The 130,751-nt window shown below is 45.0% G+C and overlaps 4 protein-coding genes and 1 long non-coding RNA gene across 10 annotated transcripts in view; 3 read left to right on the top strand and 2 right to left on the bottom strand.

Moving 5' to 3' along the window:
• The window catches only part of Brd9 (bromodomain containing 9), a 25,393-nt gene extending 1,903 nt beyond the window's left edge, over positions 1-23,490 (top strand). Inside the window, exons 4-16 of one of the 4 annotated variants that reach the window (XM_021208293.1) lie at positions 986-1,046; positions 1,393-1,537; positions 2,704-2,814; positions 3,447-3,562; positions 5,539-5,671; positions 8,697-8,772; positions 10,333-10,428; positions 12,925-13,057; positions 14,384-14,495; positions 16,953-16,991; positions 17,808-17,910; positions 20,328-20,495; positions 22,830-23,490. In XM_021208293.1, coding sequence (XP_021063952.1) covers positions 986-1,046; positions 1,393-1,537; positions 2,704-2,814; positions 3,447-3,562; positions 5,539-5,671; positions 8,697-8,772; positions 10,333-10,428; positions 12,925-13,057; positions 14,384-14,495; positions 16,953-16,991; positions 17,808-17,910; positions 20,328-20,495; positions 22,830-22,930 — 1,394 coding nt within the window. In that variant the 3' untranslated portion in view covers positions 22,931-23,490. Of the gene's footprint in view, positions 1-182; positions 1,047-1,392; positions 1,538-2,703; positions 2,815-3,386; positions 3,563-5,538; positions 5,672-8,696; positions 8,773-10,332; positions 10,429-12,924; positions 13,058-14,383; positions 14,496-16,952; positions 16,992-17,807; positions 17,911-20,327; positions 20,496-22,829 lie in introns of those variants that run through there. The other 3 variants (XM_021208294.1, XM_029544085.1, XM_029544087.1) reach the window with 3 other exon arrangements.
• Positions 23,491-26,376: 2,886 nt separating this feature from the next.
• On the top strand, positions 26,377-54,597 carry LOC110329128 (probable palmitoyltransferase ZDHHC11). 2 transcript variants are annotated; one of them, XR_002380907.2, is made up of 10 exons: positions 26,377-26,467; positions 27,866-28,087; positions 36,067-36,245; positions 36,984-37,085; positions 39,536-39,660; positions 41,867-42,022; positions 45,419-45,586; positions 47,471-47,511; positions 53,633-53,725; positions 54,245-54,597. XR_002380907.2 is itself a non-coding variant. In XM_021208698.2 (10 exons), exons 2-9 carry the CDS (start codon positions 27,866-27,868, stop codon positions 53,721-53,723), a joined length of 1,029 nt encoding a protein of 342 aa, XP_021064357.1. In that variant the 5' UTR covers positions 26,378-26,467; the 3' UTR covers positions 53,724-53,725; positions 54,245-54,597. The 2 variants fall into 2 exon arrangements, 1 of the variants encoding a protein (XP_021064357.1); XM_021208698.2 differs by having other exon boundaries at positions 26,378-26,467; positions 45,419-45,531.
• A 14,603-nt stretch (positions 54,598-69,200) lies between these two features.
• LOC110328751 lies at positions 69,201-70,427 on the bottom strand. Its single transcript, XR_002380879.2, has 3 exons — positions 70,331-70,427; positions 69,884-70,058; positions 69,201-69,513 (listed from the first exon to the last, which is right to left on the bottom strand). It is a non-coding gene; the product is annotated as an uncharacterized LOC110328751 (long non-coding RNA).
• Positions 70,428-70,490: 63 nt separating this feature from the next.
• Positions 70,491-95,909, top strand: Tppp (tubulin polymerization promoting protein). 2 transcript variants are annotated; one of them, XM_021208774.2, is made up of 4 exons: positions 70,491-70,574; positions 80,287-80,598; positions 90,081-90,234; positions 90,534-95,909. In XM_021208774.2, exons 2-4 carry the CDS (start codon positions 80,291-80,293, stop codon positions 90,726-90,728), a joined length of 657 nt encoding a protein of 218 aa, XP_021064433.1. In that variant the 5' UTR covers positions 70,491-70,574; positions 80,287-80,290; the 3' UTR covers positions 90,729-95,909. The 2 variants fall into 2 exon arrangements, with proteins under 2 accessions (XP_021064433.1, XP_029399900.1); XM_029544040.1 differs by lacking the exon at positions 70,491-70,574 and adding an exon at positions 70,590-71,158.
• A 1,820-nt stretch (positions 95,910-97,729) lies between these two features.
• On the bottom strand, positions 97,730-121,097 carry Cep72 (centrosomal protein 72). Its single transcript, XM_021208620.2, has 12 exons — positions 121,019-121,097; positions 118,260-118,387; positions 117,142-117,334; positions 113,689-113,797; positions 111,693-111,871; positions 110,023-110,229; positions 108,673-108,977; positions 107,515-107,653; positions 105,955-106,151; positions 103,464-103,590; positions 99,990-100,101; positions 97,730-97,895 (listed from the first exon to the last, which is right to left on the bottom strand). Exons 1-12 carry the CDS (start codon positions 121,095-121,097, stop codon positions 97,730-97,732), a joined length of 1,941 nt encoding a protein of 646 aa, XP_021064279.1.
• Between the last annotated feature and the right edge of the window lie 9,654 nt (positions 121,098-130,751).

Consider the following 130,751-nt stretch of genomic DNA (forward strand, 5'->3'; position numbering starts at 1 on the left):
TCTGGATAGTCCATCCTTTCATCTTAGCTCTAAATTTTGTCTCTGTACTTATATCCTTTCATGGGTATTTTGTTCCTTATTCTAAGGAGGATTTTTTTGTTTGTTTGTTTTAGTTTTTTTGAGACAGGGTTTCTCTGTGTAGCCCTGCTGTCCTGGAACTTACTCTGTAGACCAGGCTGGCCTTGAACTCAGAAATCTGCTTGCTCTGCCTCCCAAGTGCTGGGATTAAAGGTGTGCACCACCACTGCCTAGTTTATCTAAAGTATTTTAATCTGGTTAAAGTTTATCGTTTGTTAGTGTAGAAGTTTAGCATTATCTGCTTTACTATTGCAAACAGCTCCATCAGGTTAATGCCACTGTATCACTCATATAAGAAACATATATATCATGGAAATATGGGTAATATCCCGTGGGAAGAAGAGACTCCAATACAGGCTCTCATGGTAGGTCCGAGTTTCTTAAAGTGACTTCAAGATTGCTTGTTGGAAGCTTGAGGTCTTATCAGTTTCTGACCTGGGCAGCCCCTGTCAGGGATGACATTTCACCTGGAATCTCAGTCTTGGCTCTTGAATTCCCTGGCTCCCAGCCTTCCTGTATAGGAAGAATGTTTAGGCAAGAGGGTCTCTTCCCTCATGGAGAGAAACTGAGGAGGCTGAGTGTTGGAACATAGATTGTCAGGAAAGCGAATACTAGAATCAGTTACCATGTGATTGTCTGGGTAGTGATTTTTCTCCTTTGAATGTCATCCTTTGTCTGTGGATTCGGCCACCCCTGAACTGGAAAAGCCTGATAGGTTTTGAGATATGCTGTGTGTCCCTTTGCCAACCTACCTGTGTTGGGAGATGTGCCCAAGTTCTCAATTCTTGTTTGGGCTTCAACTGCTGTGAAGTTCCATACACACACTGATGAATATGGAGCTTTCTGATGCGGGAAATGAAGTCTTGCTGTTTGATTTTATTCCCTTGCTTTCTCTTTATAAACTCAGCTGAGAATGAGAGCACACCTATCCAGAGACTTCTGGAACACTTCCTCCGGCAGCTACAGAGGTAACCCCGTGTCCCGCCTGTCACCTAGCAGGGTGTGGGCAGCCTGGGTGCAGGTCACAACTTTAGGGCCAGGGAGCTCATGTGCTGCTTTCCTCCTCCTCCTTTAGTGTTATGCTGCCTCCAGAGCATTGCCTGCTGTGGCTAGAGCTGGGATAGTGTCATTTTTATTGTATCTAAAGTATGTGTTAAAACCTTAAAAAGGCATACATGTTAATCCACTGAACTTTCAAGAAGCAAGTTTAAATTTTAGCCAGTTATATAAATCTTTAGATTGTAAAAATTTTTATGTCACTTAGAAATTTAGACTTTAGAATTTTTTTCACTTCAAAGCTATTTTTGCTTTCAGAAAAGATCCTCATGGATTTTTTGCTTTTCCTGTTACGGATGCAATTGCTCCTGGGTATTCAATGATAATAAAACATCCTATGGACTTTGGCACAATGAAAGACAAGATTGTAGCTAATGAATATAAATCAGTCACAGAATTTAAGGTAAATAAGTTTTACTTTCTGAAACAATGTTTGTAAAACTGTGTGTGCATGCATGGTTGTGCCTGTGGGCGTGCACGTGCCCTCTCACATAGCGAACACTGTGTACCTCAAGTCATCTTTGTTTGATTTTTATAATTCTTTAAGATGTACTTATTTTGTTTTGCCTGCATGTGTGTATGCATACCACATGTAGGCTTGGTGCCTTTGGAGGTCAGAAGAAGACACTGAATCTCCTGGAACTGTAGTTACATATAACTGTGAGCCACTATGTCAGTGCTGTGGAACCTGACCTGAGTCCTCTGCAAGAGCAACAAGAGTCTTAACTGCTGAGCCATGTCCCTGCCTCCCTCAGGTAGTTCTTAGTTGCAGGTGTTTGCAGAGGATGTGGCTGTTTGCTAGTGCTGAGGGAAACAGGTGCTTGTCAGCAGAGAACTGGAAGCTGAATTGGATGCTGTGGGCTGCTATGAATGTGTTCCCTTCTTCTGTTGAAGTTTCTGTCCTGGCATAGACAGGACATTTCTGTGGGCAACAGTGTGTCCAATTTGACTTAGTTTGAAAGTGGCTGTTTTTAGAAGCATGGTTTTTTTTTTTTTTTCCTAATTCTTAGTTTTTCCTGTACTAATTGTGTGCTTTCACTTCTTGTTACTTTTAGAATTTCTGCATCTCTTGGGTGCTTTGCTTTTAGTCCTTTGCTTCTTGATTTTGGCTCTGTGAGTTACAAATTACTTAGTAGCTTGGCAGGCAGGAACAATGAGTGCATGATGATAGGATAGTGTTTTGGAAGGAACATCATATTTTTTCCCTTAGTGTTGGAAAAGTTTAATTTTCTGTTTTTCATCCAAGATGGTTATGACTATGTTCCTACAAAATAGGAAGGAAGGCTGAAGAAAAGAAGGGATCTTAAAATATTTGTACAATCTCTCTTGTAAAATCTACATATTAATATACAAAAGGGAACTGGGGACTTTGACCAGTTTTTCACTGGGAAATTCCTCATGCACATAAAAACTCATGGAGCATTATGAAAATCTTTCTTGAGTTATTAAAAATCAGTTTTTCCAAGTATGTTTTTTGCTGAATTTAATTCCTTTTCTTTGGCATCATTTGACAAGAATGGAGAACTTTGCTATTAATTATGTGGCAAATTCCTTGTTTCTTTTTCTTAGGCAGATTTCAAATTAATGTGTGATAATGCGATGACGTACAATAGACCAGACACCGTGTACTACAAATTAGCCAAGAAGATCCTGCACGCGGGCTTTAAGATGATGAGCAAAGTAAGAAACCCACTAGAGCAATGGCACTGAGCTGAAGTCTTCTAACTCTCTGTGCCTAACAGGCTCACAATGAATGACACGCTTCATCCATCCGCCACACCCAGGTGCCGACCCCTGCTCTAGACTGCCCTGTCCTCCAGACACTGCCTCTGTCTGCACCTTCACGCAGCTTAGAGGTGCCGTTATATGGGGCTGATGAAAAGTTCTGGATCTAGGGTCGGTCTTGCTGGATCCCAGCCAGCCTTGTGGTTTTTGCTTTGTGGGGCACTGACCCTCGGCACTACAAGCTATCCTTTGGCCATCCCAAGTGGCTTCTTAGATCTGTACTGTAAGCCAGGCTGTATGAGCCACATATTAGCAAGGGATACTTGCTGGGCTCCACCATATTTCCCTCACCACCATCTCTGGGCCATACCTTGAATGCTGAGCCCTCGCAACCATTCCCACTTCAGTGTCTGGGAAGGTGGCGATTAGGCCAGGTGAGGCCGTGGCCATCCCATGCCATCCCATCGTCACGGCTCCGTGGCTGAGGGAGAGGTAAAGTCCTGCTGCTCTGTCCTTTCTGATTCTAGGAGCGGCTGTTAGCTTTGAAGCGCAGCATGTCGTTTATGCAGGACATGGATTTCTCTCAGCAGGCAGCTCTCTTGGGCAGTGAAGACCCAGCAGTTGAGGAACCTGTTCCTGAGGTTGTCCCAGTGCAAGTAGAAACTACCAAGAAATCCAAAAAGCCGAGTAGAGAAGTTATCAGGTAAGGCTCTGTAGTAGGTGTTTGCTTGTGGAGCTGCTGGCTACAAGCAGGACTGCAATGCTTTGCCCAAGCAAAGGCAAAGGGAACCTGTGGAGCATCTCAGCCTGGATGGAGGAGCATGATCTCTAAGGATTCTTAGGTTCCAGCAGCCCCTTGGTGTAGCCCAGGGGCCTTGAACTGGATGCCGTCCTGGCACTGGAACTCAAGAGGGAAGTGGCCACCCTGTTCTGCTTGCCCTAAGAATGAAGTGATTGTATCACATAGGTGATATAGCCTATCACCTGTGTATGTTTGCAGACTCTGGATCCTGCAGGGCAGTTCTGTGTGGTAAGATAGCCACCTATCACATGCTCTCATGCTACTATCACAACAACTCATGCTGTTGATAAATGTGAGACTGAGACCACCTTCCTGTGTGCCAGCCACACGCCCTGGGATCCACAGGCCCATGAAGTTATCCCTGTAGTGCATTTTGCTAGCTTGTTATTACTGAATGAAATACATGCTACTTGCTAAAGGGATGTAGTTATCCCTTTAGTATATGCCCTCTATGCATACCACCTGGTAATGGCCTATGTTCTTACCTGTGCAGAGCACAGTTGCAGTAAGTCCACTCTAGTTACCAGCACTCATCGTGAGATGCTGTCTATAAGCTGACTTCTGTAGTGCTATAGGGAGACAAGTAGCCTGGTGTTTTTCATCAGGAAGGTTAGGGTGCTTCAGACATAGCTCCCTGAAGCTTTGTTCCTGTCCATCAGGCCACAGCTAATTAAGGCACCTTCAGAGACCATATCTATATTCTACACCAGAGGGGTTAATTACAGAGTGCCCCTTTGTCTCATGGATGCTGAGCACTGAGACAGAATTGATGTTACCCCTTCAGTAGCAGACCCCAAGGAGCATTTAAGCAATCATAGGAAGTTGGAGCCCTGTGTGGTTTCTTTCCTGTCACTATCCAGCATGTGGATGCCCTGACTGTGGTTTGAACACTTGTCCGGTGACTCACCTGAGTAGCTCAGAATGAAATGATTAGTACCATACAAGTGATGGTTGGGAGGTCTCAGCTGTATTTGTGCCATATGCCTCTCTGGGTCTGTAACTAACCTGTGGCCTGGCATCCTATGAGACTGAGAGAAAGCCACATTTTCCCAAGACAGGCTCCCTCTCAGACAGCTTTCTGATGCACTGCACATTGTCCTCTCTAGGGACACCTGCTGCTTGATGTCTGTTCCCTTAGTTTCTCTCAGGCCCTACAAGTTGTCTTGGATTTCCCGAGTTTCTAGCTAGTGGCCTTGCCACTAAAATTCTGCCCCCATCTGTGGGTTTCGTGGCTTTTAGATAGAGTGAATAGTTGTGCAGTTTTTTTCTGAATTCCCAGACTTCGAAGTTCATCAAATGCTACAGATCATGTGCATCTGTCAGTGCTGTTGCTGTGGAACTCTGGTGAGGGACCCCTTTATCCTGTGCTGGACTTTCAGGGAACAGCTGTGGCTGTTATAGGGCCATCCTCTTGTTGCAACATCTCTTATACCAGGGCAGAAAGGAGCATGTGTGCCTGTTTCTACTGTCTGCAGGGAAAAGGCTACCCCCACAGTGCCTGCACTTCTCACTTTGAGTCAGAACTATTCCTCCCTGAGGAGTCCAGGGCTTCCTGCAGCTCACCCTTACTGCAAATGTGACACTCTGCACAGAGGGGACTGTGTCACGTTTCCTTTCATACCCATGCAATTTCTGTCACTTTTTATTTTTCTGTTTGTAAGAAGACTTAAGTGTTTCTCTGAGAAGGGGTTCTATTTGGCTTGTACTTTTTTACTTCAGGTAGAGATCATGATTAGAGCATGTAGGAATGCTATGGAAAGTGGAAGGATTAAACATCACCCAGTGCTGCCTCTGCAAGGGAACTGTTGATAAAAGCTACTACTGTTGGGAATCAATGGGCTGGGCCTGGGGTGACACTTGTTTCTCATGCCTTACAGCTGCATGTTTGAGCCTGAAGGGAATGCCTGCAGCCTGACAGACAGCACAGCAGAGGAGCATGTGCTAGCCCTGGTAGAGCACGCAGCCGATGAGGCTCGAGACAGGATTAACCGGTTTCTCCCGGGTGGCAAGGTAGTATTTGTGGCCCTCCCCTGAAGGCCATGCCACTTGGCCTCAGACACTGAAGTCTTTGCAACCAGGTACCTCCATCAAAATTGGGAGTATTAGGTTCTGGCCAGAGAACCTCCTGGGCCCCAGGGGTTTAGGCCAGTCAGATCAGCTCTTTGGTTGTGTTGGTCTTCTTTCCTCAGAAGGGTCTGAGATCACTATCCTGGCAGGACCACCATGAACTTGGAGTATGGCATGTCCCCACTATATCCAGCTTGGGTTGGGGCCACTTCTGACTGACCCTATTGCTTTAGAAGGCCCTGATAGCCAGGATTCCCTAAAAGCAAAGCCTACTTCATAGTAAGTATTCACAGGGGTGATGCTAGCATTCCACCTCTTTGTTCACCCGTGGCTCTCTCCTTTTTGTGAGCTATTCATGGATTATCGCTGCATGTCTTAATGCAGCTGTCTACAGTCTCAGCTCTGGCAGAGGGATCCACCCTCTATAGCCTGCTTCTCTGCAGAGCAAAGCGCTACCACTCTCAGGGCACCTTTTCTAGTACAAGTTGATTTGGTTAAAATGAGCCTCCACTGGACTTGACTATCTCAATGTAAGGCCCATCTTAACAGTAATTAAGACTTTACCTTTCTTCTCATACCAAGTCTTCAAAATGTGCATTACGTTTTATTTTTTTATTTTTATTTTTTAATTAATTAATTTATTTATTATATGTAAGTACACTGTAGCTGTCCTCAGACACTCCAGAAGAGGGCATCAGATCTTGTTACGGATGGTTGTGAGCCACCATGTGGTTGCTGGGATTTGAACTCCAGGCCTTCGGAAGAGCAGTCGGGTGCTCTTACCCACTGAGCCATCTCACCAGCCCGTGCATTACGTTTTAAATACTGAATATTGAAATGGCAGCATTTTGGACTCTTCAGTTACAGGAAATGCTTTAAGGTAGTTAGTTAAAGGTATGACTCAGTGGTAGAGCTCTTGCCTAGCCCAAGTAAAGCTATATGTTCCCTCTGTAGCATTGCAAAAAGACCAGAATTAAACAGAAACCCATAAACACCTTAAAGTTAGTTTTACTGTTTGTTTGCTTTTGTAAATATGCCTATTAGAAAGCTCAGCATCAACTGTATGGTTTTCAGGCAGTTCTGTGGGCAGCATTGTCCTATGCTCCTGCTGTGTTCCACCTCTGGAATCAACTATTTCTCTGGAGAGCCTGGTTTCTTCAGTGGTAAACCTTATTTAAAAATGGATATGTCTTAAAGTTTCTGTTTCTCTGATGAAATACCATGACCATAAAGCAAGTTGGGGAGGAAAGGGTTTATTTGGCTTGTACTTCCATATCACTGTTCATCATCAATGGAAGTCAGGACAGGAACCTGATGCAGAGGCGATGGAGGGGTGCTACTTACTGGCTTGCTTCCCGTCTCAGGGTTTTACTGCTATGAACAGATACCATGACCAAGGCAACTCTTATAAGGACAACATTAATTGGGGCTGGCTTACAGGTTCAGAGGTTCAGTCCATTATCATCAAGGCAGGAACATGGCAGTATTCAGTCAGGCATGGTGCAGGAGGAGCTGAAAGTTCTACATCTTCATCTGAATTCTGCTAGGAGAAGACTAGGTTCCAGACAGCTAGAATAAGGGTCTTAAAGCCCATGCCCTCAGCGACACACCTACTCCAACAAGGCCATATCTACTCCAACAAGGCCACACCTCCTAATAGTGCTACTCCCTAGTTCAAGCATATACAAACCATCATACTCCCTAGATCACCAGCCCAGGGCTGACCCTATCCACCATGGGCTGAGCCCTCCCATATTGACACTGAGAAAATGCCTTATAGCTGGATCTCTTTGGTATGGTTTGGTTCGGTTCGGTTTGGTTCAGTTTGGTTTGGTTTTTCAGAGGCAGGATTTCTGTGTGTAGCCTTGGCTGTCCTGCAACTTTGTATGTAGACCAGACTAGCCTTGAACTCACAGAGATCAACCTGCCTCTGTCTCTGCCTCCCGAATGTTGGGACTAAAGCATTATCCTACCTATTACAATGCCTGTGCCACCACCTCATGGCTACAGCTGGATCTTATGGAGGTGTTTTCTCAATTGAGGTTCCCTCCTTTCAGTTAACAGTACCTTGTGTCAAATTGACACAAAACTAACCATGGCAGATATGCATCTGGTGGGTAAAACACTGTCAGGTAGAGGCAGGAAATGTGTGTGTGTATATATATATATACACACACACACACACATACACAGTGTAATTATATTGATAACTGTTTGTGTATATACTGAAATCTTTGCTGTCTGGTGAAACTTCCTGTTTCCTCCAATATCTCATGCCACTTCAGACCTCTTTTAGTGTATAGCACTGCATTGAGAAGCCTGGTCCTAGTCCCCTAGATATATTATTGCTGCCCTCTCTACAGGATCTGCCACCCTTCTGACCTCTACCCTATTTACGTTGCTCTCTGACATCCTCCCAAGGGCCTCCACAATCACAAGACCTCACTCTTCCTGCATATGGCCAGTTTTCTGAACACTTCATCTGCACATATACACCTTCCACATCCTGACATACTGTCCTTGCATAAGACTACAAATAGGCCTTTTGTGGTAGGTTTTTAGTGGAGTCATGTTTCTGTTTGCCTTAGAGATGGAGGCATAGACTACTGTAGAGTAGTATGATGCTTTTACCCAGCTGGCATTCTTCATCTCATTTTGTCCTGGCATATGAATGGTTTTAAATATTTGCTTCTGGGTCAAAGCTTTTATTTCAGAAACTCTTTGGTCATGTGCCACAGCAGTGCTTTAACCATATATGTGTGTGTGTGTCCTTGGTCATAATCAGATATGTTTAATCATGAACAATTGGCCTCAGTCACAAGCAGGGCAACCTTTAATCCTTGGGCATGTGAGAGGGCGTCTCTGGTACTTTCTCATGGAGAAACTGGTGGAGATGTGACTATTATGTCACGTGTCTCTAGTAGATGCTACTACTGGGGGATGACACTTGGGTGCTACTTCCTTGCAGATGGGGTACCTGAAGAAGCTTGGAGATGGAAGTCTGCTCTACAGTGTGGTGAACGCAACTGAGCCTGATGCTGATGGTGGGTGCTCCGTGCAGGGCTTCAATGCTTGCACGTTGTCCTCTGTACTCTGTACATGCTCTGAGATGCAGAGTATGTATTACACATTCACGTCACCATTACTGGTAATGAGACTGCAGAACAGTTGCCTGGCTTCCATGTACACAGTGGAGCCTGTGTTATGCAGGGAGCTAGGATGCCATCAGGCCTTTATTGGGTTTCTCAGCATGGTGATACATTCTTAAGAGCTGGATGTCACTGATGATGTAGGAAGGTTTCCTGTCTTGAGTTCTTCCAGCACTCCTTCCTCACGGGCCATATGTTGACCTGTATGCTTGTAAAGTTCAGAAATATTCTGAAAGGAAGGTTGGATGATGATGTCAGAGCATGTCTTAGTTGGAAACATGAATGCCATCAGTGCACCAGCCTGGAAAGGTATTTCATGCATTGAAACATCTTGAGAAGGTAGCAGTCGTGCCTGTGAATGACTCTGTGGGATTGCAGCATGCCTACAGACACACTTGGAAAGGGTGGGACATAGTGGATGCCTCTTTTCCTGCTTTGCCTGAGTCTCTCTTGCACAGGCAGGCATCTCCCTCAGCTTTTCAGCTTCTAAATATACTTGTACAGAGCCCTATGTCATCAGGGTTGTTTCATCTTTTCTCGTGTGTACAGGGTAGACACTCGTATTTTAACTGTTAATGGAAACAAATTTCTGTGGTCTTTAGGAGGAACTACATGGATTTGCCCATAGACTAGAAATTCAGTGTGGAAAGTGAGGTTCCTGTCAGGGATGGGGAAATGATGTGCATGTGAAAACCAGTCAGCAGTTGTGTAGCCAGATGAGCATGTGGAAGATGAGGATGGCCAGCAAGTGTGAACCTTAGCATGCAGTGCTGAGTGAGCACTTTGCAAAGGTGAAGGCAAGATATCTTGCTGGCAAGATAGCCCCAGACATGATATTGTGTGTATGTGTGTGTGTGTGTGTGTGTGTGTGTGTGTGTGTGTACGTGTGTGTACGTGTGCGTGTGCATGTACATGTACCCACACACACCCATTTAGAGCTAGAGGGACAACATTTGTTAAGCATCATCTCCTTGTTATTTTTTGAGAAAAGGTCTCTCATGGTCTGGAACTCACTTGCCTGTAGGGTAGGCAGGCAGATGGTCAGGCTCAGCATTCTTCTTATTTCTGTTTCCCCAACACTGGGATTAGAAGCATGCGCCATTGTATCTGATTGCTATTTATTTATTTTTAAATAGGAATTTGGGGGATTGACCTCAGCAGCTCATGCTTACAAGGCAAACACTTTGCCAATTGAATCATCTGTCTGTCTAGCTCCAGACATGACTTTTTTTTTTCATGGTGTTGATGTCAAGGCAATTACTGAATCAAATTAAAATGGTGTTAGTTTTAAGAATTATACCTTGCTTTTGCAAAATCAGTTTTAAATGAATATTATAGCATACCCATGCTCCACCCCGCCATGTCTAAGGAACTATAGAGAAGTTGCTTATCACTGAGCAACTGAGCTGTGGACAAGCCCTCCTAATGGATCCCTCTCTCCTGTGTGTTCTGCAGAGGAGGAGACACACCCTGTGGACCTGAGTTCACTGTCTAGCAAGTTGCTCCCAGGTTTTACAACATTGGGTTTCAAAGATGAAAGAAGAAATAAAGGTAAGAACAGTGACTGGTGGGAGCTCTCCAGCTGAGGGTGGCTGGACTGACAGTGGGGATGTGACATTGTTCTCTTCCATATTTTCTTCATGGTTTTGTTACTGGGTCTAGAATCAGTTTAGTTAATCAATTAATTAACATTCCAAATGCTACCCCTGACTGCTTCTCCGACAGAGTTCCTCCCCCCCCCTTCCCTCCCCTTTGCCTCTGAGAGGTTGTCCCCCCCATCCATGTGCATCAAGTCTGTAGGATTCAGATTTTTAAGACAAATGAAGTTTAGATCCATTAAAGTAGGTGGATTAAAGTCATACTTGGTGGAGAGTTCCTGCTTTGCATTCTTCTCCCCACTGAAGGTGAGTTCAGACTGCACTCACAAGCTTCCTCTCATAGGATAGGCTTCCGTTCCCTCCCTCCACAAGAGTCTTAGTTCAGAATCCTGCTGGTTCTTACAGAGGGCTTCATTTCTTATGCCAGACTTAATCTTAACCATTTGCAGGGTGATGATGCTGCCTAGAGAGACTAGACAGGGTGGTTGTGGGTGGCAGCATGGCCTGAGAGAGGCAGGTACATTTGTATTTGTGGGGGTCTACATTTATAATGAGTCTTGTAGTGTGTTTGGAATGTGTGGTTGTACATATGTGGTAATATGTGTGCTTATAGGGCTTGCTTTGACTTGTTCATGTGTTTCAGTACATATGTGTGTCTGAAGGCTTGCTTTGGTGTGTGCATGTTTATATGTGCACAGGTATCCACTTTAAGATTGGAGAACAGCTGAAAGAAATAACACTTCCACCGGGTGGTGATGGTGCACGCCTTTAATCCCCAGCACTTGGGAGGCAGAGGCAGGCCTGGTCTACAAAGTGAGTTGCAGGACAGCCAGGGCTATACAGAGAAACCCTGTCTCGAAAAAGAGAGAGAGAGAGAGAGAGAGAGAGAGAACAGAACAGAACAGAACAGAACAGAACAGAACAGAACAGAACAGAAAAGAAAAGAAAAGAAAAGAAAAGAAAAGAAAGAAGAAAACACTTCCTTCCTCTTGAAGACACAGTAGCCATCCTGGTCTGAACCTAGATGTGCTTTGATGACATTTCTTCTGCCTTTAATCAGCTATAGGCAATAAAATGAAATGCCCATTCCAAGAGTAACATACTTAGAATTGGTGTCTCACTGCCTGTCTGTAGCTATTCTGTCTTGAGTGATGGGAAGGGGCAGGGTGGACCTGGGCTTGTCCTTTTCTGTGTCATAGCTTCTTTTCTTCTTTGTCGCATCCTGTGTCCCTCACCTTTATTGTGGCTCTGGAGAACCAGCTCAAGGTCACCTCTGCACCATAAGCTTTGACCATGCTTCCTTACCCCTTCAGTCATGTACAACATCTGCTTTTTTGATATTTCCTCTTGTTAGAGGGAGGCTTGGTACAGCCTCACTAGAGGGCATTTTCTTTCTGGAATGATACTTTCTATATCCCTGAGTACTAGAGACTGTCCTGGTTGATTTTGTGTGTCAACTTGACACAAGTTAGAGTCATCAGAAAGGAAGGAGCCTCAACTGAAGAAATGCCTCCATGAGATCCAGCTGTAAGGCATTTTCTCAGTTAGTGATCTTTGGGTAGAGACCAGCCCATTTTGGGTGGTGCCATCCCTGAACTGGTGTTTCTGGGTTTTGTAAAAAGCAAGCTGAGCAAGCCCTGTGAAGCACACCAATAAGTAGCACTCTTCCATGGTCTCTGCATCAGTTCCTGCCTCCAGGTTCCTGCCCTGCTTGAGTTCTTGTTCTGACTTCCCCCATAATGGCCTATGATCCAATAAGCTAAAAACAAACAAACAAACAACCTCTTTTCTCTCCAACTTGCTTTTTGGTCATGGTGTTTCATCACAGCATTAGAAACCCAAACTAAGAGACCAGCCTGCATTCAGACCTTCTGTGATGTGAGATCTACCCACACCTTCCCTCACCTCAGCCCCTCCCTTGGTAGTGTTCACACTTTGTTTTTGAGATGTTGCTTGTGTTTGGGTCTCAGCTCAGCAGTTTTGTCGCCAAGAAGCATTGATTACAGGGAAGAGGAGTGATTGCAGCATAAGACATGGCTTGCCTGCCACCATAGTGGATGTCAGAAGAGGTTGGGAAACATTGAGCCATGTAGACATAACCCTGGGCAAGAGTGTATCCAGTGTGGGCCCAGTTCCTGGTTCTACCAGAGGGAGTTCATGAATTGGCTGGTCCCAAGAACCACTTCTGCTTGTCCAAGTTCATCTCTACTCAAGGGTCAGTCTTTGCTTTGTAGCCCTTGGCCCACACGTGTGAAATGGAGTGAGTGCTGAGTAGGTACTGCAATTACCCATGGACAGTCGCTGCTGCTGTGTTTGTGCTCAAACAGAAAGGAATAAGGAAGAGCGAGGCATGGACTCAGGTTGTGGTCACCTAGAGGGAAAAATGGCTGTGGCCATGCTGTGTGCACTGAGCATGACCCTGACCCGGCCTGTGCTTCTCTCTCTTTAGTCACATTCCTCTCCAGTGCCAGCACTGCACTTTCAATGCAGAACAACTCCGTGTTTGGGGACTTGAAGTCAGATGAGATGGAGCTTCTGTATTCCGCCTATGGAGATGAGACTGGTGTGCAGTGTGCACTGAGGTAAGCCGAGTCACACACATATGTGAGAGCTGTTCACTGGTGAGCAGCTTGGCCCTGCTGAGAGCTCTGGAAAGTACAGCACTGGCAGTGAGGTGGTGTCAGCATAAGCTCCAGTACTATTTGCCATTGTCCACACCTCTGCCATAGACCCGCCTTGCAGTTCAGCACAATTTGAAGAAGGCAGTGATCCTGACTGTAGCATAAATATATGTGTGTTTAGCAAATGGTGTATACTTACAAGGAGTTCTTTTTCACGATTGTTTTGAGATACATTTCCTAGTGACTGTTACTCAGCTGGAGCCACAGTAATCAGTTTCCAACACCAAGGCCTCACTGTGCTGAAAGCTGGCAGTCTGGGGCCCGGGTTTTGGCAATCTCAGTTTAAGGCAGACTCTATCTTCTCTCCTGTCTTTGCACAGCCTTTCCTCTATCCTGATCTTCTCCTCTTATAACACTAGTCAAATTGGATCAGCAATTATCCTACTGACCTCTTTCACCTTAATCACTTCTCAAAAGTCTCCAAATACAGTCACATTCTCAGGTGCTGAGGTGAGGACTGAAACTGATGAACTTGGGTGGAGTAAGATAGGATGGTGGAGGCAAAATTCATGACAGCTGGGAATGCAGCATTACAACTACAACTGTGAAGCTAAAGAGGTGGCCACCAAGATCTGCTGTCTGTACACATGGTCAGGTATCCCAGATGATGGCCTGTATATTGTCAGCGACTCGGTTTATCTAGGATTAGCTCTGGGCCGGCAGACTTGCTTGTCTCTCTGAAGGATCTTCAGGGTCTAGGAGCCTTAGGCTATCCTTGATGGTTTATTCTATGAGGTTTTTGTTCTTGACTACATTTTAAATTTTATTTATTTTTAACCTAATATATTCATATGGTTCAGAAATCAAAGTATACCAAAAGGTGTGCCTTGAGTCTTATCTTACCACTCCATATGTGCCCACTTACCACATCTACATTTCCTGCTGCTATACTTCTAAATGTCAGACTGGCAGGTGTAGACAGCCTTCCTTAGAGATTAACAAGTGTGTCTTAAGACTTTATATGGATTTGTGTACCTGTCTTTTGTTTTTTCTTAATTTTCCTGGAGATTTAATTATTTTTATTATTTATTATAATTATAATTAAATTATTTTTATGCCATGAACTACTTTAAAAATTGTTAGAGAGCCATTAGTCTAGTGCCCCATACATATACGGGAAGCTCCCAGAGAATGTCTGGAGTCAGAGTCATCGTCACTGTTGGAGTGAGTCTTGGAATTGGCACGTGATGCTTTTTCAGCACCTTCCATCACACAGTTCCCTTCTAGCCTGCAGGAATTCGTGAAGGATGCTGGAAGCTACAGCAAGAAGATGGTAGATGACCTCCTGGACCAAATCACAGGTGGTGATCACTCAAGGATGATCTTCCAGCTGAAGCAGGTGGGATTTGCAGTTGATGAGCCCTTTTAGGAACAAGCTCTGGTTCCATGCTTGGGGCTGCTCCTGTGCAGAGAGTCCATTCAGCCCACTAGAGTCCAAGGAGACAGGCTCTTGAGGTCATTGCTGGCTGTTCTTGGCTCATTGAGCTTTAAAAGTTCTGTTTTCAAGAGCTGTCTTTAAAAAACATTTGGCAGTTGCTTGTCATGTCTTCCATAACCAATGCCCATGTCCCTTTCACTGACATCATCATTCCTCCTGGAGAATGTGCTGAAGGCCGAGCTCTTCTCAGCTCTTGTATGTCTTGCCTTTACCTTTGACACAGTCTAGATGGACTTTCCTACTCTAATAAAGACTAGCATTAGGTTTTTTGTTTTTTTTTTTTCTTTAAAGATTTGTTTATGTACGAGTACACTGTAGCTGTCTTCAGACACACCAGAAGAGGGCATCAGATCCCGTTACAGAATCCCATGGTTGTGAGCCACCATGTGGTTGCTGGGAATTGAACTCAGGACCTCTGGAAGAGCAGTCAGTGCAGAGCCATCTCTCCAGCCCACATTAGTGTTTCTAAAGAAACATCTGTGGCCCTTTGTGTCTTTACTTTCTGTTTGTGATGTCTGTCAGAGTTGACACTAGACTTGATGACACACTGTAGCCTGGGGCCAGTTCAGACCTACAGTATGTATATTCACAAGCCAGAGATGTGTTTTATGTTCAAATTAGACAGGCGTGTACAATGCATTCCTGCTGGACAATGCTGGTAGGATTATTTTTCCAGTACTAGGGATCAAATACAGGACTTTTTACATTCTAGATCAGTGCTCTACCATGGAGGCACACCCCAGTCCAAGGATGAGTAGATTTTATTTGTGTGTGTGTGTGTATGTGTAGTGCATATGGACACCAGAGGTCAATTGCAAATACTGTCCCTCAGATAAGGGTCTCACTGATCTGGAGGTAGCTGGGTGGGCTAGGCTGGCTGACTCCTCTTCCCAGGGCTGAAACTACAATTGTACACCAAATCCAGCATTTATGTAGGTGTTCTAGCTCAGGTCCTCATACTTGTGAGGCAAGTACTTTACCAAATGAGCTATTTCTCAAGTTCTAGATTTTATTTTCTTTATTTGAAGATCAAGTCTTCATTTTGGCATGAAGTTGTTACTTGTGATCTTTGTTCTCGTACGGCCATCATTCCAAGGCTGTGTGACTATAATGCAAAAGAATAGTATTGCTGGGTCTCTTCTCATGGCCAAAGTTTTCTAGATGGTCTCTGTTCTGGCTAGGTAGAGTTCAAAAAAGTATCTGTCCACACTAGCTCTGAGACTATTTTGGCCCATGGCTTCCATGTCTCTTGGTCTGGCCTGGTAGCCTCCTCTTTGTCTGAAGAGGTAGACATAGAAATCTTATGCCTCATGGAGAATTCTGCCCTACCAGCCATGTGCTTGTCTCCTGTTCTGGTTGTCATCTTTTAGTTGTGTTTCTTTTCAGGCCGTTTATTTAAAGCCTTTTCCTTACTACTTTGTAGATGTGCAATGCCTGGTGTACATAAAAAGAAAAGAGGAAAAATTTTGAGAATCAGTTCTCCCACTGTGGGTTCCAGGGCTGAGCTCAAGTTGTTAGGCTTGAGCAGCGAGTGCTTTTACCTGATGATGTATCTTGCTGGCCTAGAATATGCCAATTTTACTCATACTTTGTCTGGTATGGGCAAGACATTATTCCCTGTGGCCCTGAAATGAGGTTGTGCTGTTGGTGAATTCTGAATTCATTGTCTAGGAGTGAATTCTGTCATTAGGGTTGAATAATTTTATGTACTCAGCAGCAGTTAAAAATGGCACTGAGTACTCAAGATATAATGCTAGAGGAACCATCTGCAGGGAACAGATGGTAAAATAAAGGCCATGTTTCTAATTAAAAGTTGGTGAAAATAATTGCATAACTGAATCTCAGAAACACTGGGACCAAATTCATGGGTGTAGAAGTAGCACACTGAATGACCCTTTGTGAGGAATTTGCAAAAAAGGAGGCTTTTTTAAAGGTCACGCTCTTACCAGTGCACAGGATGAAGGTACATGTAGTTGATCCTACTTCACTACTGCCTCTGTCATACCACATCCTGTCTCAGGTACTTGGTCATGCTCCAGGCTAAACAACCAGACCTGTTTTTCTTAGGCTACCCATTTTGGTTTGTTTTAAACATTCACTCTGATGTGAACATGGGGATCTCCTTCACCAACCCCAGCATGATATCTGAGCACTTGGCTGATATGGAATAAGTTGACCAGTCATGGTCTATCTTGACTGCTACCTGCAAAGAATCTTGTAAAAACCTATGCTTCAGCCATGGATTTAGTGAGGCTTTAATGAGCAGAATCTAGGCAGTGAAAAAGCCACTATTAGTGTAATGTGGATGAATATAAAATTACATTGGAAAAACTTGTTTCCTGTCTTGTTACTTTTCAGAGGAGGAGCATCCCCATGAGACCTGCAGATGAGATGAAGGTGGGTTTCCCAAGCATGTGAATAGAAGCTTAGCTTTGGGGTTTGTGTGGTGGTGGCCACTAGCCATTGCAGTGAGTGGCTGGAGAGCCTCCTGTGTCTGTTCTGGCTGCTTATTTCTATTGAGGGACTTCAGTGGCACTGCTCTTCCCTCGTTTACGTTTATGTTGGTGACCTGAACACAGGGCTGGAATCTTCAAAGCTGTCCTCTAGGATGATTAGGGACCCCTTACCCTGTGTGACTTGACATGGTTGGTGGCACTATGGGCTTGTGCTGTAATGTTTTCCCACTGGACATCAGTGACCTGTATACCTGAGGTGACCAATCATGCTGTTGAGTCTCATATTACAGGGAATATTGTAAGGCCTCAGTATGGGGACCTGAGCAGAACTCCAGAGGCCTGGGGAACGGTAGTATCACATTTTCTGAGAGAGAAAGCTTTGGTTTTGGAATCTGCTGTGTTGTCCCTACAAATGTGGTGGTGGGCCCTTGAGTTCAGTGTGTCTTGGCCTCCTTGTGGTGTACCTCCCATATTCTTATAATGCTACTGATTTCCTTAAGAAGTTAGCAAAAATTGTTTGTTCCTAGTTGAGAAGAAAGCTCAGAGGTATGTTTATCTGAGTAGGTCTCTGGACATGGATTTATACTTCCATTAATAAGCTTAGATCCCATGTTCCTTGGGGTGCAGCCACTAGAATAGTGTTCATTCATATCACTTACTGAGAGATGGCCTCAACTTTAGCACATCCTGTTGACTTACATAGCTGGCATTAGCTGACATTTGTGCTGTTAGTTGATGTTTTTCTCATCTTCTGCAGATTGGGGATCCACTGGGAGATAGTGGTGGCCCTGTTCTGGACTTCATGTCAATGAAACAGTATCCTGATGTCTCCCTGGATGTGTCCATGCTCAGCTCTCTCGGTGAGGCATCCAGGGCACAGTTGTATGTGGCTTCTCACATGGACTCCATCCCTCCCTGAGATGTGTAATGTCGTAAGAAAGCATCATTTGGTTTCTCTGTGTTTCATGGGCTGCCCTGGCAAACAACACAATGAAGGAGAACCTGTGGGGACTCAAAACTTACCACTAGTCAGAACAGGAAACACCTTGGGGCTGTGGGCTGTGGTTGGGGCCAAACTGTACTGTCAGCATATGGGATCAGATGCTGTCTCCAGGGGACAATGTCAGAACTATCAACTCCCAGTTGATATCTGCTGGTTGCCCTCTGAGTTAAAATCCCAATTGAACCTCTCAGAAGTGTTATGCAACTTAGTGGTGAAGGGCTTGCTTAGTATGAACAGTTCCCTAGGTTCCATCCCTTTTACCAAAAATTCCAAAACCAATTAAAACCCCAAACTAAACAAAGCACTAACAAAAGCACTGGTTTGTAAGAGACCAGGAAATAAAAATGTATGTGTGTTTTCTTCAAAGATTCCCTTGGTCAGACTATCACACTTGGATGAAGTGACTTCTGTCACTGATCTCAGACAGGTCTTATTGCATGCCACTCTGAACAGTAGCTCCAAATAGCCCTGACTGTGTGCTCCTGTGCCTTTCTGACTTGAAGCTGTTCCTGTTTGGTAGCTGAGATGCTTGGGTGCTGATCTTGTACTGGTGTGTCAGCCATGTATCAGCATACTCGTGTGCTGAAGATGAACTCTGTCTCTACTGGTAGGAAATGCTGTCTTCCATGAGGTGTATAGTGTCTTCTGTCACATAAAATTGATGACAGCTAGGAGCCTTGACAATGTCTTGTGTTGTATCCCTTCCTTTCTTCTTTTGTATATACCTTATTTGCCTTACGGTTCTCCCCTGGAGCAGTGCCTGTGGACATTTGAAGTTATTGCATGGAGAGGAGGCACATCTTATAGTGAAGATGGTCCCAGAGTCAGCAGTGTCAGGCTGAGAAAGTAGACTTTTTTTTTTTTTTTTTTTTTTTTTTTTTTTTTATTGTGAACATTATAAAGCTAACAGCAAAGTCTGTCTGGCTTCACACTGCCTTTGGTTGAAGTTTTTTTTTTTNTTTTTTTTTTTTTTTGTTTTTTTTTGTTTTGTTTTTTGTTTTTTTTTTTAAGGTTAATTTGTGTTTAATACAATTAAAGGGATTGTGTTCAGATCTGTCATCTTTTTTTTTTTTTTTTTGGTTTTTCGAGACAGGGTTTCTCTGTATAGCCCTGGCTGTCCTGGAACTCACTTTGTAGACCAGGCTGGCCTCGAACTCAGAAATCTGCCTGCCTCTGCCTCCTGAGTGCTGGGATTCAAGGCGTGTGCCACCATGCCGGGCTCCAGATCTGTCATCTTCTTATTCATTGTCTTTCATTAGCTCTGTTTTAGTCCTCAAGACACCCCAGATGCCATGACCTGCTGAGTCTCAGGGATAGGGTCTTTTATGACAAAAACCAGAACAGTTGCTGGAGAGAGACAGCACAATGGGAAAGTCCAGAGGGAACCAGATACAAGCCCCATGAGTTACAAGGAACATGCTTCAGTCTTTTAATGAGTTGTGACAACATACTTGATAGGTCCTTAGCACCTGGGGTTTGATTGGGTGGGGCTGTTTAGGGGCCACTATGTGTACCCTTCCAGGTTTGGCCTATGTTGGTTCCAGGCCCCATGGGGTAGATACAGATCATACTCTGAATATACACAGTATTAGTTAGTGCTGGGGTTCCCTGCCTTCCTGAAGTGCAAACCTGAATACTAGCCTTCCTAGGAACAGTGGCCCAGACTGCTTAGTGCATTTTCCTGCAGACAGACTACCTTTATCTTTGCACTTGTAAAATTTTTCTTTACAACTTTTTAGAAGTTTCTGATATTATAAGGAGACACAATCTCCCAGCAAACTCTATGATCCTCTGGCTCTTACACTCTTTCCTCCTCCTCTTCCCTAATGTTCCTGAGGCCACTCTTAATACAGGGCAGAGGTGAGCTCTTGGCTCCTCTGGCTAAGCTGTGTCCTTTTCATAGTTCAGGGTAGTGCTTTGCTGAGACAAGTCAACACTAGGGCCTAGTTCCTAGGTTGGGAGCTGCATGGAGGCCCAGCTCAGTGAACTTATTTGCACATTCTGTCCGTGTTCTCTGCAGTAGGCCAGCATCAGACACACTTTCTGTTGACAGAGTTGTCCATAGTGTTGGTGCATTGGGTGATGAGACTCAGTGTAGCGTTCTGCTTGACTGAAAGATACTGGGTCTGATTCCTTCCCTACTATCAGCCCTGACCTGTCATTAAATTATGTTCCCTTTGCTGTGAACTCCACCAGCAGTGACCTTTCAGCTGTGCTATGTGTCTAGTCAGTGCTGACTATGTTTACCCGCATTACATCATTTTTGTCACATAGGGAAAGTGAAGAAGGAGCTAGAACATGAAGATAGCCACTTGAACTTGGATGAGACAGCCCGGCTCCTACAGGACTTGCACGAAGCACAAGCAGAGCGAGGAGGCTCTCGGCCATCTTCCAACCTTAGCTCTCTGTCTACTGCCTCTGAGAGGGAGCAGCATCCTCCAGGTAAGGGCCTCATACAGGTTAGTAGTGGGGGCCTGCACTGGGTGGGGGATCAGGCCCACAGGGCTAAGGTGGTGGCCTTGGCAGAGAGGTTTATTCTGGGAGGTTTCTATACCCTTGTGCATCCCTGGGGGCCAGAACATTTGTTTGGGTTATCGATTTGTTGACACGTGCTTTTTGCTATTCCTTATTTTATTACTTGGCTATATCAACCAATGATGTGTTCATTATCTATCATGAGAACATTAACCATCCCTGGCAAGGGGTTTCCATGTTTAAGGAAAGATGAGCCACACCACTGACACTCTGACTGAGATCCCAGCCACGTGTAGGGTCTCAGATGCTGGCTCTGTAGCTCCTTAAAAAACACTTGAGTTTGCTGAATGAATCAGTGCCATTTCCCCAGACACAGCACTGACAACAGTTCTACCCAAGTATAGCTTAGTGACCCAGTGAGTTTATGGAAGTCATTTATAGGAGTATAGTTAAGTCGTTCCTCTGTCTCTTTCCATGATGTTCCTTAAACCTTGGAGTTAGTGATATGACTTTTTTCCTCTATCTGTGACTGAGCATGGAACTACCATGACACGTCAACAGTCCTTTATTCTTAAGAACTGAGGCTGGCAGTGGTGCTCTGTGGGCATAAACACAAAGATCTCAAAGGCAGATTGATAGGCATCTCATACGCATGTAACAAAACAGTAGTAGTTACTTCCCTACTGAGGCCTGTGGCCTCCCTAGCCCCTGCTTTTGCCTTGGATTGCAGTACTGTATGTAAATTTCTTCCTGTGTTAATTCAATCAGAAAGTGGATTGTTGGACAAAAAAGCCCACTATTTAATCACTGCATATCACATAGGGCCTTAGTTATTGATGTATTGATGTGAGGAGACACCATGACCAAGGCAACTTACAAAATGAAACATTTAAAGTACCAGGCATGGTAGCATACCCTTTTAATTTCAGCACTCAGGAGGCAGAGGCAAGTGGATCTCTGTGTGTTCAAGGCTAGCATGGTCTACATAGTGAGTTCCAGGATAGCCAGAACTATATCAGAGACCCTGTCACAAAAAAGCATTAAATTGGGGTCTTGCAGTTTCAGAGGGTTAGTTTACACTCATTATTGTGGGGAGTCTGGTTTTGGTAGACAGTCATGACACTGGGTCAGTAGCTAAGAACTTCACCCACAGGCAGCAGGCTGGAAGACAGAAACACTGGGCCTGGCATGGGCTTTTAAACCTCAACCCCTAGTGACACACCTCCTCCAACAGGGCCACACTTCCTAATCCTTTGCAAACACTTCCACTGACTGAGGAGCAAATATCCAATATATGAGCCTATAGGTACCATTCTCATTTACACAACATACTCTCTTAGCGTGTATGGTACTGACAGGGTCCATAACCAAGCAGCCAAGCAGAACTGTGGATGGCAAAATGTATTTAGCAAACTGTGTGGTTGTTGGTGGTGGTGGAAAGATATCTGTAGATAATTACCCATCTCTACAACAAGCTTAATTTTTTTCCTTTGAAGTTGTATCACTTACACCTTCTGTAAACTGTTGCTGAGCTTTAAAGCTTTCCTGCAGCTCACTAACATAGCATTTGACTTTCTGTTAGTTTTTTTTCCTTGTGAACTCTGGCTTGACACAAATCACAAATCTTACCCTATTTGTCTTTGAGTGACCTGGACAGATTCTTTTGTTTGCCTTTCCTTTTTCTATCACCTCTTGATTGCTTTTGCACTTTAAAATTTGCATGCTGACATAAGTCACTTACATCTAGCAGAGCTTCCTCTTCCCATATGGGTCATGTCTCATCATGGGACTCAGCAAATCCATTACAGCCCCTCATCAATCCTAAGATCTCTGCTCAACCAACCTCTTGACATTCCTGTGATGACATTCCTGTGAACACCCGACCGTTCACTTAGTCAAACACTGCCTCTTTCATCCTAGTTTCTTCAGTAATGTCTGTCTTTTCTCTGTGGCCTTCCAGCCCCTGATATTTGAGGGAAGGAACCTCAGCTCAAGATAACCAAGTCTGCCTACTACCTGGAACGAGCCAGGCCTTTAGGAGCTGCTTGCCCTTGCCTCCACTGCCTTCGGGAACTACTTCCCCTAGCTTTCCCCGAGCCTGGTTGGATCACCTTGGGTGTCAAGCAAAGTAGAGCCCAAGGAGATTGTAGACATCCCTGATTCAGACTGGGGTGTGAATGCATCTCTGTCTGGTGCCGGGAAGGACATTGGTCTTATTAGATAGCAGTCACAGATGTTGGTTTCATGAGCTTTGCAGTTATGTTTGGTGTGCTTAAATGCCATCTTCTTTCAAACTTACAGGAAGTCCTTCTCGCCTTAGTGTTGGGGAGCAGCCGGATGTCACTCACGACCCTTATGAATTCCTTCAGTCTCCAGAACCTGCAGCTCCTGCCAAGAACTAATTTGTGGGGTTTCCAGATGTTTTATTTTATTTTTCTACATTTTATTTGATACAGTTTTTGTCACAAGACAGAAACTTTTGTCTCATCCTCTCTGGCAAGTAGCAGCCCGAGGAAGATGCTGGCTTGTCTGTACGGTCATGTCTGCAGCAGAGGCCCAACAGCACCGAATGGTGTCTAATAAGTTCTGAGTAGTGGTAATAGAAGGTAAACGGGTTGCAGTCAGATGGTTCAACTGTGTGTCCTGAGCACCAGAAGCCAAGCCTTTTTATGATAATGTGCACATAGTCATTCTACATGAGTTTTGCACAGCCTTCCTGCAGTTCTCAAAGGGGAGCCTGCAGAATAGGCCTTCAGAGGGTATCTTCTGTTTTCTATTTGGTCACTGAGCCAGAGGATGGAATTGTCTCCCTGACAAATAATGAACCACCCCACCTTTTAGAATGAAGTATTCAGAGTCATAAAATGTTTCAAAACTGGATGTATTTGCTGAGTACCTGTTTGTATTTGCAAAATACATGAACGCAGGTCTTAATAAAGAGATGCCTAAGGTGGTAACTCTGTGTGATCATCCTGTCTGCTTTGATGGTGGGGACACCTGTTGTATTCTGTTGGGCATCTTGCTCCTTATTGGGAATAAAAAAGCAAAGAGGACCCCACCGTCACAGGTCAGCTGCAGGTGGAAGCTCAGTTTTGAGGGGAGAAGGGCTGTGGCTAGAGGAGTATATAGGAGATGGCATGCTTAGCACAGGCAAGCAGGGTAGGAAGCAACAGTGGTCTGTAGGCAAAGGGTAGAACATCTCACAACTGGATAAAGCATTAGTAAGTGATTGCAGCTAAGTCTGGTCTGAGCCAGGAGTAGCACTCAGGAAAGACTCCCTGTTTTTTGGGACTACTGTGTCTTGATCTTGAAACCACCACCTCCCATCTCAGGCTAATTTAGCTCTGGGCCAATGCCCCAACTGGAAGGGAGACTGGAAAGGCTGATTCTGGGTCTGCAGCATCATGGAGATGCACTGTGCTGCACCAGCCTCCAGGAGACTCGAGCCTAGGCAAATTATGCGGCATACCTGAGTGGCAATCTCCTAGGAACAGCTTTTCTTCAGGGCCTAACCCTGTTTCTCGTTGGTACACTGCCCTAGGTCTTCTACACATAGCCAAGGTGACCTTGGTGTGATGAGCAAGAATAGGAGCCTGGGCCAGCACAGGGCATTTGGGCCGTGCTCTGGGGGTCCATGTTTTGTGATCCCCACAGTAGGAGAGCTATGCATGAGCCTTGGGAGATGCTGTTGCTTCTTGGCCCTCAGCCTGAGGCACACAGGCTGGTTTTGACAGTTGGTCATCCAGCTACCATTTCAGAGAAAAGGAAGAAAAGCTTTATCCAGTGCCTTCACTGTTGAAAAACCTTGTATCTTTAATTTGGTGAAATTAGCTGCATAAACCTAAACCATTCGGCATTTAAATTATATAATTCATTTGATAACATTTCTATTATTATGCAACCATGACACCCATTACATTTCAGAACACCACCCTGTAAAGAAACTCTATGCTCACATAGGTCACCAGTTAATCCTCTGGATTTGTCAATTCTGGGTACTCACCTTAGTAGGATTTCATATTTGCCTTTCACTGTTATATCTTGGAGGCCAGCCTCACTTAGGTGACTTCCCCTCACCACACACTGTAGCCTTAGCCACTGTTCAATCCAGGGTACTGGGATGGCCCTGGAGGCCAAACATTTCCTGGCCAAACCAGAAACACAACAGCTGATTAGGTGAGGTACAGTCTTGAACCTTCAACCTCACTGTCTGGATGTCACCCATGGGCTTGTCCAGTACCCACTTCTCACTCCAGGGAAACTACCAACATCTCAGGAAAGGAAGAGGTGAGGTCAAGATGTAAGGTAGTTGAAACCCACTTTGCATCTCTTTCAGACTGGAATGTATATATATATATCACAGGTCAAACGAGAGGCGTGTGTACAGGTGAAGGTTTGTATAAGCATGTGTGTGTGCGCGCAGGTGAGGGTCACACGGGTGAAGGCATGTACCATTGTGCATGTGCAGAAGAGGGTGTGTGAATGGGAAGTATATGCAGGTGAGAGGTGTGCAGATGAAGTGTGCACATGGGCTATTTAGAGATGGGATGTACGGGTGAAGATGTGCAGTCAGGCAGGGTGACTGTTTCCAGATCATCAGAAGGAAAGAAGAGTCAAGCAACACTGTCACTGCCTTTTGATCTAACATGATCCATCTACTGCAGACCTTAGTGAATACTGACAAGACTAAGGGGTTCAGCAGGAGCCAGCAGTTTTCATTAAGAATGAGGAAGTTTTTCCAAGACTATTTATGTCCAGCCCTACAGAGATGTCATGAATACCTGGAGGGATACTGAGAATTATACAGTAATGATGCAAGGGGAGATGCATTCTTGGAGGCTTGCTGTCACCCATCCAGAGTCCGCCAACCCTTCCCATCCACACCCCTCGTCCGAGACTGTCCAGAGCAGAGATTCTGACTCCCAAGATTCAGGCTGCCCTTCCCTCCAGTCATACTCTACCATGCTCTTACCCCTCTACCCAGTGACTTCAGTATGCTCACTCTCTTAATCACATGCTCCCTGTACACTTTGGACAGCAGATTCAAACTGTAGATCCTGGACTTTGTGGGCTCCTGGCAACAGAGCAGCTATCACAACATCCTGCCTGCAGGTGACTTTCTAGTGGTGATGCATGCTACCATAGGGACTGTGAATGGAAAGAGATGTATTCTGTCTGTCCTACCTCAGTCCCAGGGGTGCATCAGCAGCTAGCCCACTCTGGGAGCATTCACATCATCTTGGAAGCCCACAAATAGGAACTAAACTTAAGCCAAAATTTGAGACATTGAGGAAAAAACCTTCAGTAGTATTGTATTTGGAAATTCTCAGGGGAGAACGAGGCTTCATCAGCTTACCACTCAGCATCTATAGTCCAGATAGTCCAGGAAGTGTTACTGGGCCATCCAGACTGTGGCAACCAGAGAGGAGCAGTCTTCAGGGTAGTTTGTCAGGCTTAGAGTTTGATGTTTCTCTATGAAGCATGTGCATCTCAGCTTCTACAGAAAAAAAAAAATCTTGGAGATCAAGTATAAAGAAGTTGAAGTTGGCAGTGCATACCAGAGAGGCCCACACACAAGCCTATGCCCTTCATTTAATAGATTGCAATAGTTTTCTAGTTAAAACTCATGTAAAACCAATTCAGTCTCTTCAGTGGGTAGTGAAACTGGGCTCTGCCTTTCAGAGTCCCCACCTGTGGGAACCAGCTAGCTCCATTTCCATCCAATCTATGCTAGCCACTAGTCATACACCTCTATTATGTCCCACAGCCTGCAGTAGGTAGTCTCCTTGGTTGCAGGGGCTGTGGCTTTATGAGCTGTGGAACTTTCCTTCTCGAGATGTTCCGTATCGGCTTTGTTCATGGGAACGCCCTACTACTGTTTAACATGTCAGCACTGAGCAAGAAGTGTCTGACCTGTGTTGTTCAACCTGGTGAAAGAGGTAAGAATGCAGAGCAGACATTAGCCAAACGCAATGATGTTTCAACTCATAACTCCCTGAATGAGAGCCTCACAGGTGAGAACTCAAACCATTGGAGACCCCAGCTACCATGTAACCTGTCTGGTTTCTTAGAGCTGGCAAGATTTCTGTCTGATGAATCTCTCCATGGAGACATACAATGAGAGATTCAAGACTGGGAAGGCTCCTCCTGAGAAATAAGGGCACTGATGGGAAATCATGAACATGATGAATAGATAACAGCTGCATTGGACAGTTCAAAGAGAATTATGGGAGTTACCTAAGGCCACATATAAAGACAGAATCCGTGACTGCGGGTAACATGTAAGAAGCTCTGGAGTGTTAGCTATAGCTGTGTTTGTAGACATGGCAGGGTCCCCCACTGAACCTGCAGTGAGGAGTGTAGAAGCAAGAGACCTGAGACAAATAGTCACAGATGCTAGAAGCTCCCAGCACCACTGACTCTTGAATCTAAGATCACAGCTCATAGCTTACCAGAGTCATACACATCCTTAGTCCTCAAGTTTTGAGAGGATCAATTATCCTATTACGAGATGAATGAATGAAGAAACTCCAGTTCAGACAGTGGGGGTGTAACTTCGAGGGAGGCAAGCCAGGGGGTGTTGACAGGTATCACAGGCAGAATATGGACAGAGCCAGGAAGAGGGGATAGTTTGAGCATGCCAGCTAGCAAAAAGGAGGATTGCAGGGGACCTAAGCATTGTGTGGTGCACATGTATGATGCAGGGAGTGATGTTCTCTGTGTGTTGTGGAGCTGTATGTTCTATGTGTGGTGTGTAGCTTTGTGTGATATGTATATTCCCACACAGCAACTATTAAAGCTAAACTTTGGGACTGGAGGAAGAAGAGGGCTCATCTTGTTGGCTCACTGCAAGGTCCCTTTCCCTGTGAAACCAGTGTACCATGCTCTCCTTGTCCTGAGCCCCCTCTCTAGTGCTCTCCCTCTACAGCAGCACCTTTCTAGAAGGAAGTGTACTGGGAAGTAGGGTTCTATGAAAATGGATGCATTTGGGTTCTTATATAAGAAAACCTCAGTGTAGTTCTCTTTATGTCTTTTCTAATATTTGTCACTTGAACATTTGGGACAGAATTGGGTCAAGGAGAGAAGTGGTACTCTAACATATCTGACCTAACCAAGGGATCTATTATGAAAATATGGGCTCACAGAGGTGTGGGTTAGACATACTCAGGGGAGCTGCAAACCTACCTGTTATGATAGGGATCTCCAACAAACCCTAGTCATATAGATATCAGCTTCTGGCCCAGGTTCTGATAACCCCTTGACAATGACACGTGGTATTGCAAGACACTCTTTCTATGCTCAGGAATAGACAGCTTTGTGCCCTTTATGTCTCTCAGATGAACATCTGTGGCATCAACCAGAACCGGGTCCTCCCAGAAGCCCAGGAAAACAATGTGAAGAAGTTCCTACCACGCCCTCTGCCTAGGGTGAATGGCTGGTCACCACCCCTTCACTCCTTTCAGGCAATATCCTGGACTACCTACCTGGCCATGTCCATTGTCACCTTTGGGATCTTCATCCCCTTTCTGCCATCTAGCTGGAGATTTGCTGCCAATATTGTATCCTTTGTACTAGAAGGGTGGGCCCCTGGGCTACGTGTCTTTTGGAAGGGGGGGTGGTTTCTGAAACTCTTCAAGAGAATTGGCCCTGAGTCTTATCATGCCTATGCAGTGGGCTCTGTCTCTGCCTAGACTACTAGTTCCTGTGGCCCTGAAGTCAGCCCTATGACCCCATATTTCCTGATAGAAGGTGCTCCTGCTATTGTGAATGTTAGAGTCTGCTAGATATAAAGTGACAAGTAGGGACCCTGGAAGTGATGACCCAAGGAAAGGGAAGCAGGTATAGACTACAGTCACATCTTTCTTACAGTGTACAGAAAGGCTCTTCTCTGTTGACTCACAGAGTAGCCAAATCAATAAGAAAGGACTTCAGAAGCATATAGTTGGCTGTCACTGACCCACAGCCTGCCAGTGTGCTTGGTTAGCCCTATAGAGCCCATTCCTAAAGCATGGAAAGTATACAGGAGCCCTGCTCCTGGACAGGCCTTTAGAGATGGTTCCCCAGGGCAGTGGGAAGATCTATATCCATACCTACTTCTTTATGGCATAGTGTATATCAGGGTGGGCATCTGATCAGGGAAACCAGGCCCTTAGGGATGAATCCACTTAGAACCAGTGCCACACTGGCACAAAGTGGACCTATGCTCAGGAAATTGCATCCAAAAGCCATAGACGAGGCCTGGGTGGCATTACATACTCTGGGTGTAGGCTCTCTATAGAGGATTTTACTTTAGATGGCATTCTGCAGGTCCTAGGAGTTAGGAGAACTAGGCATATGTGAGTAGAGGAAGGAGACCTTTCAGGACACAGGACCGAGTGACTGTTAAAAGAGCCAGGGCAGATACTGTCACATCTTGGGGGTCAGCTTTGCTGAGACTGGATGCAGTAGTATCTCACAGTCACCCATGACAGCAGTTAGAACTGGCAAGTCTTTCATTTATTACATGCATGTTCAGGGGAGCATCTTTATAAAACAAAACAAAACAAAACATCAGATGTCAGAAACTATCACACATAAGTGCTGTGGTTTATACTGGGGCCTGGCTCGTACACTTATAACAGCTATACTATTATCTTCCTGGAAATGCACACAGCAAACTCCATCACTCATTTCCTAATATCCCTATTACCAGTACCACAGTTCTCTTTATTATTTTACAGAGAGTACTGGGGATTGAACCCAGAGCACTTATTGTACCATAACTTGTAGTTGGTACCTGAAGCTTCCCACAATGTGGCACCTCTAGGTCTTTGAAGAAACTGGAGCAGAATATCTCCCAGTTCAGCTGTGTCTGGTTCTTTTCTACATAGTGCTAGAGACTTCTTTGTGGGAAGACTTTTGAGAATGAATTCAATGTAACAGGCAAAAAGTTATTCAGGTTTTCTGCTTCATCTTATGTTCATTTTAGTAAGGTATGTTTCTCATGAAATTCCTTAGAATGTCTAAGAAAATGTAAAATTTCTTAGAATAAAATTATTCACAATATTTCACATGCTTTTCATTTTATCTCTGAAGGATACAATTTTTTTGGACAGGATTTTCTGTATAGCCCAATATGGCTATGAACTAGTGGTCCTCCAGGCTCAGCCTCTCAAGTGTTAGAATTAGGTGTGTATTACACTCAGGACATATAGTAACATATCTTCATTGGCTGCCTTCCTTCCTTCCTTCCTTCCTCACCCACTCTCTTTCTTTTTACCTGAAATTGGATCTTTCTATGTGACCCAGGCTTACTGTGAACACCCAGTCCTCCTGCCTCAATCCTGGAATTGCATGTGTGCACCACCCCCCTGGCTTATAAAGAATCACCATTACAGTTTACTACTTTTCTCAACTGTTGGCCTCATTCTATCTTTAATTTTCCAGCTTTTATTTTTATTATTCCTTCTTTCAACTAACATCAGGATTCTCACCTTTAAGTGGAAATGCAGGTCATTGGCTTCCTCAACATATACTTAGGGTTATGCTACTATATTTTCCCTGAAAGTCTGGGGCCTGTGCTGGGTAGTTTTGTAAATTTGACATAAGCTAGAGTCATTTTGGAAGAGGGAAGATTCCCAGCTCACTGTGGACCATGCCTTCCATGGACCAGGTTGTCCTGGATGGCATAAGATAGCAAACTGAACAAGTCATAGTAAGCAAGACAGTAAGCCGTGTTCTTCCATGGCTTCTGCTTCAGTTCCTGCCTCTAGGTTCCTGTCCTGCTGGAGTTCCTGCCCTGACTTCCCTCAGTGATGGACTATTACCTGGAAATGTACAATGAAATAAACCCTTTCTTCCCCAAGTGGCTTTGGTCATGATATTTTTATTACAGCAATAGAAATCATAACTAAGAAGGCCCCTCATTGCCTGTATTCCCAGAGCAGGTCAACACCAGTTGCTCATGTAGTCTTGCTAGTGATAGGAGACTTATTTTTAGAGATAAACCAAAGATGCCTCTGGAAGTTACACTGTGAGCCCACAGACATCCTGGCAATGTGCAACCCTGGAAATACATATCCTGGGACACACATTGTGGACATGCATGTATCCATGATACTTACATTCCAGGTACATTCACCCTGAGCACATATACATCTCAGTGTGCACATCACAGGCACACACACACATCCTGGGAAGACTTCCTACACCCTGTGCATACAACCTGGGTACATACACATTCTAAGCATATATACACATATCCCAGATACACATGCTCTGGGCATATGTACATTTCAAGCACACTTGTGACCAAGAACCCCCTGCCCTCACAACCCTGGTACATGCACTCTGAATATGCACACATCCCAGGCACATATATCCCAGACATGTGAACCCTGGACACACTTTTACTCAATTGATCTTGCAATATCAGGTCTTGTCTGGGAGAGGCAGGCTGAGGATGGCCTGCAGGTATCAACTACAGGTTCAGTGAATAGCTTCAGATCCCTGGCAACCCCATGTCAGGATCCAAATAGCCAGCAGCATCCTCTTCCAAGAGGAGTCTTTGCTAAAGCTCAGGTTCTATACAGTCACGAAAATAGAGTGGGCATTCAAACCATGAGAGACTAAACCATATGGAAGTTCAAATGTCCACAATGGAGGGAGACAGAAAGGTGTAGCTACCTGAGTCATGCTATTGAAATGCACAGCACTCCACCAACCTTCTTCTCTTCTCATCAAGGTGACAAGTTCCAACTCTGAGTGGTGGCTCATCTCACTATACCCAGTATGGAGCCCACAAACTGCTGTACCAACCTTTGTTCTCCAGAATTTCCAGGCCTTGTTGTTGGCCTACTGAGCCTCCATTGTGTCCTGACACCCAGGCCCTCTGTCCTCCAGTAGCATCTGTCTGGGGTAGTCTCCTCTAACCAAGAGCCCTCAAGCCCTCATTGCAGAGTTGAAAAGCAATGCCATCAGTTCCTGTGTGCTCTTTAATGTGTGCTATTGGCCTCCTGGGGCTACAACCACGATGAGGGATAAGAGATGATACTGAAGCCATCAGCCCATAGCTCAACACCCTGTTTCTTTCTATGCAACACCAGGCATGGCACCCTCACTAAATGCCTTAACATAGGTTAAAAAAAACAGGCAATAGTTTAGCAATTTCTAATGTCTCCCAAACACCCCTTATACAAGTTTTAAAAATCCAGAATCTAGTGAGCTCTGAGTCTTGAATGTAGGGATAGAACCTCTCTGTCTCCTCACTGGAGCATGGCAATTGCCAGTCTGAGCTTGGCTGTAGCATTTCTGGGATGTTAGATAGCCTGTGGCCTGTCAGGTTGACCAGGAAGTTTCAGCAAGAGTATGATACAGGTGTTAACACAGCCCACTGCTATTAGGGTGTAGAACCTTGTGGGAGCCTAGCTACAGTCAGTGCTAAATCTCTAGATCTGCCATTCTTCCAAATTTGTCCATCTATGCCTATAAAGGAGGGCTTTCCTCCCTGCTCCTTCCATCTCGCTTCCTTCCTTTCATATCTTTTCATCAGTACTGTGGAATAATGTCTGCGAGACACATGGCTGTCCTAACAGAGCTATCCAAGGTGTCTTGGGCGAGAGATGATGTATTTCTCTTAATTCTGGGGTAGCAATCTAAAATGAAACTGACCCAGGGCCATATTCTCTTGAAAGACACTGGGTAGTCCTATGTCACCCGGTACTACCATGGCCTGGGAATGCAGTCTTCTTCCGGTGTTGGCCCATCTTCTGCCATGGGAATTTAGTCTACTGTGTTTCCCATAAAAATTGTGTGTGTGTGTGTGTGTGTGTGTGTGTGTGTGTGTGTGTGTTCCATTCACCATAGCATGTATGTGGAGTTCAGAGGACAACTTTCTTTTCTTTTTCCCATTAATTTATTATTTATTTATTCACTTTACATCCCTATTGCAGCTGCCCCTCTCCTCCCAGCCCCCCTCACACAGCCTCTCCCCATAACCCTCCCTTTCTCCAAGAAGGAGAAACCCCCACCCCAGGTACCAACCCATCCTGGCACATCAAGTCACTGTAGGACCCAGCACATCCTATCCCTCTGAAGCCAGACAAGGCAGCCCAGAGCAGGATCCACGGGCAGGCAACACAATCCGGGACAGCCCTCTACCCCATCCCTGTAGAGGACAACTTTCAGGAGTCAGTTCTCTTTCTCTTCCACAGGATCCAGGCTGTCAGACTTCCACAGAAATCTCTCTGAGCTGCTGAATCACCTTGTTGGTCTACAGTGGCCATTTTTTAAAGGTCTGGATGAGATTGTTCCCAGTGGCCTCATTTACCTGGTTTGTGATGACTCTGTTGCAAATGAAGTCTGCCAACAATGGTGTCAGGAGGTGGATATGTTAAGGAGACACATACTGCCTGATAATCACTGCTTTCTTCTTTTTATTCCTAACTTGGCCCTGTTTAGCCCTGGATCTTTTCAGGTGGTTTTTGTGTTTGCTGCAGTGGGCCATTCCTGCCATACACCTAAATACCTCAGCTCCCTTTCTTCCCAGAGCCCTGCTATACCAACTTGGTAACTCAGTCTCAGCTGTTGTCCAGAGACACTGGAGCCCCTACAGCTTTCTTGGCTTTTCGGGTCAGGTTATTACCTCTGAAACTGACGAGCCTGGTTGCATTGGCATTATGCTCAAACTAGTACTAGTTTGTAGCCACTAGAGGGCACCAGCATCATTTGGCACCTGCTAGGCACCATGAGGGGCTGCGAAGTGAGGGGCTAGGTTAGAAGAGCTAGGACTTTCTGTGGAGAGGATCCAAGGTAACAGTGAGGCCAGAGAAAAGCCTGAAGATCCTTCTTGTGGTTCAGATAAGAAAGGGCCCACCAGGCTGGTGGCTTGTGAGGGTCCTGTCGCCAGTGGGACTCCTTCCCTGCTGACAAAGGGCTAGATAACAGACACAGTTTAGTCAACAGGACCCACGGTGCAATATGAAACCTTTAGCCTAGAAATCTTTTTTGGAGTCCTGGGTTGTGCCAAGGCAGTGTGAACTAAGTGGGAGGGGGACATCAAACAGCATGTCTTAGGCTGCAGTTGTAGCTCAGCCACAGAATTTGCCCTGGAGGAATCATGAATCCAGACAGTACCAGAATGTTGACTCCTCCCGGGCCTCCCCTCTTCCTGCGGAAACAGGACAAGGGAGAGGTCACCAGTTCGAGGAGGCTGAGGAGGGTGGTGTCCTGAGCTGGCGCCCTTCCTTTGTTTGTTTACTAAACACAGATTGTTGCTAGGGAATGTTCCAGCCAGCTGTGGTTCTCATAGGCTCCCACATGGAAACTTCCAGAGGGAGTTGGAGGGAGGCCTCTATGGAGGACGCCTCACCCTGCTCCTTTCACATTTAGCTATTCACTGAGACAAGGCTCTAGAGAAGACAGGGGCAGATCCTGAAGAAGTTTCTCTTCTGGGTTCCTCCTTGGGAATGTCACCTTGGTGGGTAGTAGGGAGTGGCCAGCCAGGTCTTCTGAGACAAAATATAGTTTAGTCAGGTCACCAGCATGACTCCCATGGGTGACAGGGATATCACTGAGTGGTAAAACGTTTGCTGGCAAAGTGTTCCTGGACAAGCTTTGCACAGGAAAATGTGATAAAAGATGTGCTGTAACTTTGTCTTTTGTAGGAGAGCTCCATGAGGGACAGATTGAAGGTTGTGTCTGAGATCTGAGTCCCCTTTGTTACCAGAGGTTTTTTTGGTGACAGATAAATGCTTTTAGGGTGGCCTCCTGGTACTCCACGTGACAGCTGGGGACTGGCTGTCCTTTAGGGTCTGTTTGGCAGGTTCAGGTAGAAGGGAACCTGGCTTAGTTGTACCCTGAGAACTTCTTTGCAGCCATAACCTCCCTATAATTGGCCTGTGTTCCAGGAGTCCCCAACAATGTGAGTATAAATGCTGGTGGTTTGGAGAAGATATGAGGGTATCATGAGATGTAGTCAGTCACAGAGGGCCTGTGCAGTTGGCATCAGCCTTACCTCACTTGCTCCTTAGGCTTTCTGTCTGCCTACTGGTTTCTATTAGAACTGGTCTGTTCTAGTGTTACAGGGAAAGAGACAGAACCAAGGCAGCATAAGACTTCCTATGTCCTTGACCCTCACCCACCAATGTCCCAGGTTCTGAACATGCTCCTTACTAAACCATCACTATGAAGGAAGTGTATTAGTCCTCAAATTAGATTCCAGGAGTGGGAACAGATGCTGGACCATGCTCTTGTCATGATAGTATTAACAGCTGTGAGTGACCCTGTGCCCAGCCCCACTGACCTATACCATAGCTGCCATCTGGTCTGCAATAGGTCAGGTAGTAAAAGCCACACACACATCCAACCCTGCACCAGCTCCTACTCTGGTCCTCCTGGAATACACTTTCTGTTTTCCTCATAGTCATTTCTCTGTGCTCTGAACCTGCTTCTCAGTCTTGTGTCCATGTCCAGAATCCTGCATACTGCCCAATTCATGCTGGAAGATGAAGAGAGCAAGACAGGGCCTGCACCAGGGTTTGGGTCAGCATACAGGCCTCTGGCAGGCTTATCCTACATCACTGATTCTTTTGGGACCTTCATTAGGGTTCCCCCCAACACATGTCATCCACAAAATCCAACCCTAGCGTGCAGGATGGCTTTGGAAATCAGCACTGTAAGCCAGGCCAGCAACCTTGAGCTCTTAGAAGGGCTGGGAAAAGGGGCTTCTTGTTGAGTTAACTATCCGTGTCCTGTTAAAATCCCTGCAGAGGCTCTTGTATATGCCTATGGCCTTTCTCTTGCCTGGACACAAAGTAGCCTGCCTGCTGACACAAGCTTAGGCTGTTGGGCATGGGACTTTGTTGGCTTCCTTTAGAGATGTCGTAAATGCCGGTCCACCTGGTTCAGAAATCAGGGAAAGAGAGGGGGAGCCTCTGTACTCAGTACCTCCTTTTGTATATTATCCCAGGGACAGGAGGAGGAATGGAGGGACAAAGACCTTCTTCTTGTGGTCATGTAGACTTAGATGGGCCAAACCCAAAGGTTCCTGAGAATTTCATGGTCCCTGAAGCTCTAACTCAAGCTGAGGTTGGAGAGTACCCTCCAACTGCTGCCTAACCATGTTTCTGGTGAACATAAATTTGTTGTGGCCAACAGTAACTCTACTGCCAATGGAACCCACATATATTGCATGTCTGGCCTGGTATAGTCCTACTTATATCCTAGACCTTTCCCATATGGGAAGCACTCCCCACCGGGTGAACCACTTTGGGCCTCTGAAGCTATCATTCCAAGGTATTAGCTACTCTTTTTGAAGGCTTTTCTTTGTCACTGGCCACATAAGACATTTCAGGGCTTATGCACACTGTGGCCAGTAGTTAGCTGGCTTGTCTGGTTCTCCAAAGTAAGTGTCTCTATGGGATATGCTCTTGGATGCTGCAGACATCAATGACTAGGAGTTCCAGGGTCTTTCCTTAGTCTCTGACACTGTCTGTTCTACTGAGAGACACTTTTCATCATGTCAGCCAGGTTCAGGGCTATGTGTTCCTTGACAGCCCAGGTGATGGGTGGGGTGTTCATGTTCCACCTCATCGTGCACTTGATCGCAGTTACCATCGATCCAGCTGACACCAATGTCCGACTCAAAAAGGACTACATGGAGCCTGTGCCGACCTTCGACAGGTCCAAACACGCACATGTGATTCAGAACCAGTATTGCCACCTGTGTGAGGTTACCGTGTGAGTGGAGTAGGAATTTGGGTATAGAGTCCTGCTGACCCATGGCCCCACAGTTGCCCAGATGAGCCTGGTGTTGCTGGGTACTAGCTTTGTGTGGCATTCCATGGAGGGCTCAGTCATGTGCTCATAGCCTCCTAGCAGGCCTCACTCTACTGCCCTACCCTATAGGCTGACAGTCCTGCCTCCCAGTTCCCAATACCTCTCTCCCTTGGTGTGAAGAGCTGCAGTCTGAGGCCCAGTGTTGTCTTTCTCAGGTCATATTTTACACACAGGCCCTTCTTGGTGGTGGTGGTGGTGGTAGTGGTGGTGGGCAAGCATGCTACTTGTGGTTTTTCTGATAAACCTCACATTTCCAGTTGGGGAGGACAGAAGGCAATTTCAACTGATGCCTGATGAGGTCCAAAGTCCCCAGAACCTGAGCAGGATAGCACACTGACTTGTCTACAGGGAGGCACTGTAGACACTGGGTGAACTACCAGCCTTCAATTCCTAGATAGAACTTCCAGGCTCCCATCTAGCAAACAAGCCTACTTACAGGGAAGTCCTGGGTTCACCTTCCAGGAGTAATGCCCATGGGCACAGGCTCATCTCTCTGCCCAAGATGGCCTTGTCTTTTCTACAGAATTCCAGTTCCCCACTGTCTTCAGATGGAGGCCATTCCCACCATTTCATGGTAGACACATAGTTCCCATGGTGCATTTGGGGCTAACGAGCTGTTTCTCCCAATTTCTCTTCCAGGAGCAAAAAAGCCAAACATTGCAGCGCCTGCAACAAATGTATCTCTGGCTTTGACCACCACTGCAAATGGCTGAACAACTGCGTGGGCAGGAAAAACTACTGGTGAGGCACTCTCAGGGTCAAGGCTGTGACCTAGGGGAGGGATCTGTGGCCTGGGATTCCTAGGAATAGGTGACACGTGATGGAGTGGAGGGAGCCATAGACTCTGGGGAACAGCACAGGGAAAGGATGACCTTTGGGCCGTATCTCTGTTTCCAGCGATGGCAGAGCTTAGTGCTTGTGCTGCTGGGTTTGATGTGTGTTTGTATGGGTTTGGGGCTGTTCCTAAACATGTGGGTCAAGTTCACACTCACAAAGTCCATAAATAGAGTGCTCATCATGAACAGTAGGTCAAAGCCTGGCCTAGCCTCCTAAACTTACTTCAAGACTATCTACCTTCTCAATGTCATGGCCATCAATTGAAGAACAGTGGCTAGACCCATGAGCACAGCACTAAGCATCTAGCCCATCTTAAGGCATCACCCTGCCCATGAATGCAGAATCCAGAGAGCTACTGGGCATCAGGTCAGGGCACAGATCAGTGGTTCTCAACCTTCCTAATGCTATGACCCTTTAATACAGTTCTTCATGCTGTGGTGACCCCCAACCATAAAATTATTTTAGTTGTTACTTCATAACTGTAATTTTGCTACTGTTATGAATAGTAATGTAAATATTTTTGGAGATAGAGGTTTGCCAAAGGAGTTTTGACTCACACTTGAGAACCACTGGCCTAGGCTGTCCATCAGCCCTGTGAGTCCTGAAGATGAACAGGCTATTGTAGCCCCTTACACCAAGCCATTCTTTCCCCTACCCTGACAGCACACTGGACTATGATGTTCATCCAGGGAACTACTGTTACTAAGCATCTCAGTGTGGCCTTCAAATGATCTCCATGGTTCTGACAGTGACCGGATTAGCCAGGAGAATCTTTCCCACTGTCCCTTTGAGAGCTTCATACTGCCTGGTCACAGAGAATCATGAGTTTTTTGGTTTTTTTTTTTTTTTTGGCTAACCAAGCAGTTTCTGGGAAGGCAAATTGGATTAGATGAGGTGTGGTCTGCCTATGAGTAGGGAGAAGGCAGAAGAAAGCACACTTGCTGTGGCATTGAGACATGGCCTTTGTGTGCCAAAATTGGGGTCAAGGGAAGAGCAGAGGGTGATATAGGTACCACCCTTTCTCACTAGTTAGCACTGGTTCTTGCCATCTTCACTTTCTGTCCCCTCATTCTCCAAAGCCCAAGAAAGCACGAGTGGAGTCAATGGCATTTAAAAACATCTATTTATTTATTTATTTATTTGTCCGTTTTTTTTTGTTGTTGTTGTTGTTGTTGTTGTTTTTTTTTTTTGAGACAGGGTTTCTCTGTGTAGCCCTGGCTGTCCTGGAACTCACTCTGTAGACCAGGCTGGCCTTGAACTCAGAAATCCGCCTGCCTCTGCCTCCCTATTGCTGGGTTTAAAGGCATGCACCACCACTGCCCAGTTTTAAACATTTTTATTCCCAGTCCCTATATGAGGATGTTTTGTCTGCATGTATGTCTGGGCACCTCTTACTCTCAGAGGTTAGAAGAAGGCATCGTATCCTCCTGGAACTGGAGTTACAGACAGTTGTGAACCACTATGTACATACTGGGAATTGAACCCTGGTCCTCTGGAAGAGCAGTCAGTGTTCTTAACCACTGGGCCATCTCTCTTGCCCTTCAATGGCATTTTGATATAATTTGGTCCCAGAATTGAATAGGAGTCCATCTCACAGTCCTAATAAACAGGAAGCCATATGGATATTGCAGAATGGGTACAACAAAGTCTGGAGAAGCTCAACACAGTGCATGGGAAGGCAGTGAAGGAAGTAGGTAGAGGAGGATGAGGGAAGAGGAGGAAAGAAAAGGAGGAAGAAGAACAAGAAAAAAGGGAGAACAAGAAGAGGGAGAACAAGAAGAGGGAGAAGAGGAAGAATAGCAATGAGGAGGTGGAGAAAGAGAATAAGAGGAGGAGGAACAAGGAGAATAAGAAGGATAACAAGAAGAAAGAGAATAAAAAGATGAAGAAAAAAGTAGAAGAAGAGGAGGAGGAGGAACAGAATCAACAAGAACAAGAACAAAACCAAAGACAACAAGAAAACAAGAAAGGCTGTGATTTCTGAGTATCCATGATTAGAGCATGCTTGCTGGAAGATGTTCTGTTTACCTAGGTGTTAGTCTGCCATCTTGGGGATTAACTTTTCCTATTGGATGGAAATGGCATTCTTGGCTGGAAGGACATGAGGGGTCAGGTATAAGGCTATGGGAAACATGGAGCAATACAACCACGAGCCAGAATCTACCTAGAGTATGTGAAAGACATGGTAGAAAGAACACAAGGAGTGAGGGTGGAGAAGACACCAATAGACTTTGGGTTCTGTGCTTCCATATTACCACACCAGGCCTGTGTATTGATCTTATGTACTCAGCCGGGGGTGTTAGTCTGTCCTAACCTCCCACTTGCTCATCTCTGAGCAGTATTCTCTCATGCAGGTTCTTCTTCTGCTCTGTGGCCTCAGCTGCAGTTGGGATTCTTGGTGTGATGATTATCTTGTGTTATATCTGCATCCAGTACTTTGTGAACCCTGATGAGCTTCGCACGGATCCTCTATATAAAGGTACCCTTCTGATGCTCAGGGACTGCTACTGCCTGGTTCCCATGTGCTGAGCATGTAGGCTTCCAGGCCTCACCTCAACCCATCTGTATTCCCTCACTCTCCAGTTGACCTGAGAGCAAGGATTAGAGCAAGGTATATCTTGACCCTTCAGTCAGTCTTGAACACCTAGACAGTGAACTATTTAGCAGTGCTGTGTGGAGAAGGCACGTGCCTATCTTGTAGGAGACAACTACTTGTAGACAGGAACAGTTGAGAGTGGGGTTATTTATATGTCTAGCCATACATTCTGAGGGGAAGCTCAGTGATTCTATGAGTACATAGGTCCAGAAGTCCAAGCCCATGACATAAATTTCTGAAACAAGCAAGAAAGAAAGGGATTGGGTTGAACATGGCCTCCAAAATGTGCCCAAGTCCTGATCTAGACATGAGATGGCACATTATTTGAAAAACGTGTCTCTGTGGATATGTCTAGGGATTTTGAGCTAAGAAGTTCATCCTAGGCTCCTCATGTTCCCAAATCCAATGTCAATGTCTTCAGGAGAAACAAGAGAAAATACAGACTTGCAAAGGACCTATGGAGGTAGGACTCATAGGTTGGGCAATATGACCACAAGCCCAGGAGCACTCAGAGCAGGAAGAGGATAGAAGGGCCATCCTCTGATTTCAGGCTTGTAGCTTACAGAAATGAGAGGGTTACTGTATAGCCTAAGTGCCACCAGCTTACGATCACTTGTTACAACAGCCCCAAGATACTGACACAGGTGACACAAGTGGGATGTTGTTGGCAACCCTCCTGCCAGCAGGAATGATGCCGCACAACAGGATTCTTCTGCACACATTTATTGGGAGAGCTTGATTGCTGAGGCGAAAGACCCTGAGCCCAAAAACTGGTGCTGCTTATATATGCTTAGGATAGGCGTGGAGCCTCCTGATTGGATATGCCATCAGAACCTCATTAACATGCTCCGGGGCGAGCAGTGACTCAGTGGATACCCGAATGCACATGCGCACATTGCTTGTTTATCAAGTAAGCATGCAGGAAGTCGGCGCCATCTTGTAATGGCGAATTACCTGGCTTCCCGCAGGATGTTCCTTTGTTGGTTATCCTATGGGACAGAAGGGTGCCACCCCACCTCTGCTCCAAGTACCATTGGCATCTACCCAAGTCCTGCTACAGGAGAGGTTAGGACCTGTGTGCCACTTGTTTTGGGGCATCTCTGGAGCCACCATGACAGAATGTTCTTTTAAGAAAGAGCTTTGTGAGATCTATATGGAAGGACCTCAGCTTCGGTATTCCCTGTAACCACTTAGGATTTCTTGGTACTCCTTAGCATGCTCTGGAAACCACAAAAACGGCCCCTTCGTTAATAATGTCATTACATTTCCCTAAACAATTGCCATGCTGAGCAAGTAGAGAAAGGGAAAGGAAAGAAAAAGGAAGGGAATAGAAAAAATCAGAGTATGGTGACCCAGATGGACCACTGACCATGATATCAGATGTAGTGCAGAGAAGTAGAGCACATCTCTCCTAGGAATAGACTTGTGATTCTTTGAGTATGAGTGGAGAACACTTCCTGACTTGCCATTCCACGACCCTACAGAGTCCGTGGCCTGAGCTCAGCATCTTGTGGGCTTGAGTTCGCCGTGCCATCACTGAGTAAGGGACACCTGTGAGTTGGTATCTGGTGGCCCAGACCACAAGGCAGCATAGAGTATTCTGTTTTCAGATTGCACACATAAGAGTTCATTCTAGAAAGAGCTTAGCATCATTCTAGAATGTGATATGGGTCAACATGCTTGGGCTTGGGTCTGGTCCTCCACAGTTCTGCCACACAGCCTTGGAAATCCCATATCCATAGTCTTAATCTTGAGGTCCATGGTGAATAGTGTTCAAGAAATGCACCGAGAGGGCTCGGTCTTCACTGATGTCTGTAAAGTGATTGATCTGAAATAAATGTCAAGGCTTTGGGGAGGGTGAGGAGAGGGGCTGGCTCTGCATTCCAGTATTCAGGAACGTCTCGTCTTGAATTCATAAAGTGGGAACCATAGTGCTAGCCACAGCCAGTGGGCCCATAGAACAGGGCAAAACCCATCCCTTGGTTGGCTGTCCTCACTCACCCTAGCAAGTGCTACCCCTCTGCTTACCTGACCACAGGTGCTGCAGTTTGGATAGATGCTGGATGGACATGTCTCTCTGTCTTCATAGAGATCATCTCTGAGAACACATGGCTGCTGTTCCTCTCACTATGGCCTGTGCCTGTGAAGACCCCCGTGGTCCTTTCCATCGCGTTGATGGTACTGCTGCTAGCTATTGCCAGCTTTGTGCTGCTTGGGCACCTGTTCATCTTCCACTTATACCTGAGTATGTACCACTCTAGTCTTGCCAGTTTAGTTCATCTGTCTTGAGAGAGACAGTGCCTTGGGAAGCCTTGCCAGAAGTGAGTTCATAGAAAAAAAGGACAGACTACAGGAAAGAGATACCAAAAGAAGTCCAGCAAGTCCAGCAAGGAACTGAACTCATGTTCAGAAGCCCACAGAAAGCACAGGAGACACTAAAATACACAGAGATAAGGAAATAGGACTGTTATGCAAGAATAGGACACCAGGAGCTGGAGGATTTAGGAAAGCAACAAGCAGAAATTACAACACTGAAACTTAAGCTCAAAGGACTGGTTTCCCTCATCCAAATAGAGCCAAAGAGGAGACTCTATATCCACAAATATGTGTCAGACAACTTTTATGCTATTATGACCATCTCCCTAGGAAAGTGTTGAGTTAGAGCCACCTCTTCTGTACATATGGTTTTTGCTGTAGGGAAACTTCTTTGGTCTCTTGCAATGGTAGGCCTGTCTACTCCTGCAGTTCAGGTTTCCTCCAGCTTCACTTATCCAAACCTTAATGGTGGTACAGACCCTGCCCAGGGTATAATAACACTCTGCCTAGCAGAGTGTTACCCTTCTCCCAAGGAAAGATCCAATTTATGACCAATGGTCCTTACCAGCAGCATGACGATAAACCTAGAGTATGCTTCTTACCTACAAGTATGCTTAACACACACTCATGACTTCAGCATTGTTGATGACTTGAGACTTATATTCCTCATCTTCCTCCTCCTCCCCCTCCTCCTTTCTTCTTCTCTCTCCTTCTTCTCTCTCTTCCTCCTTTTCCAAGTATAGTGAAGACCCGAGGATTGTTGCTTTAATTTGAAGTTATATTTTTAGGTTGTATATAGGAATGTGTTTGTATATATGTGTTTGGATGTATTTGTAGAGTGGGAGAGAACCAAGCATTAAACTTACTTTAGCTGAACCTATATGTTTCAACGGAACACCGTATGCTATTTTTTAAAATAACAAGGCTAGGAGAATATCTCATATTCCCTGTGACTTAAACACTCAGAATGATGTATTTTGGGGTTACTTTCAAAGCTCTCCACTACTTTTATAAAAAGGAATTTAAAAAACACATTATTTCTAAATGCACCTGGAAAAATTTCTCATGTCTAAATGCTTTCAGATTTATCAGAAATGCCATCTTTCCTAGCACCTGACCTTATGTAGAACACATTTCCTTTATCTAGATGTCCCTCCCTCTCTTTCAGAGTTAGGTTCAGTAGCTGGTGTCATGTCAGGTCTCCCTACAGAACCTACATCCCATAGGTCTTGAAGATTATGGGTCCACACTGACCAGGAACACAAATTTGGTGTTAGCCACTTTCCCTTTCCACTTCATAGCAAGGACTTTGTGCCTACCATGGATCAGCCCAAAGTAAGAGAGGGACAGTTTTGTGTCTGTGGATGAAGTTTGGAGTCATCAACTACCAGAATGGTAGAGAGTGGTCAATGGCATTGAGGCACATTGTGTGGACAGCACTTTACTGAGACATGCCCAAGTGTACTGTGGGTGATACCACATCTGCTGTAACATACCCTGGAGACCAAGTCAGCTGCTGCCACCACTGTTCCTAATGACACTCGAGATAGGTTCATAGGGACAAGTGAGAACAGGACAAATTATAACCAGTGGCAACTGGTACTGGTGTGAGACTAAGGATAGGGTTGTTCAGTATGAGGAGACTAGAAAGTGTTCCTCTGAGAGGGAAGAACTGGAGTCAGGCTGAACATGTTGAGTTTAGACACTAAGTATTTCCGGGACATGCTGGTTATTGTTATATTAGTAAGCCTGCCCCAAACTATAGCTCTCACTCATCACTGTAGGGCCAAGGTAAACACAGCTCAGCCCAGTCCTCTTCATGGCACTCACACTGGGATTCAGTGACCACACTACCACCATAAGATTCTTCTTCTAAATTCTCTGAAAGATGACTGGCAGATGTAGCTTCTCTGAGCCACTGATCTACCACTCTGATCCATCCTGATGAACTGCAAAGTGTCTCACAACAGTGACTGACTTCATGGAAGGAGCAGGACAGCAGAATACCCTGGCCATGGATAAGGCTCACTGAAAGCTTTAGTCTGTAGATCTAGCCTACACTAAGGACTGATCTCAAGCTACAAGCACCCACGTGGATGGCCCTCTATCAGGCACCACTTTGAAGATGAACTGGAGATTTGAGGGCCCAATGCCCTGTAAGTGTGGGAAGCTGAAGCTCCTTCAATGGAGGGATGAGAGAGAGTGTGGTTATGCTGGGTGAGGAATAATGTGTTGAATTCAGTGGAGAAAAGGCATAATTTATACATTGCCAGAGCTAGCTGTTGGTACCTAAAGGACATATAGGGATGCTACTCATCCTTGGACATGCTCATCAGCTGGCTTCCTTCCCTGGGAAGTAGTAATGTTTTAGTAAAAATGTAAGGAAGTGGAGGCCCACAGGCTTACTCTGACTTAGGTGCTGGGAGCTAAGACTGGATCACAGCTGGGTGGGCCTAGGGAGATTCATCACTCTTAATAGCCTAAAGCCAAAATCTGTAGAATCTTTGGGGGATGAGGTGGCTCACTCCATCTGCCACTTGAGTTACAGATTGGGCGATTGGGTGACCCTGTAGTGCCTCAGAATACTTGCAAACCACCTGCCTCCGTGTAAGTTGGTTTTGAAAAGTCAGACCCCCCTCCCTGGATATGTGGAGCTGAGATAGGCACTTACAACTCTTTTCTTAAAAAAAAAAAATCCGATCTTCTTGAAGTAACCCACATTGCTTCTTCTGGGTGTGGTTGCCAAAGTCCCAGCCTGTGCCGAGGTTGCTTGCCATGCTTCATATTTGTTGGTAGCCCCGAGTTCTCTGAGTAAGAATGCCTAGGGTGAAGTGACTGCCCAGGTCAGGGGAAGCAGGTATAGGGTAAATAGACTTCAGGGTCAGCTCAGAGGTCCATTATTTCTACCAGCAGGACTTCTGTTGCCCCTAAGTAGATGATAGGCTTCCATAATCCTTGGACAAAGTAATCTTTCCTGAGCCTGCCCCCTTAGAGCCATCCCAGGAGGTTCTGGAGTAGTCATGATGCAGAAAACAGGGGACTTATGAGAGGTCCCATAGTCCAACTCCTCTGGGACACCACATCTCTATGCTAAATTCGATGCTTTGTCTTGGGCAATAGGGAACAGTTAGGTTCTGTCTCACATAAAATTTGCAGAACATTGCTGGTCTGGCCTGACATACCTGGTCTTCCTCCTGTTCTTGGGACATGCAAAGCAGGACAGTCATTCCCTGGCAAGGTGGACTGCATATTGCACATGAGATTCTGTGTGATATTTTGCGTGGCTGCTGAGTGACCTTGTCCTTTCCTGCCCTCTCCTTTGTAGTTACTAAGAATATGAGCACATTTGACTATATGTTGAAGACCCGATTCCAGAAGAGTTCACGTGCAGCAGAGAAAAAAGAGCTACCTCTACAGAAGAAGGGGAACCTTCCCCAGGTGTGCCTGTCCCTCCGTGCCATGGTCATGGAAGGGCTGAGGCCAATGTGTGGAGGTACCCTAGACCTTCCAGATTTGCACTGATATCACTGTTGATTCTGTCTTGAGACTCATTGGGAGTGTGTGGTGTAGTGTGGTCTGTATACATGTAGTACTTAGTGTGTCTGTTGCATAGTGTATAATGTGTACATGTATATGTACAGTGTTTTCATGTATGGTGTTTCTGTGGTATGTAATGAAGATGATGCATGATGTAAGTGTAGTAGAGCTGTGTCAATGTATAATATGTGTATCTATATATGGCAATAATATATATATGTTATGTGTATAATATGTGATATACTATATGGTATGTTATATATCTTTGTGGTGTGTGATGTTTCTGTGTAATGTGTAGTGTTTAGGTGGCATATGGTGCATTATGTGGTATGTGTTTTGTCTATAGGTTGTATGTGGTATGTGATGCATCTGTGTGGTATGTATCTATGAGTGGTGTTTGTGTGGTGTGTGATGTATATGGTATGGGGTATGCCTGTGTAGGAAGTGTGTGTATGGTGAGTTTGTGTGCTAGGTCTGTGCGTGTGTGATGTGTCTATGTGGTCTGTGATGTATGTATGCGTGTGTATGTGCATGTGTATGGCATATGAGGTACTGGTGTGTTTGTGTGATGTTTCTATGTGGTGTGTAGTGTTTGGTGTATAGTATATGATGTGTGTGGTGTGACTAGTGTATGAAGTATATTATGTACTTCTGATTAAAAAGAAAATACCCACAACCCAAGAATAAGATGAAACCGTGAAGATCTCTTTGTTCTGACACTTTCATGATGAAAGAGTGACCTTCCACCTTGAGCTGGGAACAGATGAGGACACCCACTCTCACCACCTTTGACTTCATACTAAAGCCAGTGCAATGATAGCTTAAGGTATACTGTGAACAACAGGAAACTGTTTGTTTATAGGCAACATAATTCTTAAAAATTGTGTAAACTAGTAGCTTAGCATCTTTACAAAAGCCTTGTACCAGATAAATGGAATAAAGGCCCAGAATTACACCTTTCATTTCTGTTCAGCTTGTGTTAAACAAAGATGTCAATGTAAACTGGAAAGATGGCTTCCCTGGCTGGCCCTGAGCTGAATATAGCCAAGGCTGAAAACCATTTTGAGTTCTTCACGCTGGCAAAACACCCAAAGTCAACCACAGGTCTAAGTTTGAGAGCTAAATTATAACATTTTTAGAGAGAAAAAAATCTTGTGACTGAAAAATCAGTAATTTCCACCAATATAACAGTGAGATAAATGTCTACATGAGACAATGTAATTTATGAAACATAAAGTTTTATTTCCAAAAACTGTCATTAAGGAAATGAAATACAAGCCATTGTCAAGGTGTTTCTAAGCCACACACTTGTACCAAAAATACTAACGACTTTCTAACGAAGTGGACCTGAATCTGATCAGATCCTTCACTAAGGAGAATGTGAATGTCAAGGAAGCCTGTGGAGGATGGTCGACATTTGATAAGACCATGATAAGATACACACACTCACCAGCTAACCTCCATCAAAATGTCTGACAGAACCATGTCAGTGACAAAGCAGAGGGGCCAGAAGGCTCCCCCCAAGGAGCAGAAGGTGAAATGGAAATATAAATTCACCAGTGTGAGAGCAGTCCTTAGAAAGCTGCATAAAAAGTACTGCCCAGCCAGCTGTCAGGCCCTCTCCCACCCAGCCATGGAGAAAGGAAAACACATGTGTATACAAAGATGTTTGTGAGGAAGTGTGCTCTCTGAGGAAGGACACTGTGCCCCAAATGATGTCCTTCCCAGGAGCTGTCTCTCAAAACTGAAAGTGGGCTCTCATCGTGAAGGGCAGGCAGGAAGTCCTCCATAGCCATACGTAGCTTCTTCTCTCAGCTGTGCACTTTCCTTTGCTCCACAGGAAAGGAGTAACAACTCGACCTGGCCTGAGTCCCCACCCAGGTGAGTGGCGGCCTCCTGGTAGTATTTTATCTGAACAACGGTTATAGGCTCTTCTTAGCCCAAACGGCTTCAGAAAATAGTTAATCTGTGGTGTGATGTTTCAAATGACAGAATGGCATAGTATAAAACACAGCTGTTTCCCTCAGCTTACTGACATTCATAGCAGGTTATGTGGCTGTACAAACTGAAAAGTTTCCTTCACAGCTGTACTATCATTGGCAAGCATAAAATAAGACTGCTGTGTGTGTGTGTGTGTGTGTGTGTGTGTGTTCATGTGTATTTGTATGCACATGTGTATGGAGGCCAGAGATTGATTGATATCTTCCTTGATTGCTTTCCATTTGATTTTCTGAGATCCATTATCTCTATTTCTATCTCTGTCTGTCTCTCTCTTTCTTCCCCACCCACAGCCCACCAGGTGCTTGCTGACCTGGCTAGATTTGCAGGCCCGGGAACTCCAGGGATCCTTCTGTCTCTACTTTCCCAGTCCTGGGATTACAAGCACGTGTTACCACATCTGGCTTTTTACTTGTGTGCTAGGGATGACATTCATACTCTCACGTTTGCAGGGCAAGCGCTTTACCCTCTAAGCTGCATCCATGTATAGCCACGTGGGAAGCTGTGTACCTATCACCCTCTAGCAGTGCCTGGCTTAGATTATAAAATCCTAAGAGCCAGATTTTGTCACCGAATTCATTCTCGAGACAAGGAGGTATTGAGTAAGAATGCTCACAAGAGACATCTCTGCCTAAGAGCAAGGTACATGCCACCAGAACTGTAAGACAGAAGTCGGCCTCAACACAGAGGGGAGACTCCTGTTTTATAGTGTACTCTGTTCTCATGTTTTTATATAGCCAAGAAAATTCGTAGCAGAGACATGGTTACACAGAGTAACAGAACATCCCACCTTGGCTTTCTGCTGCTTTCTCCCTGCATCACATGCGGAGATGTGTATTTTAAGCAGTTAACACACAAAGTCTTTCGGGTTTGTGGGTGTTACAGTTGACCCTCTCAGTTCTGTCACCTCTAGGGCCAGTTAATACAAATTAAAGAAAAAAATTAGACATTCACTCGAGCCTCCTTAGACAGACACACATATGCATACCCCATATCCAGCCCTCAGTCGTCGTCCCACAGCCAAGACATAGCAGGTGATACAGGGGTCTGCTGAGAAGGCTAGAAATCGTTACTCTGTTCTAGGTCAGCGAGGTCTGTTCTCAAGTCAGTGCCCTGGACAGGGCTGTGCTAGATCAGCATTGAGACTTCTCTAGTTGCTTCTCTGATGGCCAAGCCTTGGGATGAGGGTGGAGCTCTGTCATAAGCCCAGGAGGCTATTCTTCTGAGGGGAAAGTTATGGCCTCTCCATGAGGTGATAGCCCAGAGTTAAGGACAAAACAGGAAATAGAGGAGAAGACTCTTCACTTCTGTCTGGTAGAGGAGAGAATCAGGTCTCTCGGGAGGCCCAGAAGGCACACACAGACTGGTGATGGACTTTGTCAATGTCCCTGTCTCCACGTCATGAGTCAGAGAGCATTACTAGGCTCCCTCTTGCCAATCTAATTGTCATGGATTATCAGACAACACTAACATATGGTGGATAGGAAGATTGAATGCTTACTTGATTAAACATTAAAACTGTGATATCTCCTCGTTGCTTCAACTTTTCACAAGCGTGCCCCATTAAATAAAAATATTCATGCCCCCTCTTAATAACATGCCAAGGTAACATCTGAACACAGCATGTAGCCCTGGCTGGCTTTAAAGCCACTATGTATCAGAGGTCATCCTTAGCTACATGGTGAGTTCAAGACTTGCCTGGATTACATACAGAATGAGGCCCTGTCTCAAAATACAAAACAACAACATAAATCCATCCCATAATATACAGGGCTGGAGAGATGACCCAATGCTTGAAGAGGACCTGGGCTCTCAACATCTACCTGGTAGTTCACGGCCATCTGTAACTCTAGTTCCAGGAGATCTGATACTGCCTTCTGACCTCCATAGGCATCAGACACAGATATGGTACACATACATTCATGTAAGTAGAACATTCATACACTTAAAATAAATCTTTAAAAAAAATCATATAAAAAGTTCACTCCCCCACAAGTCTGAAGCATTTTCCTTACTGTTTTCAGAGCATACCACAGATGCCCCCTCAGTATACTATATAAAGATACAGTCCCTTCGGGCAAAGCTCCATACCCTCCAACTGGGACCATGGCATGGTGTTGTGTGAGACATTGCTCCCAGTGTGTGTTCGGGCTGTGTCTGGGATCAACTTTGCTAACACTTTCATGAAGCACTGCCTGTTAGGCAGAGGTAATGGTAGCTTGGAAGATGTCCATTCTGCATCTCTCCATGTTTCTTCTCAATCTTCCTACAAAACCTGAACAATCCACACTATTTTCAACTCCACTCTTTTCAGTTGTCCAAAGACGAAGAGCCAGTCCATAGTTTCAGGTCTTTATCAGCCTTGATAGTACTTCCAGAATCAGGCCATAGCCGGGACTAACTAAATTGCCCAGAATGCCCCTACCTAGACAGGACATTAACTCAGAAAGGCTTCATGGCTGCCATCTAGTCATGTGGGTACCTGAATGGCTGTCAGTTGACTGCGCTCTTTGGTTACACTTGTTTCCACACTAGAAATGGTTTAGGGCCAAACATTATTATTTTCGTATACAAATTTATGTTAAACTTAATAAACACTAAGTATTACTTTTAGTTTTACTCAGATGAAATGTATAGTATTTTGGCACATTTCACTTTAGTAGCAATGAGAACAGTGAGAAACTTTCATGTGTGAGAGCCAGTCTTTCACCATATCTCTCAGGTAGGCCTCAAGCTTCTATAAATTCAAGGGATTCCTGCTTTTGTCACCTAAAAGTGGGGGTACAAACCCGTGTCACGGAGCCTGACTCAAGAACAAACATTTTCTCAAGAACAAACATTTTTAAAAATGTTTTGGTCAGTTGGATGTTTTGTTGTTGTTGTTGTTAAAAGTAGCTTTCCAATATGAATGGTTCTTTTCCTGCAAAGGAAGCAGTAGATCATTTTCAAAATGTGTTTATGGTGTCTTCTTGTACTGTAGAGGCCATAACGTTTGGAAGCTACAAAATTCTTTCTATTTTGCTCTAAAAATAAAAGTTATCCTCACCTAAGGTTATATAAGTACTTTCAGGACACTTTGCTAATTTTTTTTTTTTTTTTGCTAATATCCTGAAACACTTTGCTAGTTTTATTTATTGTTTTACATTATTGTTTTTAAGTTATTTTAGTTTTTTAATTTGATGATATATACAAGATAAGACTATCTTCTCCCAACAATGTAACTATTAGTTGCCACCTCATTACAAATACACATTTTCCAGTACTCTAGTTCCCTCACACACTGGCCGGCATCTCAGCTTATGTGCTTCTGCTGTTCACTGGTTCTTCAGCACCTGTGTGCCTGTGTATTCTAAGATATTATCTCCCTGTTTTAATCTCCAGCAGTATACTTCCCTCCTAAGACTTCACTGTACTTTTGGCAACTCTTTCACCTTTTATTTCTCTCATATAAGCTTGAAAATCACTTTGCTTTGCTGAAAACCACAAATTTTGGGCTGGAGTTGTATTAAATACACTCTTCTTGAGTAGAAGCTAGTGTTTGGAACAGTGAAGACCCTGGTAGCCTGTCTCTACAAGTGAAGAAAAGGCTGGCCCTGTGGCCTCTTCCCATCCTTTGTGCCCAGGAAGTTTATAGCTTGCAGAAAATTTCTCCCATCAGCCCATTTCTGCAGTGAAGGGTCAGTGGTACTCCTGGGACTAAAATCAAAGCTGAAGGTTCACACTTCATTCATACAAATACTGACAGTTGCTTTAGGTTTTTCTATTCATTAGTCAGCCAGGATAGATTATTGTAGGAAAGAATCATTTTCTTTTAAGTAACTTTTTTTTTGTCTAAATTGGTTTCTTAGAAACTTGATTGGCACTACTATTGTGCAACCAAATCATTGTGAATGTCGGTTTGAAATATTACCTAATCCTTTAAGCAAACTTTCGGAGTGTTTCTTTTTGTTTCTGACTACCAAGTGGATGCACATTATAGAAAATTTTTAGATTGCAAATTTTCTAAGTAAATCTAAAATTCCCCTTACCCAAGTCTCCTGCCCACCAGGAGCCCAGCTGGCATTTTCACAGTCTTTCTTTTCAGTTCTCTCTCATCAGATATTTAATCCTCCGTCTAGCCAAACTGTAATTGTACCTGTCACTCTTGGGACAAACTTCTTAAATGCCACATTTTTGTCAACATAGTTAAAAGAAAAAGAACCATGTTCTGTTGGTATAAATGACTTCATCTTTGGAGCATACACATGCCTCATTTCTGAAATATTATTTTTACTTTATAGTATCTATTCTTTTCCAGTATGATGATGAGTTAGTCTTGTATTGGAAAGTTCAGTGTGTGTGCGTATGACAGTCTGCAGGGCATAGTCACAACTCTCAAAATGCAATGCTCAATATAATACTACCTGCTTTTTCGTACCACACCCAGCAGGGCTCCAGGGACTTGGATCTGGTGGGAGTGATGAAGTCACGAATGAAAGACAATCAGGCAGGTACACAGAGAGCTGGCATCAGGTGGTCTGGGCTCTCTTCTGGAGAAACTGCACCCTAGAAGCTCAGCATGTTTATTACATAGAGTTATTGCATACAGCTAGTTAAGGAGACAGGGTTACTGCTTGCAGATAGTAAAGAAGCAGAGTTTATGATATACATCTGGATCAAGGGTACAGATTTAGTTAATATCACTGAGAGAAGCTTCCATGAGGTATGGGGGTGACATTCTACATGCTATAATCATCCAGGAGGGAGAACGCTGTAGTGGACATATTCTGCATACACTGTCAGCATTTGTACTAGGTCCCTTGAGGAATACTTTGACATCCCTCTGAACCTCATCCTAGTGAGAAGGCTTTGCTAGGTCTGAGGCTCTGGGGTCCTTATCATGACTGACTCGTGTTAACACATACCCAGAACTTGACACACTCTGGGGTTCTTTGAGGATCTGTACCTTCAGATACAGAAACTGTTTCTATGACAACCTAACAGTGTGGATGAAATAATAAACAGACACTGGTCTGTTTTGGCACATCACAGCCCAAATTTCAGAGAACATGGTTATTGTCTTAGTCCTATGTGATACGGGACCAGTCACAAGTATAAGCAAATGCTCATGGTCTATAGTGTCAATCACAGGTATTGCTTAGTAGAGAATTCTAGGCCCCAACCTCACAGAGCTCTTTTTCTAGTGGTTGTTAGACTACGTAGTGGGACTATTTCTTGTGATATCTGTATCTGTTTTAAAATATTCCATGAAATAGACGGATAGAAATAGGATGCAAACAGGAACAAAGACTGGGATTTCACATAGGAAGAATGTTCTTGTCTGATTTGAGGGAGTTCCGGTCAGCTGTGCCTGCCATGTAGCCTGAATTGGTTTTCTGGTGCTGCAGAAGACATTAGCACAAACTCATTGTCTCCACATACAGCTGGGCTCTCCAGTGTCCCACAGGCTGAATTGCCTCTTATTGGTCAATGTTACCAGGGGGGTTGAGGAAGAATCTGGCTAAGTGATTTCAGGAAGCTTCTGGAATTCACTTCTCCCGAGATTCCTGATTTCACCCTCCACGCTGTAGGTAGCATAACCAGCATTGTCGTTCTCATGTGCTGAGTCTCTGAGTTCTTCTGTCTTCTTCTAGTTTAATGTGATTAACATTAGCACTCTGTGCATATCCCAGGCCAGCCTCCCATATTAGCCTCCTGGATCTGCCACAGGAAACTCCCATAAGTCAGAGATGCTGGGTGTATGTGGTGTGGCCTTTTATCCATTTGCAAACACAGGGGATTAGACTTGGCAAAATAGGGTCTGACACAGGGCCCAACCAGTGTGAGGATACAACTTTCTGTGTATACCAGTGGCTAGAAGTCAAGGTCCATCACACTAGAATCCAATCATGGCTCCCCGTTGTGCAGTACACATGGCCATTGCTCCAAGATGCTGGAAACTGAGATTCTTTGGATTCAATGATGGGGTCTTCCTTAAGCTAACATGTCTGTCTTTCCTCTTTAGAGTGGGGTCCCAGAGGTTCCTGCGGTCTGCTCTTTCACCGAAGTCAAGTGTGTGTTTCATGGTTTCACCTCCAAAGACTCTGCCACAGTGAAGGTGAATAGAGAGTACTGACTGGGCCTCTAGGACATAGGCCTTAAGTCACCTGTAGATCCATAGTTCCCCCAACCTGAAGAGAGAGCAATGCTTTGAACTTCTGCCTGCCTGATACTGTTTTACAGTTATGGAATGGTGCTCAGATAAAAATTTCAATTTTAAAAATTTAAACTTTTGTTCCTACAAAAGTGAGAAATAGAAGGAAAACAGAGGGACAGAAATTCTTAACTATGAGATGCCTGGGGGACAAGAAGAAAAGTGGGGGTGGAAAACGAAGTACAGAAATGAAACTACTAAAATGGAAGCAGCATTTAGACACGTTAGTGGAGCACACTGAGGGTTATGATTGTAACATATACCCAGAACTAAGATTTACAGTTACGTGTTGAAAACAGATGCTTGAGTGGCCAGTAATGTTCCCTGACATAATGGCACAACTTAGAAGACATTGGTTTTGCTATGGTACAAAATTAACACTAGAAACTGTACTTCTAATTTGGAATCTTGATCTCTTCCTAGGCTAGTGGCAAGGATGAGCCCTTCTTTCACGATGGAAGCACCAATGTATCAGCCCAAGATCATGAGGAGTCCCTTCTACTCTGTGGTGCATGATGCTGCTGAGCCATAATCTTCAGTAGAATATGTGTATTATGTGTATTTTGGACTTAAGATATTTTCAATTTATGATGAGTTCCTCAGAATGCAAAGCCGTTGTCATTCAAGAATCATCTATATAGAAGAATGTTAGCAGTGATAGAGTCTAGGTGTTAAGTACATATGCATTTTCACTTTCAACTTTTCTAGATGTTTGAAAATTTTCATAATAAAATGTTGATGTATGACTTGGTAAAAATAAACATGGCAAAAGTTCATGTATTATGTTGTGTGTAATGTGGTATATAGTGTGTAATGTATGCATGATAATTTTGTGTGATATGTTGTCTGTGGTACCTATAGTATCTGCCATATCTGTGTAGGATGTGGAATGTTGTGTGTCTGTATGGTATGTGAGATGTCTGTGACATATCTGTGTGGTGTGCCTGGAGTGTGCTAAGTGATATCTGCTGTGTGATGTTTATGCTGTGTATGTCTGTATGGTATGTGGGGCATCTTGGTTGTATGTGATATGTCTGTGATGTATCTGTGTAGATTGTTATAAGTGATGTGTGCTATGTGCTGTGTGTCTATGTGTAGTATGATGCATCTGTGTGGCGTGTGATATACATGGTAAATGTATCTGTGTGTTGCTTGATGTGTCTTTGTGGTGTGTGATGTATGTGGTATTTGATGTACATGGCTATGTAGTAGTGGTGGTGATGGCGTGTGTGTGTGTGTGTGTGTGTGTGTGTGTGTGTGTATTGCAGAATCTCAGTTCATTCCTGTGAAACAGGGCAAGAGAGTTGACTGGGTCAGATCCTTTTTTGCTTGTGTTCCACCTCTGGGGGCAGCTGCTAATGGGTTCCTAGTGGTGGTGGCTGAAGAGGTATGAACTTTGAAAGTTTTGAAGGTTACTGGGGCTTCATTTTGTGGGAAAGAATTAGTCTGTAATGGCTTCAGAGAGAACGCCTCTTAATTTTCAGAGGGCTCCACAGCTGCCTGGAGTGATTCTGAGGCTGGAGCAAAGTCTTGTGACTCTTTTCTGGATTTTTGTTGACATATGTTGTGGCCTGGCTGACTTGCCCCAGATCAGCCATTAAAAGCATCTGACTTACAGTTCAGAGGTTTAGTCAATTATCATCACGGTGGGGAATGTGGCAGCATGATGGCAGACATGGTGCTGGAGAAAGAGCTGAGAATTCTACATCTTGATCTACAGACAGTAGAAGGAGACTGTGAGCCAAGCTGGGTATAGCTTAAGAATATATGTGACCTCAAAACCTACCCCCACAGTGGCGTACTTCCTTCAATAAGGCCATACTTATTCCAGCAAGTCTACACCTTCTAATAGTGCCACTCCCTATGGGCCAAGCATTCAAACACATGAGTTTATGGGGGCCAGTCCTATTCAAACTAACCACACCTATACACTAGGGAAAAGGTCCAAGAGCTCACACCTTTCATTTCACCTGCTGTGGGAAAAATTTTCATCTGCATTTAAAAACACGAGTGCAATATAGACAGCAATATGCTAAAGTAGGCACAGTGATATTAATGGATCCAGTCTCATAAATCTCTATCTAGTTCTGAATCTTTCAAGATAACCATATCTTTGTAACAAAAGGGGCTTTACAAGGCAATGAACACAAATTATCATTGCAGGTTCAATAAAACATAGACAATCTTGTCTATTATAGGAAACCAAGCTGCTGATTTGAATTTTTCACCCAGTGAAAATTCTGGCTTAATGATTTGACTCGTGAGTCAAAAACAAAAATTTAAGTAATAATATTTTATACAACCTTTTCAGGAAGTGGAAAAGAAATGAAAATACTCCAGCTCATTCTATTTTCATCTGACACGAAGACTCTGTAATGTCATAAAAAAAACAAGCAAACAAAACCCTAGGTCATTAGTTTTCATGAAAATACCAATGGAAAGCTGGGTTTGGTGAATGCCATGAAGACAAACCACTGAGAATATGGTGAATGAGGAAAACCCACCGCAGCAGATTTCACTGGACCCACCCAGGAAGAACCTGTGTGTGTGGTGAGCTTGGAGACCCTCCCCTGAGTGAACAGGAGTGCCAAGAATGGAGAGGGTCATGTACTTCTTACTATACCCCTTTCTCTGCATTCCACATCCTCCCTGTGTTGTGGTCAGTATCACATGCCTGAGCTTTGTCAGGGTGTTGTAGACACAGTGACCCCATCACTTCCAGGTCACCCTCCACAAACATTTCTTACTTCATTCCACCCCAGTTTTTCATATTCAGTGGTACTGAAGTGCCGGTGTCTCAGGATGGCCCTAGTAGAGGAAGGTCACTATGACTTAAGACAGAAGGAGCTTAACTTTTTATCCCACTTGTGTTTTACATAAGTGGAAACATTGATGCTATTTCCACCCCTAACCTGCTTGTGCTTTACATGAACAGAAACATCAATGCTGTTGAAAAAATGAATAAATTAGTACTATCATGAGCCTGGTACCATAAATACAGCATTACATGCCACGATAGATTAAAATTTATTGCAGAAATATAGAATTGTCTTAAGATTCTAAAAAACAGTAATGAGGCCTGGGGATCCTTGATTCTAGAGAGAAGGGAGATTAGATCAGCAGGAGTGACAACCATCAGAGTGTACGTGTATGACATTGCAAAAGAACAAAATAACAGTTATTTTAAAACTATAATGAGATACCCTATCACACCCATTAGGATGATTACATATTTAAAAAAATAATAAAGCCCTGAAAAAGTCAAATATTGGTAGCAATTGAGAAACTGGAATTCTTGTGCCCTTAACTTGCACTCAGAATCATTTTGGCTACTATAAATTCCCATAATGCACTTTAGGGTCAATGTCTCAGTTTTACCTTTAAAAAGCCTAAACGACATTCAATAGGGATTGTGGGAGGTCTACAATTTTAGCAGTATTTTGTGTATACTAATCCATGAACTATAGATTGATGTGTCATTTTTCTAAACAATGGTTTTTAGATTTGGTGTAAACTTTGTGCCAGTTTTGTTATATTCATTGGTTTAAATGGTATTATGAGTTGAATAATTTTAGTTTTGTGCCATGGATTGTATCCACCCTCATCTGTTAAGTTGGTTCCACAGTGATATCCGGGAAGGTAGATGGAGGGAGGGTATTCGCAGCTTACTGCTACTACTGTGTTGTAATTCATCCATGAGCAGGTATTAGAGACACAATTCTTTATGAGCCCGTGGATGTCATGTAAGATGCTGTCGAGACAGCACGTGAGGCATCATCCAGGGACAGGTATGGTGGGTAGGACCATACTGTGGAGAAAGAACAGGAATTATGATAGCATGATGATCACAGTCAGGTAGCCAAAACTTGTCCTCTGGGGAAACTACAGGACAGATTTACAAAAACACCTACCTAGAAACACCCGTTGTGGTACCAGCAAGTCCAGCTGTGACCCCAAACCTGGAGGCCATCATCACTGAGTGAAAGAAGTTGGTCAGGGCCCAAGGCTTGGTTTCTATCTAGTCCTGTTGCTTAAGGTCCCCAGCTACCTCTGTTTACCTCTTCAGATGGCCCAGTTCTGGAGCTCTTGTGCTGGAGAGCACAGGACCTGGGATACTTGGGTATCCCTCACCCCAGGGATGACTGGGGAAGTTATTGTCTACAACCTCAAGTTTCTGAAACTTCTCTGGGCTCCATTTCTTTACCAGGAAATAAGGGGAAGTAACAGTCAATTTGAGAAATGGGTTGTGTGAGAGAACAAAAGGGATTGCGAATGCAGCTGCAGCTCCTCTCTTGTTTAGATTTTGGGCCACAGAATGGGAATTGCAGTTCTTGGTTAGAAACTGACTCTGTGAACAACTTGCTTTTAAGTAGCCTACATTTTAAAAATAGATCTATTTATTTTATGTATATGAGTGCTTGATCTGCGTGTACACCTCCATGCCAGAAGAGAGCATCAGATACCAATCATAGATGGTTGCGAGCCACCATGTGGTTGCTGGGAATTGAACCCAGTACCTTTGGAAGAGCGAGGGGTGCTCTTAACCACTGAGCCATCTCTCCAGCCTTTATCCTTCATGTTTTAGCCACTTGTGATGGCTACTCTAAGTGGTCAACTTGACTACATCTGAAATGAACTAAAACCCAAGTGGCTGGATACACTTGTGAAGGATTGTTTTCTTAAGTAAATCATTTGAAGTGGGAAGACCCACTTTTAGTCCAGATCTATTGAGGTGGAAGAGACCCCTTTAATCTGCCTATATAACAACATGGAAGAAGAAAGCTTATCCTGTTTGCCTACTTGCTCTTACTCTCACTGGCAAATTGTATATATACATATACTCTAATAAATGCCACGTATACACTCCATTCTTCTAGAGAACCTTGACTAACACATTGCTTATCTTTGAGAGTGGAAAGTGTACTGCCTGCTGCCTGGAGTTAGAGCAGGGTCCAACATGGCCTCAACTTCTGTGGCTTTGCCTTCTGAAACTTGTCCACTCTTTTCTCTTGTGCTCCCTTTTCTCTTCTTCTTATACCTTAACATATACTATCCCGAAAGAGACATTAATGTACTTCATTGTTACCTAATGCTATGAATCTTTTGAAAATTGTTCTTTCTACTTAATACTAAATTGCCAGATCTTCCTGTACTTGATGTCCTGTGGTCCTTTTCTCTTGATGAGCACTGATATAGCTTCTGTATTACTGATATCAGAATATACTGCCATGCCAGATGTATGGAGATTTCTCCTGGGTCCATCCTTGGCAGTCACTGCTGGGCTTCTGAATGTTCAGCTCTGCAAATGAGGCTGTTTTGTAAAGTTGCCCTACAGGCCACACTCTGATGATAACGTGAAGGATGCTCTGATGATTTAGAACATTCCAGTCCTGCCAGTGTTGTGGATGGTAACTCTAGCATTTCCTTCATCACTGAAGCTGAGCACATTTGTTTGTTTGAGACAGTTTCTTTTATTTTTATTTAGTGTTATTATTATTATTATTATTATTATTATTATTATTATTATTATTATATTATTATTACTATTATTTTACTTATTCACTTTGTAACCTCCTCATTGCTCCCTCCTGGTCACCCTCTTCTAAAATCCTTCCCGCTCCCCGTCTCTTCTGAGCCAGTGGGTGTCCCCTTGAGTATCTCCCCACCCTGGCACATCAAGTCTCTGCGAGACTAGATGCATCCTCTCCCACTGAGGCCAGACAAGGCAGACCAGCTAGAAGAACATAACCTATGTACAGGCAACAGCTTTTGAGCTAGTCCCCTCTCCAAGACAGTTTCTTATGCTGCCCGGATGTCCTCACACTCAAACCCAAATGCTGAGGCTATAGGAGTGCACCACCACACCTGGCTTTCTTTAATGATTCTGGATTACCTGATTACACCCTTTGTCAGTTGGATAAACTACAGGTGGAGTTTTTATGTATGGAACTTGACTGCTCTTCATTTAACATCATCTAATGAGCCAGAGTAACAAGTGCCAATACTTAAAAACTTACAGATAACAAATTTTTGGTCTAATTAATATGTCTTTCTACTCTAATACCTGAAAGAATAACAGTGATTATCTTTTAGACAAATACTTAACAATATTTGTATTGTTGTATAAGTCCTTTCCCTATGGTCCATTTGAGTATAGGCTGTGAAGTAGGGATCTGACTCCCTCTGTACCCATTTCCATCTTGTACTGTTCCATTCAGTGGTTAGTCTTCCCCACTTCTGTTCCATCAGAGTGCACATATGCACATGTGCAGTTCTGTTTCCACCCTCCTTGATCAATACCACTTCTCTGCTTGTCTCTCCATTCTCTAGTCCTCCCATATTCTGAGCCTCCTAAATTTTGATAAGCAAGAATCTCTTCCTGGAGGGTCCCTAATCTCCAGTATTACTGTTCTAGTCTCTTTTTTCCATGGTGGCTCCCTTTCTCTTGTGTCCTAACAGCAGAGTCTCCTTGTTTCCTATGGGGTGGAAGAGGCTGTCTGTTAGATGCACAGGTCCCGCTGAATGTTCTGCACAGAGACAATGGGCCTCTACTCCTAAACCTGTGCTCAACCGCACATCTTAGCCCATCCATCATTCTTCATCTCTGACCTTACTGTCACTGTACCCCTAGGTCTGGACTGTCTTTTGCTTTCTGTGGCAAAGATGGCTAAGGATCCACCTCTACTTGCAATCCTGTAGCAGTGTCCTCCTCTCTGTGCTTCAGCTTCTCCTCTTGTGCTTCCTCTTCAAAAACGTGCTTGGTATGTTCATCTGTTCTTTCTTACCTCCTGGACCCCGTGTCATCAGTATGATGTAGTATTTGCTACTGTTTCCGGACATTTCTGCAAGGACTGTAAGCTAGTGTGTTAGAAATGCACATTCAACTTCTCATATGGCAGAAGTGTCTGTTTTTCCCTTTAAATTCAAATTCATATTGAAGTGGTATCACCTCTACATTTAAATTTTTCTTCTTGGAGTCTGGAGAGATAGCTCAGCGGTTAAGAGCATATACTGCTCATAACTATAACTCTGGCTCAAGGGCATCCAATGCCCTTGGCCGTCAGGAATGCTTTATGTGCGATATGTATCTTTACTAATGATTTCTAGTTTCACTCCACTATAACTAAAAAATATAACTAGTATGATATAAAATGTTTTAAATGTACTAAGAGTTTTGTTTTGTGGTGATGTGACTTTGCTATGGTCTGTCCTAGAGAATGTTCTATGTATCACTATTTGGTATATGCATGCTGGGTGTAATTAGTTTGTAGTGTTATTTAAGTTTTTCTTTTTCATTTTGATATATGTCTGATTGCTCCATTGATTACTGAAAATGGTATTTTGAAGTCTTCCATAATTATTTCAGAATTGTCTATTTTCCCTTTAATTATATTTTTGCTCCACATATTTTAGGACAATGTCTTTAGGTATATAAATTGAGCCTTTTATCAAGAATATATGATGTATTTCTTTGAACACTGTGTTTTATTTGGTTTTGGTTGTTTGAGGATGGACAAAGGGAGTGAAATTCATCAAATGACCAATAGGATGTAATATGCATCCATAAAGTTACTGTTAAGAAAAGACTTCACGGTTTTTACTATTTTGTGATTGTCATGGATTATATTTATTCATTATGGGCCCAATAACAAATATTTATTATTATTTAAGTATTTATCCTTTAAATTATATAGAAGAGAGAGGAGTTAAAATGTAAGTATAATATTTGGACTATTGTACTTTTATTTAATGTTTTCTTTGTCCCTCACAGTTCTGTATAGCATGTTTGAATAATTGTATAGCATGCTGAATAATTCCCTTAGTAGTTTTTTTTTTTTCAGGCTAGGTTTTTCTGGTGACAAATTTGCTCAATTTTTGTTTATGAGAAAATGTCTTAGTTTCTTCTTCTATTCTTGAAGGATAGATTTGCCAGATGTAGAAAATCTTTAGCCGTTTTACAAGTTGTTAGGAACAAGTCAGGACAGGAACTCAAAACAGGGTAGGAATTTGGAGACAGGAGGTTATGTAGAGGCCATGGTGGAGTAGTGCTTACTGTCTTGTTCCTAATGACTTGTTCAGTCTGCTTTCCTATAGAACCCAGGATTACCACTAGCCCAGGGCCTTCCCTCATCAGTCACTATTAAAGAAAATACCCTACAGGCTTGCCTACATACTGGATCATATAGATGCATTTTCTTTAGTGAGGCTTCCTCTTCTCTAGCGACTCTAGCTTATGCTGACATACAACTAACCAGCACAATCTGGCCACCTAAAATAAGAACACACTCTTAGTCTCCTTGTCATTTGTTTCCAGTTAGGAACTGTTAGGTATGAATGGACTACAAAGTGAGGTTTTAGCCCTCTCCTATTCTGTTACTGTGGCTTTCTAAGGCAGAGCTAGTAGTTCCTTACCCTGCCACTCCATCTCAGAACCCTCTTACAACATATCAGAAGCCAGCTGACAGGCAGGAAAGGCATCACAAACTTTCTCACTTTAGATTTGGGTGCCACAGACTCCTTTGGCCGATAGGCATGTCTTCCCAACTATGTAACCTGAACATGTGAGCAAACCTGAGGCATACTCCAGAAAGAGAGACCACAGTATTGGGTTTTGCACATGCTCTGGGGGAAGTTCGAATTGGGGTAATCTATTTATCATCCAAGCCTAGAGAAAGAACAGACCTGTAACCAACCATCCCTCCTCAGACCTTTGAGCAGTGTGTGAGATATGCAGCATATGGTCTCCAGGAGGCAGAAATGAACACATTCAGAAGAGATAAGCTGAGAAAGATAAGCTGAGAAGCTAATAAGCAGAAGTCAAATTGGGGAAGATATGAAAAGACTGGAAGACACTGAGCTCACAATAGCAAAACTGATGCCTTCAGAGGACAGAAATAACACTGCAAAAAATTGTCTCAGTGGGGCAGAAGATAACTTGGGAAGAAATAGCTTGAACTCACATGGAATTTTTTTTTTAATTATTATTTATTTAATGTATATGAGTACACTGTAGCTGTCTTCAGACACACCAGAAGAGGGCATTGGATCTCATTACAGATGATTGTAAACTACCATGTGGTTACTGGGAATTGAACTCAGGACCTCTGGAAGAGCGATCAGTGCTCTTAAGTGCTGAACCATCTCTCCAGCCCCACATGGAATGTTTATGAGACAACTGCAAGCTGCTGCATCTTCTCTGTACTGCTGACTCTGTATTTCTGAGAGGTGGCTCTGCACTGTGGGCTGACCTTTGTTTATAATATCTCATGCTGGCTACCACAGAAGCTAGGACACTTTTGCCATCCTCTTGTGTGGCCAGCAAAGAAACATGGACTGTGTGTGTGTGTGTGTGTGTGTGTGTGTGTGTGTGTGTGTGTATACGCGTGTCTATGTGCGTCTGTGTATGAACACATATACACTTCACATATGTGTGTGCGTTGTGTGCATGTGTTGGCTTCATAAAGGATGCAGAGGGCAGAGCCAGATGAAATAGTCATGTTAACAAGACACCATATAATTTACAATGCTAAAGCTATAACCAGCCTGGCAGAAATGAAGAGGCTCTAAAGAGACATTTACCTCTCTTGATCTGACTATCAAACTATTAAACATCAGACTCTTCCCAAATGGGAATTTCCTCAGGAATTGCATTCTAGGAGGAAAGGATACCAGCCAGGGAGAAAATTTGCCTTCTGGAAAGAGATTTCATTTCAAATAGTTCTCTGTTTAAACCTTGATCTTACCTCAGGACCTGGAAGATATACTTGAGGGGTTTGCTAGATCTTTTTGTCCCTCTTTCCAACGTGGCCACATTGAATAAATCTTTTCTGCCTTCTATTTTTAATTTGGCTCCCTTTTATTGGTCTGTTGAGGACTGGTAGCTAGCTGTGACTTGGGGCACAGGTTGTAACCCCCATGTCCAATAACACAGCCCTGCTTTAAAAAAAGAAAAGTCTGGCCTCTTCATTAGCCTGCTAAAGTTAGAGTACTCTTAAACATTTGTTTTCAAAACAGCTGCCATTCAGTTTTTAAATGACTGAAAGTATGATGGTGCCTCTTAATGAGTCACTGGGAACATCTGAGTTGCTCTCAATCTTCCAGTAATTCCTCAGTATTTCCTAACTCTAGAGAAGGGGCTCCAGGCAAAGAGAGTCATTTGGCTTCTATACAACCACAGGCTTAAGGCGCATTTTAAAGATCATCCATACAAATGTATGACACAAAGGATGGAGGGAGGAGACTAAAGCTAGTCTAAGGGAGCCAGATCTCACAGAGATCCACCTGTCTGTCTCCAGAGAGCTAGAGGAGGAGGAAGGGTGGAGGGATGAAATGGAGTAACAGAGGGATGAATGTGTGGCTATTGCCTATAGCCCAGTTGCTGCCCTGGCTCATGGCAAGTGATCCTCAGAGCACACAGAAGCTCAGGGACTGAGGGGTGGCTCACTTTCAACACAAACCTCCAGGAAGAGGCAAGCCTCTGTCTTCCTGAAGGGTGATCTCAGGACTTACAAATAGAAGGTTCTCCAGAAAGAGATGAGCTGCATGTGGCTGGGTGGCTAAAGATATGAGAAAGGGTGGCACATGTACTCTGTAGCTTCATACCTGAACATGGACAAAAGATTAAGAAATAAGATTTGTAAAAGGGAGTGTACAGGTTATATAGTAAATCTTGTGCTATAAAATTACTAGCTCATGCATAAAAGCAAACTTTTACTTGCACCTGGGATCTAGAGTAAATGAAGAGATATTCCAGAGGCTGTTAAGGAGAGAGCTTAGGGAAGTGGGGTCAGCCTAATGATAGATCTTCTTGGCTGAGAGTTGCGTTCCAGTCCTGAACTCTAAAGCAGGGAGCCAGTGTGATCTCAGCCTAATAGGAATATAAACTGAACTCATGATACCTAGAATTTTAAGATCAACCAAAATATATGCAAAAAGATCAAGACATGTGCAGAACCACAAGTTTATTAATCAGAGCTGGTTTCTGCTCGCTGTACAGATTGTCTTTCTTACCTGGTATCCAGGCTCAGGTCAGGACTTTATGTCTTTCCCATGGCTACTATTAAGATTTCCACTTAACAGTGTACCATAATGCTTTTTAAAAAAAGATTTATTTATTTACTATATGTAATTACACTGTAGCTGACTTCAGACACTCCAGAAGAGTGCATCAGATCTTGTTATGGATGGTTGTGAGCCACCATATGGTTGCTGGGATTTGAACTCGGGACCTTTGGAAGAGCAGTCGGTGCTCTTACCCGCTGAGTCATCTCACCAGCCCCCATAATGCTTTTATATTCATTGTTTTCCTATCTCCTCTGTCTGCCTGTCTGTCTGTCTGACTCTTTATCTCATGCACGTGCACGTGTGTGTGTGTGTGGAGGGGGTGGGCAGAGGACAACTTCAGAGCTGTTCCACCTTGCTTTTCTTCTGGAACACCAGCTGAAGGTCTACTTAGCGACATCATTGACCACTGAGGTGTGTTCTCTTCATCTCTTCTTGTGCAAAGCTGCTAACTCTGACTTCATATGGATTGTCTTTCCTTCTTGTTACTCTTCCTACTCAGTGTATGTGGTTTTCACCACTAGAAATTTGATTAGATTGTTGTATTTTCCAAATGAGAGGAAATAGTTATGATACTTTTTAAATGCACTTATGCTGGTTTTAGGTCAGCAAATTAGTTTCTTAATTATAGGTCATTTTTTTTCTTTTGCAGCTTTGCCTAATATTTCTGGTTAGATGCCAGAAAATGTGAAGCTTACTTTTTCTTGGAGTTGAATATTTGTGCATCCAATATTATTATTCTATGTTGTAATTGTTTAATATCAGTTTGGTCTTTTTGTGCCTTGCTATTAAGTTATGGATAAGACCAGAGTGGAGCTCAATCAAGGGTGACTACTGCCTCTGTGAAGTCACAGACTTCTGCAGTTTAGTTTTAGTCAGTGACTATGAGTTTTGAGCCTCCTAGACTTGTCAGGGTAGTGTCTGTGCCAGCCCTGTTCCCTCTGGCATGTTTTCACTTCCCCCATCCCCCAGGATTAGATAGCTTCCTCCTTTGTCTGAGTGATCTGTACTCTGCTGAACACTTGAAGGACCTTATGGTATTCTCTCTCCTAGGTTGCATGGCTTTTCCAACATATACATCACTGCCTGAGTTCTCCCCTCTACTCCACAGTTGGCAAGCTATTAGAGCTGGGTATTCCCTTTTCAGAGACCATAGTCCTTTGCTGTCTTTCTTTCAGACATCACATCTGTTTTGTGTTACTTCAGAGAGAGAGAGAGAGAGAGAGAGAGAGAGAGAGAGAGAGAGAGAGAGAGAGAATGAGAACGAACTCCATCTTGCCAGGAGGCCCTTTGTGACAGTTATTCACATGCTAGGTACCACTACATGCCTTTATAAATATTGCTTATGCGAAAGCACTTGTCAGACACACTCAGGTTCCCCGTTATTGACTGGGCTGTGAACCACACACTTCTTATAACATCAGGGTCCTTCAGACCTGTACCCTCGACTCTGTACACAGGAAGGTGGGTGATCTTTTGTCAGGAGTTAGTAGATGACCACCACATGGGGTAGAATCCAAAGATGTCATTCTCTGTATCACCACCATGAGCCTAGAAGGAAAGTTGGAGCTGGCTGATAAAGTCTCTCTTTCTACAGGGATGGAGACTTCCTGGCCACAAGAGGTTATACTGTAGCTCCATTTGGATATCATCTTTCATTAGGTCTAAGTTTCCATTGTTGACCAGTGTGACTAGAATTTCAGGACAAGGCTACATAGGCAAATTTCAGTGTGTGCCCTGTGAAGAAGGAAGCTCTTTAAAATGTCCTGTATGCAAGATGGACGTCTACAGCCAACCCGAGCCACATTTTGTCTCCATGGGCTGCAAATTCAATCCACACAATGAGAATCATTGGCCAACTGAGAAGGGCTTATTGAGGTGGATCAGATGTCTCCGGGTGGAAAGGGCCACTTGCCCTTCTCTTATGTTCTGTGGGTCAAATGCTTCCAACATGCATCTTCTTTTTGATCTCAGATGGAATTTCTGGGAATCAAAGTCAATCAGAAGTAACATTGTGGCTGGTAAGGGGGACATTCAGCAGAACCCCAGGCTTAGAGAAGCTCACATATTAGTAGAATTTTCTGTGACTCCTTGGCTGGGCTACTTAGTGACAACCTGACCCTGTTGTGACAGGATCTCTGCATGGGGCCTTCCAGTGCTACATAGAAATAAGCTGAGGCCATAAGCGGAACCTTGTTAATGGGTTTCTGAATTTGGCCCTGTATGGGTAGAAAGATGTAGAGTGGTATGAAGGTAGAATGCATTACCATCTTCAGGTCTGCTTGCTCTCAAGGCTTTGACAGTGTCCAGCCCTGTCTGGTTCTGAAGGCATGACCAGGATTATATGGAGTAGAGGGGTCCCAAGGTCCCAAGGCTACATTTCTTTTCATTTGGAGCTTAACCTCTGACCCAGGCCCCAGAGCTATGAGCCTCCTGGTCTCAGTCTAGCTGCCAGGCTAGGTTTGTGTTTGGCAGTCATAGAGGTGCTGAAATTTGCTCATGGCCCATTGTTAGTGAGACCCATAGGCCGGTCTCCCTGGCATCTTCAGCTAAATATTTAGGGCTTACCAGACCTCACCTACCTAATCACAATTACAAAGAGATATAATCTGGTTTTTAAGACACATATCCTTCAGAATTAACCTAGGATTCTGGCTAGGTCCAGGCCAGGACTGCCAGCAGCACCAAGTGACTATATGCTTTCCTCAGGACTTCAGAGAGAAACCAAGGCTATCAACAAAGGTTCTTGCCAGGCAGTAACAATTCTCTAGAGCTATAGAATGTTTGCTATAGGCACTATAGCTCTCCTACATTGGGCTATATTTCTAAGTCTCTCTGTAGGTCTATACCTAGTAGGTTCTTACAGTAGGCTGTACCTCCTGGTCTTTGTGTAACTCTGATGGAGGCTTCTGTAGCAGGTTCTTAGGACACGGGCTGCCGAGACCCTCCCTGGAGGAGACAGGAACAAATACCTGCACAATCCAGTTGGAAACCTAACAGTGTTTCAGGCTCTTCTGCCACATCCTGTTCTTTTTCTTTTTTTCTTTTTAAGGTTTATTTACTATTATATGTACGTACACTGTAGCTGTCTTCAGATGCCCCAGAAAAGGGCATCGGATCTCATTACAGATGGTTGTGAGCCACCAAGTGGTTGCTGGGATTTGAACTCAGGAGCTTCGGAAGAGCAGTCAGTGCTCTTACCCGCTGAGTCATCTCTCCAGCCCCACATCCTGTTCTTATCTGGAACTCAGCATAACTCACCCTCCCCCCAGTCATTGTTCTCAGATTTTGAAGGTTGCCAGTGATCATTCATTCTTTCCTTCCCTGAACTCCATGCTGTCCATAGATAGGACACTTCTTGGTCAGGCTACTGCTCTGGTCTACGTATCTCACCTAATCCTCTGTCACAAAAAAGACAGGTGACCTTACCTTGGTCTGCAGCATTCAAATCTCCAGGAGCCTAAACCTGTACATAGTGGTCTGCCCAGGTATGTGCTCTGATACTGCAGGGGTCATGTGGACATAGACCCCTGGATATAGGATCCACTGGGATAATCTAGGACAAGCTGCCATCTGAAGATACCAACAATAATTTCAAATGCAGACACCCTTATGGACTTTTTGTGGTCCTGGATATCCAAGCAGGGAAAGAAGCCTTTTCCACTGAACTATATCCCCAGACCAAGACCCTGTTTACATATAAGGTCATATTTTGAGGTTCCAAATGTAGTGAATTTGGAGAGCCACCATCACCCCAGCAGAGGTGTTTTGCTGGGTCACTATGAGGGATGCTCACCAGAGGCACATCCATTTGGATTTGGTGCAGGTCCCCTATACAGATTGTCTGCAGGTAAGAGCCTTGCAGCTTCAGCAGGTGTCATGCCATAGGAGGGTCAGGTCAGAAACCATGATCCGAACCCATCAAGCTGACATCTTGGACTATGGTTGTTAACAGCTGGGCCTCCAGAACTTTATTATATTGATACAAGTCTGTAGAGGACCTGGATTTGATTCCCAGAACCCACATTAAGCATCCCACAATTACCTGTAACTCCATCTCTAAGAAATCTAACCCATCTGGTTTCTGAGGGCACCCAGAATGCAAATGGTGCACATACTGACAGGCATATGCACATAAAATAAATAAAAATAAAATTTAAAGAGTCATCATTTCAAAACATGATAAACATGAATTCAGCTTTCAGAACTTCATTTACATTGCAGATTTTCAGAGGATGGGAGGTGTCTTAGTTAGGGTTTTACTGCTGTGAACAGACACTATGACCAAGGCAAATCTTATAAAGGACAACGTTTAATAGGGACTGGCTCACAGGTTCTGAGGTTCAGTCCACTATCGTCAAAGTGGGGGCATGGCAGCATCTAGGCAGGCATGGTGCAGGCAGAGCTGAGAGTTTTACATCTTCATCTGAAAGCTGCTACTCACTTCCAGGCAGCTAGGGTGAGGGTCTTAAGTCCATGCCCACAGTGACACACCTACTCCAACCAGGTCACACCTACTCCAACAAGGCCACACCTCCAAATAGTGCCACTTCCTGGGCCAAGCATATACAAACCATCACAGCAGGACTTGGGGCTTTGTGGGACATAAGGCAAGTGGCCAAGCCAAGACCCTATAAAAAAGGAGAGAGTCTGGGATTGGCTCTCCATTCCTCATAGTATCACAGTCCTGAACTCACATGGCTTCCATAGTGAATGGAAATTCTTGGGAGAGCAAGAATCAGAAATGACTTTTTAGTCATTTTTGAGTAGCTGAAGAAAGCAGAGTCTGAGGGACCTGAGGGTCAGAGACTACCACGGGGAGGGGTAATTTGCTCCAAGTGCTCGGGTGGGCCCCATTTCTGAAGTTTCAAAACAAGGTTTCCTTAAGCATGAGTTAATTTGTCAGACACCCAGCTAATTCCCCAACACAGACAGACAGACAGACAGACAGACAGACAGACAGACACACACACACACACACACACACACACACACACACACTTAGGGGGTGATTTGGGTAGAGTCTGAGACAGAATCTGGAGGACTGAAGAGTCTATTGAACCAAATCTTCCAGCCCCTTTGCCTCCTTACTAACCCCATAATCTTCTTCAGAGCCACCAGTGCGACCCTGATCTCACCACAGAGTCAGCGGGGTGGAGATCCGTGGTAAGCGTCCCTAGAAGGAAGGAAATCAGCAGAGACTCTAAGGATCCTTTTCGTTCAGGTAACCCGAGTGGCCAGCATCTCACCACGCGCATCAAGCTCTCTCCAGGCACGTAAGGATCAGCAACTGATTGTGCGCAGTGTAGGCTGCGACTGCGCCACCAGTCTCAGCTTCCCTACTTGGGACTGGACTCACGCCCGTGGCTCCAGGGCCAGGTGTGCCCTAGTCGCTCTTCCCCAACCTCAGTCCGGTTCCCACGCTTCACAGCTCCACAGCGACCGCACCCTGGGTCGAGCTGCGTCCATAGGCTGGCTGTGCCTGTGGCAGCCTTGTATGGCAGTGGCTGCCTCGGGTGTCAGTGCGCTGCGCTCCTGCTGGGAGGGGCCTTAGTGCGCGCCTAGGCGGAGCGGGAGGAGGAGGGGCATGTGGGCGGTGCTGGAGGGCGGGGCCCGGTGGACCGCTCTGAGAGCTCGGCGCCCCTAGGCGCGCGTCTAGTCGTTGAGGCGCAGCAGTGGACGTGTTTTGGAGGTAAGCTTGCGCTGGGCGCTGTCCGTGGTCCGAGGCGCGGTTCTGGGGACAAGGTTCGGGACGCCTCCGGTCCGTGAGACTGGCCACCTGCCACTCTCTGCAGTGGCTAGATCAGCTCTAGTTGTTGAAGCAGTGGTTCCTTTGAGATCTCCGGGCAGTGGTGTCAAGAATGGGGTATGCGTGTACACTGAGCCAGGCGCATTGCGTCGGCTCTTGATACGGTGGACCGAAAGCACCCCACGGCTCCCCACCAGACCAAGGTGCCAGGCCTCGCCCGGACCCGGGTCGCTGCTCGTGGAACCTGGTGGGAAACGGGGTAAAGAGAAGCCACCGCCCGGAGCTGCGCATACCGGAGCTGGAGCTGCCCGGGCGTTCATGGGTCCAGAATCCTGAGCGCGCGTTGCGTCCTGCAGGTGACAGCGCCAGTTCGCTCCACCGCCCTCCTTTTCGAGCCTGCATCTCTCATTCGAGATGGCGAGGGTTCTGTCAGGGTTGCATGTTGAATGCCCACGTTTGCGCGAAGGAGAGGGAGGATTCGACCCTTGCTCGGCGGTTTCGGTTATGTAAACGAGGCCTTGAACAAGGTGAGGAAGACGAGTGGCGCAGCGTTGGACAGGCTTGTCCTGGTGATTGGTCCTGTGCGTGTCCTGGGGCGAATGAAGGCATTCGGCCCAGCGCCCACTTGCGTATCTGGCCTCTCTTGACCGTGTAGGTGGCCTTCCTAGGCGGCGCGAGCTCTCCAGGACTGGAGCAATGTTGTGTGAATGTGGGGGGGGGGGAGGAGGAGTTGGGGGTGCGAAACCCTGCTTGCCTTTAGCTGGGTTCTCTGGCGGCGGGCTGCTGTTTCTGCTCGCATGCCAGCCCCTCTCCCATCACGTGATCCTGAAGGACTGGCGAGGGGGAGGGGCACAATCTGAGCGTCTCTAAAAGACTCCTCTATTCAGAAAAGCTCGTGATTACCACAGGGACCCACCATTAGAAAAGGTGCCCTATTCAAGTGGCTTATTTGAATAGACAGGTTTGAGAATCCCTGTCTTTACCGATGGTGAAGTGAGGGCGACCTGCGCAGCTGCACGTTTTCCTCTTGGCGCTCCTTGGGTCCACCTTCTCCATTTTTTGAGGTTGTGGTATATGGCTATTTTAACTGTCATCTAAGGTTCTGGAAATTTTTATAAGCATTAGAAAATTCCGTTTAAGAGCACTGAAACCAGGCATAAGGGGTGGGGGCTTGGGAGAAGTCTGCAGAATGGGGCCCTGAAGACAGCTCTGCTGAGCTCCACTGAGGAGACCAAGCTTCCTCAGCAGGGCCTGCTGTCCTATTTATAGTGCACAACTGAAGGAGGAGCCTGTAGGAGGTGTGATTTTAGTTTTGCCAGGGAAGGGAACCTTGCAGTCTTGTCCATCCCTTCTCCCTCACCCAGAAAGGCTATGCCCGGAGACCCCCATGCAGGAAAATGGAGCTTCCCACTTCCTCTTGAAAGGAAGAGTTGGAGCTGCTCAGTCACAGCCAGGGTTCAGACATGGCCTCCAGTCCCTAACACCCTCTTGGGGGCTCCTAGTGCTGATTCAACCTGGAAAGACCAGTTTCTTCCTAGAGAAGGGTCACAGTGTTGCAACCTCAGCGTTCTCTATTTATGGCCAGGACTTTAATTGTCCACAGCATCTCCCTCCTATACCACCTCCCAATCAAAGTAGCCCCACCCATGACAGTCCCACATATGACCCGGAGGAGTCTCCTTATGGCATCCTTCACCAATGGCATCACTCTGGGCATTTCCCACCTACAGTAGCTCCTCAAAGACCCACAGCATCCACCCATAGAACCCTCAGATCTGTGCTCTATCTTACCTCTGCAGCACTTGGAAAGCCTCCCCCTAGTGTCTTTGTCTGAGGCAGGAATAGAATGGAGCAGCCCTGCTGGGGTCCCAGAGGGTGTGGTTTCTGTGAACTGAAGCCTGCACTTGTGTGCCCCACAAATGGTTTACTGTTATCAGGGAAAACTCCATGGACAGAATGACATTTCCTGACGAAGAATGAGACCTCTTTGGGCCCAAGGTCTCCGTAACTGTACATGATGTAACTCAGCTGTAAGCCATGGTTTGATGTCTAAATGCCCAAATGTAAGGGTTTCTTTGGTCTTTCTGCCAAGTATGAGGAGTGTGGTTCATGAATTGCATCTCAGGCTCCTTCCCCACCTACCAGGCTTTAGTGAGCTCTGCCAGATGGCTGGGCCCTGAAGTTCCCTCCCATAGGGACCCCGCTTCAGTACTGTAATTTCAGTTTCCTCCTGGCAACCATCCCCACTGCCCTTTGTCCTGTGGGGTGGAAGAGTCCTGACAATTCCACCTCATGAGCATCATCCTTGAACACTGGCTTAGCTCTTGCCTGTAGTTTTGACCTTTACACATGTGAAATCACACAGCTACTATTCTATTAGACTATTTTCTTTGACCAGTCTTGGTCTAAGCAGACTCACCCATGGCTCTAGTGTTCTACCTTTCTGCTCTGCTATCAGCTGTCTTTGCCTCCCTCTGTGGGAGATTGAGAATACAGCTGCCTTGGACTCTCCTATGAACCGAAAGGCTCCTGAAGAACAGCAGATGCTGGGCCTCAGGTCATGTGCACCTTCAGATTTAATGAACCAGAGGTGCTGCTTCCACACTTGTTCTGTGTTCTACATTCCACTAATTGCCTGGGACAGACTTAAATGTCCCCACCTGGCTAGGTGTGTCTGGTATCTGGTTTGGAGTTGTGTCTGCACTTTCCTGGTTATACTAGTGAAGCTTGGCGTTCCTTGTGTTCTCTGGCTCTCCCCTGGATGTAGTAGTCTTTTGTTCTGATGAGTAATCTCCCCCCTTCTCCCCTTATTGACTACAGAGGCTTTTTGTATATATTGGACAAACCATATTTGTAGTACATAACAAGAATCTTTCCTTCTCCAAGCTTTGACATTTTAGTCTCTTACCACTTTTTTGATAAGCAGAAGTCCTTTTGGGAGAGTGTATAATGTGTACTGTGGCAAGTCTTCCCTACCCAAGGGTATTTGGCTCCTGACAGTGGTAGATGGCATAAGAACACTTAGGAGCTCAGCCTCCTCATTCCCCTGTAAGTGTGCCATGTTATATGCTTGCTCGCCTTCTCTGTGCACCTCCATCTTTTTCTGTCCCAGCACCTAATAATTGAAGGTGAAATATGTATGTGTCAAAGAAGATAGTGCCATATGTAGTTCCATGTAAAACTCCGTCTACTTGCGCTGACTTCCCAGGGCCTTTGGGTATAGCTCCATCTGACTCTTTGGCCCCCTCCCATGGTTTTGTCCCCCTGTGACTGCTTCCAAGATAGAGCCTTCTTGGAGTGTACTACAGGGGAAAGGTTTCAACCAATTTTTTGCAACCCTTTTGGGAAATCTTATTCTACTCAGGAGAGCACAGGAAACTGATTTAATCCCTTCCATCAAGGTCTCATCTTCTTGGAGGGATACATGCAGACAGAGTCTCATCTGGTCTCTGTCTTACAGGGGCATAGATGCACAATTTACCTTCCAACTGTGGACAATCTAGGTTGATGTCATGTCAAGATACTGTTTCCAAATCAGGTTCCATGCAGAGGTTCTGGCATTACGGTGTTTTGAGGGACTACTGCTCAACCCCTGTTAGGTAGTTGCTGGCCTCAGGTCAGCTGTACCTACTGGCAGTCTTCATAGCCCCCTCTCACTATCCAAGGGTAATGCTGAGATATGTAGCATGTGACTTGGAAGTGCCCATGTACGTTTGGTGATCGTGAAGCCATGATGATGTTGAGGTAGGAACCAGTCACCTACCAGTTCATCTGGATCCGACACATGGAGTTTCTGGAGGGAGCATGGTGGCAAACCCTGGCATGCCACTGTGAGATAGATACTCAAAAGAGTGGTCTTCAGCACCTCTGCTATAAGTAGATCTCAGAACACGGACCCACAGTAAGCACACATCTTGGTCTTGATTTTATCCATTTGGACCCATGCAGGATGCTGTATCGGCAAATATTTTGGAGGATGGACTAGAAATAGTGTCTGAGCAGATGAGGTGTGATGGGATTTGATTTCAGTAGTCGCTACTGGCCTTAGGCAGTTGTCTAGAGCCTGGAGCTCATACTAAATGCTGGCTATGTGGGGGCTACCACTCTCTTACTCTCCACTCACATTTCTGAAGCCACCCCTGGCTCTAGAGAAACCTGGTTTCTAGCTGGACAGGGGGAACAACCTTAAAGAGTCACTGAACGCTCTGAAATATTTTGTGGTTCTTCTACATGCTCAGTCTTAGGCTCCCACTTAGCTACAGGGGTTTGTCTCACTCATTATTTTTAGAAGGTATTTCTGTAACTCCCACAACCAAGAATGGTGGCTATCCTCATTTCCCTAGAACTGAAAGTGGCCGCATCCTTGAGTTTCCTACTGAGGGTAGTCAGGGGAACAGAGTGGGTAAGGCCTCAAATGTGAATTCCAGAAAGGTAGAGCAGCCGGTGGCTTTGAGGAGTTCTGGGCTCATTTCTGTTGCCCTGGATGTTGGATACAAAAAAGGACCTAGATGCATAGAACCCTAACTCTAACCCAGTCTCCTTACCCAGGATTCCCTTCTCCTAATGTAAGTATGGGATTCTCTGGAACATGTTGTCCTGCTCTGCCTACACTACAGCCCAGACCTAGGATATAGGAAGTGAGTTGACATGGACACTGGGCTACCTGTCCCCTGCAACACCCAGGAAAATTGTGTCATGTTTAACCTAGAAACAGTGAGAAGCACAGTGTTTGGTTCTCAGGTCAGCCTGTAGCTTGGGACTCCAGTCTTAGTGACTGGGACTGTGTTCCATCCCCATCAATCCTAGTCATTCTCTGGGCTGTAGGCTTCTGGGTACACTATGTAGATGGGACCTGGGTGATAAGAGGCCTGGCTGAGTTTCCTGATAGATTTGAGCTTCTGGAACTGCCTTTGTGTGCCTACAGGATATACACATTCAGAAAATGCCCACTTTGTGGGAGTTCACCCTGCCTGGGATGACAGCTCCCATTGAGATAAGAGGCCACTCACATGGAGTATCCTGACGAGGAGCAGGGTGTATGGCTGTATTATTAATGAAACAATTATCAAAGGCTGTGTTGTGTATAAGTACACTCTAAAGTACAGAGCTTGTATAGGAGAGTCTGCCTGTGTCCCATCCTAAGATGAGCCCTCTCTAGGGCTAGCTGGATGTGTCTAGATCCCATACAGTCAGATTAACCCTGGTATTACATGAGGTCCCACAGGGCTAAACTTTGGTGGGATGTAGTGAGGAAGAAGAGGTGAGCTCCAAGTGAATACTGCCCATTTTTTTCTTCCCATCTTGGACAGATTTCTTTCTCTTGAACTTCAGATCACAGTCTTTCTAATTGGCTGTCCCTGACCTCACCTTTGCTGGTGAGGCCTGTGGAACTGAGGGCAGCCTAGCTGGTGGTCAGGGATTGAGTGGTATGTGTCTTACAAGAGCATGAAAGTCTCATTTCCCTGGATTTATCTGGATTTATCTGGAGGTTGCTTCTTTCAAGCCCAATCAGCCTCCGGTAATGAGGATGAAATGGAGTTCCTGGAACATTCTAGAGAAATGTGTGCTCCTGTGGAGATTCCCCAGAGAGGCAGAAGTGCTTTCTCCTTCTTTTCTGTATTCCTTCCTGTTTCCAGACACTTTGCCCCATGTGCTGATATCTGTCTCACGCATGTGCATCTGGACTATAGTCATAACCCCTACTTTATTCATAAACACCCATCATATTCATAAATGCCTTCTCTGCTCATGGACACCGTGTCCTGGTTGTAGTAATAGATTCCTTGCTCTGCTTACAGACAATCCACTGATCCCTTCATTTCTTGTAATGGTGCTGTGCCCTGAGGTGTATAGCAGCTGATGCTGGTTTATACAAAGTCTCTTCCTTGTCACCTCTAGCTTTTGTATTTTTCATTTCCTTCTTTTTTTGTATTGCTACATGTGTGCATATGTGTGCTATATGTGTTCAGATGTACCAAGTGTGTGCATGTGTGTGTGTGTGTGTGTGTGTGTGTGCTGTGCATGTAGAAGTCAGAAACCAACCTCACTGTCATTTATCAGAACTCACTAATTAGGCTCAGCTGGCTGGCTGTTGCCCTATCACCATCTCCCCAGTGTATAGGAGAATTAAAAAGCACACGCCGACATACTTTTGTTTTTGTTTTTGTTTTTGTTTTTGTTTTTGTTTTGTGTTTTTGTTTAACATGGGTTCTAGGAATCAAACTTATCTCCTCAGAACCGACTGAGCTATTTTTCTGACCTACTATTAGATTTTTCTTTAAGAAAAAAAATTTTTAAATTTGCTTTAGTATTTTTCATTCTGAAAATGGGGCCCAGTTGATTTCCTATAGGCTTTGTTAGGAACAGTCAATCCTTTGGGGTTGGCAAGGAAAAGTTAGGGTATATGGGATGCAAGAAATCTTGTCTGGGCTAAAGGGGTCCTCAGGGTTTGCAGAAAGCAACTTCAGTTCGGAAGTCCCTGGCATCCATCCGTATCCCCTCCCACTGCAAGATCTGTAATTCTACCTCCAGCTGGCCTCCCTTGCCTCCTCAGGCCTGGTCTGAAGATGCAAATCTGGTAACATAGTCTGTTCCTGCAGTCAGTGCTGTTGTGGATAAGTTACCACCTCCTATCCTCCTGACCCCTCAGGGAACACAAGCAGTCATTGCTGGGTCACTGACTGGCACCACTCCCCTCCTCCACCACACCTGCTCTCTTTGCTCCCAGAGCAATGACTGATGAAGGAGGCCAGTTCAGGAAGGGGCACCTGCTGATAGACCCCATAGGATGAAGTTGGGGTACGTCCCTTCTGGATGGCTGAGAGACAATGAATTGCAGATTATCAGGAAAGGGGCACAAGGTTTATCTAGGACACATACCTGAGGTGTAGGAGTCACACCTTGGAAGTGCAGAGCACACCCGAGAGGCTGCCCTTTATCACCACACTTAGTGGATCAGGTGCCTTCCTGGAAACTCTTCTAAATGGGCTAACTTCCCTCATGGAAATTGCAGTGACATGGTGGGACACACAGAGATCTCCTTAAACTTCAGGCTTGCCTCAGATGCTGTGGGTCAGCAAAAGCAAGAGGCCAGGGCCTTTAAATGTGGGATGGGGGTTGGGAAAAGGCTGCAGCTCGCCATCCCACAATACTGGAGGAGTGAAGGAGAGAATTAAGCCTATAGGTACCTCCATGTTCCAGTATACCTTGCCTACAGCCTCAATTCTCTCTAGATTAAATTTGTTCTCACTGCTGCTGTTGTGAGCTAATGGATCAGTTCACACCAGAAAAGAGAACCTGTGGACAGGAGCTCTGTGTCCTCACTCATAGCCTGCTCTGGGTGTGCCCTGACTGCACAGAACCTTTCTCTTTCTTTCACAGAGCAAGTGATGCTTTGGTGATCTCTGTAGAGCCCCAGTTAGGACCAAACCCATTAAAAAAACAGTTCATGATACGATATGAAGGTAATAAATGTTCAGGGTAAAACAAAGCCAAAATGAACACAGAGTCTGGAGGCCTGACTACAGTCTCCAAGGTGCATCCTGAGGGAAGGGTCTCAACTTCCCTGTCGCAGCCTATCCTTTGTGCAAGTGTGTTGTTGGTGCCCTTCAGTGGTTGCTATGTAGGTCCCATACTAAGCTGATCTTGCTGAAAAATCTTGGCACCGGGACTTTAAAACAGTGTGGCCATGCTGTCAGCTACTCAGTAAAGTCACAGTTGTCAGCTGCTCTGCAACTGAGCCCCCAAAAAGCTCCAGGATGACTTATTCCAGGGTTGAGTTTAGATGGGTTCTGCTTTCCAGAACTTGGTTGTTACTTGAGCCTCCTATAGATTCCTTTGGGCAGATACCTTTCAACCTGCACTCATTCCTGACTCCTCAGTGCTAAAGACACCAAGAGGCTCTCTGAGCTACCTCTGTAATCCCTGATCCCCTGGATTGGCTGAGAGTCCTGCTTAGGAGTCTTTCTCCTACAGTGTATGAACAATGGAAGGCTAGAAGTGAGAGTTCCTTCCCATGAGGCCCATCCCCACCCTGGTACCTGTTCACTATCTTGTGGGTCCATAGTGCTGTAGAAACCTAGACAGAACACAATCTGCACCTGTCTGATATGGAGTGAGACACACCCTCATTGTCCTGATGTGCCATTCTTCTGTTGCAGGTTTGCTCACAATTCTTTTGCCTGGTTTGATTTTGCTGCTTGCCAGGCTCTGACCTGCCTTAGTGTTTTGCAGTCTTCAGAAGGCAGAGCCCCTCTCATGTTTCAGTGTCCTGTGAGGGCCCAGGGCAGAAGCTCAGATAACCCATGCACTCACTGCATGGACTTGATTCACCATGAGTCAGGCCTTGTGGAGATGTAGGAGCTTCTGGGCTTCACACTCAGCTAGAGCGTCCCACTTAACCTTGATGTCCTCATCTGTTGAATTTTTCTGTTATGCTTTCATTACCATTTTCAAGGGGGATGAGCAAGAAGGGTACCTGATCTTTGTGGCTGACTACCATTTGTGTTATTCTGGCTGTTTAGGGAACTCAGATTTTTTGTGAGTTCAGCAGGGGCCACATTTCACAGCATGACTTGACCTCATTGTCATTGAGATCTCCAGTCTGGATTGGGCTTGCACATTTCAGCTTTGTGGGTCAGTGGTGTGTGCCTATACTAAGAGTTCCTCTCCTTGCACTAAGTTGTTAAGCATTCAGTTCTCAGAGAGAAACTAACTGGTAGCTCCTCACTCCTGCTTCCTGGGGGGTGGAAATGGCAATGTGTTCTGTCTTGCTGAACACCAGTGGCTGTGGTGGGTTCATCTGCATAGCCTTGTGCTCTCGAGTCTTGCTGGGAAGTAGTACCCTCTCCCCAGTCTTCTTAGCCCTCCTGGATGTCTGTCTGTTTTAGGAATCAACAGCCTACAAAATCCCAAAGAATATGGCTATACTTCTGGCTTTCCCTTCCTCAGGGTCTCTTCTTCTGAGTCCAAGGGCCAACTGCACATTCTAGGATCCCAGGACAGGCCTTTACTGTGTCTTCAGGGTCACTCATAACTCCTAGGAATGACTTAGCCTCTGCTCAGAAGGCTTAGGTCTGAGGGACAGTAAGCATAGCATGACTGGCCTGCATCTTAAGAATGGCATTATTTTATAGACTCAAAGCATCCTGGCGTGGTGGCACACACCTTTAATCCCAGCACTCGGGAGGCAGAGGCAGGTGGGTTTCTGAGTTCGAGGTTAGCCTGGTCTACAAAGTGAGTTCCAGGATAGCCAGGGGTATACAGAGAAACCCTGTCTCAAAAAACCAAAACAAAAAAAAAAAAAAAAAAAAAAGCATCCCTCCTGGCATTCACCCACAGCAGGTAAGGCCCAGGGAGGAGGCCATGGAAATGTGGCTGGTGGAATTAAGGTAAGACCCACTCTTGCTGAGCCAGACCCTGTTTCCTTTCTCTAGAGTCTGCAGGTGCCAGGCTGGCAGGGTCAGTGCCAAGTCCAGCAGCTGGACCAACACAATCATGCTGGGCATTCAGCTCCCAGGGGTCCTAGACCCCAGAAAGGGTGCTCTTCTTCAGCTTGCCTTATCTTGTTGCCTGGTGCCACATACTGCAGCAAGAACCAGGGACACAGATGGGCTGTGAGATGCAGAATGACCCCTTTCTTCTCCTTCTTTCCTAGCAACATGGCTGACAGCAAGGCCAAGCCTGCCAAAGCTGCCAACAAGACACCACCCAAGTCCCCAGGAGACCCAGCCAGGGCTGCTAAGAGGTTGTCACTGGAGTCAGAGGGTTCCAATGAGGGTGCAGCTGCAGCTCCTGAGCTCAGTGCCCTGGAGGAGGCCTTCCGGCGGTTTGCAGTACATGGGGACACCAGGGCAACAGGAAAGGAGATGCATGGCAAGAACTGGTCAAAACTGTGCAAGGACTGCCACGTGATCGATGGGAAGAATGTGACCGTCACTGATGTGGACATCGTTTTCAGCAAGATCAAGTAAGTGTCATGCAGGTAGCACAACTCATATCAGTAGCTGTGAGGGTCTGTGAAGTGTCTTGCTTGCAGACACTGAAAACTTGAAGCTAAGAAGTGGGCACAGAACCTGTGGTGTCTGGGACAGTTTGGGCAGTACATTTGGTCACAAGTGCCTTGGCACTGCTTGGCCATGTCCTGAGCTGTGGTCCTTGTCTTGGTCCACTTGGCCTTGGGTGTGGCCAGGGTGGGGGTTTCTGCTTGAGAAAACTTAGTTAACTCTAACCAATACCCAGGGTAGTGAGCTTTTGCTAGACATGATCAGGATCTGCTTAGGTGAACAGAAACCCATCCACTGTGGGCTGAGTCTATGAGGTTAGTGTGAGGTTCAAGCCTATGTAGCTCTGTTTCCAGGGTATGACAGTGGCTCATGACACCCTCTTCCAGCCCCTTATCCACCTCCATTAATTTTGTACTTGAGAAATGAACACATATGTAGCCAAACTGATACAAATCTGAGAATGGCCATTTTGTCTTACCTCTGCATGCGCTCAGGTCCCGTGGTTGATCTCTGTGGGTACTACTAGCAGAGCATTGCTTCCTCCTCTGGCTTTAGGTGGGTGATGTAACTATGGTTACATATAACTGTGGTTGTCAATCTCCACTTTGCTTGTGGAGTTGTTGGTGTTCTTCAGATACATTAAGGCTTCCCTGCCCCCAGGTTGTGCACTGGTGCATGGGAGAGTCTTTGAGCAACAGCCAGAAGGGTAGACATGGCCTGGCAGATGGCTCCTGAGAGCACCAACGAATATCACATGCCAGGAACTTAGGCATTCCTGGAAAGGTGGAGGGATTTAACATGTGTCCCAATGGGAAGAGGTGACACAAGCCAGTACCAGATTGAGGGTGATATTGACATCTTTCTGTTCCAGCTGAAGCTAGCTGTAGCTTCCTCTAGATCCTGGTTGAGGGAAATGAAAGAAGCTGAGCCTGAATTTTCAAGGTCCTGGCCCCTAGGAAGGGGCTCAGTAGCGATTACTGAGCCAGAGTCTAGCTGACCCCATGCATTCCAAGGCTGGTAACAACCGCACTGTATACTGGGAGCTTGAGACCTCTGCAAGGCAAGAAAATCTCAACCCTGTGCTCCCTATCGAACTTCCTATTGCACACAGCACACAAAAGTATGTCTTAGGTTTGAATGGTAAAGGCTGAGAAACATGTCCCAAAGGAGTCCTGCGTCCTGACCCTCTCCAGGCTCTTCTGATCCCAGAGGATTCCAAAAAGGAGTCCGAGTTAGTCTATTCTGCTTGCTCTGTCTCCTTGTGGTTTCCAACCCCAATGAGAAGCTGGAGAAGAGGCTCTCCATGTAGCCTCAACCTGTGAAAGCAGATGTTGTGTGTACATAGACTCAGCCCTTTCTCCCATCCATCTGAGACTCTGTTCCTACGTTGTCTCAGATCTACCTCTGCCCGAAGTTCAGTTATTGTGGGTGAGGATGGTAGAGGAAGTTATGGCCAGTGGCTTAGATAGGTGTGGTCACTTTAGCCTGATGCCCACTGTGAAAGCCCTTACCTCTACTCTGGAAGGCCCCTGGCCAGGGCTCCTAGGTACTTCTAGACTGGGGTCCTTAGGCTTCTGTCAACACTGCTTCCTTCACATCTTCATCTGTGTGCAATGCTGTTGGGTACCAATGACCCTTATGTGACCCCCATAGAGGAGGGTCTACTGAACACTGTATTCATTCTATTGCTTTTATAGGAAGGACCCAAGACAAAGGGACAGGAGATAGTAATTCTCTCCCCCAAGTCCCTAAATAGAACAGCACAGTCATTGGAGCTCAGGAGTCACAAGGAGTCTATAAAGTACAGAACAGGTCATAAGGACCTAGGGATATGCACGCAGCAGGATTAGCCCACAGAGCCTCTATACTGCTGCTGCTCCTTCGTAAATGACCTAGAAATCTTGATGCTTATAGTTCCTGAGACCTTCCCTATACATTTCACCAAACTGACTGCCCCTGAGTGTGAGTATTGACACCACCATGGGCTTTGCCATGGGGCGGGTGAGGCTTTCCCAGGTTTGGTGGAGCTCACTGTGCTGGTCACATGGCCTGTTTTGGCTATCACCTTCTGGGAAATGTGCAGCCTCTTCATAGAAACTGGCCTTATGAGGCAGGGACAGACAGGCAGGTCCTGGTAAACAAAGCTGCTCTGGTAGGTTCGCCAGTCATGAGTGAGGGGGACTGACCCAGGCTGCAAAATGATCAGCACTAGATCCTCTGATACAGAGATATGACCCTCATCCTGGTGCCAAAAGCTCCTGTTAGGCCAGTGGAAATGGCCTGCAACACGGAGACCTAGAAAAGCCAGGTTAGTGGTGTCTAACATATGTATACAGTTAAAGCCTTGTCTACCATGTGTATATTAGCCATGTCTACTGTGTACATACAGTTAAAGCTGATGGTTTTACGGAGCTCACCATCAGTGTCTAGACTGGCAAATGAACTTGAACAGCTCCTCATTTTATCACTCCTCATGTTCTTCCTCCACCAGCAGGTGTCCTTTATAGACTCAACTCTGAGCTTACTAGAAACCCTGGAAGCTTTTCCTACACTGGGAACATATAGGATATCTTTTAAGCAAGGCTAATGAGCTCATCATACTCTTTTCATACATGATCCCTCATGATACTGTATCCTCAGTAATCCCAGTGTTCAAGATAATCAAGATCTAACCAAAGAATGAGACCCAGAGACTTGTGTCTATGAGGAAGCTTCTAGAAGGGATGGTTGGAAAGTAGGAAGAAGTGACCTTTCCAGAGGTCAGTCAACTTCTCCAGCTTCTTCTGAAGGAGGCTACCTTCTAGCTTTTGTATGCCTGTATATGTGCACTGCACCCCCATGTAGCACTTGTGTTTCTACAGCCTCCTGGTAGGTGGCCCTATGTGGTCACAAGTCTTTTGGATAATGAGGGCCTCCGAGGACTGAGTGGTCCAGTTCCACATGTCCTTCCTGCCGTGGGAAGCACTGGACCCCTATGAATGAACCATGCGAAGGGAATGCTTGTTCCCAGAATGCAGAACTTCAGATGCTCAGACATTTCATTCCTGACTCCAGGACATGGCCCATTCTTTACTGTAGACTCTGGGCTGCCTGGGAACCTTGGACTGTCTCTGTCTTGTAAGTTAAGGTCCTGGAGAGCAAGTACATGCAGCCCAAGTCCAGAGAAGGCTCAAGGCTATGACAGTCTAGGCAGATAATCAGTGCTGGGCTTGCTGACACTGTGGGGCTGATGTCTAGCTGGGCAGCTGGGGAAGCCCAGGTGAGGATTCTGTACTTAGTAGCCACCCAGAAACTCTGATGTTCCTTTCACCTACACACCTGGACCCTTGAGACCCTAGAGTCTGCCATCCCCTCATCTCTGTCTTTGAACTCTCATTCCTGCTCAGAGCCTGGACTCCATTGGGCTCCTTATGAACTATGTTCCACTTGGAACACCTCTGTTCTGGAGGAGGAGCCTCACCCTAGAGGCATCTGTGAAAAGAAGAGTCAGAGTCCTATTGTCCTCTAGTGTAGAGGGACAGTATTCTGAGTACCAGGGTGGTGAGGGAATGCTAAAAGAGATCATCAGAAAGGGCTGGGGAACTCTGGGATTGATATTTCCAGGGAAAGTGTGGCTGTAGTGGTGCTAGTTGTATTATGAGGTCTAGGCATTTGTGATCCCACTAGGGGCAGCAATTGCCTCCTATAGGAGTTTGGGGCCTGGGAGGAAATTGCTTAGGTACCTCCAGGAAGTTGCTGACTCTGACAGGACTTGAGACGGGGGAAAAAAAAAGTTCAACTATTTCTGTTTTGGGGCAGGTTGCCATGGCTCTGCAGGCGTGGCGCCAGCTGGGGTATCTGCAGCCTTTGTTTAGGTCCCTGTCACCATGGCAGCGCTTGTTTGTTTTGATGTTACTATGTGTTAAATTTTAAACAAATTTCTTGAAGCTCTATACCAAGTTTTATTGTAGACTACTGTTAACCGAGCAAAAGGCTCCATCCTGCAAAAGGCTCAGCATGGCCAGTCTCCACACAGTTAATGGAGACCTGGCATTGAAGCAAGGCCAGTGTGGTGCAGTTTGAGGAACACCTGCCAGCCCTAGGCATTGTATCTATCTGTGACTGTCTGCAGGGGGTCTTTGTGCCTGAGTGTCTGTGTGTGTGTTACCTGTGTATGCTTGTGGAAGAAGAGATACAGAGGCCTTGGGGTTGGGCTGGGCTTACTTACTGCCTCCTTATTTTAACCACCATACTACCAGGTAAGGAGGCCCAGAGACCTTTGGCCTCCCTGAGCCTGGACTGGGTGCTGGGTACCCTCCAGAGTAAACACACAGATTCCTGCCAACACTGTGCAGACTCAGAAAGTAACTTGGCTGGGGTGTCAGGGCCGGGTGTCCATTATGTCTGAATACAGGTCAGAAGGAAGCCAGGCCAGTCCCTACATGTAAGAAAGCAGGGTCTAGATCTGTCTAGACTGAGGATTTGTCAGCCACTGCTCAGTCTATGAGCTGTTTAGTGTTCCTTACATGCCACAGCTAGTCAGAAAGGCCTGATGGGATTTTTCAGATGTCTGTATGCTGCCAAGGAGGCTCAGTATAGAAGCCACCTGGGCTAATGTAACCCATTACTCCTAGGTATAGGCCTCAGGTCTGGAGTCCTGGACAGAGTTTTGGGTACCTGTGGTGAGGATGGGTTTCTGTGTGTACTACCTGTACAAATATCTCAGAGAATCTAGATGCCAAGGACCCTAGACATGTGAGGACCGTGGGAGGCAGCCTCTGTTCCTGGCTGTGGTGCCCACTCAGTTCCACTCATCTATGGCCCACATGTCACTGGAGCTCCCCTTTCAGGCTCTGCTTCCTGGATCTTGGATAAGGCTAACAGTCACGTACTCCAAGGAAGAGTGGCCTGACCCTGCAGGCCTTGAGTGGAGCAAGAGCCAGCATGCCTCTTACTCTTCAGGCTCCCCAATACCTGATGCTATTCTTACTTCTGCATGGCCCTCTAGTGGCTGTATATGGCAGTACATAGTGACTCCTCAGCCGCCTGCTGGGAAACTTAGGGTTTTGACCTCTGTTGGGGGAAAGACAGGACATGTGGAACTTTTCTGCCTGATAGTCACTGAGCTAGTGACCTCCATGACTTTCTGGATAAGGCTTCATATGTTCTGGTGAGTCTGTAGTGATAGGCTGTTGGGGTGAAAAGCGTATTCTGTTCCTTAGCGCTTCTGTCTTGCGTGGGAAGCTGGCTGGCCAGTGCATGAAGGACATGTAAGAGAATGAACTTCCCCAAACATCTATAACTTGTCTGAACAACCAGAGGCATATCCATCCTCATGGCTTAGCCCTACTTAATCCAGGTCGGAACCATGAGGAGGTAGGGGTGGGCAGATGTGCTCACTTTGGGTCACCAGGTGAATCCACAGGTCCCACAGCCTCAGGCCCCTTGGAAAACACAACATGACAAGCAGAAAGGGGCTTTAAGGATTTGTTCTCAATAGAGGGAAATAGCAATGCTCAGGTCACAGATGCCTTCTCTAGGCAAGCTGTTAACTGCCAGTAGTAAACAGATATAATGTGGAATGCGCCTAGAGTAGGGCCACAGCTTAGTGAGGTTAGCAGAGTAGGGTTGCTGCTTGGCCTCTGATTTCCTGAAATGGGCAGAGTCCTTGTGGCTAACTGGCATCCAGGCCCCTCTAGGCAGAGAGCACATCACTTGCTCCCAAGGAGCTTAAGTCCAGTGACCTGCTGAGGATACAGAGAACTGACAGGCCTAGACTTTCAGCAGCAGCAGCAGCAGCAGCAGCAGCAGCAGCAGCAGCAGCAGCAGCAGCAGCAGCAGCAGCAGCGTTGTCTCCTGGACAAAGCCTAGGCTTGGATCCTGGGAAGTCAGTGGGCATGGGAGAGTCCTGAGGAAAGGACAAGAGACTGGCTTCTGAAGAAAATGACCATACTTCTACACCTCCCTTGAGCACATCTAAAGAGTCGGTGGTAGCAAGAGACAACTTGAGGCCCATGGCATCAGAGGCTGCTTTGTGGTCCAATAGGCTCAGGTCAGATCCCTTGCTGTTTCTACAGAAGGGCTTCTTATAAGGTAGCATCCATGCAAGGCAGGATCTTGGACTAGAGGTCCTCACTACCCTGGAGTCCCTTCCAGGTCCTTCAGCTGTTCTCTGACCACGACATGTATAGGGAGGGTATAGTTCTCCACTCCACAGAAGCACCTTCTCTGCCTGCATAGTATCTTGCCGACAAGGTTGCTCTGTGGTGGTTACTTTAGAAGTGACAACATCTGTAAATCCCAGGAAGTAAGAAGCACAGGCAGCCTTGTCTTGTCCTATGTGCCTTACTCTTTCACCTCTTAAAAGTTTTCTTATTACACAAGCCTTGACAGGAACCCCTTCACAAAGTGCTGAATAGGCTGAATTAGGGGCTCTGTGAAAGCCCAAAGCTGAGGTGAGGAGTGGTGATGTATGTGGTATTGGCCATAGAGGATGAGTCCTCAGAGGGCTCTGCTGCTGAGGCTGGGTCCTGACCCCTCTAGCCAGGTTCTAGGGTTCCCAAGAGACTGAGAAGGTGCCACTGCAGATATGGGAACAGGGCTGGGATGAAATCCCAGGCCCCAGGAGTACATGTATGCAGATACCCACTTGTAAGCCAGCTTTGGACAGCTTGGGAACCAAAGTCAGGGAGGTGTCCTAGGAAGATCCTTTAGTCTTGAGAGCTCTAGATATAGGGTCTGTTGGAGAACCCTGCAGAGGTTTTTACATCTCTGAGGAAGAAGTGGGCACTGTCTTCTCAGAGCTAGTTGGAGATTCTGCTTCAAGAAGTGCCTGGGTCTCCTGGGGTTCTTTCTGTGAACTGGGACACCAAGACAGGACTCCCCCAACAAAACAGTTAGACTTGTAAGGACACAGGCCAGAAAGGGATTCTTGGTACCACTGGAGCAGGCATCCAACTCTATCTGAATGTGGCCTGTGATGGGAGAGCCCCTCCAGTTACCCCATCCCCCAGTGACTCATACTGGTGGTGCCTGGTGCCGAGGCTGCCCAGAAATGGCCTTGTGCCCCAGCAGCAGGTTGCCAGGCTGGCCATTAGGCCTGGCATCCTCATGTCAGCCCAGGAAGGGTTGGGAGTAGGAGACAAGAGTGCCATTGACTTCTCACGACAAACAGAGCAGCCCTGAGGGGCCTTAGATCAACACTGCCCCCACCCCACCCCCTAAGGTCCTAGAAGAGAAGGGAAAAGCTGTCAGCTCCAGGCACCACTGAACTATGAAGCCAAGCTGCTCCAATGCCCTAGACTGCTCAGTATCTCAAGGGTAGCTGGCAAGTACTGGGGCAAGAGCACTGAAGGACTACAACCCACCTTCGAAGACACAAGACGTCTACTGAGGCTCCTTGACTGTATTAGAGGCCATTCTGCAAGCTTCTATGCTGTATCCTTGATCCAAGTGTAATGGCTCAGTGACTCCCCCAGTCTCCTAAGAAGTATAGGTGTCCCCCAGCACAGGGCCTGTACGTTTCTCCAAGAACATTTGGCTCAGCTCTCCTGGTTGTTTGGTCAAAATTCCCTATATATTCAGGACATGTCTAAAGTGTGAAACTCCTCCAGGCACCAGTAAAATTTCAGGGTGTGTGGGAACAGTAGTATTTTCATGTCTGGCTCCTTAGCACAGTCACTAAGGGTCCGCTCTCTTACTGTGTTGTCATTGCTGTGTCCTCACAAGGCTGCCCAGGGAATGCTTATCTGGCCACTACTAAAGGATATTTGGGTGATTTCCCAAGTTAGAATGACTGAATAAAATCTGTACATTATTCATAAATGGATTTAACATGAGCTTCAATCTTCCCTTCTCTGGGGGCAGCCTGGCTTCCAGGAGGGCTGGCTCATGGTGCATCCTCCTCAGCATGCAGCAGCAGTCAGTTTCCCGGTTTCCCGATCACTTCTGCTTTCCCATGGACGACTTCCTGTGTGTGTAGTTCCCCATCAATGGGTTTTCCTTGGTGAGGTGTCTGATCCAAATACTTGGCCCACTTGAAAATTTCTTATTGTTAAGCTCTTTGTGTATTTTAGATACAAGCCTCTTTTCAGGTTTGTATTTTCTGCAGCTCTGTGGTACTCCTCTGTCTTCCATATCATTTGAAAGAGCATGGATTTTAATATTCTGAAGTCTAGTCTGGCCACTTTTGTCTTATTGAATGTGATGACTTGGCCTCATTTCTAAGAAATCCTTACCCACCTAAGGTCACCCAGGTTATCTCCCAGATATACATGAGAACGTTATTTCTGGGGTTATGCTTTGAGTAGACGGAGGGAGCTGGGGATCCCAGATGGCTTATTTTACAGAGGTAGCAGATGTTCCAGCTGCTTTCTGAAACAGTCCTTTCTCCTTGACCTTGTTCAGTTAGGCACCTACGTGGGTGTTTCTGACTCTAGTTAGGTCGAGCTATACATCTCATACTTGGTTAGTATCTCTCATCCCGTCTCCTTCAGGAGACTTTGCATGGTGTCTTGGAATAGTATAGTCTCAGACCTCCAACTGTTTTTGGTTTCTTTGTTTATTGTTGCTGTTTTTGTTTTGAGACAGGGTTTTGGAGCTGTGGCTGTCCTGGAACTTGATCTGTAGGCCAGGCTGGCCTTGAACTCACAGCATTCTACCTGCCTCTGCCTGTGTAGCCCATGCTCCACCACTGCCTTGTTTTTGTTTTCTTAAACTCATCTTGGCTGTTCTGGATTCTATGCTGATGGAGAGACTTCAAAGCCCTACTGGGATTTTGTCAGCCAGCTGCTTTAAAGCCCTGAACACTTAGCACTCTGTAGCTGGGGTCTGTGGCATGCTTGGTCACACAAGGTGGCTGACCTCTGGCCATTTCACTGAAACTCCCCAGCAACATGCAGGATGTGCAGACTCGTGTCTCTTCTACATTATGTCAAAACATTGAAAATGTCAGTAATTTGTATTAGTTGGGGGTGAAAGCCAAGTTGAAAATGTCTTAAAATTACAACAAATTTTGGAGGATTTTTGTGAAATGACAAATTATCTAGGATGATCACTGGTGGCCAGGTACACATGGTGAGTAGGGGCTCCAGCCTCAAGCCACCCTGCTGACTATGGTGACATGCACTGCTCACTCCTAGGATTCTGATCAGGCTGATGATATGGCTCCTCCTAATCTTGCCTACTTTGGTAACCATGGCTTTAGGCTCTTTCCAGGCCATTTCTGACCCTCCTGCTCCTTGAGGGGCTAGGGTATCCCTAGAAGAGTTTGAAGGGATATTTCCTGTTTTTCTCTCGGTTCCCCGACTCAGGAGAGACCACATACAGAAATGTCCTGACACTCTGGTTAGTGACATTTGGCTGTGACCAGTAAGGATCACTGCAGAATGCAGGAAGGGATGGTATACCTGTGGGGTTGGTCCCAGAGGACCTCTACCTGAGGACTTAGATGGCCTGTCATCCACAGAGGGAAGTCCTGCAGGACCATCACCTTTGAGCAGTTCCAGGAGGCACTGGAGGAGCTGGCCAAGAAGCGGTTCAAGGATAAGAGCAGTGAGGAGGCTGTACGTGAGGTGCACAGGCTCATTGAAGGACGAGCACCAGTCATCTCTGGCGTCACGGTGAGGTGGTGAGGCATGGGTGGGACTTAGTGTTCTTGATTGCATCTGTCCTTGGGGAGATCGTGGCGCAGCAGTATCTGAAGGTCACACTGGGTAGAGTTAGGAAACTTTTATACTTGTCAGTCCTGTAAGTGTGGGACTAACCCAGAGCCAGAAGAGGTAACCCCTTGTCTGTGGCTGGCTTACTCTCCAACCCCTGCCACCTAAATGCTGCAATAAATGGTGGTGGTCCTTACCCAGCTTTATCATTTGGTTTATGATAACACCCTTTGCTAACACTGTCTTCTACTCTCTTTCAGAAAGCTGTGTCCTCACCCACGGTGTCACGGCTCACAGACACAAGCAAGTTCACAGGCTCCCACAAGGAGCGTTTCGACCAATCAGGAAAGGGCAAGGGCAAAGCTGGCCGCGTGGACCTGGTGGATGAGTCAGGCTATGTGCCTGGTTACAAGCATGCAGGCACCTATGATCAGAAGGTGCAGGGGGGCAAGTAGCCTCATAGGCTGAAGCTCTGGACACTATAGGTGGCAGGCACAGGACTTACACCCATTGCACTTCATTACATTCCTATGTTTAACTGGGCAGAACTCAGAACACACCTCCACTAGGCGACGGTGGGGGCAATGCCCAGGCCTCCTCCTGCTGGGTGCTTTGACACACTCTCTCAGACCCCAGGTTTGGGCCGTGATTCATTGTCCTGTCCTAACATACCTGCCCTGTCCACAGCTGGAAAGTGGACTGCTATTTCCAGCTGTCTCCCATGATCATACCACACTGGCCACTTGATCTTCAGGTAAAAGGCGGTGGTTTGGGTACTGGCAGAAATGAGGATAAGCAGATGTCAGAACTCACGCTGACCTTATCTAGGCACTTCTAGGTCAGCAGGAGCTAAGGAACTAACCAACTGCATAGAGTAATCCTAAACAGGCCCCTTCATCTTTCTTGACCACAGCACATGGCTAAGGCTACTTGGTGGGTTGTGCCAGAGTTTGTGAGAACAATTCACATTAGCACACATGCACGTGCGTGTATACACATATGCACACATGCATATTCACCAACCGAGTCTGTGCTGTGAGAGACCAAGAGAAAATGGAAGCTCCCCGGCGACCAGGGGGGTGTCTTGGAGTATGAAGCTGGAAGTTTCTTCAGTGTTGTTTTAAGAAATGACAAGACTATATGCTTGGTCTCAAGAGAGCTCCAGGGTCTCAAGAGTGATCCAGAACATCAAGCTGCCATGTCCCATCACCAGGTGGGGACACACATCATGTTGAGACACTTTGTCTAGACCAGGCCTGGACAGTTGTTCCACCAGTGTGAGATGGAAGCTTTTACTAGGGCAAGTTATGCTGTGTTTTGCTCAAAATTATGTGTCTTCAGCTCTGTGGAGCCTTCTCTGGGTTCAGTTTTCCTAACTTTTCTCACAAGTGCAGGTGCAGGGCACTGGAAACCAGAACCAGGCCCAAGGAAGATTTGCAGCTTCTGCTAAGGTTTTCTGCCTCAAGAGAGAAGTCAGGACTCAGCCCATCCATGTGTGAGGGTGACACTTAGCTAGGCCCAAAGGCATGCACCATCCTCCTAAGAGCCCCACAGCAATTGTTCCTTTGCATTAACACAGCCCTAGCCTTGCATGCAACTTGGTGAACTGTGTGGCCTTGTTTCTAGAAAGAACACACAGTGGCCTCAGGGTATGCTTCCTGGAGCAGCTGGGTGTTGAGGGTGGGACTTTTACATGGCTTGGACAGCACAGGTAGACAGCAAGGCTGTCTTCCCCACTGCCATGGCACATAGTCACATTACCCACCTCTCTGGGGTTCAGAGAGCATGCCCTCACTGCAGCACCAGGGAAGACTACCTGCTAGCCTAAGAGAGAAAAGATGGGCCTCACTACCAGACCTCCCAGATAGCAGGCTCTCTGAAGGTTCAAAGTTAACAAGCTCAAGGAAAATGGGGATGGTTGGCTTCCTCCCAAGGTTTTTTGAGTTTGCTGTACCTGGCAAGTGGTGGAGCCTCCTTTCTGGAATCTTACCTCACTGGTCTGGGGAAACAAAAGGACCCTTGCACTTCTTGCACCCTCACCCAGAACCCATAGTCCCCATGTGGCTGGCATTCTCTTGCTCTGAGGATGCTCTTTTCTACTGCCTATCGACAGCCTAGTTGTCACCATCACAACCAAGTAAAATGGAACATACACACACAAATCCATTGGGAGGTGACTGCATGTGGGCCAGGGCAAAGGGGCAGGCTAGTGAGGGTCCCCACAACATGTAGCGGGTCAGATGTTTCCCTGACCCCCAAAACAGTATGAAGACCCTGGACAAAGCCTTCTGTTCAAAGGGCTAAGATGCCAGAATGATGTCCCAATGAAGATTCAAGCAAAGTCAAGGGTTAACAGCCTAGGAACACCTAGGAAACAACGTAAGTGTCCACCTTCAAAGGACCACCCAGCTTCATGGGGGAAGCTTCATTATAAACCGGTCACCTTACCTATGTGCTCAGGATGGAACAGAAAAGCTCACAGTGGCAAGCCCATATAGGTCCTGGGCAATAGAGGACCAGAACTGCCATCAGAGTCCCCAAAGGTATGATCCTCAGCAGGAAAGCATTCCAGGAGAGCAACTGAGAAAGCATTTCTAATGGCCCTAACACAGCTTAGACTTTATAAATGAAAATTGGGTCACTCTGCCTTGCTGGTCCTTCCTGTCCAAGCACAGAACCTGAGCACCCTTGGGTCCTGAGGGATAGTCCTAGGTCTGCCCATATAGTTCCCCAGCAACACCCAGAACTATGTCAGACAAGTGGTCTTCATTGTGTTCCCCCATTCCCCCAGAGTTTCCTCACACAGCACCTTTCTCTAGTCAGTGTTAAGTTTAACTTTGAAAATAAACCCTCTCTCTAGATTATATATGTCATCTAGCAAGGAAAGGGTAGTAACAATTAGATCACAAAGACTTAGTGTCTTTGTACCATCAGTTTAAAATGTCTATGGAATTCATTGTGGCATCTTTGTACCCTTTCAACATAGAAACAGATTTGAATCAAACTTTGCTGCGCAAAACAGATGTGTATTTTCCTCCGTTTGATTTGAACACACAGGTAGAGTGTTTGTCTCTGCTGCATGTTTTATGCGATACCAATTAGCTATTACTAATTATGGATAAATAGAATTCAGTGTCTGTGAATAAAAACAAACAAACAAAAACTGCACAGCATGCAAAGCAAGACCCAGGGCCATGTGCTATTAGGTGACAGGCACAGGAGGCAGGGGTAGGTTCTCATAGGGGATGACACTCAGGTGACACTTTCTTTTCTAGAGGGGATACCCAGGAGACAGAGTCATACTTTGTTGTGAGCTGACCCAGGAAACAAAAGATACATTCTATTGGGAGAAGACACTCAAGAGACGAGACAGGTTCTCTTTGAGATATGACAGCCAAGAATAAGGACAGGTTCTGTCAGGGGCGACACTCAGGGACATGGATTGGAGTGACAGAGTCATATTTTGTTGCACGTGACACTCGAAGAGATGTTTTGTCTGAGTGAAACCCAGGAACATGGTCTGTAGAGGGTGACATACAGGAATACATTCTGTTGGAGGTGACATTCAGGAAAAAGGGAAAAATTTCAGGGAAGAGCCATGCAGATGGTGTCTTAAGTGTCAGAGAATGATGGTAGGTAGGTTGGAGGCTGTCTGCAAACACTGACTCCAGTAGAACCTCTATTTATTTCTATTTAATTTTATGAACAACTAGTTAGTGGAAATACTTTACCAAAATCAGAGTTCAAATTACGTATTTAAATATTGTTGAAAGATCTATATTTATACTGGAGTATTTTTACACCTTTCAGTATCCTATCTTACATTGGGGCATAGGGACATTATGACACATAGAGTTTTGAAATGGGCTGCACAACAGTTCTGCCACCTCCCTGTAGTCTGTCCCAGGGAGCTGGCAGGTGCCTGCCCTGAGCTAAGACCCAAGCTTCCCACTCCCAGAGGCCCTAGGCTGCCTTAGCTGCCTGTTTTAATGAATAGTTTTACTGGCACACAGCTGTACCCATGTGTTTACATATGGTTCTGTAGCTGCTCTGGTATTAGAACTAGCTGGGAGGACTGAGACATATGCCATGGCACAGACATGTATGGTATTTGCCACCTGTCCTTTTTCAGGGAAAACCACCTGTCTGTCTGCCTGGCTCTCTCTCTGTAGACTTGTGTACTACCTGGCTACAACATGGGCACATGGGGGAAGTCCTGCCAATTAAGAATGGCAAGAGTGACAATTTAGCTGTACTGTGAAGACATCAGTAGACAGAATATCCTTCCAACACTGAGCCAAACTGCTCTTCTTCACCAACATACTACTGACCATTTTATAGTTCAGGGGTGTGGCCATCTTGGGACGCTTAAATTATCTCTTCCTTTAGACTTAACCAAGCCAAAAAAACAAAGGAAGCCTGTACAACAACTTAAACTTGAAAGGAATAATATGCTACTACTACTAGTTTGTACTAAGTTTTTTTTTTCAAGAAAGGGAGTTAAGTTTATATATATGTGATATATATTTTTACACTATTTTATTAATGTTAGGGATATGGAGTTTATCACTTTATCAGTGTGATGGGTAATGTTGATGTCATGGGTGTTCTGACTCAGAAAGACACTTATACTGACATCTAAACCACACTTGCTCAGACTGTCTGTCAGGTCAGGATGGCCCTGCTGTCCCTCCTATAGAGCGCAAGGCGTCTAGTCACCTAGTTGGACATATGGCCTGGCTCATATTGCTTTAGTGAAACAGCTTGTGTCTATTATTTCGTTTATTGTGTTTGCTGTTATTAACATTGTGTGTCAAGTTGGTAAAGTGATGAATAAAGGTTTTAAAATAGGATTTCTATTTGACTTAAAGTACTAGAATATCTATGGTAGTTGTCACATCCTCTGGCTAGCAGGGCCTTGATACTTGGGTACTAACATAGAAGTGTCTAAAGTCTTCCTTGCATCAGTGCTCAGCAGCAGAGAGCCTCATGTCCATTCCATTCAAGAGGCTGTCTGCTTCTTAGCTTAGGCAGGACTGCATGCAGACCAGTCATCTGTCAGATTCAAGGCCAGGGCTGGCTTTGCACTTGGGTGAGGTCCAGGCTTAAGGTAATTACTCATAAACTGCATCACAAATTACCAGCACACAAATTACCGTGAAAGCAGGCACATCATCAAGATGATTAAAATCAAGGTCAACTTCAAATACTAGTGCAAAGAGCATCCAATGAGGTTGCTGCTCCTGAGGGGAATAAAAGTTGGTTTTTGTTTGTTTAGATAATGTACTAATTTGCTACCAGTAGACATTAAAAAATGCAAAAGTGATCACAAATGAAATGTCTTTAACAAAAAGTAATACAAGAGAATATGCAGGCAGGTGGCTCAGATGAGTATGAGTTATGCACATATTTTGTAAAACTAAAAGTATTTCACTAAGATACATGGGAACAATAAAACCCAAACCCAAAGGGGAGTAGAGAGGTTAGTGCTCACAGGCTCTTACATATTCTAGAGTTATCAAGAGCAGAGCAGTTTCCTGATTAACAGGGGTAGAGATGGTGAAAAGATACAATCTAAAAACAGTCAGGAGTGATCGTACAGATCTTTAATCCCAGTACTCAGGAGGCAGAGGCAAGAGGATCTCTGCGAGTTTGAAACCAGCCTGATCTATGTTGTGAGCTCCAGGCTAGCCAAGGATACATAGTAAGGACCTTGTCTCAACAGAAAAAGAAAAAGAAAAAGAGAAAAATCAACCACCAACTGAACAAACAAACAAAAATGACAATACCGGAGCCAGAAAAACAAAACAACCAAAACAGACTAGAGAAAATATACAAAATGAGAAGGCAGATAGAACAAAAACAAATATAAAACAGGAAAGCTGGGGGCTGGTGAGATGGCTCCATGGGTAAGAGCACCCGACCGCTCTTCCGAAGGTCCGGAGTTCAAATCCCAGCAACCACATGGTGGCTCATAACCATCCGTAACAAGATCTGACTCCCTCTTCTGGAGTGTCTGAAGACAGCTACAGTGTACTTACATATAATAAATAAATCTTTTTAAAAAAAACAAAAAACAAAAAACAGGAAAGCTGATGAAACTCAACTATGCCGGTGGTTTTGGAAAATGTATAATGTCATGGGCAACACCATCAGGAAGGAAAGACAGGAAGCTGATTCTGCAGATACACAGCTGAAAAAGTTCAGGACAGCCACTAGCATGCTCTGGAGTTCACCTGTCAGATACTCACTGGTGATGGGAGGGTCAGGCCTGCTTGGTCCCTGGTTTGAGGAGCATGTCTGCAGTGTGGAAGCTGAGGTAGAGGCAATGTCCAGAGGCTATCTTCTTACTCAGATAATGAGCTCTTATTTAAAAGTCAAGTGTCACATCAAGTCTACACAGTGATACTTCAGATCCTGAAGCTATCAGTACCAAAAATAATCCAAAAATTAAGGCAATATAAATTAATTCATAGATATGCATGATGTACAAAAACGCAAATGGAAATAGACAGCTAGCTGTACAACTCCTGACTTGGGGTAAGGAGCTGCAGAACACAGCTGAGAGCCCACAAAGCCTCAAAGCTGAGGCTTGAAACTCACTTCCTGCCTTGAACACAAAATCCACCTGGGCAAGTGCAGGAGTGGAGGGAAGGAGAATATTTCTGACCTTATGAGGCAGAGACAAAGGTCCGAGGCAATTCCAAGCTGTCTCTGAATGTCTGTACTCAGCAGCATTAGTGTGGAAAAGCTATCTCTCTGCACAGGCTTCACTCTAGATAGTACTGTCCGGTGGACTAAATCTGCCTCTTCTAATGAGCACCTTTTACATAGTCATCTGGGTTTCCCTCTGTACAGTGTGTATTTAAAATCTTCCCCTGGTTTTCAGGTGAATGGTCTGTTTATTTGCAGGAGCTATTGAAAGCAAAAGAGTGAACCAGAAGTGGGGAGGTTTTTGGTGTTTATTTGTTTTACTGTGACATGTTAATATCATACAAATTCTTAAAATGTTTATCACATCTAAAAGTATTACTTTTTATTATAACTTGGCACTTATTTTTTCCTGCTCACTTTGTATAACTTGTTTTATATAAGAATTCAATAAGGAAGTCAGTTATAATTTATGAAGAGCCACTTAAAAAGTTAACTTTTTAAACATAGCAATATATTATTTCTTTAAATAAGGAATGCTTGTCACATGAAAACATTTTAACTATACAAAACTTTCCCACACTGGGAAGAAAAAAAAATACTGCAGGCACTTTACAACAGAATGTGTAATTAACAAAGCTTCTCAAACATATGAAGCCCTAGGGTCGACTGCATCAATTTAGAACACATAAGCAAGCTGAGTTTATGAATACATTTTGAGGATCCTAAGGTAATTACAGTCTCACTAGGGCATTCAGATAGATACATGCCCAGGTACAACCCTGGGGCTATCCCTGATGGAGGACTAGCAGGACTGTCGGCCCCCAAGTCGGGAACTACGGTGAGGGATCAGGGCCGTAGTCTTCTTAAATTCCTGGAAGCTCCAGTGCATCTGCTCTACCTCAGCTCTATGTTGTGCCCGTGTATGGCTCAGCTCCTGCAGGAGATGTTCATTGGTGCTGACCAGGGAGCTGGAGGACGAAAGGAGAGTAATTGCTGAGTCTCTCCCAGTGCACAGCCTACTGTTGTGTCCCAACTGCCACAGCATAAAGACACATCTCACCTGTGCCCTGGCCAGATGCTCCTAACTGAAGCAGTGCCAAGGCTATCACTTGTCCCTGGCCCCATTATCTTCTTCTTAATGGCTATTGTTCCTTTATATGACCTTTCCATACCATACATGGACACAACCAGAGCCCTTGGCTTAAGCAAGCCTTCCTAAAGGCACTGCTGGTCACTGTGAGCTGAACTTGAGAATAAGCTGAAGAACTGAATGGTGATGTCTTCCTGACATACCACAGTTCTATGGCAAGACAATGATATAACCTTTATTGCTAGTAAAACCATATTCTGACTGTAAAGACCCAATACACGTTTCTAATTTCTAGTCACACATTTAACTGTGACATGGCAACAGCACGGTGCAGAGCTGGATTCAGAAGCACTAGTGCGTTTTCCAAAGTTTCTCAATACTGCTCTGTTCCCCAAGGTGACATAATGAATAGCATCACAAGTTCAGATGAAGCAAGGCAACATTAAACTCTGCCATCTTTGAAGATGGCCACACCATTGGATAATCTACTAAGCAGGTGCTGGCCTTGTTTGTTTAAATCACAGAAATGGCTGCTGAATAACATCAGCATGCCCACGAGTGGGCAAAAGCTCGATCCCACTGTCTTCAGACTTCTGCATCTCGTTCTACCCATATCTGGACAGGATGCTGAGAGCACAAACACTATAGTCCCTGGACCCAGCATAGGTGACCTGCTGGAGTTCAGGAGTATATTCCTTTGCCTGTCACTGCTCTAAATTATTGTCTCAGGTTCCTTCCTTCCATTCCTGAGACTGAGTCTCTGCAGTCTTCTCTGCCCAAAGCCTTGCCTCCAACTCTGTAACTCAGGCCTGTCATAGGCCAATAGAGTGACTGGCCTGTAATGACTTAAAGGGAAAGCTTGGCTTAGTCTGACCTACATGAAAGACCCTACATGTGGTCACCTAGTAAGGAAACAATAACAAGGGTTACAAGGAAGAAGGGAGAATCGGGGAAGAGTGGTAACAATGACTACAGGTGAGCCCTCCTCATAGGAGGCTCCAGGAACAAAGGCTGCTCTCATGACCTGTTCTCACTCAGATACTTGCCTCCTTCCCAGAAGAAGCTTCCTCAATAAAGTGAGTATCTGCCTTGCCTATGTTAACATCCCTACTCCCCATTTCACTACCCGTACAGCAGCAAGTGGAAATACAATGTCCATGTTTGTAAGTGAACAACCATAGCCTCCGGTGAGGAGAAAGTACATGCTATTAGTAGCTATGGCCCAGGGGAGCAGAACGCAGGACTAGACTCACCATCTCTAACATGTACTTACCCCTCAGATTCTAGTCCATATACACTCAGATTCTGGCTCATACACACCCCAGCGTGCTCCCATGTCTCAGCATGCTCCCAGGCCTCAAGAGTGTTCCCATGCCTCAGCATGCTCCCATGTCTCAGTGTGCTTCCATACCTCAGCATGCTCTCAAGCTTCAACATGCTCCGAGGCCTCAGTGTGCTCCCATGCCTCAGTGTGCTCCCAAGCCTCAACATGCTCCCAAGTCTCAACATGCTCCCAAGCCTCAGCATGTTCCCATGTCTCAGCATGTTCCCATGTCTCAGCGTGCTCCAATGCCTCAATGTGCTCCCAAGCCTCAACATGCTCCCATGTCTTAGCGTGTTCCCATGTCTCAGCATGCTCCCAAGCCTCAGCGTGCTCCCATGCCTCAGTGTGCTCCCAAGCCTCAACATGCTCCCATGTCTCAGTGTGTTTCCATGTCTCAGCATGCTCCCATGCCTCAGCATACTACCATGCCTCAGGCTGAACACTTTTCAGGTCTATACCTCAGAGTACACTCCTTGCAGTAATCATCATATCTCATTTTTTACCAAGGGAATGTTCATTCATGTTCAAAGTCAACATGGTAATGCATGTAGGTTCTGGACACCAACTCCTGAGAGATATTGTCAGCTGTTTCTTGGTGCCTCACACCCTGTGTCTCAGCCACCCGCTGTGACCCACTGAGGCACGGACCTGTGGCTCTCTTGCAGCATCTGTGTGAGCTCCTGGATCTTGTCATAGTGCTCCACGTGGTGCTTCAGCTCCACAACTTCCTCAGAGAGCTGCTTCATACTTGCCTGAAGTCCTGAGGAAGAAGGAAGTAGTTATTGTGTAATGATGTTCATCTACACATTTTGATCATTCTGGTTTAATATTCTTTCTCAAAGCCAGAGAAAGAATATTAGAGACTCAAAGATGGGGGCGAAGAGTCTCAAGGCAACATCTGCCTCCCTCTCTGGGGGCTAATGCTCCTGCTACCTATACCTGCTACCCTAAAGTTGGTACCAGCACAAGACTCCTCCACTGGATCTGCCTGCAGAGACTCCTCCTTCTTCAGGAAGCAACCTACATTCATTCACAAGGGAGCCTGTGGTTTGGGGAAAAGCATTATGAAGTCTGTGGTGGCCATATATCTGATGAACCCACAAATTCCTTCCCACCAGAGCTAGAACCAGTGCTCTCTTTCACTGAGTTTCTAACTCAAGGAAGGAAAGCAATACTATTTATTGGCTCCCTACATCTCCACAAAAGATACAGATAAATCTGTATGTAGACACACGGCTGTAAAACCATATAGCATCAGTAACATCAACAAAGTCAGAAAGCAAAGTGTGGCAAAGGACGACAGTGACACTAGCAAAAGGTTTTTCTCACCAGTCAGCAGTATGCAAACATCTGTGCCAATCTCAGTCAAGACAACATCCTCCCCAAGAGCTCAGGCGAAAGGGATTCTGGGAAGACAGCAGTGGCAGCCTGGTCTCAAGGCCTCCTAGGAACCTCACATTAACCAAATATCAAGAGAAACTAGATGAAAACCAAAACCCCACAAGCCCCAGAGGTATGGTAAGTGCATGACTTCTCCTTTACAGGGACAATTTGTCATCATGGGGCATCTGACAGATACAGTGTAGAAGATCCCAAAGGACCCATTATCCTGGGCCAATGACAGGACTGTGGTAAATTAAGTGAAGGTTTCATCTTGCTAGTGAAGAGGAGAACATATGTTCCATGTAGTCTAAGGAGCTGGACAGCCCAGTCCCATTTAGAACAGGGTCCTCACTAGGAAAAAACACTTCTATTGGGGAGGACTGAGTAAAACATAACAACAGAGAGAATGGAGGGGAGGACCAAGAGATGCCCAAAAGGAGGCAGTTGTATTTTTGATCCATATAGTCAGAGAAGGTACTGTAGCCTATCTCCTAAAGGAAATCCTGAAGAACAAGTGTCATGAAAAATGAGTGACAGAAAACTCCTGTTGCCATAATAGAAGTGTAAGGAGTCCTAGCTTCTGAGAGCCAGGCCCACAGAGCAGATTTGACCCACACACACCAGTTCAAAACAAGTAAAGACAAACAGAAAATGACACAAGAAATAAAGAGCAACCTGAACCAGAATTACAGATAGTCAGAAAACTCATGTTACCTTAGCAATAAAGAGCATTGTACTAGAAGTGAAGGCAAGGCCAGAAGGAAAAAGGAGCCAGGACAGTATAAGTATTGTCTCACAGAAACGACCAGCATGCACGATTAACCCTGAGGACCCAGAGTGGTAGGTATGCCTTCCTAGTAACAACAGCTCTGAGGTGATTTGAACAGGTATGGCCTCCATAGACTCATGTGTTTGATGCCTGGCCCAAGGATTGGCATTATTAGGAGGTGAGGCCTTGTTGGAGGAAGTGTGCCACTGTGTGTGTGGCGGGGGGTTTGAAACCTCCTATGCTCAAGCTATGCCCAGTGTGCAATCTCCTTCTGCCTATGGATCAAGATGTAGCACTCTCAGCTTCTTCTCTAGCACCATGTCTGCCTTCATGCCACCATGCTTGTCACCATGACAATAATGGACTAAATCTTTGAACTGTAAACCAATTGCAAACTAAATGTTTTCCTTAGTAAAAATTCCTGTGGTCTTGTCTCTTCACAGCAATAAAACTCTAACTAAGATAAGCTCTCAATATGCACCTAGGACTCACTTAACAAGAGGGAAACCTAACCAACTACCCAGGGTGAGTGAAGTCATGAATTCTGGAGGAAAACCGACAACTACCAATTTACTAAACCAGCATAATCCCTAACTATACTTTAAATATTCGTCCTGATAGTCACAGATAAATGCAGTCCTCATGTCTTATCAAGGAAATGCCTCTTTGCAACAGAGGAAGATCATCACAGAAAACAACCAATCCAAATGCAAAGATGCTCATTCCCAATGGATACACCTACAAAACAACTCACCACTCTTAGGTTTCCAGAAACATTGTGGAAGAGGGGGGTGCATGGGAGGGGGGGGAGACTGTTAAGAGTCAGAGGATCAGGAGGCTTGCTGTGAGACTGTCTTCAGATAATATCTGAAGGTACACCCATAAAGTCTCACCAACATGGATGCCTAAACATGAGTTGAACAACTGACATGCCTAAGTGGGTGGGGGAAGGATCAGGAAACTTCAACTCTATACAGAGAACTGCAGCCAACTAAAATGCTGGAAGCAGGAGAAAATTTTCCCCAGGAAAGAACACTCTAACTGGTTACCCAATACCAAATGGTCAGCTCTGAAAACATACACACAAGTAACATTATATAGCCTGAGCAGGTTACATTTAGGAAAAAAAAAATGTATACATATACCTACACATACATATGCATATATGCATTATGCATGTAACAACAATTAATGAAAAAAGAGGCCATGAATTTGAAAAAGAGTGGTATGGGGTGGGGCTAGAGGAAGGAAAGAGAAGGGGAAAATGATATAATTATAATATTAAAAAGAAATAAGATGGGATGCCATCTGAGAAATGATACCCCCTAAACAACAACAGAGAAAACAAAATGAGAAAAAACCCTCTAATTTTAAAAAAAGAAAAAGAATAAAAAGAACTTTTATCATTCAACAAAACAGTCCAATAATAGCAAGCAGTGAGACACCTGAGGAGACGCTTGGCCAGGAGTCAGACCTTGGTTAGCACTCTTCCTTGAGGTTCTAAGGGTCAGGAAGAAGGCAGCTATCTCCTGGCTCTTTAAAGTTTCCCTTGAAACAAGAGCAAGAGCAATGTGCTCAACAGTTTGCCCTCCTGAAATACAGATGACCACCCTAGGCATCTGAACCTGACTTTTCTTAAAATTGAAAATCAGAAGAGCCCAAAAAGTGAAGAAAGAAGTGAAAATTATCTGGACCTGAAAGAAACACAAGCAGCTGTCAAGACACCTGTTTTCTCAGAGAGCAGAAAAGCCAAGATCCTGATGACAGTGGAAGCCAGACAAGAAGCTCCCTCCACATGACACCCCAGACTAGCTGCTACAGGCAGCCATTAACAACTAGACTGGGTCTCCAGGCCCACTCAGGCAGTATTTACTGAATCAAACTCTTAACATAAAGTGACTTAGAATAATGTCTACTCTGTGAATTCATGAGCACTTGGATTTTACCAAGTAAACTTTGCAGCTACTTACCAGTGATCTGCAAAGTTAGTGCAGCTGAAGTGTCTGCATTCTTTACTTCTTTTTTCACATTGTATAGAAGAGACTTTAAGTTGCTATTCTCTTCCAATGATTTGTCCAAATGTTGTCTCAATGTGTCCTAGGGGCACAGAAAACAAAGGCAGACAAGTGAAATTCAGTCAATATATTTAATGAAATGGATTAAAACTCTGGACAGTCACTACAGACTAAAGTTTCACTTTTCATAGTATAATTCTGAATCACAACACAAAACAAAAATCACTCTAAAGCATATTCTTCCACCAACAGGCTACCTTGTTTGACCCACTTGAAGAGGAAGGATACAAGGAAAGGGCGAGGGGAGGCAGGGTATGCACCATAGGAATTCAGGTGCAATACCAGGTTGGGCTTGGAAGGAGGAATGAGAACTAGCATCTCACCAAGACCCAAGGCCAGTTAGCAGAAAACTGGTGAGTTTATTATGTATGTGGCAAGCCTACCCTCATGTGTGGATGCCCAGCAGGACAGGATGCTTTCTGTTTAAAAAGGTGAACGGCCAGACCTCAAACCATTTCTCTCAGCTGCAGTTTTAAAGTCTTCCTTTCAAAGAACTTCCTGCAAGGAGGCCCCTACATAGGCTCTTCTTTCTGCTACTAGCTGTCAGTGGTGGGTTGTGCTGGCTCCTACCTCTATCATATTCCAGGCTCTGATGGGCACAGACAGCAGGGTACTGAATACAGCCAGACTAGGCAGGTACATCTGCCTTGGAAACTGTATTCAGGATACCATGCTAGGGGCAGAATCTCTGCTAGAGACATAATTCTAAATGTCACGGGAAGCTCCATGCAGTCTAGTTCTGGAAGGTGGCTCTTATGCACTTTCCTAGCTGTTCCAGGAAGTGGTTATTACCATATGAACTCCTGACCCACTTGCTGGATACTCCTTCTCCATGGCTGGTTAACCAGGGGCATGGTTCAGTTCACTCGAACAGACAGAGAACTTTAGCCTGTTCCTGTCTTGGTACTCAAGGTTGCCCTTCAGCACAGATACTTTTGTGCATCACTTCCATACCACAGCAGGGTAATACTGACTTCTGGGCCCTATCTTTCTGGATGTCACTGTTCCAGATGCAGCAGGGTTCACTGTGTCTGTCTTATCAGGTAGTACTGGTTGCTTTCTTGTCAGACTATGCTATGTCCCATGGGGCCAACAATCCCACATGGACAAAACTCTGTATAGTACTGTGGTCCAGGCATCCTGGGCCTTGGCCCTCTCCAGATGCAAAAGCTCTGTGCACATGTAAGAAGAGATCCACAGCGTTTTTCAATACCAGAGACCATGGGTGTCAGTTCAGTTTCTTTATTTTCTCTAAAATGAAGTTTTGAGTGTCATCTTTTGTATAGATCTTCACAAAATGAAGATATTATTTGTGAGGCAACTTTAAACTTTCCCACTGAAATCCTGTGGTATGTTCATCTATTTTATAAATGAGGCAAACTAATGCAGGAGGCAAACCAGGCAGCTGAAGCAGGGACCCACTGACTCAAAGTGTCCATGGTTGCCGGGGCTCATCTTACCAGGGGTGGACCAGTACACATGGGTAGAGGGGACAGACTGTAATTTCCTTCTTGGTATCATGAAGACTCTGTAGTACATACAGAGGTATGTATAGCATCAAGACTTTATGGTAAGAAGCCTGGAAGAAGAACCTGACCTGTCAGGCTTTCAGATAAGTGCCAAGCAACTGATTTGTGCTCAGTTAATCTCAGTCTAAGCAGAAGCTGGTGCCATTGTGTTGGCCCAGGCTCATTTTGGATTTATGTACTACAAGCCACAGAGTTAAGCAGATTAGTACTCACTCTGGTGGGTGCACTGGTAGGTGGCTCTGCAGCCCAACCCTTCTGTCTTTGATGTAAACCATTAGCATAAACTTAAAAGAAGTGAGAGTACCCCAGTACTTTAAAGACAATATAACCCCACAGAATCCATCAGCTTAGATGCCAGGTTTAAGTTTGTATGGTTCTTTCTGGGTATACCAATTGATGTTAGAGAGTTCCCAAGACTCAGACAAAACCATCAAGTGCACCTTGTTGGTGCAGAACAGAGGCAAAGACCACAGATGACCCAGCTAATTGGAACCGTATACAGCAGGACTAAGAAGCCCAGGCAACTGACAGAATATGGTTCATTTCTTCTTTCCCCATCTCCATCCAGATTCTGAAGAGAGCACCAGGCAAAATTTTGGCAATTAGCAGTAGTACCATCATAGGTTCACTGTTTACTAGGACCTGGGTGTGAAACAGTCAGATGGAGCTCTGGAGGCACCTGCTAATAAGGGAAAGAAGCTTCGTGAGCTTGGAGCAACACAAGGGAGCTCAAAGGTGGCTGTGGAGCTGCCCTTGCTCTGTGGGGTCAGACCTGTCTTCCCCTTGTCCCATGAACAACTACAAACAGCAGAGAGTACTCATTCATCAGAGAGCTCTCACCAGCAGAGAGCACTCACCAGCTCCCTCTTTGTATTATTGAGCTCTGCTGTCATTTTGGTCACTGTAGCAGTATACTGTTGCTGTTGCTCAGCAAGGTGGCTTTGCAGAGTTTTATTTTCAAGAGATAGGTAACCAATTCCTTCCTTTTCAAGTGCTGAACTGTCCCGAATTGCTGTGAACTCTTGAAGAGATGACAAAACATGCCTTGCCTGAGCTACGAGTTAAAAGAAAATACTGTTAGTATATCATAGCTAAAGGAAGGACTATAAACAACAAAAAATGCTCAGTATATTGCTATATTACTAGAAAGCAGAGCATACAAAAGAACAGAGACACTGGCACCTTGAAATCATCTTGCTTGGCTTCCCAATAATGGATATGGCTTTTAATGTACAAAAAAAGGCGAGCCTCAAGAGAAGGTAGCCATATCAGAAAGATATGGTGAATGTTTGATAGCTTGGTTAGCAAACTCTAACATGGCAACTACATCATGGCCGTCACAATTACCACAGACCACTTCTGCTGCAACAACACACTGTCCCTGATTAAAGACTAGATGCACAGCCATCAAGATCCAGCACTACAGTTCCCAGGGTTTCTGATCTAGGAACAATTAAAAGGGTCACAACCCTGAGGGAAGTGGTCAGGGACTATGCTGGCTACTAAAGTCAACCTGACACAAGCTAAAGTCATCTGAGGAGAGGGAACCTCAATTATGAATATGCCCTATAAGATGGGGCTACAGGCAGGCCTGTAGGGCCCTTTCTTAATTAGTGACTAATAGGGGAAGGGACCAGTCCATTTCGGGTTATGGCACCCCTGTCCTGGTGGTCCTGGTTCTTTAAAAAAGCAGACTGAGCAAGTCATGAGTAAGCCAGTAAGCAGTACTCCTCCATGGCTGCTACATTAGTTCCTGCCTCTAGGTTCCTATTCTGTTTGAGTTCCTGTCCTGACTCCCTTTGATGGTGAACTGTGATGTGGAAAAGTAAGCTGAATAAACCCTTTCCTTCCCAAGTTGTTTTGATCATGGTGTTTTATCACAGCAACAGTAATCCTGACTAAGACAGGAACTATGGTGGGCAGTGGCTTAGGCAGCTCAGTGCTGATAGGCCTGGCTCCCAAGGGATACTAACATGTAGCTCAGGCTTCTGGTGAAAGCAGCCATTGCCCAGGCTTAGAGCAGAACACTGCATGAGGAACCCTGGCACACTCTCATTCTGTATTTCTAGTATGCAGAAGAAAATAAACCTGAGCCCTCAGTAGGGAAGACAATCCCATTGGGTTTCTGACAGAAAATAGTTTCTCAGCCTTCCAAATACCCATAAGAAGACAGAGTCGACATGGCATTTGTAGCACTGGCAGGTAGTAGCCCATAGTCACAAAGACTCCACCCACCAAGAAGGGTAGCAACAGTAGGGAGGACATGTAATAAAACATGTAATATTCACAAGAGGATATCTATTATGTAGCATGGGGACAATTATTCACTTCTCTGGAACCCCAGGCTGGATGAACACTGAGAATCCAAAAACCTAGCAGGTGAGCAACATCTACTAATAGATGCCGCCAGGACTCACCAAGGAAGGCCTCATTGCCATGCAGCGATCCACTGCCACTTGAGCACCTGTCTATCAGGTCGAGGAGGGCCTCCAGAAGTGCCACTTCCAGAGTGGACCTCCGCTCAGGCACCGCTGCTGAGCAGAGTTTAGGAGACAGCTACAATGAAGACACAATGATGAAGACTGGCTTTAAGTTGGAAGCTCACTGCAAAAGCTAGTTCTCTAACACAACATGCCAGGGTCTAAAATGCTTGTCTCCATAATTGAAGGAGCCCACACCCAGGAGCTGAGAACAGAGACCCCCATCTGTGAAGCTAGCTTCTTATGAGGCTGTAATAGCATAGTGTTCCTCTCTCCCGTTTTCCTTTGTTCCCTCAGTTCAGAACCTGAAAATAGGCCGCAAATGGATATGGTCACATCACATATAAAACAGCCCCCAGAACTAGCAGTCAGAGGCATTAGTCTACTGTTTCTAGCTTGGTTTACAAATCCCATAGCCAGCTTCCCTTGTTTTTGCCTCAGTTCTGAAAGCTTAGGACCAACCAAAGTATCAACCACCTTGAAGGCCCTCTGGCTTCTAAGCCAAATGGCTCTACCTCCTAGACTTTTCCATTTCCACTTCAAATGGCTGGAGAAAATCTCCATTTTCCCCATCGTGCTCCAGCAGTTTTGAGTCAGTATGGTCTGCTCTCAACTTGGTGGGTGGACCCTGAGTCTCAAAGCCTGTTACTAACTGGGCCAGCTGGCTGCTACTGAGACAATGGAGTAGTTTCTGGAGCCCCTGGTTCCTTGAAGATGTGAGAATTCTTAATTCTCTCACCAGGATTGAATCCTTTGGAAACTATAACGTGTATTTCCAGGATCCCCCCACCCCCCCATGACAGTCAGTGAAGACAACCTGCCATAAAGCCTGATTCCAACTTTGGAGACAAATGTAAATAAGGGAAAATCATCCCTACTATGTGCTGTGTTTGCCTCAGAACCAGAGCCCTAGAACAGTGGAACACAAGATCAAGCATCAAGAAAGTTGTTTAAAAGCAACATTCACTGTGGGGTCACAATTAGTACTGAAAATATAAGATATGGCAAGCAAGAGACCAAACAACTGTGTTGCTAAAACACACTTAATGGGAATAAGGCAGGTCTCCAGCTGCTCCCTTTGCTACAGCTGCTCACCACTCTGGGGTCACTTGTGCCATGAGATGTCCGCTCTTCAGCCTCCAAAGCCTCAGAGTGAGACAAGGCCACCTGACTCTGGCCCTCCAAGCCATCCTGTCTGCTTAGACTGTCCTCAAGGCTGGAGGGCCCGTCAGCCCTCTCTAGGAAGCTCAAACACTCCCGGTCTGAAGGCACCTGGAATCTCCCACCAGGCATCCTTCGCTTCCTGTACTTTTCAGGGACAGGCAAAGGATTTACTATTTTTTGTGATGACAAACTTGACTTCTGAGAAGATGAAGCACAGTCCTCAACATCCACAGAGTCTGTAATACAGAGAAAGCGGGCAGGGCCCTTATTAGGGTGAATTATCTGGGATCTGGAGCCTGGTTTTATAATTTTAAAAGTTACATCCACAAGTGTGCCAAACAAAGGCACATGAAACAAACACATGCTTATATATGTGCATGCGTGCACACGTGCGTGCATGCACACAAGCGTGTGCACAGTCACACACACAAAGACACATAAGAAGAAGAGGAGAAGGAGGTGAAAGGAGGGAGGAACATGAGGAACACATATGGTTAAACATGGATTTTGAGAAGAGCCTGGACAAAGTGGACAGAATCCATTCTTGTTAAGTAGCAGGCTTTCATCGGTACTTGCTCTGCATAAGCTCATACAGAATAGATGTGTCAATAAAGTTCTCTAGACAACATCACACATGCATGTTTCCAAGATATTAAACAGGCTGGGATAATAAAATGGCATGGGAGATCCATGTATTTACTCACTAATACTCTCTGGGAGGAGCAGACAAACTCTTGTCTAGGGAAGAACAATGACAGCAGGGAAGGCATTGAATAGGAGCATGGCCCTGCCTTAACCACGGCCCAGAACTCTGAACAGCCCCATTACCTAACCATTGATTGTGCTTCTGAAGGTCTCATAAATGACACTGAAACAAGCGCTTCAAGTTTTGATACTTACACTGTACTCATGGTACTCTCAATTAACTTATTCAACTTTCCTCATCCTTGGTATTCGTGACTTTCTAAATATGTATGGCCTGTGTATTTAGAAGAAAACATGTGTCTATGGGACTAAAGAGGGATAGGAAGAAATGTGAGAGGCAGAGAAAGAGGGGGTGTGTGCACAATGGAAAAATACCAAGAAATTTCCAAACTAACAATCCAAAATACAGGTTTGTGATAAATTTTGATGTGCTAAATCCTTTCCAAAGATAGTTAGAGCTTCATATATAAGTATAAAGACATCAGGAAAAATTTCAGAGTTATAGCAAACACCGTGAATAATATGTAAACACTTATTTAGAAAGGCAGCTCGATCCTGGCAGGACTGGGTGATTACCTGGCTGTGAAGTGATGCGGGCATGCTGTATGTGCATATGGCAGGCCTCTGGCAAGCCATGCTGTGGGGGGAGCTCCCCACAGAGTTGGTCCTGTGGTGAATGACCTGGACACCCTCTGGAGGTGGCTTTCTTCTTCTCATGGCCTCGCCTCGCTGAATCCCCACACTGGTGCTGGATGGACAAAGGACTCAACAGATGCCTGGACTCTATTTTATTAAAAACATTTTAAGTATTATTTTATTAAAAATTACATTTTAAGTTTGTGAGAGCAATGTAATCTATAAAATATACTTTTCTCAAATCTATTAAGTAAGACAAAAAATACTAAGTAGGTTAATATAGCAGTCAACACTGCAGTGAATTCCGGATAGTCTATCGGCAGGAAAATGGCAGTGTTCAAGGGTGACAAGACTCAATACCAAGTAACCAAGATGGGATGGCAGTGTATAGAAGAGAGAATTTACAGATTGGGAAATAGATGCAAGTCAACTGCCTCAATGAATGCCCAGAGTAATCACATGATGACTCTTTTTTTTTTTAAGATTTATTTATTTATTATATGTTAAGTACACTGTAGCCATCTTCAGACACTCCAGAAGAGGGCGACAGATCTTGTTACGGATGGTTATGAGCCACCATGTGGTTGCTGGGATTTGAATTCCGGACCTTTGGAAGAGCAGTCGGGTGCTCTTACCCACTGAGCCATCTCACCAGCCCCATGATGTCTCTTTTCAACAGATGCTCAGAATAACTGGAAGTGGGAGAAGTCTTGACCAGTGATGCCATATTCTCAAACCACTCAGCACTGACTCCAACTGTGGGCTGTTCATAAACCTGGGCAGTCCTTCTATGGCATGGTATGGGAAAAGGTCTATATTAGGGCACAATAAAGCACATTCTATTATAGAAAAATTGTCTAATTGGGCTTAGTTCTTTGAAGTGCTATTAGGAATGTGAAAAGGCAATCAATCAGTGAGTGAAAAGAAAGGTCTTAGGTCCAAAATTCACACGTAATTTGTATGATTCAACAACAACAACAAAAAAGAAAGAAGCTATTAAACAACAAGGTGGGAGGCTTTAAGGTATCACAAGAGAAGATATAGATGGCCAACACTGTATCAGTACCTGCCAGGAAAAAGTAAGTTGAAACTAACATACCCATGAGAGGAACTAGGGTTAAGAGGACTGAAGACAGCAGTATGGGGAGATTATGGCACAGGAGCTGCTGACACCAGCATGAATGGCTCTGGGAAACTCATCATGGAGTACACGACATTAAGTTAAAGCTTATAAGCAAGTCTCTGGTGAAAGGCACATTAAGTTCACAGGGTTTAAGAAGTTTTGAGATCCTGGTAGACTAGTGGCCTAACCAGGCTCTTGAGCATCAGGATTTCAAAAGATCCTAGTGGCTTAACTATTCCTCACAGGTGCTGGAGACACCTAGCTTTCTTGTTTAACTCAGACATTTTTTTTCCCCTATGCTTTGAGAAAGAATGAAATTCAAACACTGCAATTATGACTAGACTGAAGTTAGGTCCATTAACTTTTCCCTTTGTAATTCCATAGTCAAAATACTAGTATTCAGAGTCAAAACTGTAAGCACTGTGAGTGTATGCTCAAGCCAGGGCCTGTCTGATCCATGGAGCCTTCACTGTGCTACAGTGTGCACCTTGGGCATAATGGAGGTCAGCTTCATGTTCCTTTTGGCTGGAGCTCATGTTCCCAGGAGGATTGCTCAGGTCCCATTCACACTCGGCAATAAGGTTCAGGACAGCCTCATCATCAGCATCCATGACCAAGCATTTTTTGGCCGAGGTCTCAGTACATCTGTTTCTGAGGTGGTGTGGTCTGCAAGGGAGAAGGAAACTTCTCAGTGTCCAAGGCCCAGGTACGCTCCCAGCCTAGGATGGCACTCATTATAAAGTAACCTGGAGAGGGACTTACCTAGCACAACTGGCAACCAATGACAATGTCATAAGATGACACCAACACTATTGCCTCAGCATTAAACCGAAGTCCACTAGAAATAGCTAAAAAATATAAATTCTAGAATGTTCCTCTGTTCCTACAATCTTCTAACAGGTTAGAATTCAACTTATTCTTTTCTTGACACATTCACAAGAAATACATGTGATCAAGAAACTTAACGAACTACATGTTCTGGGTGCTTATATTTACCTACAGCTGAGTGAGGCATGCATAACATAGACTTTAACTTTTTGGTTCAATATACGAATGGCAATCTTTGACTAATCACTAATCAACAAGCTAATTAAACTGAGACTTCAGGGGTCATATACAACAAAGAAGAATATTCACAGAAATTGTTCAGAGCTGCCACCAAACAATGACAGCTTCAGTGCTCAAGAACAATTCATTCAACTGACTAGAGAGAAACTGACTGACTTCCAGAGATGCTACCAAACTTTGACATGATGGAATATTATTCAGCTGTTAGGAAAATGAATTTTTCTGGTAAATGGACAGTGCTAGGGAAAAAATCATCCCAAATGACATAATCCAGACCCTAGAAGACATATATTGTCTGTTTTCTTTTATATGTGGATATTACCTTTTAAGTCCTTGATATGTGTGCTACAACCCACTTCACCTCACAGGTTAGATAACTATTAAGGGATTAAAAGGGAGGAAGGGATCTCCCAAGGAAGAGGAAATAGAATATAATGTTAGAAAAAGGCACAGAAGACTGGAGTGGGAGATTAGATGGGCATTGGTGATAGAAGAAGAGGGGGAGGGAGGGAAATCAGGAAGACAACTAACAATAAGGGCTATTTGAAGAGCTACATGAAAATCTGCTACTATAGAAGTTTCCTAAAAATATGTGTGTGCTGGATAGTTTTATGTCAACTTAACACAAGCTAAAGCCATCTGAGAGGGAACCTCAATTAAGAAGAGAGGTGCAGGCAAGCCTGTTGGGCACTTTCTTTATTAATGATTGATAGGGGAGAGTCTAACCCATTGTGAGTAGAGCTATCCATGGACTGGTGGCCCTGGGTTCTATAAGAAAGCAGGCTAAGCAAGTCATGAGGAGCGAGCCAGTAAGCAGCACCCCTCCATGGCTTCTGCATCAGCTCCTGCTTCCAGGTTATTGCTCTGTTTAAGTTCCTGCCTTGCCTTCCCTCACTGATGGACTGTCACCTGAAGTGTAAACTGAAATAAACCTTTTCTTCCCCAAGTTGCCTAGGACACAGTGTTTCATCACAGCAACAGAAACTGTAACTAAGATAAAATACATATATAAAAGGAAAAAAAATTTAAAAACAAAAAACAAATTTCTCCATAAACTACAGATTGAGGCCAAGACATCTAAGACATGCTCTCCCTTAGTGCCATAATATGAACAGCAAAAAGCTGACACAAGAGATGCCTAGAAATCCAAAATGCAATGTTCTGAGGTATGGCTGTCTACATAGCAGCTTTCTTGTTTGAAACGGACTGGCAGTACTAAAGAACTTTGGAAGAAACAGAGAGAGAGACGTCTACCACCATCTACTTGAGTCCCAGTCAGAACTGAGAACTTCTATCTGCTCTGCATACTTGTCCCTCAGGGATAGGTGGCACACAGACACTCATGCCTGATGGATGAATGTCCTGTCAACAGGCAAATATGAAATCCATCTGAGTGGAACCACATCAGTCCATACCTTCCAACTGTTAAAGTGGCTGAGAAGTTCTCCTTTGAGTTCAGTGAATCTTCTGGGGCAAAATGAAGCTGGGAAGCCTTCCGCTCACTCTCTCTCACAGGACGGTCATCTAAAGAGAAAATTCCCAAGAACTGTAGAGAACAGGGGCAGATGATTGCCATGTTCTTCATGAGAGTGGGCACACCTAGCTCTCCCTTTCTGGAGCTCATAATACCTGAAGGTTTTGGTGCTTCATGGCTGACACAAGCTTTCATCATTGAATGGCATGCATCAGACTAGAATGATGAGCTCTGGTGGCTACACTTGGCTTCCCAACAATGCCAAGAGGCTGGCCTATGTCCATAAAGCTTGCTGTTTATGAGCTGCTATTGGAACAGGCTGATGTTCTTTGCAAAAGTAGGACATATAAGGTGCACATTTAAGACATGCTTCTTAAATGTTGATTAAATGTGCATGCCAGACACTGGATAAGTCTTGTCACATAAGCACACTAAAGGGTCTGCATAGAGGAGAGTCCTCCCCACAATGAAGATTCTGACTATGTGAGTTTGCTCTTAAGGGTGAGTTCCCAGAAGGGTGAGTTCCCAGAAGCCAATGCTGGGACACAGAAACAGAGGAGAAACCCCAAATGTCCCATATAGAGATACAAAGCCTCAGAAGGCCTTGACCAAAAAGCCTTCTGACATGTTTTATATAAGTCTTAGAACTTTCCTCATTTTATGTAGTTAGGTTCCCATGCTATCTTCTAAACAGTATTTACCCTATGGCACACAGTTATAGAAAATAATAAAAAGTGAGGAAGACCCCCACAATGCTGCATAATTACATGTGTCTTCTCTGGACTAGGAGAACATGTCTAAGCTGAGCTACTTTCCCCTCAGAGGCTGTGCAAATCCCTGGACTACTCCACCAGAACTCAAATACAAATCTTCCAAAGCCATTAAAGTTCACCCCACACACACACTTCCACCCTTCCTGGCAGCAGCATCTTCTCTGACCCTACAGCATCCTACAGCCATCAGGCTGCCCCTTTGCACCTTTCTCTACAACCTATCCAGTCTCCCAAATTCCCACCTACAACCAGGACCAAGCCCCTCTGCAGCCCGTGTACAGGACCAAGATGCTCTTCCAGCATCTGTCGATTCAGAGTCTTTGGAGAGGATTTTTCCAATGGCTCTGATTTCAATAATATCCCTTTGCTGTGTATGAAAATACCTCTTACATTCCTTTTCCATACTAACTGTGTGATTCTGAATCTAAACTTTTCTGGCAAGGGGAAGGCAGTGATCTAAACCTGAAGAATTCAAGACTACCCATAGCTGTAATGCTTCTAAATACAAAGCCAAACTCGACTGTTTATAAGTTACTTAAACAGTCAAGTAAAGGATAGAACACAGCACATATCCTTCCAAGTATCTTCAAATTAAACACAGAAATTCCAAGTATGTTTTAACTAAACAATGTGCTCTAGGCAGTTGGCCCATCTACACCCAGGCTCAACACTTTATAATCTAACAGTGTTCATGCCTACAGGAGGTCCATAGCACATACTTATGGCTAGGAGTTTCATCAAAACTGAACTGAATGTAGGACATGAGGTCTTACCACGGGGACTAAAGCGTTACTGTCAGTACTCACAATGTGAGGGAGCTGGGCTCTCTGGGTCAGGACACAGAAGGTACAGGCACTCAGCACCCTCCACCGTTGGCCAACAACTGTATCTTAAGGTTACAGATACATGACCACCACTGCATGGGCAATAGACTACCAGTAACAAATAAGACAGGCTTGCCAAACATTGCTACTGGCCCATCCTGCCCTAGGAGCTGAACTCTTGTGGAAATGTAACCTGTTGGGCTAGGAGAGGCCAGCCCATACTCAGGGCTATTATGCCAGATCCCCAAGTTTCCTTTAGAGGACTGAAGAAAATGGTCCCAACTGAGTTACTAAATAGGTGGCTTCTGATAATAGCCAAACTGTTGCTGACCAATGAGGACAGCTTTGCAAGGAATAATTCACCCCACTAATTAACACTGTTACAGAAGGATGAAACAAAAGGAACATGTGCTTTTCATGTTACTAAATTCCTCTGCTATCTCTAGAAACATCTCTGAGATACAGGGAAAGGGAGTTTAAGGCATCAGAACACCATTTACACACAAAAGATCAATTCATGGTCAAAACATTCTAGCTCTTGGTGCTATAACAAGATAGCCCAGACTGTACGGATGAATTTAACTTGATAGTCACTCATGAAGCTCTTGCCATACTGATAAACCCACAGGACAGGACTTACACAGTGTCTATCTCCGAGGCCTGAGGAATGGATGTGCAAGGCTAGGATTACCTATGGGAAGGCTGACTGACTGACAATGTCTGTCCTGCATTTAGGTTGTGGGTATAAATCCAGAGCTGACTTTGATCTGGCCAACACATGCCTGTCTACATATAAGGGTCATGCTGAACTAAAATTATCCAGACAAGCTTGAAGACACTCAAGCCGTAGCTCTCTTTTTGTTACTGTTATATCTTTTTTAAAAGTATATATTTATGTACATATTTGTGTGTGTGTGTGTATATATATATATATATATATATATATATATATATATATATATGAATGCACATGTGTCACAGTGCATATGTGGAGGTCGAAGGGCAACTTGCAACAATTCTCTCCTTCTACCATGTGGTTTCTGAGAATTAATTCAGGTCATCAGACTTGGTAGCAAGTATCTTGATCTATTTTACCCACTGGGCCAAAAACAAGCATCTGAACTTTACTTTTTCCAAAAGACTCTGAATGGCAAACTCTGTGCTGTCAGGCATTTGCTATGGAGGAAACATGGTCTATTTTTCTAATATTTCTAATAGAACTTTAGTAGTTCTATTGCTTTGATGATCCTCTAGGCACAGGAGGTCTGACCCCAATAACAACAGAAATTCCAGGAAATCCTTATAAGCTCCTTGACCTACAAGTCCTACAAATACTATCCTGAGAACTTACAGATATTAACTTAGGAATGACCTTGTAAACTTGGCATTTTGTTGTTGTTGTTGGTGGTGGTGGTGGTGGTGATGGTGGTGTGTGTGGTGTGTACACATATGTTTACTAGTGCATGTATACACATTTGTGCATGTGGGGGGTCAAATGTAAACTGCCTTTGGGTGTCTTTTCTCAGGTATTATCCATCTTGAGTTTGAGATAAGGCCTCTCACTGGGCCTAAAACTTGGCTGGCTAGCAAGACTGACTCCAGGAGGATGAAAAATATCCCAGAGTGGACAGGGATTTGGGTCATCAATGCAAACAACAACAACAACAACAACAACAAAAAAAAAACCCAAAAAAACCCAGCTTCAGTTTCCAGCATGAAACAGCAGCATAATCTATCCAGGAGCATAAAAACAGCTCCACTGTGGGAGGTTGTGAGGGCAATGGCTCCTCTACCCACCTAGCTGTCGGAGCTTCGGAAGCATGTGCACGACAAACAGGCGGTAGTCAGACTCATTCTTCACAACAGGGTTAAGCCGGAAGTCCACATCCTGGAGCTCCATTAGGGTGTGGAGCCTAAATACTTCTGCTAATGAAGAAATACAGTTGTAGTAGAGATTGAGACTCTCCAAGGAGACCAGATACTGTATACCCTGTTAATAAGAAAATATCTCACTCAGTTCATCACGAAAAGTAAACCACTGGTATGGGCTAACCAACTGAAACACACTTATAATGAACACATACTATTACCAGAAAAAACTAACAGTGTAACATATTCTTATTAGTGAAATTCTATGTTCCATATAGGGCAACAACCATATGAGCTACCTGAATAGAGGCCTGTTAGTCCTAGCAGTACTAAGCACAGCTACTCTCTCTTGAGTGCCCAATATGAATCACGTTATATAATTTACTCAATTTCTTTACTCTCCACACAACCAGATTAGGAGGTTAATGCTTAGGGATTGAGAGAAGAGCCAATCCTTGCTTTAGCCAAAGCTGGAGCCTGTCCCTAAACAAGTCAGACTCTGAAACCAATGTTAAGAATAGTCTCTATTAAGTACACCCTATGTTTCTTTCAAGGTAAGGCCCTCCTCTCTGAATTGAGCAATAAGTAGTATTTATATAAACTTCCCACTTGTGTCACCCTGGGAGACTTTTTATTTTCAAATCATGAATGGGTACCAAATTTGTATACTGCCATTTAGGGTAGAAGGCCAAGAGCCAACCCATGGATAGATATAACCTACAGAAGGAGGCAGCACAGCAGATGAAGGGATGGAGAGGCATGAACATGAATACTTTAGGCTTTGGGATCTTGTTTCCTTCCCTTTAAAGATAATCCATCTTCTTCAGAAAGCTATTACTTTGGTATTCAAAGCAGTTTAAAGATATAATGGGACAGGACAGGTTAGACGCGTAGCTCCAGATAAACACTAGCGACAACATAACACAATTTTCAAGGTACAGTCTATAAGCATTCTTTGTGTAGTTTTGAAACATGCTGCATTCTTTTTAAACCATTAAAATATGTTCCTCTAACACTGATATTTTAACAAATAAGCCTAAACGCACCTCAAGACTAACCAAGGAGTTGCGTGAGAGGTCTAAGGATTTTAGAGCTGTCAAATGCATCAGAGAGTTCCCCAGGTGAGTAATCTTCTCTTGGTATGTTCCAGGGATAGATAAAGATCGAAGCTCAGCTAAGAATAGAAAATTGTAAGATTTTAATATTTTTTAAAATTTAAAATAGTGTAACAGAAATTCAATTCAGAGGGAATATTTTAGACATTTTTTGAAACACAACAGATACTGACAGACACACTGTGCTTGACCAAAGTTAGGCTTTGATGTTATCCTAGGCCCATTGGTGCACTTCTTATAACTCAGAGGTTAGCAGAGAAACCTGGTAAGTCATTTCACCAAGAATTCCCTGCCCTCAGTGCCTGCTCACCTTGGTCTCTCATCATATCATTTATCCTTCATTATCCCCAGGGCCACAGCAACATTCTGCTCTCTCATTTCCTTTTAGTAATGTTCCAGCCATGGACCCCTGCCTCCCTACACTACTTGCTAGCTAAAACATCTACTTGCCCATGTCATACTGGGAACAGAATCTTCTCTTCTCATACTGCAAAACTCCTACTGCATCAGGGCCTGTGCCTACCTCAAGAGCCCTGAATACTGTCTTTTTTTTTTTTTTTTTAATGTTCTTGATTTTGTTTGTTTGCTTTTGAGACAAATCTGGGCAGCCAAGGATGGCCCTGAATGCTAGATCTTCTTGCTTCAAGCTCCTGAGTCCAGGATTACAGGTATGGACCACTACTTCTTAGCAAGTTCCTGGACAGCCAGAGCTACATAGAAAGACTCTGTCTTGGGAAGAATGAATGAAGGAACGGGTGAATGAACAAATAATGGAGAGCAGGCTGAGCACTAGTATTCACTGCTATCTGCTTCCTAACTGTAAGCGCAGCATGTGAACAGTCCAAACTTCCAAACTGCAAATGTGAACAGTCACCCTACACCCTAGCCACTATGCCTTCCTCACCTTGACACTTATCTCCTCCAGCTGTGAGTCAAAATAAACCTTCTCACTCTTAAGTTGCTTCTTGTCAGTTTTTTTTTTCCATACAGGAAATGAGAAAAGCAACTAATATACCCTCTTACTAAATAACAAAGTCTTTATACAGAAAATCCTCCTGGTTGACCTGAATACTATCAGCCAATAAAATCAACCTGACACACTTTTTATGTGTACTTGGAACACTCTCCAATAGAAACCAGATTCTTGGTCATTAAACAACCTCTGCAGACTTAAGCGAACTAAAATCATACACAGTATGTTCTCTGACCATAAAAGAATTACACTAAAATTAACAGAAAAATAACAAGGAAACCTCCTGACACATGATTCTTTAAAAAGACATCCCTAAAAAATAAAAACGTGAGCAATTACTAAATAATTTGTAGGTCTAAGAAGATACCTAAAGGGATATTTGAAAATCATATTAAAAATCAATGAAAATTAGAGCCAGTTATGGTGGCAACTGCCCAAAATCCTAGCCACTTGAGTGTCTGACTAAAATTCCAAGGCCAGCCTTGGTCTTGCAAACTTTATATGACCCAGCACAAGGGAAGGCCTGGGCCAAGTAGTGGGAGTGGGTGGGTAGGGGAGCAGGGGTGGGGGGTGNGGTATAGGGAACTTTCGGGATAGCATTTGAAATGTAAATAAAGAAAATAATAATAAAAAAATTAAAAAAAATTCCAAGTCCAGGTTCCATTAAATATGGAGATCAAGGTCATCTTGGCTTAAAAACACAGTTCAAAAATTTAAAAAAGGTTGGGGTGAAGTTCCATGACAGGGCATTTGCTTAGCATATGCAAAGCCTTACATTCTATCTCCAGTACCATTACAAACAGTAGAGATATAAACACTAACAAATGTGTTAGTGTGTGCAGCTATGTGATATGTAAACAGAAATGTACAGATTAAAATACTTAAACTATAAAACAAGCTTTAATCCACAAGGTTTCACTTCTAGACTCTAAAGAGTAAAATAAACGCAAAGCAAGCACAAAGAAAAAGGTAAAATTTAAAAACAGTAAAGGCAAATCAACCAACTCAAAAGTGGTGTCTTTGAAATTATCAATAACCATAAATCTCCAACATGACTGAAAAATAGAGCCAGGTTAAGTACCATTTATGAAAATGGGGAATATCCCTACAGGCCCCACAAGCATTAATAAAATAGTAAAAGAATGCTGTAGTCAGTTCTATGTAGATATGGTAGACAATCAAGAAAAAAACGAATTAGTTTAGATAACAAAAATTCACTCTAGGTGAAACCACTGTAAGTTTAAAAATCGTATTTGTAACCTAAAATCTTCAACAATGGAAAATTCTAGGCCTGCGTGGTTTTCCTGTAAAAATCTAAGGAAAAAAAGTTAAAGAAAAAAAAAAAAAAATCACAGCACAAATTCCGCACGAGCGCAAAACGTAACGAGGCCTTGATGTCCAAACCATATAAAAACAGACCTGCATCCTACATAAACGAAATGCCATGTAGGAACTTAGGAAGACAGATGAAAGATGCTGCAAAAAAGAGGCGGGGGCTCAGCCTGACCGGGGCCCCACATAAAACGCAGGCCGCGTCCACCGGCTCTCCCCGACCGCAGCCACGCCCTTCCCCACAAACCCACCCAGCCGGCCCCGCCTCCCTGCCCCACGAGCCAGAACCGTTTGTGGTCAAGTGGCATTCGCTCTGAGGCTATCAGGCCCGGCAGGCCAACCCAGGGACACTCTAAGCCTCGGTGTCTGTCTGTGCCCCACGCACCCAGGTCGCGGTGGGGACCCAGGCCGCTGTGCTCCCGTACAGTCTCTTCACACAAAACCAACCGCTGGCCTGGCGCCATGTTTTCAAACCCGACTCTGGCGCGCGACGCCTGCGCTGTGTAGCGGTCTGGAATGGGCGGGACCAACCCTGCAAGGGGCGGACCCAGGAGGGTGGGCGGAGCTTCGGCTGTGTTTAAAACTTCCTTTGGAGCAGGTTCACCCACACTATCCTAACTGGCTGAGCTCTGAGTGCAACCAACCTCACCCTGCTCTGGCTCCGCCCCAGGACAACCCCATTGCGTCCAGTGTGGTTTGTGGTAACAGCTGTTAGTACCTGGGGCCTTCGCACCTACTCCCACTTCCATTCATCTCCTACTCCCTCCAGGAGCCTTCTCTCCTAAGGTTTCCTCCCACCCCAGCCCCTGATATGCTTCCCCCTCGTGCACTTCCAAAAGTCCTCATCATGTGGCTGGAGAGCCAGGCTGTGTGCAAAAGTTTCAAAATGTTCTCCTACTAAGACACATTGAAAGTCCCTCATCAAACCTGGGGTCTAATTACTAATTAGACCTACCTAGGTAACTTCCAGGCATTAGACAGATATTTAATCTTTTCAGAAGCAAAATAAGGCTTGTATGGTTGCCAACTAAGACACGTGGTACCTCAGGACACAGCACAGACTTGTATCACCTTCTTTTATTCTATTTTCTCTGACCAAGATCAGGGTCCAAGTGGGACCCTGGGGAGACAGGTGGTCTGCAATGAAAGTGCCAGTAGAAACTTGGGAAATAACATTTCTGTTTACTAAGGTTTTACATTTTCACTGAAGAAAGAGGACAAGGATTAGCCATGCATCCTGCAAAGATTCCTACAAGCCTATGATTTCTATGAGCCTCAGTAAAAGGTTATGCTAATGATTAATTACTACCAAGTACTCTTTACAGTGGTTTATTAAATACCATCTGCCATGGTAACATTAGACTGTGAGCCAAACCTACATGCATTTAAGCTGTTTTATGTCCTTAAGTTCCATTTGAGGTGTTTAGGAGTGAGCCAGCAGCACTGGAACTTGATTTGGTGCTGGTGAAAACACAGAGCAAGGAATGGTGATATGACAAGGAGATAGAGATGGAGAGCCAGGCTGGATCACATCGGGAGCTATCCCTTCTCCTTCATGGTTCATAAAGGTTTACCATCTAGTCCTGATGGTTAGCAGGAACCTTCCTTAGCTGGGGTCCCACAGCCTGGTCTTCTTTACTACCTGGAGAGTTGGCAGGCAGTCCTTCTACCCAGAACATTCTGTTGATCTCACATACACTCTTCCATGCTGCTCCCAACCTTGGCATTCATCAGATGTCTGAGATGGGGTAAGAAGAACCACTGTTGCTATGTACAGGGCTTATGAGAACTGCTTCTTTTTATATGCTCTCCCTGTAGGGCGTGCCAAAACCTGCCCTGCTTAAGACCCACAACCTTGGCCAGCTGGACATTGGTGAAAGCAGAGGAGACCTCTCTGGCTCTTTCTACCTGATACCCTTGTGGTTTTCTAGGATCTTCCATGGAGGCTCTCACTCCCCAGCCTGAATCTCTAAACATGAGGGCACAACATATATACTCACTCATCTTCAAAAAGACCAGGAGGGAGGCAGGGTAGCTTGAGGCTGACCCATGTGTGCCTGAAGAGAATATAGGTTCAAGCTGGCCCCTGAGAGTTTCTGCCTTTCTCCATGACTGTATTTGGCCATAAGGAGTAAAAGGAGGAGTTGCAGTCAAGACTGAGAGTTTTAGATAGGAAGAGGGCCCTTCGTCCTCAGTGAGTGACATGACATTGTTAGCACCCCTCATTTTCTTGTAGGGGCAATACTCTAGCATGTTTCCTTAGCTAGTTAGATCTCTCCTTCCTGTTACAAAAGCTGGGCTTATGTGCATACCGCAGTACTTCCTCCTAAAGTCAATCAGGAGCCACACCAGCCTGTTGGCAATGTTGAAAGGAACACTTCCATGCTCACAGGTGGACCTCCCACTGGTACAAGGCACACAGCTGCTAGAGGCACTGGCTCTGACCGTGTATCCCCAGACTAATGTTAGGACCCAGTAGTGTGGGCAAAGGATAGTTAGCAAGCAATAAGAGCCATCAGGAGGAGACTGGAGCCGGGGCTGCATGAGGGAAGTATAACGCTGTGGCTGAATGCAGAATGGCTGTCACCACTGAAGGCAAAAACCATTGCTATTTCAAGGAGTGAAGCAGGAATAAGGTTAGGTGAAGATGTAGAGGAGGCTCTCCATTGCTCCTCTCCTTGAGGAGGCTCTGATCTAGGGCCCGCTAACCTCCCTGTTGTAACTGTTTTTTACTCTTCTCCCTAGCCATATCTCTACCAGTTAAGATCAATATTAATGCCTGGCAGTTATCAATGTATTTCCCACCCCCCCACACATATACAGTAAAACATACAGACATGTCAAAGAAGGCCCTTCCCATGGCTGCTTTACATAAACATAATTGGTGTGGGCCTGGAGGTTTGTATCATTGTATCTTACCTTCCCTGTAAGCAAAATTGAGTGAGGGAGACCACATTCTGCTCTTATACTTTGCCCAGAGTAGCACAGGGAATAAACATTTTAGTGAGGAACATGAGCAGGAGGAGATCTCTGATATACTGTGTGGAGAAACTGTGAAGTCACTGGCTCTCACAGCTGGTTGATGGCTAGGGAGGGAATCTGCTCTATCTGAACTTAGCTGTAGCTTACCTCTCATTGCCTTTAGAAAGCACCTCTGGTTTGAATTCTACCCCGTGTCTGGAAAGGTGAGAATTCAGTCAGTGACCCAGGTTCCACTAACCTGGGTCAGAGGTTATAAGGTCAGCTAAGACCAGGCTGAAATCACTTCACATCATGAGTTCCTGAGTGGGACATTGTATCCAGGAGTTGGAAAACACTGTTATATAGTTGGTGAGGATGAGTCATTGGCATTGTCCTGCCCTAGGAACCAAAGGCTACGCCATAGATAGCAGCTGGGTTACCCATAAGAGCCAAAGTCAACTTGTAAGTCCTACCTGTCCAAGGATCAGGTAACTTCCTGCAATGCTGAGGGTTGTAGTTCTTGAAAAATAACAAAACCACATGAGAAATATGGTAGCCATGTGGTTTTGCCCTTAAAAACCTCCTACCACACATGACTCTTGCTGGGATCCCAGGGCAAAGACCTGATCAGAGTCCATCCTGGTCAGTATTTAATTAAAGCTTGTTTCAAATTTGGCTCAGTATTGTGAAACTGGTTTTTCTTTTGTGAGTCTCAGGATTATCAATCTTGCCATACTGACATGATACCCAAAAGGGCTCCCATGGTCTCACAGGCTGGAGCCCAGCCACTCCTGTCCAAGACTAGACTGCCTTGGTATCTATCCAGCACTAGGCCTGAGGGAGCTAGTTCCCAGCATGTACATCTAAGTGAAATGTCTCTACTTCCAGTTCTATGACTTCTTGAGCTCTGTATCACAACAGCAAAAGTGGTAGAGGCTCCAAATGTGACCACCAAACCCAAGAGATAAGGTGGGTGCCACAACAGTGTTCACCAGGTACTTGTTCTTCATAGGCATAATGCCCTGATATATGACTCTTAATGTAACCTGCCAGACGGTGACCCTGCAGTGCTGACTTTGTAGGTGGAGACTCCCCAGGCATGAACCTTTGGGTAGGGGCTTCCTAGGCATGAGCCCCCAAGATATGGTCCTTTAGGTAGAAATTGCCCAGGCTTCACTCCTTGAGGAAGAGACTCTTAGGTAGTGATCCCCCAAGGTAGAGACCACTCAAGTGTGACCCCTGGATGATGATCTATAAGGCATAAACTCTCAGGCATGCCCCCACATGTGTGGTGCCACATATGTGCCCCTCCAGGTGGTGAATCTTCACTGGCAGGGACTTCCATAGTTGTGACCTTCCTGGTGTGACATGCTTAAATGGGCAGCTGCTCCTTCAATGTACTCATTGGCCCCTAATGCTGAGCTATGATCTTCAGAGAGGAAGGTCAGGTAACTAGCTATATCTGCAAACTCTCAGATAGTAACCAACTGGAATACTGGGATATCTGAAGAACGCCATGGTACTCAACACCCCATAAACATTGTGCCCTTGTCCTCACCAGGAACTACCCTATGCCTTGCTTTTCCCTCAACCATTCACTCAGATAAACTATCTGTACTGAGACTTGCTGACTGCAAGAAGAGACAATCTAGGTGGAGGCCCCAGTCTAGGTAGAGCAGGCACCTTCTGCCAAGGCCTAGTGTTTCTGAGGCCCAGGCTCATTCTGTCTAGACTTGACAGTGTAGCCCAGGTTGCCAGGTTGTAGAAAGCTTATGGCTTCCTATATAAAAAAAAGAGCTTACACGCAGCACCATCCTGTTACCATCACACAAACTTGCCTTTGCTTAGCAGCCTTAGTCAGCAGGCCCAGACACTATGAGCTGGACCAACAAGCTCTGCTCTTTTGTACTTCCCAATGTCGGCCCTGCCACTACTGGAATGCTGTTCTTATTGGGCTCAAGGCTATTGTGTGGTAAGATTCTGTGAGGCCAGGATCTGTGTAAGAATTACCACTCATTTCTGTTCTTCAGTCATATACCTCGATATGACAACATAAGGCAGAGAGCATGGGCCAAGGTAGCCTCTTATATTGAGTGTGTGGCAGGGTTAAAGGGCATGCTGGCATTATAACATATTGTCAGGGTATTAAGAGTGGGAACTCATAGGTTCTGTGCCCCTGGACTGGCTTCACTTCAAACTTCAGTTTCTTCACCTCTTTAAAAAATGGAAAAAATTAAAACTTTATTCACATAACCCACTCAGCCTTGCCTTTCCCCATCACAGAGGATGAGGCCTATCTCTTACAGCTTGGAGTAACAGGTTATGACTAGTGGGATGTAGGTATAAAACTACAAAGACATTTTAAAGCTGAGTTTCTTGAAAAAGGGGTAAGCCACAAACCTATTTTTTGCTTTGTGCTGTGATGGCCAGAGCCACCTTGGAACCAAGAGAGAAGAAATGACATTACATTAATGCTCAACTAAACTAATGGCTCTAAACTAATGTCACTAGCTTCTGACTGTAGACTTTCTCCTGAGTGGGAGAGAAAACCCTGGCTTTGCTTAACTGCTTCTGTGTCTGATCTGTGCTGTTGAGATCTGTCATGGTGGTGGATGCAATATATTTGACACAGGCCTCACCACATAGTGGGTGTATAGCCAGAAAATATGTGACTATAAGAAGGTTTCAGTGAGTCTGTGACCCTGAAGAGAACTCATGTTCTATTTGGGGGACTCAAGGCATGGTTAAGGAGATCCAGTACCTGGAGCATGAGGATAGGAGGGAGCAGAGAAGACCCCAAGGAGCTAATGCTCCATCAGAAGGGGGACCTGAGGGGATGTTACACCCTTGACAGGGATCTAGCTGGCTGAAGTCTAGTCAGTGTGGGTAAGTGAAAGTGGATCTGGGCAAAGCACAAAGAAAAACTTGCATGTTGTTTACCTGGTTTCCTAGCTGTATAATCAGGGAGTAATCAGAGAACTTATTGCTAGCCTTTATCATTTCTAATCATATGTTAACTTAATCATTTGGATGAGACTCCTTTTCCTGAGCTGAGTATAGCATCCAGGAAAAGAAAAAAAAAAAAAGACAGAACTTTGCCTTTGAGACGTTCTCAGTCAAGTGAGTGATATGCTAGGAAAGGTTCTTTTGTTAAACTAAAGTATACTTTGTTTTATGGATGATAGGTTTCTAGACCCAAACTCACACATTAAAGTGCTAACCTCAGTGAGAAAGGGTTAAATCCAGGGGTCTTAGGAGGTGATACGGTGGAGCCTCTAGCTGGGATCAATCCTTTTCAAGAGGCATCAGCAAGCTATTCCCTTAGTCTCTGTCAAGAAGGAAAGCAGGGAGGCGGAGCCCCAGTAGTGGACTTGACCAGGCCTGATCCTGGATCCTAGGTCTGAGAAAGAAGCATACACTGTTGAAGCTCACAGCATCTCACAGCAGCATGAATTGCCTGAGATGTCATGAAAAATGCTCGCATATCAAATGCCACCTCATAGGTGACAGAAGACAAAGTTGCCTATGAATCTTGAGGTGAGCTTTCTGGTTATTAGGCTAGCCCAGGCACAGTTCTTGTATGAGTCAAAGCACACTCCCAAGAGGAGCCAGTTAAGGCTGAAGCAGAGGCTGAGTTGAGGCAGCCCTAGTCTGAGAGCACCTTGGGTTATTGGAGCTGGAGGAAGCAGGAAAGACACTCCCTGGTTGTGTAGAGAGAGTTCGGTTCTGCCCATACTGCTGTGTGGGATTTGTGGCCTCCAGAACTGAGACAAGAAGTCTGTGTTGTTCCAAGGGAACAAATCTCTAGTAATTTGGTAAAGCAGCCACAGAAACAACAGATACACACATTATTTGTCAACCTCAACCACAGAGAGTCTCTAAAGACTCTACCGCATTTGGAATTGAAAACAAGGAGACCATGTAAGCCATGTATTTGAGGCATATTCAGGACATGAGACAAAAGAAGGCTTTCAAAGGCAAAGTGAACCGCCTGCATAAGTTGTTTTGAAACACTAATCCTTGGTTATCAGGATCAGAAACCAGGATGTGAGTAGCCCTAATATGAACAGGCAGTTACTGGCGGAAGTTTCCCATGTGAGGTTGGGATAGTTTCTGCCTGGCTCTGACTCTGGCAGAGACTTAGTCCATAGCTCTTGCTAATCAGTCACATGAACATGAGAGTCCCCTTTTCACAGCCTATAAACATTTTCAATTTATTTTGGTTAATTTTGATACAAATGATTCCATTTGATTATGACAATTTTTATACATTCCAAATCCAAAAATGTATCAAGACATTAGAGTATAGAATACAGCTTGATGGGGTCCTAACATAGAAAGTTGTTCATAAACAATATGAACTAATCAGTACCCCCAGAGCTCGTGTCTCTAGCTGCATATATAGCAGAAGATGGCCTAGTCAGCCATCGTTGGGAAGAGAGGCCCCTTGGTCTTGCAAACTTTATATGCCCCATACAGGGGAACGCCAGGGCCAAGAAGTNGTAGTGAGTGGGCAGGGGAGCAGGGCAGGGGGAGGGTATAGGGGACGTTCAGGATAGCATTTGAAATGTAAATGAAGAAAATATCTAATAAAATAATAATAATAATAAAAGATGGTTGTGAGCTACCATGTGGGAAAGAAAGAAAGAAAGAAAGAAAGAAAGAAAGAAAGAAAGAAAGAAAGAAAGAAAGAAAGAAAGAAAGAAAGAAAGAAAGAAAGTTGTTCATAGATGTTCACTGTCTCTTCAGCAGCTCCAGAGGAGGCTGGTCAGGTCACACTGCATACATGTTGCCTGCTGTGCAAAATTCTCACCCATATCTCCAGTCTATGTTAGCCCTTTGTATGCACATGGGGAAGCAAAAGATGTCTTCAGAGCCCTAGAATTCTCTTTCAGAAGCTATGTCCAAGCAGGACTCACAATTTACTTACAGCCCAGCTAGTTTCTGCTGTAGCACACAATAGCACCTGTCTCTGCCCCTCCCTACAGGATCATCCAAGGTTGATAAAGATCCAGATACAATCATCCTAAGAGGCAACAAACCTACCAGATACTCTTCAGGTTTGAGAACCTCTTCTCCAAAGATACCTGAGGCATAGTAGCCTGCAACTTCCATTGTGCTGCCTGGGGCAGGCACATGAGTGTTGTCTAGGTTGAAAGCTCATCTTACAGAAGATTTAGCCAGGGATCCAAAGAGCTAGGGAGCCAGGGACCTGCCTAGCTCTGACCAGAACCCATGCAGAGAAGCCCAAGCTGTCGTCTATTAGACATATGATCACTGGGAGGGCCAACCCCTTATTAGCCTGCTGTTTCTGGTGATACATGCTTACAAGTCTTTATGTGCTATCTCTCATTAGAGTAGTACTGCCCCAAAAGGAAAGTTGGGGTTATCTTCTGTGGACTCTGTGTCATTTTGCTATTTGTACTTACTTGGTCTCAGATAGCAGTTTATCTCTCTTCTCTTCTCTTCTCTTCTCTTTTCTCTTTTTCCTCTTTCTTTCACTCTTTCTTTCTTTCTTTCTTTCTTTCTTTCTTTCTTTCTTTCTTTCTTTCTTTCTTTCTTTCTTTCTTTCTTTCTTTCTTTCTTTCTTTTTATCTTGGGTCCCTTTTAGTATCAAGGATCAGGAAGCACCTTTAAAAACTAATTAGCCATACACCTTTGCCAGTTAAATACATGTTTTACTTTGGACTCAATTGATTTTTCAGATATACAGAACAATGGACCTGACTCACCTATTTGAGCTCACAACCTCTTTCCTGCCCAAGACCTTTGAAGTCCTAAGTCACCCACACCTGGTCCACCAGCAGGGCCAGCCAGCACACACCTGAATTCCCAGCAACTTCAAGGGGTGTGTTTAGCAACTGACTCTTGATATGCCGACATGACTGATGTCTTAGAATCCCAAGGTGGGATGCAGAGTGAGACATGAAGTCATAAGAAAAATGGGAAGGTGTGCAATGAAGGGATGGGCAGTATGATCAACCTTGTGTGTGTGTGTGTGTGTGTGTGTGTGTGTGCGCGCGCGCGCGTGTGGTCACTGTGCGTGTGGTAGAGGGGTGAGGGAAGCTCTGTCACAGGGGGGCTCACTCTTGCCAACTTCTCCACCCAGTTTCAGGGTCCTGACACAGCCTCCACCTCTGACCCTTGGCCTTGTTCCCTGACTGCTATCTTTCTTGGCTTCCTGTGTTCTGGGAAGGCAGGTGTTCTGGGTCAGAGCCCAAGAACCTTCTTCACTGACTCACGCCCAAAGGGCCTCATCCCTTAGCTTTCAATTGTCTGTTGCAAGCCCACCCCCCCAGGCTCTAGGTTCTATTTGTGAAGTGTGCAAAGTCCTTGAAGAAAAGTAAATGGCAGGCAAAGATCATAGACCTAGAAAAGCTGTATGTAGGTCAGAAGGAAGCTGAATGATGTAGGACAACACAGGCTGACGATGATGGTGCTAGGGACTTGGAATAGCCACCTAGCAAAGAAGGATTCAGGAGGCTTGGTGGCCCTTGTCACACAGACTGGGGCTGTGGGTATGTGCCTGTCTTACTCTGAGGAGATGCTGCCATCACTGACCATTGCCAAGTAGGATCCAGACTCCACTCTTCCTACCTCATGTTTCTTCATGATTATTTTCAGCTAGTCTTCATTGGGCCTATTTCTTTAATCACTGCATTTGGTCTTTCTCTACTTCTAGATTGGCCTGCACTATACTAAGCCAAATGGCAGCTATGACACAGACTTTACTTAGTTTTAATTTGCTTTTCAAGATAAGTATTGCGTTAGTTAAGCAATGCATTAAATGACTAGTTTAATACCCTTAAGTAAAAATCCTTAGGGATTTGAAGAAAAATTAAAGATTCAGAGTGGAACTTCAGTGAGAAACAGCAGACAAGTCATCAAAACTTGTGACAAGTGTTTTTAAAAGGTCATGTATTAATTGCATTCGGGTAAGAAGCTCATTCTCTAGTTCTTCACGTGAGCCTTAGAGTCATGTGTGGGCTTCTGTTTGGAATGAGCTGTTTTCTTTCCTCTTGTGTAAATCCAAGGCAAGGCTTTGCTGTCTGTGAGCCCCTTTCCTTTCCTTTCCTTTCCTTTCCTTTCCTTTCCTTTCCTTTCCTTTCCTTTCCTTTCCTTTCCTTTCCTTTCCTTTCCTTTCCTTTCCTTTCCTT

The sequence above is a fragment of the Mus pahari genome, chromosome 11, assembly GCF_900095145.1.
Source record: "Mus pahari chromosome 11, PAHARI_EIJ_v1.1, whole genome shotgun sequence".
Taxonomy (NCBI): domain Eukaryota; kingdom Metazoa; phylum Chordata; class Mammalia; order Rodentia; family Muridae; genus Mus; species Mus pahari.

Excerpts from the sequence above, each read along its gene's own strand:
- LOC110329128 (XM_021208698.2), top strand. The coding sequence starts at position 27,866 with ATGAACATCTGTGGCATCAACCAGAACCGGGTCCTCCCAGAAGCCCAG. Across the intron at positions 36,246-36,983 it reads CACCTGTGTGAGGTTACCGT|GAGCAAAAAAGCCAAACATT; the intron begins GTGAGTGGAGTA and ends TTTCTCTTCCAG. Across the intron at positions 42,023-45,418 it reads CATCTTCCACTTATACCTGA|TTACTAAGAATATGAGCACA; the intron begins GTATGTACCACT and ends TCTCCTTTGTAG.
- Tppp (XM_021208774.2), top strand. The coding sequence starts at position 80,291 with ATGGCTGACAGCAAGGCCAAGCCTGCCAAAGCTGCCAACAAGACACCA. Across the intron at positions 80,599-90,080 it reads ATCGTTTTCAGCAAGATCAA|AGGGAAGTCCTGCAGGACCA; the intron begins GTAAGTGTCATG and ends TGTCATCCACAG. Across the intron at positions 90,235-90,533 it reads CAGTCATCTCTGGCGTCACG|AAAGCTGTGTCCTCACCCAC; the intron begins GTGAGGTGGTGA and ends ACTCTCTTTCAG.
- Cep72 (XM_021208620.2), bottom strand. The coding sequence starts at position 121,097 with ATGGCGCCAGGCCAGCGGTTGGTTTTGTGTGAAGAGACTGTACGGGAG. Across the intron at positions 110,230-111,692 it reads TGACCTCCATTATGCCCAAG|AGTCCAGGCATCTGTTGAGT; the intron begins GTGCACACTGTA and ends TTAATAAAATAG. Across the intron at positions 103,591-105,954 it reads ATAATACAAAGAGGGAGCTG|GACACATTGAGACAACATTT; the intron begins GTGAGTGCTCTC and ends CTGTGCCCCTAG.